We start from the raw sequence: 144179 nt of genomic DNA on the forward strand, positions 1-144179 counted from the left end.
AGACACTCTGGATTCTTCTTCTATCTTATCATTTTATTATTATTCCCCAGCAGGTAAGGTCTCTGGCTCTTTCTAGTAGTGGCTAAGGTCAAGGGAAAAGGATGATCTGAGTAGAAGTGGTAGACATATTGACGCTCATGGGAAAATGCAAAGCAGTTTTTGCTCAGTAACAGGAGGGTTAAGTTGTGGTTATGGACACTGGAATTCAGTTCTGATTCAAATCCTGGTTATCGACTGAGTAATCTTGGGCAAGTTATTTGGCCAATCTGTAACTAGTAGCCTCATCTGTAAAACAGAGGTGATAAGAAAACTTCATGGAGTTATGGTCAGCATTAAGGGAGTTAATAATGTAAAGCTTCTAGGTCAATGCATAGTAAGTCTTCAGTAAATAACAAAATTATGAAAATTTTGCACATGCATTTTCTCATGTATCATTTTCCAAAATATTTTCATGGAGTTGCCTAGCATTCAACCATCGAGATGAACAAAACCTGATTTAACTTATTGCCTATTGTAACATATTTTTTGATTGTTTCAATTTTTCACAGTTACACATTTGTTTTTCAGATTAACATTAAAGTCATTGCTAGTTTCCAAGAAAAATATTCCTTGATTTTTTTTAATTGGAATTATATTAAGCCTATACATTTATTTGGAGAACATTATTTTACATAGTCCAATTTTCTTATCCTGGGATATAGGATATCTGTCAACATATCTGATCTTTTTAAAAAGTGCCTCTAATATTTTATAATTATTTTCATAGACACCATTTATATTTATTTTTACATTAATTCTTAAGTATTTTAAAATTCTGCTGTTAGGAACTATTAAATGAATTTATTCTTATTCCTTGCTGTTACAAAACATTTAGTATTTTGTTTATGGTGTTTTTTTATAAGATGTTATCATTTTTCATAGTAAAAGAATCAAAACTTTTTGGGGTATAACTGTTTTTATACACAGAAAAACAATGTGAACCTAAATCCTAAATTTAGAGCAACTTTTACCTATAATATTTTAAAAATTAAAATACTTTCTAAAAGGTAAAAAATTAAAATCTGTAATATAAATATAGCTCTAAGAAATTGTTAGGATAATACCACAGAAAAATTATTATCATAAACAGCATTTTTGCTTCATCTCCCTTAAACAAACAGTAAGACCAATTTAGTCCAAGTAGAAAAAGCAAGAACTTAAGGAAACACTATAATTCGTTAACAGGTTCATTTATTAATTATAAAGTACAGAAGTTTAACACCACAGCACTGCCTTCTCCTCTACATGTTCCTCCTTAGTATCCTTCTCGTAATTCTGTAATTATCTTGTTTATTCATTGCTTACTGTTTTATTGTCTATTTTTTCCCCACTCCCAGTGCAATTTCTATTCAGGCTGCAGCCATTTTTGTCTTCTTTACTACAATAATCAACACCCACTGTAGAGGAGGAAAATTTTTTTCTTTCTTCTCTTCTAGGTTCTTTGGCTGGCCAAATAATTAAGTTAACATAAGATAGATTAACAGGAGAAAACAAATTTAATTTCATTCATATAGAAGCCCCAAAGATACAAGACTCAAAAGCAAGTTGAGCAACTGAGGCTTATATGCCATCCTGAGCTAAGGAATGGGATAGGGGTCTGGAGCTTCAAAGGGGAGAGGGGTAATTCACAGGACAATCACAGGAGCAGATGTTTGGTAATTATGTATGTGCCCTGCCATATGCACAGGTCTTTCACACATTCACACATCACATGTTCCCCCTTGTCATTGTCTCCTTTCCCCTCCACACCCAGCCCCTCCACCTGCACAATCAATGTTTTCCTCTTTACCTATCATTTGTATTAGCACAAAACCATCTTTCAATGTCTCTCATCTTAAAATAAAAATTCTTTAATTCAACATCACTCTCCAATGATGGCCCAGTTCTCTGGCTTTTAAAGGGGGAATGTTGTGCTTATGTAAATATACACATATGTATACACACAAATGTATAGATATATATATCTATATATATCTATAAAGATGCATGTAGGTTGATAGATCTATGATGGGAAGATGTAATTTTCTTCTAGATGTTTCTTTTTTCCAATAAAATAAGAAAAGTCATCAACTAACAGAAAAGAGTATTAGAGATCTGAGTAGTGAAAAAATTGTTGTAGTTATTGTTTAGTCGCTAAGTTGTGTCTGACTCCTTCAATCCCATGGGCTATAGCCTGACAGGCTCCTCTCATGGGATTTCCAAAGCAAGACTATTGAAGTGGGTTGCTACTTCAGGGGATCTTGCTTCTCCAGGGGATCTTCCCAACCCAAGGATCGAACCTGCATCTCCTGCATTGCAGGCAGATTCTTTACCACTGAGGCACCAGGAAAGCCCTAGTGAAGAAATTGTTTGAAACAATTATCTCAGAAAGTGAAAAAGTGAATTTGGTAGGGTAATACAGTAGGATTTGAAAGGTAGTACAGAGCAGCCGTTTAAGATGTAGTACTATAATAAAGGAGAAACAAGTAGCATTTCCTCCATTCACATTCATCTATTCAGGGAGCAAATGGCAAGCTTACTGAGGACATACATGTTCAAGGGAGAAATTATAGCAATGAACCATGGTGTCTAAACTAAGTAAGAAGGAAATGAGGGCTTCAAACTGGTGAATGAATGCATTGTTCAAATGGAACCAAACAACAGTTGGGGAAGTAAATGAACAGAGGAATAGGAGATTCAGTTCTCAGGTGAATAAAACTGTAAATAATCCTCCCCTGCAATTCTCCAAAGGTCCTGCACAGTGTGACTTTAACCACTTGTACACAGCTTGAAATGTCATGACGTTTTCTCAGAAGGCTCAGTGTGGATTTCCTCTACCCAGTCAAGTATGATTTTACTTCCTTACAATTTCTCAGAAATGCATCCATTAAGAAAAATAGAGTCCATCAGTACAACAACTATATATCCTTTTATCTTAAAGTATTTTAAATTGTTTTAATGCACCAACCAAAAAGCAAATCATCATTCAAACCAAACAGCCTATTAGAGTCCCATCCTTAAGTGCTGTTTTGTCTCTCTGCTTATTATTCTCTTAGCGATAAAAACAGAAATCATATGACCAAATGTGAACGCTAAACCATTTCCAAGATAACCTGAACAGCAAACAAATAGAATCCTGTAATGCCATCTTGAGCATTCTTCAGAAAACTGTTACGAGGGCAAAGAGTCCATAAAGTAAGGCGCAAGGATAGGCAATGAGAAGTTGCTGTCCTTCCATGGCCAAAGCTGACGTGAAGATTTTGGAGGCTGAGAGACTACACCAGCCAATGATGACCAGTGCCGACACAGTTCCAAAGGTGCCCCTACAGCAGAGACCAAAGAGACGGTTATCTTATACCAGGAGAGAAAGAAGTTATTGAATCACACAGCTGCCTCTAAAATGTCCTTGGTATATTTCCTCCATTTGTAAAATGAGGGTGAAGGGTAATAGGAACTAAAGGCCTCGGCCAGTTAGAATTTTGAGTCAAGTTCACCATTAGAAGCTAAATATTTCATAGGTAGGTAAAAGCTCAGATTACTGGAAATAGGATTGACCTACAGTCACTTTCCGGAGAAGGCAATGGCACCCCACTCCAGTACTCTTGCCTGGAAAATCCCGTGGACGGAGGAGCCTGGTAGGCTGCAGTCCATGAGGTCTCTAAGAGTCGGACACGACTGAGCAACTTCACTTTCACTTTTCACTTTCATGCATTGGAGAAGGAAAGGGCAACCCACTCCAGTGTTCTTGCCTGGAGAATCCCAGGGACGGCGGAGCCTGATGAGCTGCCGTCTATGGGGTCGCACAGAGTCGGACACGACTGAAGCGACTTAGCAGCAGCAGCACAGTCACTTTCATAAGTCAAAATCACAATTACTAAAATTCTTTTATATGAACTATGTTTAGAGACTTCTTTTATAACTACAAATTTCTATTCCCTGCTTTCTTCCTAAATTTGCCCACTGTATGAGCATAAAAATGACTGGACTTGAATTCCAGTGGGGTTCCCACCCCCCAGTGCTCCAGGGCCATGTCCTGGGTTTTTGTCTGAGACAGCAAAGCCTGACACAGCTCAGGGAGGGAACAGATGGAGCAGGAAGGCACAGATGTGTGTGGCCTCCCAACTCATTGCTGAAGATCCCTTTGGTTGGTGTGGGTGTAGATTTTTATAATATTGAAATGGATTTGTTCAAATTCATGTCTTCAAAAAGTAACTATGGAGGCAATTGGTTCTTTAGGAAGAAAGGAGAATGAAGTGACTTGACAAAAATTGCAAGTAAGATGGACATTAAGTCAAGAGCTGCTAACTCCCAGCAGCATATTGTTATGTTTGCCATCAAACTACACTGCCTCACTTGATCTGGTTCAATCTGAAATTGAGGATTGTGCTTATTATTTGTGACAATGACAGAAATACCCACTCTTAACAGTGGAACCACAGCAAAACAAGTGGAAAGGTACACTGTGTAGTTTGCAGTGGCTTAGGATTGTAAATAAACCAAACACATTTTAAAGCACTCTAATAAATATTATGTCTGTTGGCTTAATTAATGCTATTAGAAATAAAATTTAGAGGATTCAATTTACCAGTTTTTTGTGAACAAAAATGTGAGATTATATATGATTCATTTGAATGTTATAGTGATACGCCCAAAAAGGTAATCTCAGTTTCATGGTCTTTAGGGATCAGTTAGTTGTTCCTTATTAATATAACTTAATGGATTCTTAAATCATCCTTTACATTTCAGAATGAAAGTCTAATGAAAAATATCAGACTACTGATGATTCTCAAAATTTGAGTTGTAGTTTTTATTTTGTTCTTTTAATAATCCAGAGTGATTTAAGATGCCCCAAAGCTCAACTTTGTGAGAAATAATGTCTAAAACATAAAAAATTTTAAATGGCAGATCATTATAGTATTCTTTGGCAAAAGCATCTGACAAAATAGAAATTGTAAAACTGAACTCTCTAGTAACATGTCAAACATCCGTATCAAACAACATAGTAAACAGAAGAGCTAGTTAAAGAACATGATATACAAAAGTCAGGAACAAGACTCAGGAAATATACACCTAACTCACATTGTGGGCTTCACTGGTGGCTCAGACGGTAAAGAATCTGCCCGCAATGCGGGAGACCTGGGTTCTATCCCTGGGTTGGGTAGATACCCTGGAGAAGGGAATGGTTAACCATTCCAGTATTCTGGTCTGGAGAATTCCATGGACAGAGGAGCCTGGCAGGCTACAGTCCATGGGATCACAAAGAGTTGGACACTATTGAGTGACATTCATTCACTTTTCACATTGTACTTAACACATTCAAGGTTTCCATTTGCCATTGTATTCCTCTTTTTTAAGTGTTGAGTACTCACTGGTAAAGTAAGGGTTTGCTCTATGTTATTCTGAAGACCATTACTTCCAACAAACTTAAGGTTACCAGGAGGTAAAGAGTGGGAGGGATAAATTGGAAGATTGTGAATGACATATACACTCTATTACATGTAAAGTAGATAACTAATAAGAACCTACTGTACAGCACAGGGAACTCTGCTCTGTAGAGGGAAATCTTTCCCCCTTCCCTGGGAAGGGAAGCCAACAATGTGAGCTAGAGGTATATTTATCGAGATATATTTAATACCCTGTACTACCCCATATGGGAAAAGAATGCAAAAAATAGTGGATATATGTACAACAGATTCACTTTGCTGTACAACTGAAACTAACACAACATTGTAAGTCAACTATCCTAGAATAATTTTTTTTTAAAAAGTGTTATTTTCAAAATGAAACCATATTAAAACAGAAAAGCACTTCTATCTATGCAATTCTCAATAATGTTATGAAGAAAATATTTGAGATTATATCTAAACAAAAATATTAGTCTTTCTAAAATGTTTATCTGGCATTGACAAAGTCTGTATAATAACCTATCCAATATAGTGTTAGTAACCTAAAACTTGGATCATCCGAGAAAAAAATGTGAATTGTGTCTATATGGAAAAATGAGCACTGGTAGCAAATGATATATTTCTAATTGGGTTTGGAGCTTGGGAGGTGATAAAGAACTATGGAATTACTTGCTCTCCCCAGCCCAAAGTGGTAGTGCTCTGTATATGCCCTAGGAAAGTGCCCAACAGAAGTGTATTCACTGAATCCTTATGTATATTTTTGAATTACAAATACTAACTGCCCAGGAAGTAAAAAAGAAAAAAAATATTGACTGAGTGTATATGCTATGAAGTTTTCTAGCATCAATATTCTCACCAGGGTTCCTGGGAGTTCTGCACTACAAGGAGCCCAGCTGAGAAAGAACAGTTGCTTCCCTCCTAGAAGGCAGAGTGCCTGGGAGCTGAAGCAATTTGTCAGGATTCACCAGGCACTTACTCTTCCTAATTCAAACAAGTGAATTTTCTGTAGTTGGTTATATTACCCATGGCAATAGTTCATATTGAAGAATGTGACCACGAACGAAGTACCAATTTTAAAGATAACTTGGTTTAATTTATTTTTTAAATCATTGAAATAGGAATAGCACCTGAGCCAAAACCGACCTACTTTCCTGAAACTGTATGTAGCTTTTAATAGCCAGTTTCCCCAATCTTCCTACGAAAATGATCAGAAAGAGGTTCACTGTTGCACTGATGCGGCAAGCTTCAGCGATGTTTGTACATGTGGGGTCAATTACTAACACAGACACTTACTGCAGTGAGAAGAAGATGGCGCAGCTGGAGAGGATGACCATGGGGAGCAGGCAGTATCCCAGCACGCTCGCCACGCAGCCATAGGACACTCCTGAAGAGCTCATCAAGTTCAGTAAGGCATGAATACCTAGGCAGCCAATGGCACTCATGCCATACACATAACCAAATTGGACTTTTCCTGCCTGAAACAATGGGAAGAAAACCGTTTGGATACACAATGAACATCAAGAAGAAACCAGATTGTCAACAAAGCAGAGAATACTTTCGAATCATTCAGCTCAATGTTATTCATGTCTTTGGAGTATAAGCATCAGGAGATTGGGAGCTCTAAAGAAAAACTGATTGTAATATAGATTCAGGTCATGAAAAAAATACCCTCTATACATGGGATGGCACAAGCATGCTTATATCCCCAGACTGATATTTTTATTATAGATTGCCTGTTGGGGTACTAGGCATAGGTGAGGATATATTTTCTTTCCTTATTTGTTGCACAATTAAATGAATGAATAAATGAATAAAAAATTCCGATTTAGTCTTGGAGATTTATAAGACATAATAGTAATATTATCAAACATCTGTTGCATTTACTATCTTAGGTCCTGTTCTAGAGATTCTACATAAATTAATTTATTTAATCCACACTATATAATGAGTAGGTATCATTGTTGTACCCATTATACACAGGAAGAAACTGAGGGGCAGAGAGATTATGGGACTTGCCTAAAGTAAAATAATGCTAAGCACTGAGGCTTAGCTTGAACCCAGGCAGTCTGGCTCTACAATTTAGGCCCTTAATACCTGCAGAAGCTCCAATAAGTGACAGAACAAGGGGACCCAGGTGGCGCAGTAGCAAAGAAAATGAAAGTGAAAGTCGTTCAGTCGTCTCTGACTTTTTGTGACCCCATGGATATACTGTCCATGGAATTCTCCAGGCCAGAATACTGGAGTGGGTAGCCATTCCTTTCTCCAGGGGATCTTCCCAACCCAAGAATAGAACCCAGGTCTCCTGCATTGTAGGCGGATTCTTTATCAGACGAGCCACAAATCCATCTTCCAACACAGGAGATGTAGGACACATGAGTTCGATCTCTGGGTCAGAGATTCCCTGAAAGAGGAAATGGCAACCCACTCCAGTATTCTTGCTGGGAAAAATCCCATGGACAGAGAAGCCTGGCTGCTACAGTCCGTGGCGTCCCAAAGAGGTGGACACAACTGAGAATGCACACACATGCAAGCTAGCATATCCCAAACTTATGTGACTGGAGAATCCTGTTTTCATAATGCCTACTACCAGCTTAACTAAACAGACTTTATGAAAAACTGATTTACATAAAGCAAGCAATAGTGAATCATAAAGGTATTGTTAAAGGAAGTCAGACTAAAGTATTCAGGATAGACTGCTGATCTGAGGATTCATCAGATAGCCATCACCCGCACAATACTGGAGACTTGTTGCTGAAGCAGCTCCATTAAACTCATCCAGGGAAAGTCACAAACTATTGTTGATTCAACAGAAGATATTTTAATGTTTGCTATCCGAGGATGCCAAATCTCCAGTAAAAAATGCATGTCATTTTTATATATACATTAAGCTGGTTAGAAATTCTAGATAAAGATTGAAGAGGCTGACTCTGATTTTCATGGAAATTATACAAAACCAACAAAACTGATTCACAGAGAGAGAGCTTTTTCGCTGTCATTTTTTCTTTTCCATAGCTGTTATTCATGAAGTCCTTATATCTTACAGAATAAAGAGATATTTATTTTGTAGTCAATTAACGGAGAATATCATGACCATTTTATTGTTCAAAACTGTCAAGCTATTTTGAATTTTTCTTCCTCTGCAGTTAGGGAAGTTGATCACTACTAAGTTCTTTCACAAAATGTCCCTGAGCTATGCTGCAGAATTCTCTCCTGCATTAGCCATAATAAGTCCTTCTGGCTATTTTGTGAAGTAATGCTGATAATGCTAATGGGTATGCTAAAAGAAGCACATCAGTTATGAACTGCACTATTGGATGAGTTTGTTCCACTTGGAAAATCGTGACAATTTCAAATAACTTTCATGTATTAGAGAGACATTTTACTTGACATTTAATTGGATGGCATAATTCAGAGGTACAAATAGTTGTAATGGTGACACACAACTTCCCTACACTCAAAGGACACGTAGCTGGCCCATGACTCTAACCAGTTTTGTGAATGGGGTAAACAGAGGGTGGATTAAATTAATTTGGTAGTAAAATTGTCCTTTTTCATATCAGTTACTGACTTCTCTCTTTATCTCTTTCTCTTGTTAGATTATCCAGTGTGAGGCTTAATTCCATTTGGCAGGGGCCTTTCTCATTTTTTAATTTGTTTCACATTCTAATAAGGGCTTGTAATTGAACTGGAAAATAAATGTTCAATTTCTTTTTACATTTCAAATGTTTGAGATCATCCTTGTACCATTACTACATCTTATTTGAAATACTTCTTATTCTTGATTATGCTTTTATATTGGCCATGCATATCCCTTTTCCAGATCACACTTACAGCTCTACTAGAAAAATTAAATGGAGCCATAATTTTAAAACATTTGTGTTTATGGTTTGGGGGCTGAAAATAATTTTAAGAGGAAAAATAAGTAAAATTAAATCTGTGTTGAGTGTTTGAAGCTGTTCTTTCTGGTTTGCTTCCTGCAACATGAAGAAAGTCCCCTAAAAGATATTGTGCTTTGTATCAACATAAATCATAAAAATGATGAGTATGTGACTATGAATATTACACCTCTGGAGATAATGAGCAGATTTGAATATTGTTTCTGGATTGAGTCTTGCTTTCTTTATTATAGTGCACTACCAGCTCATAAAATCATCTTTTACATTTTAATTTCAGATATCCAGGACAGGGTTAAAGCCTCAAATGGACTCTGAGTTAAAATATGGCTTTATTAATATCCAGCTGAGTTTTTCAGTCCTTATTGTTCTAAAAGTATCAGAATCAATTCCGGAGTAACTGCATGTGATAGTAAAGTTGAAGTGAGAATAGCTACTTAAAATCTTTGAGAAAATATGAATTTTTACACATTTCCTAAAATTTCAGATTTGAAATGAACCTTAAGAATCACTTGTATAAGCCTTTTTTTTTTTTTGGTCTTCAAAGTGAAAAAAAATGGAGGCCTAGAAATAAGAAATAAAAGGTTCAGGATCTTATCTGGAGGCAAAGTTAGGGGCAGATCCAAATTTTTCACTCTCAGTTGAGTTCTTTGTTTGTATTGTTTTACACTTAAAATTGAGGCTATTTAAATAATTCCAACTAACATAATGTACCCAAAAAAGATCTTAATGGGATTAATTTTTTCCTTTAGGAGATGGTAATAGTAATATTTTCTACGAAAAAACAAACAGCTGTTATATTACAAATTACCTGAAAAAGAAACAAGAGTTAATATGTTAAATTAATTGTTTCTGACTATTTGATTAATTGACATGGTCTTACTTGCAACTTAATCTAATATTAATCTAACTTAATCTAATATTATCAAATTACTGTGGCAAAGGCAGAAGGAATGTTTGAAACTGAATTAAAACTCTAGTTGATATAGTGTTATACTTGCAGAGTATTTGCATTTGCTGTAGTTCAAAGGAAGAAATAAGATGCCATAACTAAATACTATTGTATTGGATAAACATGACGTACTTGTCGACCAAGTTACAATGCACAAACTAGATTTCTATCAGAATTTTGATTAGTGTTATGTACTTAGTAATGCAAAGTGAAAATTAATTTAGTTGCAAATACATTTCATAGCTACTTTTGAGAAGTATAGCTGCATTAGGGGAGTGGATAGCTGTAAGAAACAGAAGTGAACTGAATAATTAATTTAAGGACTTTTCCTAGCATCTTAAATTTTCTGTATCATCTCTCTTGCCAAGTTTACCATTTTGTGCCTTAATGAAACTGTACTTGTCAGACTGGCTTGACCATCTTTTTCATCCTCTGCTTTTAATGTGCTGTCATTACCTCCTTAATGTAAAACCATAAGCCTTTCCTATTTCTTATTTTTCTCTCCTTTTTTGAGGGGGAGAAAACATTTTTCTAAAGTATGAAATAGAGTATCTTCTAAACTTAGGAGGAAAAATATTCTTTTTTGGTGACTCCTAATGCCCCATGGAAAAGAAATGCAAAAAAGCAAAATGGCTGTCTGAGGAGGCCTTACAAATAGCTGTGAAAAGAAGAGAAGCCAAAAGCAAAGGAGGAAAGGAAAGATAGAAGCATCTGAATGCAGAGTTCCAAAGAATAGCAAGAAGAGATAAGAAAGCCTTCCTCAGCGATCAATGCAAAGAAATAGAGGAAAACAACAGAATGGAAAAGACTGGAGATCTCTTCAAGAAAATTAGAGATACCAAGGGAACATTTCATGCAAAGGTAGGCTTGAGAAAGGAGAGAAATGGTATGGATCTAACAGAAGCAGAAGATATTAGGAAAAGGTGGCAAGAATACACAGAAGAACTATACAAAAAGATCTTCACAACCAAGATAATCACGATGGTGTGATCACTCACCTAGAGCCAGACATCCTGGAATGTGAAATCAAGGGGGCCTTAGAAAGCATTACTATGAACAAAGCTTGTGGAGGTGATGGAATTCCAGTTGAGCTATTTCAAATCCTAAAAGATGATGCCGTGAAAGTGCTGCACTCAATACGCCATCAAATTTGGCAAATTCAGCAGTGGCCACAGGACTGGAAAAGGTCAGTTTTCATTCCAATCCCAAAGAAAGGCAATGCCAAAGAATGCTCAAACTACCACACAATTGTACTCATCTCACATGCTAGTAAAGTAATGCTCAAAATTCTCCAAGCTAGGCTTCAGCAATACGTGAACTGTGAACTTCCAGATGTTCAAGCTGGTTTTAGAAAAGGCAGAGGAACCAGAGATCAAATTGCCAACATCCACTGGATGTATGAAAAACAAGAGAGTTCCAGAAAAACATCTATTTCTGCTTTATTGACTATGCCAAAGCCTTTGACTACGTGGATCACAATAAACAGTGGAATATTCTGAAAGAGATGGGAATACCAGACCACCTGACCTGCCTGTTGAGAAACCAATATGCAGGTCAGGAAGCATCAGTTAGAACTGGACATGGAACAACAGACTGGTTCCAAATAGGAAAAGGAGTTCGTCAAGGCTGTATATTGTCACCCTGCTTATATAACTTATATGCAGAGTACATCATGAGAAACGCTGGGCTGGAAGAAGAACATGCTGCAATCAAGATTGCCGGGAGAAATAACAATAACCTCAGATATGCAGATGACACCACCCTTATGGCAGAAAGTGAAGAGGTCCATCACTTCATGACGATGAAACAGTGGAACAATGTCGACTATTTTTTGGGCGCAAAATCACTGCAGATGGTGACTGCAGCATGAAATTAAAAGGCTCACTCCTGGAAGAAAGTATGACCAACTAGAAGCATATTAAAAGCAGAGACATTACTTTGCCAACAAGTCACTAGTCAAGGCTAGGTTTTTCAGTTGTCAGTTGGAGAGTGGACTGTGAAAAGCTGAGTGTGAGAATGAGTGACTGTGGGTTAGAAGACTCTGGAGTCCCTGGATGCAAGAGATCCAACCATCCATCTGAGAGATCAGCCTGGATTTCTTTGAGAATGATGCTAAGTCGTAGTTGGCCACCTCGGAAGACTGACTCATTGAAAAGATGATGCATGGGGGATGGAAACAGGAGGAATGGACGACAGATGTGAGATGGCTGGATGGTTTGACTTTTGGAGTCTGGTCTCTGGGAGTGTGATGGACAAGCCTGGCTTCTGCGTCATGGGTCGCAAAGAGTGGACACGACTGAGCGGACGAACTGAACTGAATATCATTGTCAAATTTAGAAAAAAGGACCCAAACAAGACAACTGGTGACGTCAGGGGGGTTAATGTCTTCATAAAAAACAGAAAACTAAAATGACAGGGGAAATATACAGGTCGAAAAAACAAATCACTGCTTATCATTGCAAGTCTGTTTATTCATAGTAGCCTAACCAGGAACAAGGAGACTCATCTCAGACCTCACAGGATATCTGCAATAGTCTGGAGACACAACCCAGAAAAGAAAATATTGAGTAAATAGGGGATGTTTGTTTAATGTTACAACAGAAATCACACAGAAAGCAAGAAATAAAATTTTGGCCCTATTATTTTCAAATTTCACATGTTCCTTCAACTTTTTCAGATTGATAGTCTTTTTTAAACAACAAAAAAGGCTTAACAATAAGAAAATCATTTATATGATTTCCTGCTTTGTTGAAAATCTGACTTGGTGATTTGATTTTCAAAATTCTATTTAAATTTACATTTTTTAAAATTTGTCATAAGAAGTGATGACAGTTTCTTTTTGCCATTATGGTTCAAGTAGATATGTCTCTCTTACTAAAAAAAATGTAGTCATGAATTAAACAAGTTTCAGTTTATAAAGTGATATACTACTTTCTGTGTTTACAAAGACAACTTCAAAAAATGACATTTGGAAGGGCATACATTAAAATCTGATACTTGGCTGTCATGTATACAGAAGTAGAAATATGATATTGTAAACATGAAACTCAGATTATGGTGTAAACCAACGTTACCTCAATTTAAAAAAGAAAAAAAATCTAGAACTGGCTGCTGTTCATTACCAAAAGTAGGGTGGCTCCTAGAGCCATGCAGAATAGGATGGGCCCAGTGAGATCTGTTTCATTCATAATGCTGCCATCTGCTGGCTTCATTGGGTTTAACACTGTCAAGGTTTTTTGCCATATGTGATCAAAATTAATTCCAAGTTCTGCAAAAAAAAAAAAAAAAAAAAGAGATAACATAAATATAGAAAGATAAGCATGAGTAATATTCTTTAATTAAAGTTAACTTATTAATTTACAAAGCACTTTAATCTGTTTGTTATACCATCATAGTCTAAAGTTCTATGTAATACATATGATACAGAGCAACCTTAAACAAAAAGAATGTATATTCCCACACAGTGTCCTAGAGGATATATTTTAGAGATATAGTCAAGGAAAAAATTCCTGCTCTGCAGCAAATATATGGTTAAAATCTAGCCAAAAGTGAAGAAAGAAATGGAAATTTTCAGTAAAGATATAAAATATAATGGTAGCTAACAACCCACTCCAGTGTTCTTGCCTGCAGAATCCCAGGGACGGGGGAGCCTGGTGGGCTGCCATCTCTGGGATCGCACAGAGTCGGACACGACTAAAGTGACTTAGCAGCAGCAGCAACAAACCAAAAGTCCCATCCTATTGCACATTTAGTTATTTCTTTTTCCTGCGTTTTCAACTGCTAACACTTTTGAAACTTGTTCTATGAAACATGCATCATTTTCAAATCAGTTCAGTTCAGTTGCTCAGTAGTGTCCAGCTATTTGCGACCCATGGACTACAGCATGCCAGGCTTCCCTGTCCAACACCAACTTCCAGAGCTTGCTCAAACTCATGTCCATCGACTCTGTGATGCCATCCAACCATCTCATCTTCTATCATCCCCTTCTCTTCCCACCCTCAATCATTCCCGGCATCAGGGACTTTTCAAATGAGTCAGTTCTTCGTATCAGGTGGCCAAAGTATTGGAGCTTCAGCATCAGTCTTTCCAATGAATATTCAGGACTGATTTCCTTTAGGATGGACTGATTGGATCTCCTTGCAGTCCAAGGGACTCTCAAGAGTCTTCTTCAACACCACAATTCAAAATTATCAACTCTTGAGTGCTTAGCGTTCTTTATAGTCCAACTCTCACATCCACATATGACTTTTGGAAAAACCATACTTTGACTAGATGGATCTTTGTCAGCATAGTAATATCTCTGCTTTTTAATATGTTATCTACGTTGATCATAGCTTTTTTTCCAAGGAGCAAGAGTCTTTTAATTTCATGGCTGCAGTCACCATCTGCAGTGATTTTGGAGCAGAAGAAAATAGTCTGTCAGTGTTTCCATTGTTTCCCCATCTATTTGCCATGAAGTGATTGCCATAATCTTTGTTTATTGAATGTTGAGTTTTAAGCCAGCTTTTTCACTCTCCTCCTTTACTTATATCAAGAGGCTCTTTAGATCCTCTTTGCTTTCTGCCCTAAGGGTGGTGTCATCTGCATATCTGAGGTTATTGTTATTTCTTCTGGCAATCTTGATTCCAGCTTGTGCTTCACTCAGTCAAGCATTTAGCATGATGTACTCTGCATTAAGTTAAATAAGCAGGGTGACAATATACAGCCTTGAGGTATACTCCAGTCCATTTTTCCATGTCTGGTTCAAACTGTTGCTTCTTGACCTGCATGCAGATTTCTCAAGAAGCAGGTCAGGTAGCCTGGTACTCCCATCTCTTGAAGAAATTTCCACAGTTTGCTGGATTTCCCACAGTCAAAGGCTTTAGCATAGTCAATGAAGCAAAAGTAGATATTTTTCCAAAATTCTCTTGCTATTTCCATGATCCACTGGGTATTGGAAATTTGATCTCTGGTTCCTTTGCCTTTTCTAAATCCAGCTTGAACATCTGGAAGTTCTCGGCCTATGTACTGTTGAAGCCTGGGTTGGAGAATTTTGAGCATTTCTTTGCTAGAGTGTGAGATGAGTGCAATTGTATGGTAGTATGAACATTCTTTGGCATAGCCCTTCTTTGGGATTGGAATGAAAACTGACCTTTTCCAGTCCTGTGGCCACTGCTGAGTTTTCCAAATTTGCTGGCATATTGAGTGCAGCACTTTCAAAGCATCATCTTTTAGGATTTGTAGCAGCTCAACTGGAATTCCATCAGTCCCACTAGCTTTGTTCGTAGTGATGCTTTCTAAGGCCCACTTAACTTCACATTCCAGGATGTCTGGCTCTAGGTGAGTGATCACACCATTGTGGTTATCTGGGTCTTTAACATCTTTTTTGCATAGTTCTTCTGTGTATTCTTGCACCTCTTTTTAATATCTTCTGCTTCTCTTAGGTCCATACTGTTTCTGTCCTTTATTGTGCCCACCTTTGCATGAAATGTTCCCTTGGTATGTCTAATTTTCTTCAAGAGTCTCTAGTCTTTCCCATTGTATTATTTTCCTCTATTTCTTTGCATTGATCACTGAGAAGGCTTTCTTATCTCTTCTTGCTATTCTTTGGAACTCTGCATTCATATGGATATATCTTTCCTTTTCTCCTTTGCCTTTTGCTTCTCTTTTCTCAGCTAACTGTAAGGTCTCCTCAGACAACCATTTTACCTTTTTGCATTTTTCTTCTTGGGGATGGTTTTGATCACTGCCTCCTCCATCCATAGCTCTTCAGGTGCTTTATCTATCAGATCTAATCCCTTGAAAATATTTGTCACTTCCACTGTATAATCATAAGGGATTTGATTTAGGTCACCTGAATGGTCTAGTGGTTTTCCCTACTTTCTTCAATTTACATCTGAATTTGGCAATAAGGAATTCACGATCTGAGCCACAGTCAGCTCCTGGTCTTGTTTTTGCTGACTGTATAGAGCTTCTCCATCTTCGGCTGCATAGTATATAGTCAATCTGATCTCGGTATTGACTATCTGGTGATGTCCACGTGTAGAGCCGTCTTTTGTGTTGTTGGAAGAAGGTATTTGCTATGGCCAGTGTGTTCTCTGGGCAAACTCGGTTAGCTTTTGCCCTGCTTCATTTTTTACTCCAAGGCCAAATTTGCTTGTTACTCCAGGTATCTCTTGACTTCCTACTTTTGCATTCTAGTCCCGTATGATGAAAAGGACATCTAATTTTCAATTAGCAGTGTTATTTAATCTGAAGACACTTAGCCAGGGTCTGGTATTTTACCTCCGCTCCTCCTAATGAGCTATGCTATGCTAACTATGTAAAACTCCACGGAAGAGAAAAGGTTCTTTCAGCAAGTAACAGCAATCATGGGTGCACACATATTTCAATCAGGCCAAAGCTCTGTGTTGTTGAGTGTGTGTATTCAGAGACTGAATTCTTGAGACAATTAACCTTTCTCTTTTTTGAGTAGTGATGGTAAAATAAAATAACCAAAATCACTGAGGCCGTGTCTGTGAGTCTAAACTCATTTATACGTTTGTAATTTTTTTCCAGTGCCTTATTTTTCAAAGAATTGTGACTGCCACATTACATATTACATACTCCTCTGCTAGATTCTGTTCCTCTTATATATTTTTCATTAAAAAGAAAAGAAAAACACCCAGATACTTGACATACAGTGAATAAAGAAATAAATTCCAGGATTACATCAGTTACTTTTCTTACCACTCCGATAAACTTTAAGATGTAGAAAAAAAAAAAAAAAAAACATTTATAAGGAAGAAGAATGTAATTTCACTAGTTAGGAACCAGTAATTAAGCTGATTTCCCTCCTGCTATCATCTTAAATTTGAATAAGAGTGAGGTGGGGGTTAGGAAAAACTGAAGCTAAACTACTATAAAGTACATACGTTTCAGTTGGAAAGAGTGGAAATCTTTTAGCTGAATGTTTTTACTGAATTTTGCTGTAAGCCCTGGAAGATTTACATGTGTTGGTCTTTCTGACACGCATGGAGGCAAGCACTGTTAGTTTATTTCTACTTTGTGTGTTAGATGGTTGAAGTTTGGGGAGATGAAGTAAGTTTTCCAAAGTCACAAAGCCAGTAATAGAAAATTTAGGTTCCAGCGCTGGAGAATCTGACACAAGAACTCATACTTTTCAAATAAATAAATAGATAACAGTTCAATTTAAAGGATAGATAGAGGAATTGAATAGACATTTTTCCAAAGAAGACATCCAAATGGCCAAGAGGTACATGAAAATGTGCTTAGCACCATTAATCATCAAGAAAAAGCAAATCAAAATCACAAAATCATTTAACACCTGTTAGAATGGCTAACATCAAAAAGAAGTAAGTATTGGTGAGGATATGGAGAAAAGGCAACCCGTCAATACTGTTGGTGGGACTGTTAATTGGTATAACCACTATGGAAAGCGCTGTGGGGGTTCCTCAAATATTATAAAAAAATAGAACTACCATATGATCCAGCTATGTCATTGCTGGGAATATACATGAAGGAAACAAAACCAGGATATCAGAGAGATACCTGCACCTCCACTTTGATAGCAGCACTGTGTATGTCCATGCCAAGTCACTTCACTCGTATCCAACTCTTTATGACCCTATGTACCATAGCCTGCCAGGCTCCTCTGTCCATGAGATTCTTCAGACAAGGATGGGTTATTTACTATTAGTGCCACCTGGGAAGATAGCAGCATTGGGTACAACAGTCAAAACCACCTAAGTGTTCATTGATGGATGAATAGATTTAAAAGTTATGGTGTATATATATATATATATATATATATATATATATATATACACACACACACACCATGGAGGGCTTCCCTGGTAGCTCAGCTGTTAAAGAATCTGCCTGCAATGCAGGAGACCCCAGTTCAATTCCTGGGTTGGGAAGATCCCCTGGAGAAGAGATAGGCTACCCACTCCAGTATTCATGGGCTTCTCTGGTGTCTCAGATGATAATCTGCTTTCAATGTGTAAGACTTGGGTTCAATCCCTGGGTTGGGAAGATCCCCTGGAGGAGGTGATGGCAACCCACTCCAGTATTCCTGCCTGGAGAATCCCTATGGACAGAGCTTCCTGGTGGGCTACAGTCCATTGGGTCACAAAAGGTTGGACACAACTGAGCAACCAAGCGTGCACATGTGTGTGCACACACACACACAGGAATACTGTTCAGTCATAAAAAATAAAGAAATTCTATTATTTGTGACAACATGAATGGACCCTGGGGGCATTTTTCTAAGTGAAATAAGCCAGAAATAAAAAGCCAAATACTGCATGGTATCACTTGAATGTGGAGTCTAAAAAAAATTTTTTTTAAGTCAAACTTACAGAGTCAGAGTAGAAAAGTGGTTGCCATGGGGTAGGGGAAGTAGGAAGAGATCGGAAAAAGGTTAGAAAAGCAGAAAAAGAACCCACCCTTTTAACCATAGCTTTGATTGAGTCAATGTGCATCTAATCTTATAATGTTTGTATTTTTTTTAAGTGTGTTCAGTTCTCCCATGTGAAGGATTGTATTCCCAAATCATTGGTACCTGGCACTTAACTTCCCTTCACAGGATTTAGTAACCCTCTTTGGTCAAAGAGAGGGTATAGTTCAGTTTCTTCTATAGTGGCATGTACCACCTAAACACCTTGCAGAGCTAACATTCTACACACAGGGTATCAGATGAAATTTCAATGATTGCCATGACATAGAGGGGTCTTGCTCCAATAGGGACCTAGTCAATTTCAGAATATCAGCCAGACATGGCCTGAATTAGGATAGAAGGTGTATCTTTCACTCTTTCCACATCCAGGGTGACAACTGCTAGCCACCCAAACTTGAAAAGAAAGAATACGAATTTAATTTGAGCAAACAATTTTACAGTTCAACTTTCCTTTTTACTTTTACAGTGTATTTGTATATTTCTTAGTGAACATATACTTTGGAAAATATGAGCAGTTCATCAATTTAAAATAGCTTAGGCTGTCTAATGTGATATTTAAAATAGCAGATTTAAAAAATTGATAAATGCTTAAGTTGAAGTTGATGTCACCTGAGACTTATGTTGTTTTCAAATTTTATTTTCAATTTAGACATTTACATTAACAATGTGCTTTCAGTTTTTACTACAATAAAGTGACTTTTAATTCAAAATAACTTTTTCCTCAAAAAGTGTAATTATTATGCTTGAAGAAACCCAGATGAAAATGTTTTACAAGACATTGTTACTGATTTCAGGCACTTATTTAATGGCATAATTAACTTTTGCATGTTTCAACATTGAGTCATGAAACAGTAAATGAACATAAGATCTAATAAATTTTTTCATAAGAAAAAATATCTTATGTATTTTTAACCAAAATACATTTCCATAATATTTTGTTTTAAAATTTATTACATGGTATGCAAATGAGACTATATGTATTTATCAATTGTAATACTCTAATATAACACCTTATTTTACAAGATAAAAAAGATGAAACTGTTATGAAATTTGAATGCAGAATTTATTGTTTTGCTGTCATCTAGTGGTAGTAAAGTATACAATATATATGCTGTAAAAATGAATTAATACCTTTGTTTTCTATGCAAATTATGGCATTGGCCTTTCAAATATGAACATCAGGCTATGCTACAAATAAAAATACCAAATGTCACAGTAATTTTTTTAGTCTGACAGATTTGAATTGACTATTATTTATCAAGATGCATTTGTTAACACATTGATTGCACATTATCACATAGCACAAGTTATCATTCTTACAGAAAACCAAGCGAAAGCGAGCTTTTTAGCGAGCAAACTGAGGAATAAACAAACATATTTTCAAATAGCATGTTTTTGTGCAAGGGGTAATTATTATAGCTTAATAATTTTATAGGTTGTTTTGGTGTACACTCAATAAAAACTAGCAAATGTCATTTATCATCTTATACTAGAAATCCTGCATATGGTCTTTTTATACCTTTTAGACAGATAAGGCTTGAGGCTTCACAAAGTCACCATGGCTGAAGAGCATATTGGATCAGAGTCCAGAAATTTCATAGACTCAAAATGCAAAATTATATTAGGTACTGTTATTTCTAATATATATATTTGGTAAGTATAATCACAAAGAGAAAAAAATTATAGGAATTTCTCTGAGCTGGAAAAAGGAGGAGGGAAAATCTAATATATTTCCTATTTGAAATTTGAGAAGACATCACAGAAGAATATGTTATAGTTTAGAATATCAGAATGGAAGTATTTGAGACAAGTAGAAAATATTATATTCAATAAATATTATAAGAAAAATTGATTAACCATAAAAAAGTTAAATTCTACTTCACATACTAACTTAAAACAATTTTGAATGAATCAAAAATTTAAGTCCAGAACAAAAAGATAATTTAAAAATTTGAGAATCTATAAGAGGATATATCTTTCTGGCTTTAGTTAGAGCTGGAGAAATATAGTCTAAACAAAGAACAATTGGAAAAAAGTTATCAAGAAAAATATTGTGGGGTTGAAAACATAAATATTAAAATGTCTATATGCTCTAATATCCCATAAATAAATTAGATGGCAAACACAATCTATGAAAAAAGCATGAAATATATATTCCAGACAATAATAAATATCTTTACTATTTAATATGTCTAGAAATAAAAAAAGAAAGGAAAAGTCTTAAGATTTTAAAAGCAGAAAGACGTAAAAGTCAACAACATGAAAATAAAGTCTAACTTCTCTAGTAACCAAGAAATAAAAAGTATTATTTTTTTGCCTTTTTTGCCTATCAAATTAACAAAGACATTTACTAGTCTACTGTGTAGGTATATTGGCTCATCATTTTTCCAGATGAGTCTGACAGTGTAAATGCCTTTAACCAGCAATCCCAACGTTATAGATCGATCCTGAGGACAGATTCTGTACAGGTCAAAGTTATCTAATGTGATGTTCACCAAAGCATTATCTATTATAAAGGAATAACGTTTAAGATTTAAATTATGGTGGTGGTTTAGTCACTAAACTGTGTACAACTCTTGCGACCCCACAGACTAGTCTCCTCTGTCCATGGGATTTTCCAGGCAAGAAAACTGGAGCAGGCTACCATTTCCTTCTCCAGGGAATCTTCCTGACTCAGGGATCGTACCTATGTCTCCTGCATTGCAGATGGATTTTTTTACTGCTGAGCTAGATTTAAATTATGATATTTGTATATAATGGGCTTCCCAGGTGGCTCAGTGGTAAGGAATCTGCCTGCCAGTGCAGATCGTACCTATGTCTCCTGCATTGCAGATGGATATTTTTACTGCTGAGCTAGATTTAAATTATGATATTTGTATATAATGGGCTTCCCAGGTGGCTCAGTGGTAAGGAATCTGCCTGCCAGTGCAGGAGATATGGGTTTGATTCCTCAGTCAGGAAGATCCCCTGGAGAAGGAAATGACAACCCATTCTACTATTCTTGCCTGGATAATCCCATGGACATAGGAGTGTGGCAGGCTATAGTCTATGGGGTCACAATGAGTTGGACATGACTTAGTGACTGACCATGCATACACTTGTATATAATAGATCATGTTTTCAAACAATATTTAATGACTTTAAAGAATGCAAAAATAAAAATGCTTATGATATAAGGTAACTTTAAAAAAACCCAAAACTTCATATCCATAGTATGATCCAATTTTTAAGTATTTACAAATATATATATTCAAAGAGAGGCAGTATTTCATTTTTAAGTGTGTATGTATATATATATATATTCATAGAAAATAGAATAAAGGCTGGAATAAATATTATCAAATCATTAATGATAGTCATGTCTCAGAAACAAAATTTTCAGGGACTTTATATTTTTATTCATATGTTTCTATATTTTCCAAATTTCTATTTTTGAATATAGATTACTTTTATAATTAGACAATTGATAAGTTTTTTTATTTTTTAAGTAGAGATGTTGGCAGGGTCATGGCAAATGCCTAATGAAAATAGCTTATAACTTTCAGGGGTTAGGTATCAGAGGTAGAGGCAACTTAGAATGCATGGTTAAGCATAAAAGATGCAAAAATTTAACTGGCCTCTGAAGTTCCAACAAATTGATTATATAATTCTATCCGTACTTTTCTGAATAGTTTACATCTTTATCCTCTTCTTAATTTTGAAGGCAAACAGAGAAGAATGTTTTAATATCAGGTAGCTGGCTGTGTCCAAACAATGATCTTTTAATGTAAAATACTGGGAACGTTAACCTATCTGTTTTCATTGGACAACATAGAAAAGAGAGCAGTTAGCCTGTGAATATTTCTCCTTGGCTCCCAAATTTAAAACCTCCTTGAATTTTAGTTTTGTAGCATCATACTGTGGAGAAGGAAATGGCAACCCACTCCAGTATTCTTGCCTGGAGAATCCCAGGGACAGAGGAGCCTAGTGGGCTGCTGTCTATGGGGTCGCACAGAGTTGGACACGACTGAAGTGACTTAGCAGCAGTAGCAGCAGCAGCATCATGTTGACATGCCATAGGAACAAAAGTAGCAGACATAAATTGGCTGAATCTCAAAAATTTTTTAAATAAAAAAAAAAGAACCAATGGATGGGAGATCCCTGAAATCTTTGGAGGAAACGTCCATCTGCAAGGGTCCCCAGGTTTCCTTGCCACCAGCAGTGCTACTTACTGGAGTCATATTCCTCCTTACTTAGTCATACCTAGATGAGATGAGGGGGCTCACATGAGCCAGGAAGGAGGAAAAAACAAAAAAAAACTCGCTTCTCCATGATAACAAAAAAAAGTATATTGAGAAACTACCCCTGTTGCCCCCAGGCAAGCATAGCAGAAAATAGTAAAACATGCTGCTATAAAGTAGCTTCATTAACTAGGTGGGAAGAGTGGTTACTTTGATATAATTACTTTGCCTGAAGATGCTCACTGTTGTCTAGAGATGGCCAGGGAGTCCACATGTAAGAAACAGTGAAGAAACATTTAAAAACTGCAAGACCAACATAGTGTTAGCACCTATCTACTTCAGATTTTCCCCACACAAACAGGAGACGAACTCCCATTGGTTTAAATGTATCTGTCTGGCAGACTCTCGTTTATATGTGGAACAATCATATAAAACGCTATATGCAGCATGCTGATAGTATGCATTAAGTGCTGATGATTGCTATTACTATTCAAGCTGTACACACATTAATAGCACTTCCTTAACTTATCTTCTAGTAAAGGAGGCTCTTCTTCAAAGCTGTCAATGTAAGAAGATGGTGAATAATAATCCTGGTTGGATGCTGGCTGAAAAAACTGTCCTGAGTAACCTGATGATGCGAGCATCTCTGCTGGGACAAAGGCAGGCTGAGGCTGTTCACTGGCTTGTTGTCTAGAAAAAGGAAAATATTGATACTGATACATCTAAGAAAGGGATATCATGATAAAGCGGGGAAGGAAACTATAATTTTCCTTTTATAATTTCTCCTGGTTTTTATGACTATTCGTCCATGAAAAAATTAACTTGCTTGAAGTTTAACCTAAACAAACAAACCAAAAAATGAAAAGTAACTAGTTGTGAGAAAACTCTCTAGAAAAACAATCCATACTGACTAACATGCACTGATTATTTGCAATGTGTTGGACACTTCACATTTTCTCACCTAATTAATACTCTGCAAAGTAAAAACTGTAGTTTTAATCTCATCTTACAGAAAAAGAAATACAGATTCATGGAGACTGAATGACTTGTCTGGCAACACACAATAACATTCAAGTGCTGGACAGTGAACTGAAGCTGTCTGTCCGAGCAGTGCCCTTCTCCCTACATGATGCTGCTTTTCCACTGATTTTCAGGGATATCACCAAATAGGACATTCCCTATAAATCTGGGCAAAGAGCAATTAAAAAATCACAGTCATACTAAGTGAAGCAAACCAGACAAAGACAAATATCACATAATATTGCTTATATGTGGAATCTAACAAATGAACTTATTTACAAAACAGAAATAGACCCCCAGACATAGAAAAGCTCTGGCCCTTCCCAGACAGTTATTTCCAATCAAATTATCTTTGAGTCCCTGACTAAAAGTCTTTCATAGCTGGCTTCACTGTTCCTCTTTTGAAATATGTGATTTAGTTTTGTCAAAACATAATGTTTCAACATTTACTTGATTGTGCTTTTTTAAAAAAATTTTTACCATTTATGCGAGAAAAACAATCTTAGTAAATAAATTCTTAAAGTTAGAGAATGGGAGGAAGATATGGGGGCTAGTCTACAATGTTATCTGGTCATTTCAAACTGTTTTTAACTAAAGGAAAGGAAAGAAACATAAAGAATGGTCCTTGATTACAGAGCATCTTAGTTAGCCCTTTGGGAAGGTAAATACTAAAATTTTAATGATTTAAAACCCAACACATTATTCCAAATTACTGAATTAGACCAAAATAAACACTGGACTCTGGCAAGTGGGATTTAAACATTAGCTTTGTTAGCAGGCATCTCTTCTAAAAATCATTTCGAACAACTGTGAAGTGACTGCAAAAAGTTCCCTTAGAACAACTGGCAAAATTTTGATCACATTTCCCTTCTTTTACTTTCTGACTCTATGTATTATATTTCTGCCTGTAATGATATTCATCTCACACGCTAGCAAAATAATGCTCAAAATTTTCCAAGCCAGGCTTTCAGCAATATGTGAACTGTGAACTTCCTGATGTTCAAGCTGGTTTTAGAAAAGGCAGAGGAACCAGAGATCAAATTGCCAACATCTGCTGGATCATGGAAAAAGCAAGAGAGTTCCAGAAAAACATCTATTTCTGCCTTATTGACTATGCCAAAGGCTTTGACTGTGTGGATCACAATAAACTGTGGAAAATTCTGAAAGATAGGAATACCAGACCACCTGATCTGTCTCTTGAGAAATTTGTATGCAGGTCAGGAAGCAACAGTTAGAACTGGACATGGAACAACAGACTGGTTCCAAATAGGAAAAGGAGTATGTCAAGGCTATATATTGTCACCTTGTTTATTTAACTTATATGCAGAGTACATCATGAGAAACACTGGACTGGAAGAAACACAAGCTGGAATCAAGATTGCCAGGAGAAATATCAATAACCTCAGATATGCAGATGACACCACCCTTCTGGCAGATAGTGAAGAGGCACTCAAAAGCCTCTTGATGAAAGTGAAAGTGGAGAGTGAAAAAGTTGGCTTAAAGCTCAACATTCAGAAAATGAAGATCATGGCATCTGGTCCCATCACTTCATGGGAAATAGATGGGGAAACAGTGGAAACAGGCTCCAAAATCACTGCAGATGGTGACTGCAGCCATGAAATTAAAAGATGCTTACTCCTTGGAAGGAAAGTTATGACCTACTTAGATAGCATATTCAAAAGCAGAGACATTACTTTGCCAACAAAGGTCTGTCTAGTCAAGGCTATGGTTTTTCCTGTGGTCATGTATGGATGTGAGAGTTGGACTGTGAAGAAAGCTGAGTGCTGAAGAATTGATGTTTTTGAACTGTGGTGTTGGAGAAGACTCTTGAGAATCCCTTGGACTGCAAGGAGATCGATCCAACCAGTCCATTCTGAAGGAGATCAGCCCTAGGATTTCTTTGGAAGGAATGATGCTAAAGCTGAAACTCCAGTACTTTGGCCACCTCATGCGAAGAGTTGACTCATTGGAAAAGACTCTGATGCTGGGAAGGATTGGGGGGCAAGAGGAGAAGGGGACGACAGAGGATGAGATGGCTGGATGGCATCACTGACACAATGGACGTGAGTCTGGGTAAACTCCGGGAGTTGGTGATGGACAGGGAGGCCTGGCGTCCTGTGATTCATGGGGTCGCAAAGAGTCGGACATGACTGAGCGACTGATCTGATCTGATCTGATCTGATCTGAATGATATTCCCATAGTGGGATGTACTCTGAACCAAGTAGAGTGGTTAGCAAACAGGACTTCTAGAGTCCAAATGTCTGCATTCAAATCCCAATTTTATACTCTTAGGCAAACAGTTTCACTTCCTATGCCTCTGTTTATTCATCTGTAACATGAGGACAATAATAGAACTAATAAGGTTGCTGCTGCTGCTGCTGCTAAGTCGCTTCAGTCGTGTCCGACTCTTTGTGACCCCATAGACGGCAGCCCACCAGGATCCCCTGTCCTTGGGATTCTCCAGGCAAGAGCACTGGAGTAGGTTGCCATTTCCTTCTCCAAACTAATAAGGTTATTATGAATTAAATTATCTGAAATAAACAAAGCACTTAGATTAGTGCTGGGCACATAAGAAGCAATCAATAAACATTAGCTAAGTGTTCGTATGTCCTCTTCCTGAGACTGACTCTGAAGCATTCTAGACACCTCCCTCACTCCCTGGAACAGCATCTTCTATATTTTTAAGTAGTTGTTTTCCAGTCTGCCACTTCCTCATAGAAAACAACATTAATCAGAGTCCAAGAGCTTGTATTCCTTCTGTGCTGATCATCTCTAGCTTTTTCCCACTTCAGTTCCCCTGGAACACCCACACTGACTTTCACAATATACCACCCAACCTGTGTTTTCCTACCAGGAGAAATCTCCACTATACACATGCCAGGATTTCTATCCACAACCCATGAAGCAATGGCCATACCTGGTCCATATACAAACTCTCTGAGTACTCACGAATTCTTCAGTATTCCCCTTTTCACCACCTATAGCTGGGGTTATACAATTCCAACCAGCCTGAAGAGACTTGTCTTTACTTAGATGATATTGTGTTGAGATATGGCATGGCCTCCATGGGGAAAATGTTTTTACCTGTTTCTGTAGCAATAGGACTTAACATTCACCTCCCAGTGTAAACATGGAAGATAGAAGATCACTGTTAGGTGACTCAATTATAATTTCTGTGGTTGCAGAATTATGTTTCTTGCAGTCAGGCTTCTGTGTCCCATCAGATGATCACTAGCTACATATTTTGTTAGATGGAAGTCCAAAACTATATGGACTTCTATCATGATGGTCGATTGATGCTACTTTTCTTTGTCAGTCTGATCCCAGGGGAATGGGGGTGGTGCACTGACTCCCAGTGTCCCATTTTATCTATATAAGTCTCCAGGTAAGCCAGTAAACAGACATTCTAAGTATCCTTGATTATACAGGGTGAGTTTGATGGCAGTGTGTTTTAGGATATGGTAGCCAGGGGGTTTGGCTTGTTTAACATGCCCAGATCCTGGCTCAGTCAGCAGGTACACATAGCTATGTGGCATTGACAGAGATCTCTAGGGATTCAGAAAAGCTGATTCAGTATGTATTTGCTGAAGGCCTCCTGAAACTTTTAAAGGGAGTTTTCCAGGTGTCACCTTTCTGCAGAAACCACAGTTTATTACTCTAAATAATTGGAAGATATTTCTCATTTCAAAAACTGGAAAACTACAGTGAGAAAATACACCCTAGATAATTGGCTACAAGCATTGAAAATAATGCCTATCTGAATGACTGGACAGTTAAGCTCTTTAATGAGAAACCTCCACATTAAACTAAGAAAACTTTATACAAATATATTTATTCATAATAAACACATTCAACCAGCTTCAGATCACAATGCCATTTATTGAGCAGAATAAGTTGTTTTTTGGATGTGATTTCATACTGGGGAGGAGAGGATGGGGCAGGGGGCAGAATGAGAAAAATAGACATATTGATTATAACCTGCTACTGGATTCCTATGTCTTTAGCCAGTATGGTCAGCATCTTGTTCTGATTTGGGATATATTTTAATTGAACTATTCACTGTATGAATAAAAGATCAAATATCAAGTCATTTGATGCAAACCAGTAAGTCACTGGCCTGACTCCATGTTTTATGTACCTCATAAAAGTACCACAGTTAATACACCCTTTTCTAATTCCTGAGACTTGAAGCATGGGTTGGAATTTAGGGTTGCCACAATTCAAATCAGAACTTGGATTTAAATGCTAAGCAACTGAAGTAGGCTAAGCATTTAAAGCATAAGTAGGCATAAGCATAAGCAGACATCAACTTGATAATGTAATCATAACTTGTCCTCACTTGGTTATATTAATTTTCATCTTCTTGTTACCTCAACTTCTGTTGATATGGGCAATCAAATGGAAAAAAAAAAAAACAGGGTGGGGTAGAGTAGAAGAGAAGGCTCTAGTTTGAGTCCCTGGTTAAGGAGAGAGCTTTGTCTCTATTTTATCAGACATTTTAGCTTTGTTTAGTCTGAAAACGTAGATTGCAGACCCTACCCAGGTGCTTATTCCATCTGGAGACAAGAGAAAAGAAACAGCAGGTGACTGGATTCTTTCAATAAAACAGGAGCACAGAGCTGAAAAATTCTGTTAGATAGCTCTCGTGTGGATTATATATTTTGAGCTACCCTCTTGTAATACCTTCATGCTCAAACTACTTCCCATGCCATCACATACTTTTCTGTTTTTTCCTGACTGCAAATTGTAAATCATAAAAGAAATAAAGTTCTTTTCCTGTTGTTGAATTCTGCAATGAGCCAATTCTAGACAGCCTATTCCTTCTCCCTTATTTTTCTTATAAATATTTTAAATATATTTAATTTGCCTGGTAATATTCAGATATGATGGCTCGAACTGTAAAGGATCTGCCTCAATGCAGGAGACCTGGGTTTGATCCCTAGGTCAGGAAGATCCCCTGGAGGAGGGCATGGCAACCCACTCCAGTATTCTTGCCTGAAAAATCCCATGGACAGAGGAGCCTGGCGGGCTAACATCCATAGGGTCGCAAAGAGTGGGACGTGACAGAGCGACTAACACTTTCACTTTCATAGATAGATATATGGATTTTTTTCATTCTAAGAAATTCTTATGGCAGCTTGACTAACGCTAGACAACACAGACTAGGGGCATAAAAGAGTTAAAATTCCAAATATTTAACTTTAATAACCATTTTAAAAAAACCTTATGGACCAATGGTTTTCCCTATCGCTTTACAGCAGCGGTTCAGCATCAGCCCTTAGGACACAGCTTGTGAAAACAGCACGTATCTGCCTGTGTCTGTAGGAGTCATCAGCCCATGAAAACAATGTCAAGATTGTCCAGGGTGTAGTTGGAACAGAAGAGTCACCACTGCCAGTTATATTTATTGTTTTATTTTTTCTCTTTATTCTTAAGTTTTCAAGGTACTTATCTCTGTGTGAAAAATACACTTCAAGAATTAATACATTTGAAATGTTTGCTATTAAGTTTTTTGCCCTAAACTTGTTGGAATGGCATAAGAAACACACATCCCAGTTTTCCTAAGATGATCCAGTTTATTCTTATTGTATCAACATTGTTACCAATAACACAGATTTTACTCTCAAAATGTCTTGATTTTACAATAAATTATATGACTACCTTAGTTCTGGGTCTAATCCTGTACCCTAGGGCTAGTAGGCTAACCTCATTTTTTACTGGCTATATGACCTTGGAAAAGTTCTCTAATTTCTCTGTATTCCTTCTTACCTTTCACTAATCTAGACCCATATAACTCTGGGTTAGAAGTTTATTTAAAGAAGAATATTTAAAGGAGCAACTGTATAACCAAATACAATGTCTAAGTGACTTGGCAACAAAGTGTCCATTGCCTCTACAAACTATAGTTATATGAAAAAATAACATTTCTATAATGGTTTTACCTTCACATACACTTTCCAGTGCATGCGGTCACTAAGACTCGAGCATGACTGAGCGACTTCACTTCCACTTTTCACTTTCATGCATTGGAGAAGGAAATGGCAACCCACTCCAGTGTTCTTGCCTGGAGAATCCCAGGGATGGGGGAGCCTGGTGGGCTGCCGTCTATGGGGTCGCACAGAGTCGGACACGACTGAAGCGACTTAGCAGCAACACTTTCCTACACATTATCAAAATTGCTTTTCAGATAATTCTCATGAGGTAGAGAATTAACTTATTATTAACTCATTATTAATATCCTTATTTCTCAGTTTAAGACAGTCAGGGAAGTTGTCTTTCTTAATGCAACAAAAAATGAATGCTAGAGACAGAACTTAAACCAAATTCTTCTAATCCTACCTGCCCTATTTGGGGCATTAGTAAAGGATAAATACTAAATTCTTAATCATCTTTAATTTTCAACTCACATTGAACTATCAACTTAAATAGCTAACACATCCTGAATTATGTATATCTAGATTTCATTTAGGAATTGCCACATTGCATTATAATAGCATATTTAATCGTACCCTTCAACATAAATTTTTAAATATTGTGAGGGAAAAGATTATGGATTTTTTCTTTATCTTTGGGTTTGTAGCACCTTCCTTAATTCCTGACACACAAGCAGGCACTAAATAAATATTTATTAAATTGAATAAAAGCTGTTTCTTGAAGGGTGTCCTGGAAAATATCAGGTAAAAAGAAAATGTTTTGTTTGCCCAGGGCCTGTATTCACACTCCCTGTTAAGTGATATTTTGAAAAGAGGAGACAAGCCCTTCACCTATAAATGGGCCTGCAGCAATAAAGGCATTCATGGAGAACTGAATGCATTTCCCTGCCCTTTCCTGACATTTCTTCTTGGACATTTTACTGAGAAATAATGGGGAGAGGTTTATCTTCCCCCAAGGAAACCACCCTACCTGAAACCCCATGTCAAAATATTATGACTTTTAAAAATGAGAACATATTTTCTCCATGTCAAGTACTTACTTTCTAGATCCATAAAGATTTCCACAGGCATTAGAATCATTACAAGTCTGCTCCTGATTATCAATGGTGTAATTAGATTGGTAAAAGTCAGAGTCAAATTGTCCCAAGTTTGACATCCTGAAAAATATGAGTGAAAAATGGAGATTAGGAATCAATAAAATTTCTTTTGAGGTATTTACAGGATTAATAGACAATATGATTATGGCTGGATTCCTATTAGAAAACAAGATATTCTCTGAATGGGGGAAGGGTATGGAAATGTATGTTAGAAAGCCATTTACAAAAGCTATATACCTTCAATTAACTTTTCTGAAGTTTTCACTAAGCAGGACTGTAACTAAATTGACTTTGCCTGTGTGTGTGCAAAGTCACTTCAGTTGTTTTTGACTCTTTGTGAACCTATGGACCATAGCCCACCAGTCATCTCTGTCCATGGGATTCTGCAGGCAAGAGTACTGGAGAGGGTTGCCATTTCCTTCTCCAAAATTGATTTTAATTATCTGAAAAAAAAAAAAAATCTTCACCTAATACCTTGTTCTCAGCAGTTTAAGAGAAAAAGTTTAAAAGTTGGTATACATCTTGAAGATTTTCCCTTAAATAATGTTATTTCCTCACTTTAAAAACACATATATAGATAGCTATACACATACATATCCATATATATATATATATATATACACACACACATATATATATTTGTTGTTTTTCAGTCCCTCAGCCATGTCCGACTCTTTGTGACCTCATGGACTGCAGCACTCCAGGCCTCCCTGTCCTTCATCATCTCCCAGAGCTTGCTCAAACTCATGTCCACTGAGTTGGTGATGCCATCAAACTATATTGTACTCTGTCATCTCCTTCTCCTGCCTTCAATATTTCCCAGAATTAGGGTCTTTTCTAATGAATAGGCTCTTCACATCAGGTGGCCAGAGTATTGGAGCTTCAGCATCAGCTCTTTCAATGAATATTCAGGACTGATTTACTTTAGGATTGACTGGTTTGATTCTCTTGCAGTCCAAGGGACTCTCAAGAGTCTCCTCCAACAGGCATCAGTTCTTGGGCACTCAGCCTTCTTTATAGTCCAACTCTCACATCCATACATGACTATGGGAAAAGCCATAGCTTTGACTATACAGACCTTTATTGGCAAAGTAATGTCTCTGCTTTTTCATATGCTGTCTAGGCTTGTCATAACTTTCTTTCTAAGTAGCAAGCACCTTTTAATTTCATGGCAGCAGTCACTATCTGCAGTGATTTTTGAGCACAAGAAAATATGTATCATATATATATGTGTGTGTGTATATATGTATATATACACATAGATATATACACATACATATATATATATATATATACACACATTATACATACTTAGGTTGGGGCAAGGGCTTCCCTGGTGGCTAAGCTGGTCAAGAATTTGCCTGCAATGTGGGAGACCTCAGTTCAATCCCTGGTTGGGAAGATCCCCTGGAGAAGGGAATGGCTATCCACTCCAGTATTCTGGCCTAGAGAATTCCATGGACTATCCATGGGGTAGCAGAGTGCGACACAACTGAGCTACTTATACTTCACTTCAGGTTGGGAGAAATGTAATTGCAATTTCAGACTTTGAATTTGAAATCATTATAACTAGGCTCAAACATATCTTTATTAATTAAAATAGGAACCATTATAATCAACACATTTTTGCCAACAAGAAATAAGTTGGTTTATTCTTGTAGCGTAAAAATCTGTGCTTCTGGTTTCAATGAACTCTTGGAAAGCATTTTCTGCCCCTTGTTAGTTGTGGAAGTATTTTCCACGCTGCTTCTGCTGCTGTTAAGCCTCTTCAGTCATGTCCGACTCTGTGCAACCCCATAGACGTCGGCCCACCAGGCTCCTCTGTCCCTGGGATTCTCCAGGCAAGAATACTGGAGTGGGTTGCCATTTCCTTGTCCAGTTTTCCATGCAAAGTTGCTGAAATACTTGAAGAAGTGGTAGTCGGTTGGCAAGAGATCAAGTGAATATAAAGGATGAGGCAAAACTTTGTAGCCCAATTTGTATATATATAAAATACACAGAAAGTAATGTCATTAGCAAAAAAACATAAAGCAATAAATGCACGTTAAAGTAATGTATAACATAATCACACTTAAGAATGTATTCCAATATCAAACAGCAAAGTTCAACAGTGCAAAACTGCAATTACTTTTGCACTGAGAGTTGGACTGTGAAGAAAGCTGAGCACCAAAGAATTGATGCTTTTGAACTGTGGTGTTGGAGAAGACTCTTGAGAGTCCCTTGGACTGCAAGGACATCCAACCAGTCCATCCTAAAGGAGATCAGTCCTGGGTGTTCATTGGAAGGGCTGATGCTGAAGCTGAAACTCTAATACTTTGGCCACCTCATGCAAAGAGTTGACTCATTGGAAATGACTCTGATGCTGGGAGGGACTGGGGGCAAGAGGAGAAGGGGACAACAGAGGATGAGATGGCTGGATGGAATTGCTGACTCGATGGACGTGAGTCTGAGTGAACTCCCGGAGTTGCTAATAGACAGGGAGGCCTGGCGTGCTGTGATTCATGGGGTCGCAAAGAGTCAGACACAACTGAGCAACTGAACTGAACTGAACTGAATAGCATGTGTGTGTGTGTGTGTGTGTGTGTGTGTGTGTGTGTGTGTGTATGTGCATCATCTATCTGTACTCTTTGCAAAGCCAGGAAGTAAATGGCTGATAATAATATATAAGCTTGATTTATTCATAGAGCTTTAAAGTGTGCTAATAGCCTCTCTACTCCCCAAAACAAAGATAAAACCCTCAAAACTAATCTTCCAGTTCTACTTTCTAATTCTTAAATGATGTTTGGAACATTTTCCTTTTCTCTTGCCCTGTCTGCTGCACCAGGGCTTCTGCTGAGTCAGAGGAAGAAAGGCTTGATTTGGCTATAGGAAAAGAGCCTGTTTCCATACACTCTCTGCATAGTTTCTACTCACTACTGGGAATGAAGAGCAGTGCATATAGTCTTGATTGAGACCTAAGGGCTAGAATACCAGAGGGAAAAACAAAGACTCGACAGGAGAAAAAGTTGGGGAAGAAAGTAATAGCAAAGTGGGTAATAGTGTCTCTTTGGATGAAAATTAGAGAAATGGAGTAAAAAATCTTTTCAACTCAACATTTTAACCCTTATTTTCCTTTGAAAAGCTTTCTATTTCAAAAGAAGAATTTGAAAATCACTAGGAGTAGTTCGTATAATAATCTATGGTATACTACTTATAATACATTTCAAATGAAATTGCATAAACAGCTTGAGCTCTAAGGGCCTCATTAATCAGAAATATTCAAGTAACAATTGTCAAATATATCACTTTTCAGCTCAGTAAAAATGCAAAAAGCTACTCTAAAATTAGACTCATACATTTGATATAATAAATCAAGATTTTTCATTAGTAATATGTATAAAAGTAGCTATAAATTATGTAAACTAAAATCAGGACTAGGAGAGTGTAAAATCTTTTAATAACTTGCAATTTAAAAAATTTAGAATTTAAGAGCATAACTTTTTCAGTCAATGAAAATATGTTATTATAAAGCATAGGCAATAATTTTACTGAAAGCACACTATGTTTTCAGAACATGCAAAGCTTTATGTTAATATGATTATTGGTTTTGCAGTCCTCATATAACCTAGATTTGTATTTTGTTTAAGTGCCAAATTCTTTAGAAGGATCAGACACATACCTTTATATTATTTTATGTTGAAAGATCCTCCAACAAATAGTAGCTTTACTTGAGAAATTTTTAACAAATCAGCTCATGAAAAGATGACCTGCTGAGTCTATATATAAGCTTCTAAATTTGTACTCTGACACTCTGAACAGATGCTACAGCCAAAAAAAAAAAAAAAAAACCTGCCAAAAGCCAAACACAGTATTTTATAACACTTGTTACAGTGTACAAACACAGTGAATGGTGTAGAGACAATTTGATAAAGTAAATGGTAGATTCAGCTTCCTTGTGTGACTAATGTACCATTGAACTCTAATTTAAAATCATTTATTTGAGGCTAACAATAAAGAGGCCTAACACTTCCTCTGCTTCTTAGCCTAGAAGAATATATTCAGCCTTCACAAGATTTTCTAATAAAGTGGTAAAAATCAACATATGGTACATGAACTTAACATAACAATCTTAGCAAAAATCTGAAAATGTGTGATCAATTTTATCCAAATCTGAACCATTCAATTTAACCAACACTGAACCATTCAACCAACAACACTGAGAAAGACTCCCCATGGTCTATGTCTGATTTTTACCCTGCTTCTTACTTCTCCATCACAGCCCAAGATGGATATACTAATATGATCTAGAGCACTCCTCATTCATAGGGCATATTCTGCCCCATTTTTAAGCCAATCTTGATCACTGAAAGACATCTATGATATTGTGTTTTATAAGGAAAATATATATCTGGTAGTTTAGTTGACCAAAACATGTTTCCCATTATATTTGGTCTTTGTCCATGGTTCCTGACTCATGGCTCCTAAAACCCTTGGAATTTCCTAAGTGTTGAGAGTGACAAAGGTGTCTCTTGGTATGTTAATCAGGTGATTTGGGGACTTCATCTAATGATGGGGGCTGGTTGACAATGGAGCCAATAACGTGAATAGAGGGTTGGAACATTCAACCCCATTCTCAATCTCTGAGGAGGGAAGAGGGCTGGGATGTTGAATTAATTGCCTGTGGTCAATGACAGGAGAAGGCAGTGGCAACCCACTCCAGTATTCTTGCCTGGAGAATTCCAGGGACAGAGGAACCTGGTGGGCTGCCGTCTGTGGGGTCGCACAGAGTCGGACACAACTGAAGCGACTTAGCAGCAGCAGCAGCAGGTCAATGACAACCAATTATGCTGATTACTGAAACCTTTATAAAGCCTCAAAAGGATAGGGTTTGGAGAGCTTCTGGATTGGCAAACCCAGAAGGTGGATGTGCTGGGAGAATGGCACCCTCATAGACAGGGCAGGGAAGCTTCTCTCCCTTTCCCACTCTCTTGCCCTATGCATTTCTTCCATCTGGCTCTTTCTGAGTTATATCCTTCTATAATAAACCAGTGATCCAGTAAGTATATTGTTTCTCTGCGAACCTCTCTAGCAAATAAACCGATTCTAAAGGAGATCAGTCCTGGGTGTTCATTGGAAGGACTGATGCTGAAGCTGAAACTCCACTACTTTGACCACCTCATGCGAAGAGTTGACTCATTGGAAGACTCTGATGCTGGGAGAGATTGGGGGCAGGAGGAGAGGGGGACGACAGAGGATGAGATGGCTGGATGGCATCACCAACTTGATGGACGTGAGTCTGAGTGAACTCCAGGAGTTGATGATGGACAGGGAAGCCTGGCATGCTGCAATTCATGGGGTCGCAAAGAGTTGGACACGACTGAGCGACTGAACTGAACTGAACTGAAGGAGGCAATCCTGGGAACTGCCAATTTATAGGTCAGAAGTACCAATTTATAGGTCAGAAGTACAGGTAACAACCTGGACTTGATACTGGTATCTGATGGGAGGAGAGAAGGAAGCCAATAGTCTATTAGGATTCTTAAGAATTGAGTTGAATTGTAGGACACCCAGATGATGTTCCAAGAATTATATGGTGCTGTGTAGAAACTTACCCTCTATAACTTGTTGGAATTGGGGCCAAATAATTTACCACCAGATCCATTTCTTCCAGGAAACTGCCTGAGTTGGTTCCCTTTACATTCAAGGATTACTTCAAGGAGGCAATTTCTATCTGGATCTGGTGGTTTCATCACTAATATCAGCATCAAGGCTGGAGGTCAAGTTCCCCTGTGATCTGCTTCTTACTGATTCTCCTTTATAGTACTTGAGATTTCTCAAGTATCTAGCTCTCAGTAACTGAAATCTGCTGTTCAAGGTTACATTGCACTTTGGAAATTTCTGCTAGAGCCAATGGCAGATCAGATCAGATCAGATCAGTCACTCACTCATGTCCAACTCTTTGCGGCCGCATGAATTGCAGCACGCCAGGCCTCCCTGTCCATCACCAACTCCCGGAGTTCACTCAGACTCACATTCATCGAGTCAGTGATGCCATCCAGCCATCTCATCCTCTGTCGTCCCCTTCTCCTGCCCCCAATCCCTCCCAGCATCAGAGTCTTTTCCAATGAGTCAACTCTTCGCATGAAGTGGCCAAAGTACTGGAGTTTCAGCTTTAGCATGAAACTAATGGCAGATAGTAAAGTAAATTTCTCCACACTGTTTAAAAATATTTGGATTTTGAAAATCTTTAATCAGAGCTGTCTTTTGCCAGGTCACTAGTCAGGTAACAATAAATCATGCTTTTTTTTTTTTTTTTTTTGAGGATCTATTGAATACCAGACTGTGTTCTAGATTTGAAGTTATAGAAGTAGACAAATTAAGAAGTAGAAATAGACTTGTACTTCAAGAAGTAGACTTGTACTTCAAGAGACATATTTTAATATCAATCCTACTGTATCTACAACAGAAAACAATGACTAGCCTGGTACAGTTCTATGAATTTAAAGTTTAAGTCATTGAACTTTTGCATCAACCTTATAAAATATGATTATTCCATTTTACAGAAAAATAAGTGCAGGTTAAATAACTTGCCCAGATGGAAGCTAGTAGGTAGCAAAAAGCCACTATTCACAACCTGGTAGACTAACTCCAGAACTCACAATTTATCCAAAACAAGGTCAGGAGTTAGCCAAAATCTATCAAGAAGTGAGCATAAACTCTTAAGATGGAGAACTCAAAGGGGAGAAAATTAGGGTATTCAGTGAAGTCCTCTTAAGAAAGTTATTTGAATTGAGACCTGGTTGATGAAAAGGAGCCATTTGAAAGACTATGTGAAGAGGGTATAAAGCAAACACTCTGTGGTGGCAAGGAATTGGCAGTTTATAGCTTAGAAAAAAAAGCCATGTGGTTATGGTTTTGAATCATAAGATGATGAGTTTAAAGGTAGAGGTAGAGGCCAGATCATAAAAGCCTTGGCAAGGAGTGTAGATTTTATAATAATTGAAATAAGATGCCACTGCAGGGTTTTAAGCATGGGGTATGATCAATCTTACGCAGAAATTGAAAAGGGAAACTCATTAGGAGGATGTTGTGCCAGTAACAAATGCATGATATAAAGGTAGCTTGGACTAGGGTAGCAGTGGAAGTGGGACAACTGGTAGAAAAGTCTCGGCAGCTGAGGGAAGAATGAATTGAAGGGATCAGGACCAGACCAGTGCTGAAGTAAGAAGACAGTTCATTCCAGTGAAATGATGTGAAGCTGTCTGAACTGGGAAAGGTCCAATGCAGGTGAGGAGGACCAACCAGGTACAAAAGATATATGGGAAGAAGACTTTTAAAGGGTTTAGTTTCTGTTGGCTAAGAGGCTTCCCTGGTGGCTCAGCTGGTAAAGAATCTGCCTAAAATTCAGGAGACTTGGGTTTGATTCCTGGGTGGGGAAGATCCCCTGGAGAAGGGAATGGCAAACCACTCTAGTATTCTTGCCTGGGAAATCCATAGAGGGAGGAACCTAGTGTGCTACAGTCCATGAGGTCACAGAGTCAGGCATGACCGAGTGACTCAGTTCAGTTCAGTTCAGTCACTCAGTCACGTCCGACTCTTTGTGACCCCGTGGACTGCAGCACGCCAGGCTTCCCTGTCTATCACCAACTCCTGGAGCTTACTCAAACTTATGTCCACTGAGTCAGTGATGTCATCCAACCATCTCATTCTCTGTCCCCTTCTCATCCCACCTTCAATCTTTCCTGGCATCAGGGTCTTTTCCAATGAGTCCATTCTTCGCATCAGGGGGCCAAAGTATTGGAGTTTCAGCTTCAGCATCAGTCCTTCCAATGAATATTCAGGACTGATTTCCTTTAGGATGGACTGGTATCTCCTTGCAGTCCAAGGAACTCTCAAGAGTCTTCTCTAACACCACAGTTCAACAGCATCAATTCTTTGGCACTCAGCTTTCTTTATAGTCCAACTCTCACATCCATACATGACTACTGGAAAAACCATAGCTTTGACTAGATGGACCTTTAAAAAAATAAGACAAACTGCCCCTTTCCATCTTGGGCTTCCCTGATAGCTCAGTTGGTAAAGAATCTGCCTGCAGTGCAGGAGACCCCAGTTCAATTCCTGGGTCAGGAAGATCCACTAGAGAAGGGATAGGCTACCCACTCCAGTATTCTTGGGCTTCCCTTGTGGCTCAGCTGGTAAAGAATCCACCTGCAATATGGGAGACCTGGGTTCAATCCCTGGGTTTGGAAAATCCCCTGGAGATGGGAAAGGCTATCCACTCAAGTATTCTGGCCTGGAGAATCCATGGACTGTATAGTCCATGGGGTTGCAAAGAGTCTGACATGACTAAATGACTTTAACTTTTACTTTCAAGAGGGAGAAGAGAGGGATAATTATTGAAGATAATTTATAGAATCCTAATGACTTCCCAGTTCTAAGGATCAAGTTTATGGAAAAAGGCCAGATCGTTATATGGTAGCCAAATTTAGATTATCATACTTTCTATTTCTTCTTTCAAAGGCTTTTATGTGAGAAGCTAGATCCCTTCCTATAACAGCAAGGACTCAGAGTACACTCTTTCTTTTGATATATAAAGTCACTGAAATGTTTGCCAAAGATAATAATATTTTCAATCTTAGTTCACTTAGTTGGATTTTAAACTTACTTTGTGGTTTTGTATTTTTCAACTTAGTTTTTTTAATTTATGGAAACCAGCTTGATTAGATGAATTGCAGAAAAAATGTGAACTGAAATGGCATATAAAAATGAAATTAATCTAAACCTCAAGAAAGCTATAAGGTATGAAACATTGAAGACCAATGACTTCACACTCCTGACAAGTGACTTTTGCTGTCGTTCAGTTGCTCAGTCACTTTTGACTCTGTGACCCCATGGACAGGAGCACACCAGGCTTCCTGTCCTTCGCTGTCTCCTGGAGTTTGCTCAAACTGATGCTCATTGAGTTGGTGATGCCATCCAACCAACTCATCCTCTGTCACCCCCTTTAATACACATATCAAAATACTTTGAAACTACTCTTATACATGTAACACCATATGTATATAAAACATGCATTTAAATCTTTTTCCATTAATGAATCATCCAATTGTTATAATGTTCCCTTGTAGCTCAGTCGATAAAGAATCTGCCTGCAGCGCAGGAGACCCGGGTTCAATCCCTGGGTTGGGAAGATCCCTTGGAGAAGGAAATGGCAACCCACTCCAGTATCCTTGCCTGGAAAATCTCATGGACAGAGGAGCCTGGTGGGCTGCAGTCCATGGGGTTGCAAAGAGTCGGGCACGACTGAGCAACTAACACTTACTTACTTATGTTGAAGGACAGAGTTGAAATTGATATTATAATTAGTTCATATACTTATTTCTGGGTTCTGAATGATCAAAAAACTGGATAATATGAATAAGGATTCTCACCTGATGTAAAGAGCACCACATTCTATTCACAGCCAGTTTCTGTACCTTTCCCCTTCTCCTTCCCTTTATCTTTCCTCCCTTTTCTCTGTCCTCTCTCTAAACTTTCTTCTAAGGTGATCTCATCCACTCCCCTGGCTTGATAAACCATCTGTATAGAGAGAGTTCCTCATGTCACATATGCAGCCCTTGCCTATCTTCTCAGCTTCAAACTATTTCATATCATATAGACAATTCAAAATTTAACATAATCCAAACTTTTCTTTTACCTTCTACCTTCTCCAACCCAACACTCTTTTCTCCATTTCGGGAGATGGTATCACAAGCCACTCATTCGAATCAGAAATTATCTAATCCTTTGGTGAATTGTATAGATTCTATCTCTAAAACATATCTCCAACTAACTAATTCTCTCCATCTCAACTGTCATCACCGCGATGTATACTCCTCTGTTCTCCCACTTAGATTTCTATTCAATAAAGTGAAATACTCCTTTTAAAGTAGCAGATCCAGTAGGTGGTCATACAAGTTTACATAATCAAGACTGTAAAAGTCATACTATTAATGGCACAGTAACTTGCCAAATAGGGACAAAGTTTCTTCTGTGGTTGCTGACTGCAACTCACAGTGGGAATAAGGAGAAGAATTTCCGTCTGTAATTTCTTAATCTCTCTGGTGATCTGTCAAATGTCAAAAGACTGTGAGTTGGTCAACAGCTATATCTGAAAGAAGTTGCCCTCTATCTGACAATTATGCATACATATTTATGTTAAAGGATGAAAGTTTACATAGATGGATGAATGATCACTACTATTAATTTAGCTTACTCAGAAACCAGTGCTTCAATTGTGTAAATCTAAGCATAACATATGATTATGTCCTTCATTACTGCAATTTTTCAATATAAAAATAGAGGCTCCAAGAGGTTAAGTGACTTCTGCACAGTCACACATTTAATATGTAACAGATCAAATGTGGAAAATCAGTTGTCTCAACCCCATTTCCTTTCATTACTTTTCATCTCTTAAAAGACTACTTATGATTATCTAAAGTGCCGATATTAGGGTGTATCTGTTTGGAAATATTAAACAATATTTATTTACAACCTCCAGCAAATATTTTTCAGCTAAACAGAGCTTCTAATGAGCCAAAGGATATGTCATAATTTTCTACCTCTGCTGACAGAGAAATGGGTTGTTTTTTTATCAGTGTTTATCAGGTAATTATTTTGGCAGTCTATATTTCAGTTTAATGTATTTATACTATAAATTACTACTCTTATTAAGGCAGAAAAAATACATGTTGTGTTCCATTAATTTTTTAAAAATACATTTTGCTCAGTGTTCTGTACATGCTCCTTTTGCTAATACCATATAAGATTTGTTCAAGATCATCTGCCCTTTAAAGACCAGGCTGCTTCTATTTTATGAGCCACAGTCACATGAAAGTGGGCATAAAATTCTGCTTCACTGAATGAGTTTTAAGGAGTTCAACATGTCCCATGACACGAAAAGAAAATTACAGCGTTTTCATTCATTAATATGAACATAATTATCCTTGACTTTTAATCTGGCTATTTCTTATTAGCTTCCACTTTTGTTTTAGAAGAAAAATCGGAATCTAGCAGAATTATTACTGAACACTTACAAGTTTTCAGTTTGATAGCAAGTAAATGTTAGCAAAAACATAACATACACCTGAAATTGTGAAAATTAATATGTGTGGTAGTTAATTAGTACATTATTATAATAATAATTTCAAAATGTAATAAATTTTTATACAATATAAATTTACCCTACTGATATAATTAATTTTTATAGAAAAATTTCCTAGGAATTACATATATTCTGCCACAAGTTATCTAACTGCAAGGATCCTCAGCTCCTTCATGCATAAAACAAAAATAAAATTTTTACCTATCTCTTAGGTAGTATGTAGTTTATCTTGATCTCATCAACTTAATTTTATTTTTCTCTGTGTTCCATAATATACTTAAACTTCATAATATACCTAAATCAAGGTAAATATAACATATATGTACATGTATATATAAATGTGTATAAAATGTGAGGATTAAACAGAATTTTGAATAGGAACAGTTAACACAGGCAGGGGCAAGTTGCAAACACTCAATAAATATTATTAGTTATGATTATTATGATTACACTTGTCAGCAACAACAATAATTTCTGCTCACACATTTGATTGTAAGTTTAAATCTACTGCAATCTACAGAGATTCTTTTCAGTAGAGTCTTAAACTTTTTTTTGAACAGTTGCATATTTTTTCATCTTCCTAGTGTAACTTTAAAAGAGTTTATTCTTCTTATTCTCTTTAATGTGATAACTTTTTTCCTTGGGAGCAAGAAAGAAAATGTTCCACAACTGCCAAAGAGAAATAATCACAAAATTTTGGAAAAGATACTGTTCCAAACATAACTAACTCCCTTTCAAATAAATGAATATTTATTTTAAGCATTTAATAAATATAAAACTAATATTAAGAATCAAAACAATTAGAATGGGAAAATTAATAAGCAAGTAATGATTCACAAAGAAAGAATAAGAGATGTCAGAGAAGCAGAAAATTAAGCAGATGATAGCTAGATGCTAATGTGATTTTCTAAGACAAATGTAGTCACAGAAAGGTTAATTCCCTTCAGGAATAAAGATCTATTTTTCTTGGCATTTGTGCACTTAGGAATGCACTTTCTTGGGCTTTATCCTTTATTCCTAATTCTTGTAATGGGCATTTATTGCTCCCCAGTATCCAGGTTCATTTTTCTTTCCTGTCAGAACTTAGTTTTTCCTTTGGAGAACACCCTGCTGACTTTGTGAGTTATGTGATTCTGACTAGAATGACAGCACACTTGGTAGAAACATTGTAATACCTACTGTTAACTCCAGAAAGAATGAAGGGATGGAGCCAAAGCAAAAACAGCACGCAGTTGTGGATGTGACTGGTGATAGAAGCAAGGTCCGATGCTGTAAAGAGCAATATTGCATAGGAACCTGGAATGTTAGGTCCATGAATCAAGGCAAATTGAAAGTGGTCAAACAGGAGATGGCAAGAGTGAATGTCAACATTCTAGGAATCAGCAAACTAAAATGGACTGGAATGGGTGAATTTAACTCAGAGAACCATTATATCTACTACTATGGGCAGGAATCCCTTAAAAGAAAGGGAGTAGCCATAAGGTCAACAAAAGAGTCCAAAATGCAGTACTTGGATGCAATCTCAAAAACGACAGAATGATCTCTGTTCGTTTCCAAGGCAAACCATTCAATATCACACTAATCCAAGTCTATGCCCCAACCAGTAATGCTGAAGAAGCTGAATGGTTCTGTGAAGACCTACAAGACCTTTTAGAACTAACACCCAAAAAAGATGTCCTTTTCATTATAGGGGATTGGAATGCTAAAGGAGGAAGTCAAGAAACATCTGGAGTAACAGGCAAATTTGGCCTAGGAATACAGAATGAAGCAGGGCAAAGGCTAATAGAGTTTTGCCAAGAAAATGCACTGGTCATAGCAAACACTCTCTTCCAATAACACAAGAGAAAACTCTATACATGGACATCACCAGATGGTCAACACCAAAATCAGATTGATATATTCTTTGCAGCCAAAGATGGAGAAGCTCTATACAGTCAGCAAAAACAAGATTAGGAGCTGACTGTGGTTCAGATCATGAACTCCTTATTGCCAAATTCAGACTTAAATTGAAGAAAGTAGGGAAAACCACTAGACCATTCAGATATGACCTAAATCAAACCCCTTATGATTATACAGTGGAAGTGAGAAATATTTTTTAGGGACTAGATCTGATAGACAGAGTGCCTGATGAACTATGGATGGAGGTTTGTGACATTGTATAGGAGACAGGGATCAAGACCATCCCCATGGAAAAGAAATGCAAAAAAGCAAAATGGCTGTCTGGGGAGGCCTTACAAATAGCTGTGAAAAGAAGAGAAGCAAAAAGCAAAGGAGAAAAGGAAAGATACAAGCATCTGAATGCAGAGTTCCAAAGAAAGCCTTCCTCAGCGATCAGTGCAAAGAAATAGAGGAAAACAACATAATGGGAAAGACTAGAGATCTCTTCAAGAAAATTAGAGATACCAAGGGAATATTTCATGCAAAGATGGGCTTGATAAAGGACAGAAATGGTATGGACCTAACAGAAGCAGAAGATATTCAGAAGAGGTAGCAAGAATACACAGAAGAAGTGTACAAAAAAGATCTTCATGACCCAGATAATCACGATGGTGTGATCACTCACCTAGAGCCAGACATCCTGGAATGTGAAGTCAAGTGGGCCTTAGAAAGCATCACTATGAACAAGCTAGTGGAGGTGATGGAATTCCAGTTGAGCTATTTCAAATCCTGAAAGATGATGCCGTGAAAGTGCTGCACTCAATATGCCAGCAAATTTGGAAAACTCAGCAGTGGCCACAGGACTGGAAAAGGGCAGTTTTCATTCCAATCCCAAAGAAAGACAGTGCCAAAGAATGCTCAAACTACCACACAGTTGCACTCATCTCACATGCTAGTAAATAATGCTCAAAATTCTCCAAGGTAGGCTTCAGCAATACGTAAACCATGAACTTCCAGATGTTCAAGCTGGTATTAGAAAAGGCAGAGGAACCAGAGATCAAATTGCCAACATCTGTTGGATCATTGAAAAAGCAAGAGAGTTCCAGAAAAACATCTATTTCTGCTTTATTGGCTATGCCAAAGCCTTTGACTGTGTGGATCACAATAAACTGTGGAAAATTCTGAAACAGATGGGAATACCAGACCACCTGACCTGCCTCTTGAGAAACCTGTATGCAGGTCAGGAAGCAATAGTTAGAACCTGACATGGAACAACAGACTGGTTCCAGACAGGAAAAGGAGTACCTCAAGGCTGTATGTTGTTACTCTGCTTATTTAACTTATATGCAGAGTGTATCATGAGAAACGCAGGGTTGGAAGAAGAACAAGCTGGAATCAAGATTGCCGGGAGAAATATGAATAACCTCAGATATGCAGATGACACCACCCTTATGGCAGAAAGTGAAGAGGAACTCAAAAGCCTCTTGATGAAAGTGAAAGAGGAGAGTGAGAAAGTTGGTTTAAAGCTCAACATTCAGAAAAGCAAGATCATGGCATCTGGTCCCATCACTTCATGGGAAATAGATGGGGAAACAGTATCAGACTTTATTTTTCTGGGCTCCAAAATCACTGAAGATGGTGACTGCAGCCATGAAATTAAAAGACACTTACTCCTTGGAAGGAAAGTTATGACCAATCTAGATAGCATATTAAAAAGTAGAGACATTACTTTGCCAACAAAGGTCTGTCAAGTCAAGGCTATGGTTTTTCCAGTGGTCATATACGGATCTGAGAGTTGGACTGTGAAGAAAGCTGAGCGCCGAAGAATTGATGCTTTCGAACTGTGGTGTTGGAGAAGACTCTTGAGAGTCCCTTGGACTGCAAGAAGATTCACCCAGTCCATTCTAAAGGAGATCAGTCATGGGTGTTCATTGGAAGGACTGATGCTAAAGCTGAAACTCCAATACTTTGGCCACCTCACGCGAAGAGTTGACTCATTGGAAAAGACTCTGATGCTGGGAGGGATTGGGGCCAAGAGGAGAAGGGGACGACAGAGGATGACATGGCTGGATGGCATCACTGACTCAATGGACATGAGTTTGGGTAAACTCCAGGAGTTGGTGATGGACAGGGAGGCCTGGCATGCTGTGATTCATGGGGTCGCAAAGAGTCAGACATGACTGAGCAACTGAACTGAACTGAACTGAACTGAATGTTAAAATGCTCCATAATATCAATAACTTTTAAACAAAATTTACTGATGATAAAATTTTTTACATGTTATTTTTTATTATTTCTTTTCTTATGGGCTGAAGTGAGTGTTAAGGTCCATATGTTGAAGTCTAACCCTTAGTACACCTAAGAATTTGACCACATTTAAAGACAAATTCTTGGGGCTTCCAGTTTACAGTGGTGGGGTAGAAGGACATGAGCTCATCTCCTCCTGCCAAAGCACCAAAATCGCAACTAGCTGTTGAACAACCATCTGCAGGAGGATGCTGGAACCCAGCAGAAAAAGATACCCCACATCCGAAAACAAAGAAAAGCCACAAAGAGATGGTAGGAGGGGCACAAGGATGATAAAATCAAATCTCATACCTGCCACATGGGCAACTTACAAACTGGAAAACAGTAAGACCATAGAAGTTCTCCCACTGTTGTGTAGGTTCTAGCCCCCATGTCAGGCTTCCCAGCATGGGGATCTGGCAAAGGGACTGGAAATCCTCAGGGAATATGATCTTGAAGGCCAGTGGGATTTCATTATAGGACTTTCACAAGCCTGGGGGAATCAGAGCACCCACTCTTAGAGGGCATAAACAAAATCTAGTGTGTACCAAGACCCAGGGGAAAGGAGCAGTGACCCCATAGGAAACTGAACCAGACCTACCTGCTAGTGTTAGAGGGTCTCCTGCGGAGGTGTGGGTCAGCAGGGGCTCACCACAGGGATGGGGGCACTGGCAGCAGCCCCTGGAAGATACACCTTGGTATAAGTCCTCTAGCTTCTTGGATGTCACCATTAACTCTACCATAGAGCCTGTAGACCCTAGGGCTTTATTGCCTCAGGCCAAACAACTAAAAACGAGGGAGCACCCACACATCAGCAGATAACTGGATTAAAGTTTTACCGAGCAAGGCCCTGTCCACCAGAACAAGACCTAGTTTTTCCTACCAGCAGTACTTCCCATCATGAAGCTTATACCACCCTCTTAACTTTATCTACCAGAGGGCAGACAGAAGAAGCAAGAAGAACCACAATCCCACAGTGGCTAGAACAAAAAACACATTATAGAGAGTTAATCAGGATGACAAATGAGAGATAAATCTTAGATGAAGGGACATAAAATTTCAGAAAGATAAAATCTCAGAAATACAACTAAATGAAGTGGAGCTAGGCAAACTTCCAGAAAAAAAATTCAGAGCAATGATAGTGAAGATGATCTAAGATCTTGGAGACAGAATGGAGAAGATGTAAAAAATGTTTAACGAAGACCTAGAAGAAGTAAAGAATAGACAGAGATGAACAATACACTAGAAGGAATCAATAGCAGAATAACTGAGGCAGAAGGGTGGATAAGTGACCTGGAGGACAGAATGTTGGAAATCACTGCCTGCCACAGAACAGAATATAGAAAAAAAAAAAAGCAGGGAAGTGGGGGGGGAATGAAGACAGTCTAAAAGACCTCTGGGACAATATTAAATGCATTAACATTTGCATTATAGGGGGTCCCAGAAAGAGAAGAGATAAAGGATCTGAGAAAATATTTGAAGAGATAATAGCTGAAAACTTCCCTAATATGGAGAAGGAAATAGTCAATCTAATCCAGGAAGCACAGTGAGTCCCAGGCAGGATAAACACAAGGAGGAATACACCAAAACAGATAGTAATCAAACTGACAAAAGTTAAAGACAAAGATAAAACATTAAAAGCAACAAGGGAAAAATGCCAACATACAAGGGAACTCCCATTAGGTTATCAGCTGATTTGTGAACAGAAACAGTACAAGCCAGAATGGAATGGCATGAGATATTTAAAGTGATCAAAGACAAGAACCTACAACCTATCTAGGAAGAATACTCTGTCTAGGAAGACTCTTATTCAGATTTGATGGAGAAATTAAAAGCTTTCCAGACAAGCAAAAGTTAAGAGAATTCAGCACCAGCAGCAAACCAGCTTTACCACAAATGCTAAAGGGTTTTTATTCAGGCAGGAAACACAAGAGAAGGAAAAGACCTAAACAAAATGAACCAAAAACAATTAAGAAAATGGTAATAGGATCATATATATCAATAATTACCTTAAATGTAAATGGATTAAATGCACCAATCAAAAGACATAGACTGGTTGGGCAGATAAAAACACGTGCATGTGTGCACTTCCACTTACCACATCATCCTACTTACTATCCCAAATTGTATGTAATTATTTTATATTGTTAGTTTAGGCATGTTTCCATTATGGCTTGCAATTATAATTATCTTTTACATTTTGTCTATTAATTATGAAAACTAATAAACATCTTTTACTATTGTGATTATTTAACTATTATTCACTTAATACCATTGTGTCATGGTTGGTTGACAGAAAATAATAGAATTCTATTTCACCAAAACTACCATTTAGTGGAAAAATCTGTCTTTACATTTTAAAATTCAGAGGAATATCAGCATTATCTTGGAATTTTCTGAAGAATACAAATGCCCAGGTATTGCTTTTTTTCCTCCAAAGCTCCACGTTTCTTTTTTTTAAATTATTTATTTTTTGGTTGAAGGGTAATTGTTTTACAGAATTTTGTTATTTTCTGTCAAACATCAACATGTATCAGCCATAGGTATACATATGTCCCCTCCCTCTTGAACCTCCCTCCCATCTCCCTCCCTGTCCCACCCCTCTAGGTTGATACAGAGACTGTGTTTGAGTTCCCTGAGACATACAGCAAATTCCCATTGGCTATCTCTTTTACATATAATGTAAATTTCCATGTTACTCTCTCCATACATCTCACGCTCTCCTCCCCTCTCCCCATGTCCATAAGTCAGTTCTCTATCCACATGTTTCTAATGAGCAGACATGTTTAAAAACAACTAGACTATATGATGATCTTTTACTTTTACTTATTTTGATTTTTTCTATTTCATATTCAGTGCTTCTATTACATTTAGTTTGTGTTTTCCATCTCTCTTTTTTATGTTTCTCAAGTCTTTATCAAGTGTAGTAGAAAAGCTTTTGTATACATACACATGTATATAAATAGTATGTATAATATATATATTTTAGAAAACTTATGAATTTTTGCCTAGCTAAAACACTTATGACATTTTGATTCTACTTGTTTGATTTAGTTTGGATAGAATGCTAGATATCTAATTTACATTCACTCAAAACTTTGTTATAGTTCCGTGTATTTTGGCATCTAGTATTACCGCTAGACGTCTAGAAAGTTTATCTTAAGTGATTTTTAAAAATTTTTGAATAAGGCTTAAAATTTCCAATTCAATTCTGAGAATATAAAGAAATACCATGTTGCAAAAAAAAAAAAAAAAAAGCTAAAAATTAATGTGATAGAGTATTATTAACTAAAGTACAAATTTTGTTCAAATTTCAAAAAATTTTATGCTAGTGTCCATTATTTGTTTTCATACCTTATTCAAGACTCCACAATGCATTTAATTGCTTTGAGCAGCTTCAGCTGTATGCAACAAATTTTGGTAAACTCTCTACATTTTCATTCTATTACAAATATTTTCTATTTCCTTGTGGCATCTTAGACACAGCTATCATTTAAAAGTGGACATAATTTCCAAATACATGGGATTTTTAAAGTATTTTTGATAGTAATTTCTCATTTTGATATTAATTTCTCATTTAAATGGTTTCTTCTCTGCAAGTACACTCTATTTTTTCAGTCTTCTAACTTTATTGAGATTTCAATGGCTTAAAGATTTCTCTTGGTAAAAGTCATACTGCACTTGAAAATATGTGGGTTATTTTAAAATGTCTTTTGATATTGAGCTGTAAAATAATTCCAAGTGATATGAGAACAGATTTTGTATGATTTCAATAACTTTGCTGCTGCTGCTGCTGCTGCTGCTAAGTCGCTTCAGTCGTGTCTGACTCTGTGCAACCCCACAGACTGCAGCCCACCAGGCTTCCCTGTCCCTGGGATTCTCCAGGCAAGAACACTGGAGTGGGTTGCCATTTCCTTCTCCAATACATGAAAGTGAAAAGTGAAAGTGAAGCCGCTCAGTCAGACTCTAGCGACCCCATGGACTGCAGCCTACCAGGCTCCTCCGTCCATGGGATTTTCTAGGCAAAAGTACTGGAGTGGGGTGCCATTGCCTTCTCCGAAAGTGGGCCCAAATCTAGTACAACTGATATCCCTATCAGAAGAGATAAAGAATGGACAGGTATTGAGAAAAGACCACGTGAAGACACAGGGAGAGGATGGTCATTCATAAGCAAAAGAGGGAGGCCTCAGAAGAAACTAACACTGCTGACATGTTGATCTTGAACTTGTAGCCTCCAGAATTGTAAGGAAATAAATTTCTTTGTTTATGCCACCCGGTCTACAGTGCTTTGTTATTACAGCCTTAGCAAACAAATAGACCCTTTAAATGCCTTTAAAAGCATAAGCAAAACAGCTTTGGTTTAGTGTACTATGCAAGACTGTAGCTTCTCCATTAAAGATTCGTTCTATGGGGAAATAAGCCTTGGCTTATGTGAGTTTTTAATTATGTGTGCTCTTCAGAAATCCTTGCCTCAAATAAAATGCCACTGTTCCAAATTCTGGCCGTGTTTCTTTTCTCAGTATTAACTCAATATGTCATACCTTTTTACTCATTTATCCTCACTCAGCAGAGCTTTTTTGGCATGGTTAAGGGTGTAGATGCTAAAGCCAGTAATTAAATGTATGATTTAGGCAGTTACTTAAAAAGCTAGCGCCATATTTTTTTCTCAGATATGTGCACTACAGAAAGAATTATAAGAGTACCTGCATTAGCGTTCTCTGTAAGGATTAAATGAGTTGATATATACAAAGTATATATTTAGTATGTGCAATTATGCTGGAAATGATCACTCTGCTTGATTAGGCTCCAGTTATCTCTTTCAGAAAAACTTTATAACCTTCAAGGCCCAGGGAAAAAAAAAAAAAAGAAACCTCAACTCTGAAACTTCAGTGATTCCACTTCCTCTTTATCCCCAGGTTGAATGCTAAATCATCTTGTGTTATCAAAGGTATTATAGAGATTTGAGCTTTGGTTTTTAATAATCTGGATTCAAACATAAATTTTTTTCCATTTACCTATTATACAATTTCAGACAATTTGTCTAATTTGTCTGAGTTTCCACATTCAGCACATTACATGACACAGTGATGTTCAGTATTTTTCTAGTAAATATGTATTTCATCTGTGGATCTAAGAGTATAATGTCAACTACCTAACATACTGCAGTATTCCCAAAATGTGGGACTAGTGAAGGTACCAAGATAATTTTAGGTGAGACACAGACATGACAGTAAGGACACTGAACCATACAGAGAAAATTTTCTCCTCTCAATTTTATTTCAATACTTCTGATTATGTCAAGAATTAAACTCTCACTTTAGTGCTGTCTTAAAATTCCTTAATGTTTGTTAATTTCCAGTTTTAATCAAGAAAGATTCTGAGCCTTTGTCAGGTAACATCTATTGAAACTGAATCACATTTTTAATTAATTATACTTATTTTTACTTTTAAATTTGTGACAGGTAACAGCTCTTTTTCCACTTACAGAAAATAATACATTTTTTTTCTTCTTTTAAAAGAAACCCATTCAAGTGTAAGAGGTAAATTGATTTAAAGAAAAATGTTATGGAGGTAATAGAGGTGTGAGGACATGGTGAAAATCACTAAGGAGAATAAGCAACTTATTGAAGTTTCGGGCAACCAACTTACACGAACTATATTAGGAATGATTGTGCTTAATACATTTCCAGGTGGTTCTTAAGTTCACTAACAAAGAAGAGAGTAGCAAATTGTGATGTACAGTTACTGTTTTAATATACAGTAGTCCCCTAAATGAACTAGAAACAATACAATGGTGAACTCAACAGTTGCCGCTTTTTCTCCTGAATATTGCAAAAAAGAACATGGGATGGGGGTGGGGGGCAACACTAGATATTGTCTTATTTCTTATCTTTATCCTTAGCCAGAACTCTCTCCCCTGCAAGGTAAACATTGTTTAATTGGTAACCCAAAGATGACGAAAACTCCAGGACTTTCAGGATGCAACTTTTTCCCACTTTCACTTCCGGCCCAAATTTTCCTAGGATAGTTGCTAAGTCATGTCTGACTCTTTTGTGAACCCATGGACTGTAGCCCACCAGGCTCCTCTGTCCCAACGGATTTCCCAGGCAAGAATAATGGAGTGGGTTACCATTTCCTTCTCTGGGGAAGCTTCCCAACACAGCGATGGAACACGCCTCCCATGCATTAGCAGGCAGATTCTTCTCCAATGAGCCACCAGGGAAGCCCTAGGATATTATTCTTATTGCTATCAATTTTACTGCCCGTTTCCATTCAGATGAACTTCAATATTAGCGATGTTGCAGGCAACATGGAGAACACAGCAGTAATTTAAAAAATTACTCTAGTATTTTGCCATCTGGCAGTTGGTTAAAAAGCAACCTTCTGGTAACAGAACAACTAGCACTGCGCTAAACCTTCGCTCACGCGACTTCCTTTCAGCTTCGCGCTGACGTATGCAGACGTCACGACGTAATGTGTCGTGCAAACGTCGGCGAGCGGCGCTGTTCTCGGTTGTCTGGTCCCAGCAGCTAGATGTGGAGTGTTGCCTCCTCACGTGTTTTCCGCGGGTGGCCGAAGTGTGTTTGAATCTCGTCCGCCAGCTCTTAGCGAGGGGCAGTTTTGAAGAAAACGGAGCCTGGGGTGATGGCGCCATTGCGTCCCGGGACCTTCTCCTGACGCCTCGGTTGCGCAGGGGAATGTGGACGCTTGCAGGTCAGGGTTGGTGGCGCGGACGCGCGCTCGCGGCCTGGGTCACCGAGGCGGCGCGTAAGGGGCTACTCTGGCCTCACCTCGCGCCGGCCCGGGGGACTGCAGCCGAGTCCAGGGCTCCGGACCGGTGCTACAGCTCTGCAGACCGCAAGGTGACCGCCTTGAGTCTCTTGTCATTCACGTTTTAAGCCTAGGGAGGGTGTTCCTGGTGAATTTGTGAGGGCTTCTTAGTACTGACTAGTGAATGCAGGTTGCACTGTTGTGAGGGAGACAGGGCTCGGAGCGCGGGGGTGCGCTTCGCTTTCGGACTCCAGTGCTCAGCAGTGTGACCTTGGACAAGTCGTGTCCTCCCTTTCCTCATTGGTAATATCAGGATCTTTGTTTATGCGAGGGATTGTTCTCTGTATTTAGTTTTAAAAGCGTATCGAGGAAGCTACTAGTTCCATTTTCTTGCGACTTTTTAGCCACGTGACCTAGGCAAGTTACCTGACCTTTCTTTCTTCATTTGTTGAATGAGATGCTTATAAAAAAAAAAAACGTTGAGTGGCTGTCAGACTTGCGCGAAGTGAGGCATAGAACTTTTAGTTCAATACCGAGAATCTAAGAAGTGCTGGGTATGCCTTAACTTCTCTTTATTATTTCGTCTTAACTCAGCTAGAGCAGACGCGTGCTCATTCTGTCCCTGTGGTTGGAGGAGGTGGGGCTTTTTGCTCCTCAGTCACGACGGACTCTGCGGTCCCACGGACTGTAGCCCGCCAGCTTTTCTGTCCACGGAATTTTCCTGGCAAGAATCCTGGAGTAGGTTGCCATTTCCTACTCCACGGGATCTTGCTGAACAAGGCATGGAAACCGCGTTTCTTGTGTCTCTTACACTGGCAGGATTCTTTACCACTGGCGCCACCTGGGAAGCTTCAGCGACCCTAAAACTATACTTCGTTGTAACTGTGAAGAGAAACAGTTTAGGCAGTAAAATAAAGTACTTGAATGAAAGTTATGAGTAACTGGAGAAAGAAAAAGACTGTAATTATTCAGTTTTACTCTTTTCTAAAATGCCTGTAGAATGGATTTATGTTGCAATTGTAAGACTAAAAACGGTGCAGTGGATGGAAAAATCACAGGGCAGACAATTCAGGTTTAGATTTTTGCAGAATATCTTTCAGGTATAGTTGCACTTGTATTGAAGCGCTTACTGGGAAAAAAAAAAGGAAACAACTTCATGAAAATTTTGTATTTCGTAGTTTCACTTTTTTTTTTTTTTTTGCTCATTATGAGATATAAATTTGATTGGAAAAATGAAACGTTCTGGGTCCAAAAAAATGACATATTCTATGTGCAACTGAAAATCACAAATTAAAATTTTAAAGTATTTTAAAGATTTAAGTGAAAAGTGAGCCTTTTTTTCCTGATAATATAATTTTTTCCCCTTCTCTCTCCAGAGAAGTTGTTGTTAAGTAATAAAGTCATCTAAATTAAACTTTTGAAGGCTCTATTAGCACAAATTTTTAAGTAGACCTGACTCTGTTGATTAAATATGTGATGGGGGCAAAAAAAAAGATTTTTTTTTCTTTCAGCTTCTCTGTAGCTTTGTTTATTTCAAGAAATTTTGTTAGACCAGGTGCTCTAAGGCTGTAGAGGAGTTCTAGGTATCTTGTGTTCTCCATTTGTGAAAATACATTCAGCTCCTCATCGGCCTTTGAAATGGTGAAAATATTATAAGGGACTTTTATTTAGCCATATGGTCTGTATATGGTCATATAGCCTTTGTCAGTTAAACTAATGTATTTGATGGGCCCTGTTGTTATCCATGGAGAAGGCGATGGCACCCCACTCCAGTACTCTTGCCTGGAAAATCCCATGGATGGAGGAGCCTGGTAGGCTGCAGTCCATGGGGCCGAGAAAGTCAGACAGGACTGAGCGACTTCACTTTCACTTTTCACTTTCATGCATTGGAGAAGGAAATGGCAACCCACTCCAGTGTTCTTGCCTGGAGAATCCCAGGGACGGGGGAGCCTGGTGAGCTGCCGTCTGTGGGGTCTCACAGAGTTGGACACGACTGAAGCGACTTAGCAGCAGCAGCAGCAGTTGTTATCCATTGCTTGTAATATGACTTTAACCATACATCTCTTTACTGTCAGAGAAATAATACAAACAGTATGAATGCTTTAAATAAAGTTGTTTTAGGAAGACTAAAAGTATTATTTAGTGTACTTGTTTTATATTGTAGACAATTTATACTCATAAATGTAATATTTTCCTCCCCTTTTCTAGGAAAAAATTGATATGTCTTGTTTTCCTGTTGAAAACACTAGAAATTTCAGTATCATTGCACATGTGGATCATGGCAAAAGTACTTTAGCAGACAGGCTCCTGGAACTAACAGGTATTTTCATTTTATAGTCTGCACCTAATTAATGGCAATGAGTGGTTGATAGTTACTTTTACTAGCATACTTTGACTATGTTTTTTTTTTAAATTTTGGTTTTAAGTTTATATGCAGTATTGTCTGTTTTTAAAAGCTTATAGAAATATCAATACACATTTCTATTTTTAGGGGCAATTGATAAAACAAAAAATAATAAACAAGTTCTTGATAAATTGCAAGTGGAACGAGAAAGAGGAATCACTGTTAAAGCACAGACAGCATCTCTCTTCTATAACTATGAAGGAAAGCAGTACCTTTTAAATCTTATCGATACACCGGTAAGTTTTAATATCAATTTTGTCTCTGTTGTTAAAGTCAGCTTTGTATTAATAGTGCAAACAAATCCTTTTTTTCAGTTTTTAAATTGAACATTAAACACTTCACTTTGGTTTTTTTTCCCCCTCTGTGTTCTTAGATTAGTGAAATTATTTCACAAAAACAGGCTAAAAAGAAGCTTAATTACTTTTTATTCAGTGGAGTCAGTAGATTTGCCAAAATGCCTCTCTGTAAGAAACATTTAAACTCTTAACATTTAGAGGTTTTAATATTTTTTGTTTCTCAGGGTCATGTTGATTTTAGTTATGAAGTATCCAGGTCACTCTCTGCTTGCCAAGGTGTTTTACTTGTGGTTGATGCAAATGAGGTAGGTACATTTAATTTTATATGATGTGATATGCTATTTCGTTGTTCCAAGATTTTTCTTAAGATGTTTGGAAATAGAATTTTTGTGTTTGAAGAAAGTAAGAATTATTTTATTATTTAACCAAAATTATGTTTTGGTCCTGTTAATTTTAAGTTTTACTACACTAAAATGGCCTGTGAAATTGACTAATTCATCCTTTAAAATTTTTAAGCTGATCAGAGGAATCGTTCAAAAGTTTTAAGCACTTCTTAATCTGTGATGTCAGTTTTTAGCAGAACTAGAAAGTCTATCTTTGATGTCATTTTGGGTGTTTTTAAGGTAATAATTTGAGAAGTGCTACATTTAAAGAAACATGTCAATAATATTACCAAGTTCTCTGTTGTGAACATAATCATGAAAACATACTGAGATGAAAGTATAAGAGCCATGATATACTATTTATAGTAAGCTTTTGACATACTTCAATTTTCATGGACTTTTCATTCAAAACCCAAAGATTTTTTTGTTGTGTTAAATCCTCCCTAATCCTGTCAAGGACAGTCAATCTCTACCTTAACATCCATATACTTGGCTTTATAAAATATGTCTCATAGTTCTTTAGGAGGCTTCAAGGTCCTTAAGGATCCATGTATTACTGCTTTGTTCCCAAAGCTTAACACAGTACCCTCTAAAAAATGTTTCTAGAACTGAAAGGAATTTTCACAGGGAATGATCCAGATGCATGGAAGTATAGATACCATAGTTTGCCTTGTACCTTTGCTTTTGATGAAGATGTGTGGAATGGTCTTGAATTTCAGCTTTTGTGATGGATAATAGAATGATTATCTTAGTGTCTTGTGTCTTCTTCTTGTCTGCTTTTCTTTATAGGGTATTCAAGCCCAAACGGTAGCGAACTTCTTTCTTGCCTTTGAAGCACAGCTATCAATAATTCCAGTTATAAACAAGGTAATTTGTTAGCGCAACAGTGCTATTATTTTACTTTCCAAGGGTAAATTTACTGTATGAGTATCACTTGTACTACTTTTTATATGAGAATCTTCAGGTATTTATTAAATGGAATTGACTATTGAACATCATGGAGGTTAAGGATGCAAAACCCCTGTGCAGTCAAAAATCTGCATGTAACTTTTGATTTCACACAGTTAACTACTAATATCCTCTTATTGACTACAATCTTACCAATAACTTAAACAGTCTGTTAACACATACTTTGTATATTATATGTATTGTATATAGTGTTCTTACAATAAGAGAAAATGCTAATCAAATCATAAAGAGGAGAAAATACATTTACAGTACTCTGTTTATCAATACCCTGAGTTTACATCATCTTTTATAAGGTGAATCATCTCTCGGTACTTACATCAGTATTGTCTTATGTGATGACAAAACACCATAGATGTTATATGTATTACTGACACTAAACGTCAACAATTAAAAGATAACGTGAAAAGGAACTTCATATTTATTTACAGGTAAATGATTGATGCATTGATAACAATGAAGCAGAAATATTGCTTTATGCTATGACATTATGTGATTGCTTCATGGTAACCTAGTGTATACACTAAGGAAAGATTCATTAAAGTTTTTATAGCGTACAATATTATAGTCATATTCATAACAGTATTGGAAACATTGTTACAGTAAAAAATGTTTATTTGTAATTATAGGCTGATATGCAGTTTCTCTAATTATGAGAGTCATACTGTACGGTAATGTAATTCTTTGAAAGCAAAGTTATAAAACAGAAAGCCAATACATTATTAATTTTATGTTAAATATCACTTATGCCTTTGTTAGGGATAAGCTATCCACCTCAATACAAGTCTTGCACCTGGTATTCTACAAGTGTAGTTTTACATATTTATTGAAAAAAATCTGCATGTAAGTGGACCCATGCAGTTGAAACTCCTTGTTATTCCAGGTCAGTTGTATACTGGGATTTCTTTGAATTGCATACGATAAAAGTTCAACTCAAACTCCTCTACCCTGGCATGTAATTGAGAAGATAGTCTCCCTGAATTACATGGAGCGATGGGGGGCTGTTTCTGTAGGGAAGGGCAGGACAGGCCAAATAGTCTGTTAAACTAAACTGTAGAGGAAAAGAAAAGGACATTATGAAGTAGGATGAAACAGTGTAACACAGGACGCTTAACAGTTAAGTGCTAAACTGAGAACAGTGTTGATAAAGCTTAACTTTTATATTTTAAAATTAATAAATCAAGAATCTTAATTAAAAATTTGCATTGCATTTAGTTTTATTTTTTGATATTGAAGATAGGTTTAAAGGAAGCAAAGAAAGACAGTTTGTTGTTATAAGTTATATATAACACATAAAATCAGTGTACATGATGTTGTTATTGATCTCTTTGACTCTGAGTAGCTAATGACCTCAATTTCTTACTTGCTTTGCTGTCTGCCTTCTAATTTCAGTGGTCATGAGCATTAAAATTTTATTACTTTTTTGTCATTATTTTTCTCTTAATACTTTTGAAAATAAAATTGTTAAGGGGTCAGTTAGTTCAAAAGCAAGTATGCATCTATCTCCAAATATTAATATGTAATACATTTTAATTTCATTATATTAAGACATGGTGATTTTTTTCTTTTAAGATAGATCTGAAGAATGCTGATCCTGAAAGGGTTGAAAAACAAATTGAAAAGGTGTTTGATATTCCAGGTGACGAATGTATTAAGGTAAATTTTTTTTTTAGAAGACTTGATTTTACTTTCCAAAATCTCAGGTAATTGGCTTAAGTAAAATTTCATAGTATTTGATAGCACATCATTATTATATTGTGTAATTATAATATTACAGTTTTACAAAGTTCTTTTTACTGATATTTCATTTGATCTTTACCAAAAATCCTTACCACATGGTTAGGACAGATAGAAATTTCTCATGATACAGTTGAAAGGACGAAAACTGAAAGATTTTATCACTTTACGATTATAAATCTAGTTAGCTAATGTGCCAGGACTAAAATGTAGGTCTTTTGTAACTCTTTGTTATATTATTTCTTATATGCCATTTTGCCTCTATGTAAATGTTCTCCTTGAAGAGTAGGGTCAGACTAATTTCAAGGCATTGTAGATATCATTCTTAGAACTATATTTAATGTAAATCAAAGTTGATAATATTTTAAATTAAGATTTTTAAATTTACCTTTTAAATGATAGTTGAGTGTTAAATCAGTTCAGCTCAGACACTCAGTCGTGTCCAACTCTGCAACCCCACGGACTGCAGCACACCAGCCTTCCCTGTCCATCACCAACTCCCAGAGCTTGCTCCAGCTCACATCCATTGAGTCAGTGATGCCATCCGGCCATCTTATCCTCTCTCGTCCCCTTGTCCTCCTGCCTTCAATCTTTCCCAGCATAAGGGTCTTTTCCAATGAGTCAGTTCTTCGTATCATGTGGCCAAAGTATTGGAGTTTCAGCTTCAGCATCAGTCCTTCCAATGAATATTCAGTACTGCTTTCCTTTAAGATTGACTGGTATGATTTCCTTGCAGTTCAAGGGACTCCCAAGAGTCTTCTCTAACACTACAGTTCAAAATATCAATTCTTTGGCGCTCAGCTTTCTTTATAGTTCAACTCTCACATACATACTTGACTACTGGAAAAGCCATAGCTTTGACTAGACGGACCTTTGTTGGCAAAGTAACGTCTCTGCTTTTTAATATGCTGTCTAGGTTGGTCATAGCTTTTCTTCCAAGGAGCAAGCATCTTTTAATTTCATGGCTGCAGTCACCATCTGCAGTGATTGTTAAATAGCCCTAGCTAAACTGTGCTATTCTACATGCTTGTGTAGTAAGTATATCAGAGTAATAATGTTTAGCTTTTATTTTCAAGCTTGTTTAATTTTTAAAAAAGCAAGTATCAGCTGATGAAGTGGATTTTTTGCTTATTTTTTAAACTTTAACACATTGGTTGATTATATACAACTTGGAAAAAGCAATAGTTATTTTTCCTTGGATACATACATAGAATTTAATGTTTTTTATTATGAAGAGGGACCTCATTGTAAGGCAGTCCTGAAATTATGGTATCATGACTGGAATTATGTTAAAGTATATTTAGCTGAAAATTCATTCATACACTTAATTTGGTGTGCCAGCTAGGGATGCAGCAGTGAACAGTACAGGCAAGACATCTGTCTCGTTGTTTTTATATTCTACTTGGGGAGGCACTCATTAAATAAAAAAAGAAGGAAGTATAGTAATTAGTGAGTGAGACCAATGTTTTCAAGGAACATTCAACAGAGTGTATTGTTCCAGGTAGAATTACCATACCTAACAATGAAAAAAAGTCTTTTTCTTAGAGAAGAGCTATGATGCAGAGTAACTTAGGGAATTTTTCTCTGATGAACTGAGACTTGAAGAAAAAAAGAATGGGGAGAAATAATTTCCGAAAGAGCAAAGAGCAAGTGTAAAGGCTTGGAATGTTTGGGAAGGTTTGACATGTTTAAGGAACAGAAAGAAGGCAAGTTAGATGAGATGGCTTTGTAGGGAAAGGCAGGGGTCAAGTTATTCTGGGATTCTTGCTGTGCTAAAGAGTTTGAAAACTTTAATGAAAGGATTATAAAGCAAGAGAGGAAAACTGATCATTCAGAGAATGGATTAGAAAAGGGTAAGAAAAGATACACGGAAACCAGTTTGCAGTAGTAGTCCAGGGGCAAAATGGTGGTTGCTAAGTATGTGATGCAGATATTTTAATAAGTGGCCAAATTTGATGTGTGTTTTGTGGACATGGTAGATTTTGCTGGTGTGTTATGTGTTCATGTCAGTCGTTCACTTCTGTCTGACTCTATGGGACCCCATGGACTGCAGCACACCAGGCCTCCACGTTCTTCACCAACTCCCGGAGTTTACCCAAACTCATGTTCATTGAGTTGGTGACGCCATCCAACCATCTCATCGTCTGTCGTCCCCTTCTCCTCCTGCCTTCAATCCTTCCCAGCATCAGGGTCTTTTCCCAGTGAGTCAATTCTTTGCATCAGGAGGCCACAGTATTACAGTTTCAGCTTCAACATCAGTCCTTCCAATGAACAGTCAGGACTGATCTGTTTTAGGATGGACTGGTTGGATCTCCTTGCAGTCCAAAGGACTCTCAAGAGTTTTCTCCAACACCACAGTTCAAAAGCATCGATTCTTTGGGGCTCAGCTTTCTTTATATTTCAACTCTCACACCCATACATGACCACTGGAAAAACCATAGCCTTGACTAGACAGACCTTTGTTGGCAAAGTAATTAATGTCTGCTTTTTAATATGCTGTCTAGGTTGGTCATAACTTTCCTTCCAAGGAGCATGTGTCTTTTAATTTCATGGCTGCAGTCACCATCTGCAGTGATTTTGGAGCCCCAAAAATAAAGTCTGCCACTGTTTCCAGTGTTTCCCCATCTATTTACCATTAAGTGATGGGACCATATACCATAATCTTAGTTTTCTGAATGTTGAGCTTTAAGCCAACTTTTTCACTCTCCTCTCTCACTTTCATCAAGAGGCTCTTTAGTTCTTCTTCACTTTCTGCCATAAGGGTGGTGTCATTTGCATAACTGAGGTTATTGATACTTCTCCTGGCAATCTTGATTCCAGCTTGTGCTTCCTCCAGCCCAGCGTTTCTCATGATGTACTCTGCATATAAGTTAAGTAAGCAGGATGACAGTATATAGCCTTGACATACTCCTTTTCCTATTTAGAACCAGTCTGTTGTTCCATGTCCAGTTCTAACTATTGCTTCCTGACCTGCATACAGACTTCTCAAGAGGCAGGCCAGGTGGTTTGGTATTCCCATCTATTTCAGAATTTCCCACTTTTTATTGCGATCCACACAGTCAAAGGCTTTGGCATAGTCAATAAAGCAAAAGCAGATATTTTTCTGGAACTCTCTTGCTTTTTTGATGATCCAGCGGATGTTGACAGTTTGATTTCTGGTTCCTCTACCTTTTCTAAATCTAGCTTCATGATTCACGTACTGTTGAAGCCTGGCTTGGAAAATTTTGAGCGTTACTTTATTAGCGTGTGAGATGAGTGCACTTGTGTGGTAGTATGAACATTCTTTGGCATTGCCTTTCTTTGGGATTGGAATGAAAACTGACCTTTTCCAGTCCTGTGGCCACTGCTGAGTTTTCCAAATTTGCTGGCATATTGAGTGCAGCACTTTCAAGCATCATCTTTCAGGATTTGAAATGGCTCAACTGGAATTCCATCACCTCCACTAGCTTTGTTTGTAGTGATGCTTCCTCAGGCCCACTTGACTTCACATTCCAGGATGTCTGGCTCTAGGTGAGTGATTGCACCATCATGATTATCTGGGTCGTGAAGATCTTTTTTGTACAATTCTGTGTGTTCTTGCCACCTCTTTTTAATCTTCTGCTTCTGTTAGATCCATACCATTCTGTCCTTTATTGAGCCCATCTTTGTATGAAACGTTCCCTTGATATCTCTTGTTTTCTTAAAGAGATCTCCAGTCTTTCCCATTCTATTGTTTTCCTCTATTTTCTTGCACTGATCATTGAGGAAGGCATTCTTATATGTGTAAGGATGTGAAATAAAGAATCATGATGAGTTTGGGTTTGAGCAACTGGTTGAATACTGGTAATCTGTTAATGCAGAGAGGACTTGGGGAGGAACAGATAGTGGGAAAATTAAAAGCTCTGTTTTGCACATAGTGTGTTTGAAATGTCTAATAGACATCCAAGTAGGATATTACATAAATCTACACAATTCTGGCATTTGTGGAGAGGGCTGAGTCAGAGATGTTTAAGTCATAGCGTGTATGTGGCATTGATGCCATGGGAATGGATGCCATTTCCTAGGGAGAAAATGTAAGTAGAAAAGAGATCCTAGAAACCATTCTACATTATTCTCAATTTGTAGAGTGTTATGAATAAGAATTTGAGAAGGATTAGAGAGGATTCAGAAGATGAGGGTGTGAGGATTGAGTTTTCAGAGAGGTGGGAAAACAAATTGTAGCAGGAGAGAAGGCAAAGAGGTTGTGGATATAGTGCAGATGGATTTGTATATTTGAATAAAGGAGTTTTTGATGTCTTCTATTTCCTTGAATGAAGTAAGAGGCAACGTTATCAAATGAGAGTGAATTGGCCACAGGGAAAGTGTGTAGATTGAAAAGGAAGGTGGTGTGAATTATCTTAGTTAGTGTTAATGTGAATTTAGTAAAGGATGTGTCCTTGGACAGCCAGCAAGTCTTAACTGCATATTGAGATCGGTGTCATGAACTTACAGAAACCAACCAAACCAGTTACTTGACTGTTCTCTAGTAATGTTGAGCTGCTCTGATTATAAGCATAGAAAAGGCAAATAGTCGGATGTAGTTGCAGTTAAGGTTTTATTAATACCAAGGGCTTATGATAGAGAATAGAAAGTAGTTGAATGGAATGAGTACAAATAGTGGGCTCTTGGGGTCTCAGCTGGGAAAAGAGGCAGGGGGCTAAATAGATAATGAAAAAAAAGTCCATTCAATAAATTAGAAAATGTGATCTTAAAGGATTGTTGTACCACTCCAGTACTCTTGCCTGGAAAATCCCATGGACGGAGGAGCCTGGTAGACTGCAGTCCATGGGGTTGCTAAGAGTCGGACATGACTGAGCGACTTCACTTTCACTTTTCACTTTCATACACTGGAGAAGGAAATGGCAACCCACTCCAGTGTTCTTGCCTGGAAAATCCCAGGGATGGGGGAGCCTAGTGGGCTGCCGTCTGTGGGGTCACACAGAGTGGGACACGACTGAAGTGACTTAGCAGTAGCAGCAGAGTCTAAAGCATCATTCTTATTAGGAAGTAGTTTTTTGCCTCTCAGGAAACATTTGGCAATGTCTGAAGACCTTTTTTGTTGTCACACTGGGGAATAGGTGCTACTGGCATCTTGTGAGCGGATGAGAATCCATGGATACTGTTATGCATCTTGCAGTGAGCACATAGAACAGCCCCTCCAAACAGAGTTATCCAGGTCAGAGTATCCTTAGTGCTGTGTTGAGAAACTCTGATCTAGAGGGACTTTGAAGGGCAAGAGGAAGAATTCAGGGAACTGAGTTTGAATAAAGATTTCAAAGATAGTTCAATTATTGGTAATGGCAAAGGTGAGTCAGATGAGCATGTTTTGAGTGTTTTGGCTGCCTTTTCAGTGTAAGAACAGTAGTGGTACTATACCTTACAGTTAGCCTTAGCTGTATGCCATCCACATATATTGTTTATTCACACAGCAGCCTTGAGGTTTATGTAAAATATGAATAATCACTTTATTTGTCGATGAAGAACTTGAAGCTTGAAGAAAACATGTATTGGCTAAAGTCATGTATTACTCGTAGAGTCATAATTATAACCCAGATATTTTGAACTCTTAGTCCAGTGCTCTTTCAGTACCACAATCAGAATGCTTTTGTAGAGAAATCAGAGAATCATCTAACCATAATCTAGAGAATCACCTAACTGTAATGGAAGGGCAGTTGTCAATAGATAATATGGTGTGTGCTTCCTTTTACCAAGCTTTTCAAGCAAATTGATGACTTTTCGAGTTGTTTCTTTTTTCTAATCATATGCTCAGTCACAGGATAGAAAAGTAAAGTCCTAAGTGTTTGTTTCATATACGTATTTTCAGATTTCTGCTAAACTTGGAACGAATGTGGAAAGTGTTCTTGATGCAGTCATCAAAAGGATACCCTTGTAAGTATTCTGCTGCTCTTTGTATACTATTTGTTTATCTTTAATAGTAAAAGTCCATCAGTTTGATCTGTTATTTTAATTTACTTGTTATGACAAATATACTCTTCGTGGTCAGTGAGAATACATTTTTAATTTATATCTAGTAACACATAGAAGGCAAATACAGATAGAAAAAAAAAGATAATAAGGATCTCTTAATTATTGTAACAGACTTGAATACATTGGTAATTATTGTTTTTGTTTTAATCCTGAACAAATATATTTCATCCATTTCATAAATAGTTTAAAAATGGTTACTTAAAATGTATTTAGGGTTTTCCTGGTGGCTCAGATGGTAAAGAATCTGCTGCAGTGCAGGAGACCTAGCTTCCATCCCTGGGTCAGGAAGATCCCCAGGAGAAGGAAATGGCTACCCACTCCAGCATTCTTGCCTGGAGAATTCAATGGACAGAGGAGCCTGATGAGCTATAGTCCATGGGGTTGCAGAGTTGGACATAAATGAGCAACTAACACTAACAAAATGTATTTAAAACTCAAGGGTGAATTAAAATGAATATAAATATAGGCATTATACCTTACAGAAAGGTCCTTTTATTTGTGCTGTCAGTTAATCTTTCTCAAGTATTAGAGTAAATTAAGCGTAATATTTGAATTAGGCATTTTGTTAAGATTTTATTATTTAATTTTAAATTATTAGTATTTGTTCTTTACTTATTTTTAATAGTCCTAAAGCCCATTGCAGAAATCCCCTGAGAGCTTTGGTATTTGACTCCACCTTTGACCAGTATAGGGGTGTGATTGCCAATGTAGCATTATTTGATGGAGTGGTTTCGAAAGGAGATAAAATTGTATCTGCACACACTCAAAAGACGTATGAAGTTAATGAAGTAGGAGTTCTGAATCCTAATGAGCAGCCAACTCATAAACTGTAAGTAATCTGCATTAGTAATTAAAAGACACTTGGTATGTGTTTCTGTTGCTGATTTTCTTAATTTGGTGTGCTCAGGATGTTCCTAATTTGGTAACTTAGGAAAAAAACAAAAAACAAAACTTGATTGTTTAATGCAGCTATGTAGTGAATGCTCTTTCAGAATCTCATGGGTGAGGGACAGTAGGAATTTGATGTGTTTTTAATTCTTTTTGGCCATAACTGATTTTATTTTCTAGTTGCGACTGGGTCCAACATTGATGTATTTGATTTGACAGTGAAAGAGAGAGTTCTCTCATACATATTCATACTTGGTATCAATCTTTGATATTTAAATTTTTTGTAGTTAGATTTTCAGCATAGAATAGTGAAGAAAATTCGGTAATTATTTTGTTTAGTGCGGAATTCATGGTAAAACTTTGATTAGAATTATGACATGAGATTAGCATAGTAGTGTACATTATTATAAAACTGAGTTCTGAGTTCACTTATAAAATATTTATTGAGTGCCTATTCCATCAGTACTCTAGATACTAATAACATTGATTACCTTGGGCACATAGTTTTCTAAGGTCTTTATTTCCTCATTTGTCAAATTTAAGATTGAAGCAGGTCTCACTTTATAGCTTAATGCTGTATGTCTAAAACTACCACTATTTTGTCATTTTTTATGTAATTGAAAGTCATAAGGTTTATTGTAATTTTACTCAACTATTTCTAAAGTTTGTATTCTTATTTACTTAAGTATAGTCAATCATTACAGTATCACATTAATTCAGGTATACAGCATTGTGATTCAGTATTTTTATAGATTATACATCATAAAAAGTTATTACAGATAATAGCTATAATTCCCTGTGCTATACAAAGTCTGTCTATATTCTGTCATATATATTCATCATTATTGCATCTTCAGTACGATTTTTGTATTTCATCCTAAATGGAAATTATCGTATAGGAAATTTGCTTTAAAAAAAAAATAAAGCTAAAACTCTGAAATCTTTGGATTTGCTGTTTTCCTGCAAGAGGCACATCAAATAGGTATCAGATTTGTAGAGAGTTCACATTTTTATTTGCTAGGTTAAAAACATTGTTTTTGCTTTTTCTTCCTTTTTTAAAGGACATTTGTAATATAATTCACTACTAAATATCACAAGGAGTGTTTTATGTTTCTGTGTCTATCAGTTTCACTATTGTTTTATATGCAGAGATGGGCAGTCATGAAGAAGGTCCCTAGGCTTGTGTTGCAGAGGTCCTCGGTCATGGATTGTAAGACTTGGAATGTTCTTTTGCTGACAGTTCTTAGAGCTGAGAATTAGAGAATTAACTAGAATGCAGCATCTAGTTTCAGCCTGGTGAGGTTTTGTTTGGAAAGTACAATCATTTCTTGGAGAAGTAGAGCTAATTGTGAGTATGCACATGAAACATTAAAATAGTAAATATTTCCATGTAATAATTTTATTTAGATATGCAGGACAGGTGGGCTATCTGATTGCTGGGATGAAAGATGTCACTGAAGCACAAATAGGAGATACATTATATTTACATAAACAGCCAGTGGAACCCTTGCCTGGGTTTAAATCAGCGAAGCCAATGGTATTTGCAGGTGAGGAGCTCACATATTCAAAGGATAAGGGCCAATTTATTCTAAGCTGAAATAATAATTATTAGGAATACTCACTTTAAATAATCAATTCCTGTTTAAATAACAGCTACTGTTTAAAAAAAATTTTTGTATATTTATATACCAGTTAATTATATATGGATGATACAACTTTATATGGGAGATCATTTCCTCCTAAATTTAAGGACTTCTTAAAAAAATAGCCTCTTGAAACAAGCCCTCTGATAAATTAGAGGAGCACAGTAATATGCATTTCCTTCTTGTTTCACTAGGGAGTAGGTCATTATATTTGAAATACTCTTTCTACATAGGGTGTTTTCATTACTAATTATCAGTGGACATTTACTGAATGCCTTCCCTTTAGCTGGCCTTTCTTTAATACTGTACTATTGTACTAGTGTCGACATAGCAGAGAAGAGTGTCACCTCATGTATATATAACTCCAGAACCTGTTACTTCTGTGTGATATTACAGACATTTGAAAAAGGAAGACCTGATTGAAGGTTATCAGATTACTCTGTGCTGGGTATCCAGTCATTGTTTTCTCCCTTTTGTATCTCATTGGGAATTACAAATATTAATTTGTAATTAATATTAATGCCCCTATTAAGACAAAGTCAGTCAGTCATTTAGAGTTTGAAGGACTTAAGTGGTGAGGACTTGGGTTTGATGTGAAAGAGAAACGGATGAATCAGTTTTTGTTTTTATTTCTTCCTGTTATTTATCTGCTAATGGGATTTTTCTTTGTGGTTGTGGGATATCTTGCACTTTTGTTTCTTAAAATAAAGATGATGTATTTTCTTGATAGGTGTAATTCCCATTGTTCTTTTTTGTTTTCCCTATACTATTTGCAAATGCAAAAACATCACTTTGAATATGAATCTAGTGGTAAATTCAAAGTTTATGAAACTTGCAAAATACTTTGAAGCCAATTTAATTTAATGGTCATAGTTTTCTTAGCAAACCAATATTTTGGTCAGTCAAATACAGAAAGTAATTTAAAAGCTAACTGATTAATTTTGAACTTTGCAGCAATGCATATTAGGTTTTCTGGGCAGAGTGTCACATGTAATAATTAGAAATCATTGTGTCCCCAGGAATGTACCCTGTAGACCAATCTGAATATAATAACCTGAAGAGTGCTATAGAAAAACTGACACTAAATGATTCCAGTGTGGTGGTTCATCGGGATAGTAGCCTTGCTCTAGGTGCTGGCTGGAGGTGAGATTCAATTATGTTGTAGGATTCCATTTTTATTGAAAAATAAAGTTTAAATGGCTTACTGGTCTTGACCATTTCTGAAGATCAGTTCATATTAGTGTAAAATGAACTAAAACATGTCTGTTTCTCACTGTGGATGCTTATTGTATGGATCAGTTTTATAGCTACTTTAAATAGAATCCCAATGGAAGATTTTATTTTATTTAATGAATTTATGCTAGGTTTTAATTATGTGAATTGATTGAATGACTTTTGATTCCACCCCTCCCCCACAAAATAGTAATATCAAATCAAAGAAAATAGAGCCCATGGGACATAAACATTTTGGAGTCTGGCTTTTTCTCCCTCAGGTTAGGATTTCTTGGACTTTTGCACATGGAAGTTTTCAACCAGCGACTAGAACAAGAATATAATGCTTCTGTTATTTTGACAACCCCTACTGTTCCATATAAGGCTGTTCTTTCATCAGCAAAATTGATAAAGGTACTGTTGTGAGCTAGCATACATAAGAAAACTAAATAAATGTATGTGTGTGTATGTATATGTAGAATATGAGAAACATTTTAGTATACCAGTAGCTGACTAGCTATTAAAACTAAATATTTCTTGATTAGTAGTAATAAAAGTTGAATTATCTTATGATGGACAAGTTTCTTCAGAACTAATGATGCATATTTTTCTTAACCTGATGAAATCTCCACATTATCAATACTAGTCTGTTACTAAGAGTAAAAAGTAGAATTAGTTCTGAAAATACTGTTCTAAATTCAGCACAAAAAATAAGAGTGTGATTTTGGGCATAAGTAATTCATCTTATGATTAGTAAAGCATTCTTTCCTATATGGTTGCGGGAAATTTTAGATTTCAGGTTAACAGTAGAAACAATATTGTATTCAATCTAAGTTACAATATATTTGTTTTAAACAAATATTAACTTTGGCATCTGTAAATATTTTCCAACAAAATTAAGTTAGGAAACTAATTACAGTGACATACATGGGACAGATTGAAATGTATTCTTATATCATATTCTAAGTGGTGTATAAAATGATTTTAGTAAATATCAATAATCAGAATATATTAATAATTGTTATTAAATATTATTTTAGAGAGTTTTTCTCTTTTTAATCTAAAGTGTGTTAAAATAATATTCTAACCTTTAGGAATTCTTTTGTTTTTTATTAATTCCAACACATTCAATAACAAAAATTCTAACCTATGTTGGTAGAAAATTTAAAAACATGGTAACTACTAAGATTTCTTTTTAACTATTGATGACTTTTCTTATTTTTTAGGAATACAGAGAAAAGGAGATTACAATCATCAATCCTGCACAGTTCCCTGATAAGTCAAAAGTAACAGAATATTTGGAGCCAGTTGTTTTGGGCACCATTATCACACCAGATGAATATACTGGGAAAATAATGATGCTTTGCCAGGTATAAATGTAATACAGTTTGATATAAAAGTACATTTTAGTCCTCTCAAACAGTGGTACCCAGCTTAGGTTTTGAATGGTTTCTGTCTCTATGGAGCCTGTCGAACAAAAGAAATTTTCATAAAGATCTTTATATATTTATCTGTTTAGATATACATACATATAATTACTGTATTTTGACTTTTAAATAAGAAAACAGAGCCAGAATTTTTGATGATCTTGAATTTATATTTTAGCTTAAAGCAAAGAAATTTGATGCTTTTTTTCATCTTGAGTAGCTAAAAATATAGTTTCCTTTCACCTTTTTTGACTATTTGAAATTGGGTATTATTTGAAAGATAATTACAATACTTTAGAGACCTTTGATTGAAAGGTATTCCTCATTTTGCTTTAGTTCTTGACACATTGTAATAAACAATTTAATCCACAAATTTGATATAATCATAGTCATCAGAAAGTATATATTTAAAATATTCTGACACGTATTGGAAAGAACTCTCAAGTGATGACTAGTGAACTTGAATTTTTATTGTCTTGTACCAAAAAATATGTAACTTTAGTTGCTTAATTTCTCTGGATCTAAATTTCTTTTATTTGTAAAATAAGAAATCAGAACTTGACTCCACCTGTAGCTAATTTGATTTATTCTTAAGTGAAATATTGTATAATTAAAAAAGAGACTTATTTGATTAAAAACAAAAGATTAAAGTTTTGATAGGAAGTATATTATAATTGAAATACAAAATGATTCTCCCTGTATTATAAATATTTGTCAGCTGTTTTTACTGGACCATTAAAGATTCCTTCATTTTGCCCACTCTTAAAAGTTGATAATTGACATCTGTCTATATTTATTAAATAAATCATTATGTGAATTATTCAAGCCATTTTTTCCTTCCCTTTTCAGGCTCGAAGAGCAGTTCAGAAGAATATGATGTATATTGATCAAAATAGAGTAATGCTTAAATATCTCTTCCCTTTGAATGAAATTGTGGTGGATTTTTATGATTCTTTGAAATCTCTGTCTTCAGGATATGCTAGGTAAAAATTTAATGGGAAACTCAAATATCTGGACAGTTTTTTTTTCAAGTATTGACCAGCAGGTGTTTACTGATATTCCACTTACTTAATCTTGGTGATCTAGTGACAGAAATTTTAGTGCCCTCTTCATAAGAAGAGATGTACTCTCTTGTAAGTTGATTAAAAATTGCATGTTATTTGAAAAAGCTACTGTGACCTAAGTGGCACTTTTAAAATGTATTTGAATGTTAAGTAATCCTAGGAGTATCTGTGTACATTTGGAAAATAGAAGTACTTGTTTAGAGAAATGCTAGGTGTGTCCCTATATTTGTGAACACTTCAATAACTTGGTCTTCCTAGGACTAAGTAGTCTGCATCATGAAACCCATTATCTTATCCCATAAAAGTACATGGAGGCATAGCCTGTTAAAGGAAGAGTGTAGCATTGTGGGGGTGTTTTTTGTTAGGGCAAATAACTAGATGCCCTTACTGTCCTAAAATCTTACATTCAGTTCAGTTCAGTCACTCAGTCGTGTCCAACTCTTTGTGACCCCATGAATCACAGCACACCAGGCCTCCCTGTCCATCACCAACTCCCAGAGTTCACCCAGACTCACGTCCATCGAGTCAGTGATGCCATCCAGCCATCTCATCCTCTGTCGTCCCCTTCTCCTCCTGCCCCCAATCCCTCCCAGCATCAGAGTCTTTTCCAATGAGTCAACTCTTCGCATGAGATGGTCAAAGTACTGGAGTTTCAGCTTTAGCATCATTCCTTCCAAAGAAATCCCAGGGCTGATCTCCTTCAGAATGGACTGGCTGGATCTCCTTGCAGTCCAAGGGACTCTCAAGAGTCTTCTCTAACACCACAGTTCAAAAGCATCAATTCTTTGGCGCTCAGCTTTCTTCAGTCCAACTCTTTGGACTTTCTTCAGTCCAACTCTCACATCTATACATGACCACTGGAAAAACTGTAGCCCTGACTAGACGGACCTTTGTTGGCAAAGTAATGTCTCTGCTTTTCAATCTTACATTACTGGATAGCATATACTAGGATATAAAGGAAATATATAATGGGGAAGTTGACAGAAAAGTGAATGTTCACATCTGGTAAAACACATGCATACATGAATGTGCATGCATACTTAAAATTATAATTCAAAGAAAAATCCCAGCATTTTGAAGAATATGCTGCAGTGACCTGGACGTTTACTTTGTGAAATGAGCTTTTCAGTGAAGCGAGTCAGCATAACTCATGATACAAAGTTATTTTTTCTAATTGGTCACCCAATTTTTTTTTTATGTCTTCTTTCAGACAAGACCTTGAGTGAATAAGTAGCGATGTAATTTAAAATGAATCTAGGCAGCATATTGTTAAAGTTACTATAATTAAAAGGATAATTACTAAGTGTTTATAACAGTTAACAACAGTCTTTGAATTCTAGCTTGCATTTGGGTACCACTTTCTGAGTTAAGTGGTCTTAAAATCTTTTAGCTGGGAAACAACTTTCACATTGAGAGAACATGGCTTATTTTGAACTATTTAAAAATAATTCCAACTTCCAAAATTAAGTTGTCCTTATGTTCAGGAATACATGATATTTTTTCATATTCTAAAAAAATTGAAATTATAAAATTTGGGAGCACAGAAAATTTTAAAGCTGTAAACACAGTGAAAATCTCAGGATTAATTTTGCATAGTACTTAACATGGTACCTTTATGTAGTATATGATTAATGTTTATTGAAAAAAGAAAGGATCTGGGGAACACTTTAGGCAGTAGTCAGGTTTTAGAGACTATTAGTGTCACCTTGCGACCTTCCTGTTGAAAACCTTTCGAAGCTAAACATTTGCATTGTTTGTTTTAGAATTACGGCAGTAGGAATACACATCTTCTCATACATAACTGCAAAGACACGAGAGCATAATTGAAATTTTCTTTCTCATCAGACATTAGTTTTGTAAAACCTGTTTTGATTATTACTGTAAGCTTTGACCATATTGTTAGAAATAGTTGACACTTAATAAATGTTAATTGTGCTTAGGTAGGCTCTGTTCTTAACACTTTTTATGTTCTAGGTACATGTATTAACTCATCATCAAAAATGCTCTGTGAAGGTTTATACTAAAGAGCCATATATGAAATTCAGAAGTCTCATTTATTAATGGCTACTTAGCACTGCCCTAGCATTTATTTAACTTGTAATAGAAAACTTAACAGAAACCCAACTCATGAGTCTGAGACTGTATATACATTCACTAGTATATACATTGTCTACAGCCAGCCAGCTTCTAGGAAGGAACATTGGGAAGGTGACATTTCTTTCAATGATGTACTTTCCTAGCCTGGTTTAGCAGTTTTTTTTCCCCTTCCCTCAGTGGAGCATGTTGATTTTTGTACCTGATTTCATAAATGTAAAAAGATAAGGAAGTTTGTTCTTTACTGTGATCAGGTCGGCCCATTTATCTGAAATTTATATGTAATTTGTTTGAAAGTTAAATTTTTTGGGAGTGATACCAGAAGAGGTAGAAAAAACATATTTTGAAAAGAAAAAAAAATGTAATCTCTTGGGAAATATAGTGCTTATCTGTAACTTGGATATTTTTCTTTGTTAGTTTTGATTATGAAGATGCAGGCTACCAGACTGCAGAACTTGTAAAAATGGATATTCTACTGAATGGAAGTATTGTAGAAGAGCTAGTAACTGTTGTACACAAGTAAGTTGAATAGTAACTAATTACAGAATGTGAAAGTTGCTATTCTTTTTACTTTTTCATTTATTATTGCTCATTTTTATTTGACAGCTACATTTTGAAAATTAAAAGGTGTAATTAATTTCCATGTACTAGTTTTTCCTTCTTTTTCCATGCTTCTCTTACCAAACTGTTGACAAGAGAATAGAATTAAAATAGCCAAAAAGGATAGTGTTATGGAAGGAAATGTTTTCTTTACCATATAAAACAAAGTAAATGTTTTCTAAACTATGGTAGACTTAAATTGAGAAATAAAAGTTTTTTTTTTTAATTTCCATTTCAAGAAATAGTGGTTGGGTAAAATAAATTATGGAACACCCATATAATAACATTATTTTAAGCCATTAAAAGTATAATTGTAGAGCAGTATTTAGTGATGTAAAAATGTCTATTAAGTAAAAAGGTAGAATATATCACACTGTGATCCAAACTGTAAAAAACATAAATATGTATTCAGAAAAATAACTAAGTATGGATATATGTTTAAAAATATTCTAGAATGTTTAACAGTGGTATTCTGTGGGTGAGGGAAGGGCATTAAGAATGGTTTTTATTCTCTGTGTTTTTCTAGATTTTCTGTAAGAGATCATGTTATTTTTGCTGTCAGAGGTCACATATGATTCAGAGATTAAGTGGTGTTTATTAAAGAATCCACCTGCCAATGCAGGAGATGTAGGTTCAATCCCTGGGTTGGGAAGATCCCCTGGAGAAGGAAATGGGAACCCACTCCAGTATTCTTGCCTGGGAAGTTCCATGGACAGAGGAGCCTGGTGGGCTACAGTTCATGGGATCGCAGAGTTGGACACAATTTAGCTACTAAAAAACAACAACATGATAAACAAGTTCTACTTGTACCTCCTTAGTAACCTTTACATTGATTATGCATATTAACTAGAAAACTACTTTTATTTAGGATATATGAATAGCTGCATTTTTTTCTGTCTCAGAGACAAAGCATACTCTGTTGGCAAAGCCATATGTGAACGTCTCAAGGATTCTCTTCCTAGGCAGCTGTTTGAGATAGCAATTCAAGCTGCCCTTGGAAGTAAAATCATTGCAAGAGAAACGTGAGTTGAAATTCATTTTTGTTCCTTGGTTGGTTTTAGCAATGATATACATAAAAAATGAAAGAATATTAAAAAATTTAACATTGCTCTAAACTTTATTCCTACTTATAGAAATGTTAATCTCTTAATTCCACTAATTTAAGTGATGACTGTTACTTTGAATTACTTATATGACACTTTTGGGTGATAATTATTTACAGTTATTACTCTAATGTATATGGTTTAAGGAATTTTATTTCCACTCATTCAGTGACCCCACTCAATTTTCTGGTGAAGGAATTTCTGTAAAGTTTTATGGTTTATCTCTTCAAGTAGATTATAAACCAGTAGGAACTGGAATTAAAAATTAGGTTTTAGAGATATTCTTCCAAAAGAGAAAACTGAATTGATTTTTACTTGAAGCATTTAATATCACTTCCTTAGAGCTAGTCAGTGCATAGAGGGAAGGGAGGAAAGCTGATACCATGTTAGGCTTCAGGGGTTTGCAGCAGTCTTTGGATGAGTTGTGTGCAGGTATTTGCAATGAATTTCATTTCCTAATACTATTTTGTGTTAGTTATTTTGTGTTTCCTAAGTACTCAGATTAGGCAGAGTGGAGTTTATAATCAGGGAACTTTCAGGAAAATGCCATTTAAAATAGCAAATCATCATTCAAACATACGTGTGCTGAGGTAGAAAAAACCTTAAAGAAAAAGACTTTTATATCTTCATTTGGAATACAAAAAAAGTGGAGTTATTTTCAAAGTTTTGATCCTCCATATTTCTCAGATACATACATTATGGACATAGATTAGTTTATAGCTGCTTGAATGGCTATATTAAAATTATTTCATTCCCCCTGAAATGGGTTTTATAAAATATATTGTTCTTCATATTCCTAGTCACTCTTGACGCACATTTGATAGTCAGTGGTGAGATAATTGAGAAGGCAATAGCACCCCACTCCAGTACTCTTGCCTGGAAAATCCCATGGATGGAGGAGCCTGGTAGGCTGCAGTCCATGGGGTCGCTAGGAGTCGGACATGACTGAGTGACTTCACTTTCACTTTCATGCATTGGAAAATGAAATGGCAACCCACTCCAGTGTTCTTGCCTGGAGAATCCCAAGGACTGGGGAGCCTGGTGGGCCGCCGTCTATGGGGTTGCACAGAGTCAGACAGGACTGAAGCGACTTTGCAGCAGCAGCAGCAGCAGTGAGATAATAACCATTTTAGTATTTTTGAAAGTAGTAGTATTTTTAAATTGAACTAGAAATGCCCTTATATAAATTTTCACCATCAAGGTCACACCAGTTTTTATTTTGGCCTTTTTGAGACTATCCACAAACCTTTTTTTAAATTCTTAGTAAAATCTGTGTTGATTTTCATTTTGAATTGTCTATTTTATTCCAAATACATGAAATACAAGAGCATGTAAGCTATCTAATGATTTGTCTTTTGTCAATTTTACGTAAGTATAACCTGATCTTACTATCTTTAGTAAAGGGGGGATTGTTTTTGAAAATAAGTACTTTTAAATAGTATAATTGTGTACTTAAGGAAAATTTTCTCTTTTACAGTGTGAAAGCCTATAGGAAAAATGTTTTGGCAAAATGTGTATGTATCTACGTGTGTTCTTTATCTATTTTGTAAGTTTAAAATCAGAGAGGGTATAAATACCTTGGGTTTCCACTGTTGGTTTTTATAGTACTTTGTATCCCATCTATGTTTTCTTTTTAAATAGGTAAATGTCAGCTTGACTTTAATGATTGCATATTCATTTTGCTCACATTTCTTAAGTATTTTCCTATCTTATTTTTTAAAATTTCCTTATGTGCAACTACCTAAGAATGTTTTCATAACAGTTATGATCAGGATGTTTTGATTTTTAAGGAAGAATCTGAAGACAATTACTGTCTTATAATGGGAGCTAAAATTGAAATCCACCTCTCCTACATTAATTTGCGAAGTTTGCTGTTTCTTCTGTTAAAAAAGATTCTTAACTCAGTTATAATGAGAATTAAATGATAAATGCTTTTTCTAAATCTTTAACATTGGACTGACACATTTAAGCCTATGCAAGTTTCTGTATTAGACTACAGCTATATAATCCAAAATTTCAAGGCCTTGAATCAGTAAGGAGATTGATAGCTTTTCTTGACTTGCATAATATAGTATTGGGGTTCCTTGAGAATCATCTCCTTCAAAAACAAATAAAGCACTTATCATTCTTTGAGAAGATACTAATAGTAAATTTAGGATCTGCTAGGAAGGGTCTTAGAGGTAACTTTCCAAGTGTCTACTTCATGGATAATAACTATAAAGTTGTAATTGTATTGATATCTCTAATTAATTATAGGATTATTTTTCTATGGAGTGATTTGGACTTCAGTTTCTTAAAATGTTTTTCAGTATGGTGGTGATATTACCCGAAAAATGAAGCTTTTGAAGAGACAAGCAGAAGGAAAGAAAAAACTCAGGAAAGTTGGCAATGTTGAAGTTCCAAAAGATGCTTTTATAAAAGTTCTGAAAACACAATCTGATAAATAATTGGTGGGAAAATATAAGGAATTTTCATAAATTAAAAATTGTGTATCTTTTAATTTTCCTTAGTAATTATAACATGTTGAACACAACAGAAGGAAAATTATAAAATTTGCTTGTTACCTTCAAGGTTTTCAATTTTAAATAACCTCTTGGCTTTTCTTTGAAAGACAGTAATGGGTAGATAAGAACTTAGATTCTGAAACCATATTGCATGGTTTCACATTTCTGTTCTACCACTCACTAGGCAAGGTGACCTTGACCAACTTACCCTTTCTTCATTTACTCTTTAGTAAAATCAGAATTATACTATTACTTCATAGGCTGTGAGTATTAAATAATATGTTTAAAATGTTCAGAAGACTACGTGACACATAGTCAATGTTAAGTGATTCTTACTAGTTTTCAAGCATATTCTTTACACTAAAAGGGCTCATATTTAAAGATTTGATCTCGTTCCAATCCCACATAAGCTTGTTAGATGGATATATTTAGATGATATATATGAATCTGTTATTAAAGTCAAATAACATAGTATTTAGACCTGTGATCTAGTTTTTCATAAAATTTTTACAAATGTTATTTGGAAACCAGATAGTTTACATATATATAAAAATAAGGATATGAGCTGCCTTATTCTGACAATTAAAATGCATTTATGTAAAGGGATAGATGTTTGATATTAATAGCATATTAATAGCAACTGTCATTAATGACAGTCTAATAATTATTGTCTAGATTTCATAATTGAAACTAATTGAGACTGACTGAAGCTTTAAATAACTTAGTTAAGGTCACATAGTCAGTAAATGGCTGTCTTACTTCAAAGCATATCTTCTTAGTAAATAAACAAGAGGGCATGTTGTATTATAGTAAGATAATTTAGCCATTGATTTTTATCCTTTACTTTGAATGAATTGAATGAGGATAAGACTGTCAGTGATAAATTTTATACAAGGTTGTTATGAGATAATTATAAATTCAGATAGTGGCAACTTACTTAAAATTGTGAATAGAGGTTAAGTAACATGTGGCTTAGTCCTAGTTACATAGTCAACCATCTTCTTCTAGCTCTGGTAGATCAGATGGATTATGAGATCTCATGAGAGTATTATTTTAATATAATTTCTTAGATGTTCTGTCATACCATTATGGCCAGGGGAAAGTTAGAAGTTGGTACCTGGCACATAATATGTACTGTGTGTCTGCTATTTAACTTGTATGCTTACTGTAAAAGACCTTGATGCTGGGAAGGACAGGATGACATGGCTTCATGGCATCATCAACTCAATGGACATGAGTTTGAGCAAACTCTGGGAGATAATAAAGGACAGGGAAGCCTGGCATGCTGCAGTCCATTGTGTCGCAGAGTCGGACACAACTGAGCAACTGAACAACAAAAGTATTTGTACAGCTTGATACTTTTTCTTTTCCCTTTAACCTCTGACTTTTTAGGAAACAGTTTTAGTAGTAGTACAAAAAGTATTTTTCAGATTTTTTTTTAGCATACTCTTCTCTCCCCAGCCACTTTGATAAAACATGATTTAGAGTTGCGTATTCCCCCAGAGTAGCAGTCCCCAACCTTTTTGGCACCAGTGACAGGTTTCCTGGAAGATTTTTCCACTGCTGGGGGGTGACTTCTGGATGATTGAAGTGCATTACATTTTTAATAAAGTTTTATTTTTATTTATTATTTTTTTTTTGGCTGTGTTGGGTCTTTGTTGCTGCATGGGCTTTTCTCTAGTTGCAGTGTGCAGGCCTCTCATTTCAGTGGTTTCTCTTGTTCTAGCATGCAGGCTCCAGGGGTTCAGTAGTTGTAGCTCCTGGGCTCTAGATTGTAGGCTCAATAGTTGTGGCACCTGGGCTCTGCAGCATGTTGATCTTCCTAGATCAGGGACTGTATCTGTCTCTTTTGCACTGGCAGGCAGACTCTACCACTGAGCCACCAGGGAAGCCCTCATTTATTGTGCACTCTCTATTATTACATCAGCTCTACCTCAGATCATCAGGCATTAGATCTCAGAAGTTGGGGACACTGCCCCAGAAGACCTTAATTACTAAGATTTTTCTGTACATCAAAATATCATAAACCGTTAGTATTATAATAGACACCATTTATTGAGTTTAGTATGTTGACAGCCACTGTGCTGAGCTCTATAGACTTTCCCTCATTCAATCTACACAACAATGGAGGTACAGGCAATATTACCCTGTTTCATAGGGGAAGAAGCTCAGACTTACGTATTCCCCAACAACATCAAAACAGTGGTTTCTTTCTTCAGACCACAATGCTTAGCTACCATGCTTTATTGCCTCTTGTGGAAATATCTTCAGTAGACTTAATTACCAGGTATGGGACTGGGAGATACTACTGATTTCACCAATTATTCAAAACCATTTATAATACTCAAGTCTATTAAAACTTCATTATCTAGAATTAAAGCAGCATATTTTATCCTAACAGTCCTATTTTTTATTTTTTAATTTTCTATTTAAATATTTTTAAGACTATATTTCAATCACATAGGCGATTAAGCAGGTATATATAAGTGATGCTTCTACTAGGTGGGCTTATAAAAAGCAAAATATGAAGAGTGAAAAGGAAGTATTTTTTACTGTCTAAGAAGCAGAATTAAGAAGCTGTATAGGCAGAGGCATTGTCTCTTAAATCTAATTGAATTATGACAACAAATAAAAAGTATTAATAAATGCAATCTCACAGCTACTATTAATTGTTAGAATATTTCAGATGCATGTGTTCAATTTTACTTCTGGAAATAAAATTTAGATAACTTAATATTTGTTTATTACAAGCTTTATTTGAGTTATAGAAAACAATATACTTTTATTTGTAATTTAATGATGCAAATTGTTATGCAATCAAATAGTTTACAGTAATTCCTTTTATATTTCATCATATCCTTTTATACAGTATATATAGGTAAGGAATAAAGCTAATCGTTTAAGAGGTTTAATAATTTTTCTTAAAAAAAATTTCCTTCAGTGTGTTTCTAGGTATAAAGCTCATAATTGCCAAAATACGTATATTAAGTGCACGAACCCAAGTCATTAAATAAAACTAAGGTCACATTTATAAAAAGAGAAAAAAAAGTGCTAAAGAAGACGGTGCACAAAAAACATGCACTTAATACATACGTTCCAAAAGGACATAAACTGTAGTTTTAGGCACTGCCATCTCTCCAAATTTTCTGTACCAACAATATCTAACAGGACTTTTGATGTCCAGATGCTACTGTAGAAAGATGACCAAGGCAATCACGTGCAGAAAGCTTGTGTGTAATGCAGAGAAAATAAAGATAGCATTTGGAAGTAAAGGCTTGCAATGATAGTTGTATGATACCTGAAAGGCTTGGAGTGTCCTGTTATTAAAAAGTTAAAGTCTAATAATGCCACTGGAGTCATATGAATGATACTTGATGTACAGAAGTCACCTTTAAAATGATTTACAATTTGTAAATAGGCAGACATTTTTGTGGTGTTACATTGACAGTGTGGCTTCTGTAACAAGTAGCTGATTAACCGTGAGAGCCAATTATTTCTCCTAAACCCTAGTATAAAATGGACACATTGTAAATATGGAATGTTTAACATAGATATTAGACTTCAAAAATGACAATATTCAAAAATCCCCCAAGTTTTAATCATATTGCATAGCTGAAAATTCATATATGTATAAAAGTGTTCTGTTCATTCAAGCAGAATTTTGATCCAATCTCCTTCAATTTCCTTCTTTCATACTGTAGAGTGGATCCACAAGTTTATTGTGCACATGCATTAAACCTTAAAGAAAAAAAGCACATTTCTAGCTTTATTTCTAATTTGAACTGTATCTCATTTACTTTAGAAAAAGAAAGATTTAATAAAATACAATGTATATTAGCTACCACCTAATACAAAATAGTTGTATTGGAAATATGCAAACAAAAATGTTTCAGACTGTTTAGTTTTCCCTTCTCCAGAGGATCTTCTTGACCAGGCATCAAACCTGGGTCTCCCATATTGTAGGCAGATTCTTTACCGTCTGAGACATCAGGGAAGCCCCCAGTACAAAATGGTTGTATTTATTGGAAAGATGCAAATAGAAATGTTTTGGAATGTTTAAACTACCTAGCAAGTATCAATTTATGGTTATGAAGTCGTAGATCTAGAATGGGGTATAGGTTCTTTGTAAGTAACCAAAAGTAAGAGCAGTTTTGGCTTTAGAATTTCAGTACGACAAAATAAAAGATTTGAATACTAATTACATCTAAAGTCTATTGAGTTTGACTCTCTGAGAAGCTTAGAGTCAAACTCTAGTCACACTCTACTGAGGAGCTCAGAACTGTTGTTACTTTAGTTCTCCAATGTATTACCCTATTCACTCATCTGGCAAATTATTTTTCACTTTTTTACATGGGTGTTTACAATAGGGGTTGATGACAAGTCACTCAGACAAATTTACTAAAACAATAACCTACATTAAATATTAATTTCCAAGTAAATTTAAATTTCATCTTATAATTGGCATGCTTGTAAACTCTCCTTAATTATTAAAGCTTCTTGGGGAAATCTTCCAGTTACTCATGTCTTTGGGGAAATAAATGGTCCCAATTAATCAACTAAAGATTTTATTTGGAGGTCAGAGAAATCAGTTAAATTTACCACGCTGTTAAGAACACGGAGACTGGGAAAAGGGACTAATGTGGTTTTCTTAAGAAATGGAATTACTAGATTGAGGACACAGGGTACTTGCTAGTAAGGAAGTATTCATTATCAAAAGACTGCAGAATCACTCTAAAATTCAAACTGTGAAGACCCATTTTTAAGAGCTAAGTAAAGGGACATGTAAAGAACACTAAAGTCCTACTACATGTAGTAGGAGAAAAACCAGGAGTGGAACAGTCCTGAGAGAAATATTCACTAGTGCAGTTGAAAGAATGTTAATTACTCAACAGCTTACTTCAGTGTCTCATGAGCACCTCAAACTTGTTGACAAAGTCCAGATCCATTTTCCCCTTCTATACCATTTCTTTAAAAATATTAGTATATGGTATCATCTATCCTTTGCTGAGCTGCTAACACCAGACAACTGAAATTCACTGGTGACGTTTTTTCTTTTAAACTCAGGAGCAAGACTGGTTGACATTCCTTTCAAAATACATTGCAAAGTAGCTATATTTCTTCATCTCCATAGCTGGTTGAAGCCACTTTCCTCTCTAATCTTACTACCAGCTCAACACCTATTTGCATAATTTTCCCTTGTCTAATTAAAGGAAAAAAAAAAACTAGATTATACCATTCCCCTACTTAAAATTCTCTTATTGCTATGGTCACTTAGAAAATAATTTAGATTTTAATCTATTTGTTTATCCTTCTGATCTCATGTCCTTCCACTTTCCCCCTTTTATGTCACTCTCAACCCTGGCTTTGTTGCTATTACCTCAGAAAGGCTAAGCTTGGTCACAGTGCCTGGTCTTTATGTTTGCTGTCTCATTTAACTGGGAATGCTCTTCTCCCTGAGCAAAGCATGATTTTTCTCCTGTAGACTTACTGGGTTTCAGCCTAAATGTCACCTTATAATGAACTACTATTTCACTTTCTTTAGAACAATATGCACTCTCAGAAAATAAACAGGTTCAGGACCTTAAATTTACTACTCTAAATTCTGGGTTTATAAAGATCATGATACACAATGGAAGCTCAGTAAACATTTACTTTAAAAAATCTGTGAAGGTTCAGTGAGATGGCTTCTGGGAAGCTTTTTTTTTTATATAAACAAAATGAATTTAGAATATATATTGTTAAAAAGGAGAAAGGGAGAGAGTGGAGACCAAGATTCTATAACTCAAGGTCCTTAAGACTGAAAAGAATCAAGAGCAGTGGCAGAATGGCTAGACATTGAAGGATGCTTAATCATTAACGATAAATTTAGAATCTTGGAGGTGAGACTGGAGGGACTGAAGTTAAAGTGTTCCACGCAGCTGGAGAGAGAGAAGGGTCAGAAGGTTAAAGTGAGTAATGGGAACAGCTGGAAGACAGCAAAGCAAGGAGCACAATTAACCCAAGAAATGAAAGAATTATGTATAAAAAGAACTAAACTAAGCATAAAGGCACTTGATAGGTTCTGCCTCCACCTCAGGAATATGACAGCTATTTAGCTATCTGGCCTTATATATAAAATGAAGTAACCTCTGCTCAAAAGTTCAAAATAGAAAGCAAGGTACTTAGCATAGCGCATAAAAGGCTTATAATGATGTTTGGTTTCTATGTCTTAGATAATGTAATCTCTAAATACTTGAATATAGTTTCTATAGTGACAGTTCCATAAGTTATTTAGCCTTCCCTTCCACGCTTACCAGTGCTTTGAAGATAAAAAAGCCTATAATAAAATCCATGAGAATGTGGACAAACCAACAAATACTTCATTCATTCAACTGTTTCATGCAAACTATCTCTGAAGCTAGATTTTAAATTACTTATTTATTGGCATGTGTTATTTGCTCAAAAAATGTTAATACATAAGAATATTTTTCTCAGGGCTAGTAACTCCTCTCCTCCAATATTCTTTTAAAAGGCCACTGACATGTGAGCCCTCATTTGCCTTTTCACTAAATTTTTAAAGTTTAAGTGAGCCCCATTTTAGCCTGTACTTTCAAAACAATATACTTTGTTTTCTATTCTATTAAGAGGAACTTTCTCTGCTACTGTGTTAGTTCATCCTTGCACCTGTGCTGTTGATTATGCCATTTTCTTGAAAACTAAATGCTAGGCATCTTCAATAGCTCTCAGTCCCATCAGCTCAATTAAAGTTTTCTTCAAGTACTATATAAATATAAAAATCTCCTCCTTAATGTACCTTGGATTTCACAGTGATTTACATAATTTAGGTCTTAAACTCAAGTGGTATCAGTGTCACATGTTTATCCATCTACCTGCCCAACTTCCTAGAATTTACCAAGTGTCTCCAATGTACTAGGTATCCTTTGAGATGCTGAACTAATGCAGTGAACCAAAACTAAAGTCCCTACCTTTATGGAGCTACATTTTATAGATATTTTCTCAAATCACTTAATGAGCCAGTTTTTATGAAGAATGCCAACTACCTTCAGGCAGGGAAACTTATACTTCTTTTGAGTAATACCACAGGAGACAATATATTTGAAGGCACTGTAACTCATGTTTCCTGGCTGATGACATTAACTGGAAAATAAAATTTACATTTCCTAAAAATGAACATTAAAGGGTAATTTTTTATACTGCAAAAGTTATCTGCTCATGAAAAAAATTTACCAGATAATTATGACTAAATAGAACCAATCTTATTTAAAACAAGATTTAACTGAAAAGTTTACAAACAGTATGTAAAAAGCAGCAAAGTGGAGACTAGAGAGACCTGAGAGGAGACAACAGAGACAATGGTAATCTCAACCATGTAGTTTAGAAGATACATGTCTTCTAGAGTATCAGCTCTAAGAGGATCGTCCTACTTGATATAATTCACCTACCATCTGCTTAAAGCTTTGACCATGGTAAGAATACATCAGAGCTTAAAAACGCACAATTTAAAACATCAGGATAAACATTACAAAGCCAAGTCATTCATAGTTTTTTTTTTTTTAAAACTAAACACTAAGATAAAGCAACTTGTACATAAGATGACTTGTACATTAGATAAAGCAACTTCCTATACAAGAATGTGATAAAAAATAATTGCCACTTAAATCATAAATAGAAATAAGTAAATTCTAATGAGAGAATGATGAAAATGTATAGACTTCTGACATGTTGCCTGAAGAAGAAAAGCTAAATATAGATTTTATGGTTTGGTTCAATCTGAACTCATTCAAGGTCTATCAAGCTATTGGAGTAGGGCTTAAAAAGGATAAAACAAAACAAAATGTTCACCATGATGATAGTGTCTTGAAAATATATTACTTCAAGGACATAACACATAGGTTTTATTAAAAAAAAAAAAACTGGAATAAAATTATTAAAATGCTTTCCTGTGATCTATTTATATCTTTCAAAAGATATACTGAAATAAACTTCCATTTGCTAATGAATTTTATTGTTTTAGATGTAGTTAAGATTTCTTTAGGAGCTAATAATTAGAACCCTTTAAGATTCCTATTGATACTTTTAAAGGGATGGTAGAAGAAAGAATAGTGGTATGAATGGTATTTGAAGAATTAAAGATAACTATGCGATTCATTTCCTCCAGTATATCTAGCAATAATCTAATAATGAGGACATGACAAATATATAAAATTACATTTATAACGTATAAATTTATGAAGTCAACCATTCTACCTTGTATCAAAATTCCTTACTGTAAAATGAGGTCTATATATAGCCCAGAACAAGATCTCAAATCTATTTTTCTCCATATTGAAGGAAGTATCCTGACAGAGGCTGATGTCCTGAATCTCTTCAGAAATATGTTCAGCTTCATAATTTGTAAGTGACTTAACATCCCTACTAAGCCTGTTAATTCACCTATAAGTGGGATTATAAGAGTAGCCATGTCATAGAATTTTGAGAATTAAGTAAATCAGTAAGTATATTATGTTTAAAATAGCACCTGGTAATATAAGTATTGGCTGTTGTTATTTTCTGATAAAAACCAGACCGATCAGACAAGGGGGGTTTATCTGGGAATTACTCGTGCTAGTAAATGGCAATGTTAAATGAATCTCCTCTAAACTGGCATTAAAGTAGGTGGATATTGAAGACTGCTTCTGTTAACTTTGTCAAGGAATCTAATAATTGTGATGAAACCTGGACTACATGGAAATACATGGGTAAAATGCCATCAAGAGCTCTATCTTATTCATAACCCATAACTGAGCTATTCTCTGTTTTTATCTGTCAAATTACTAATTACAATTTTCAGTTTAGTTTGGTATATTTGTGACTTGGTAAAAAGCTGGTAATTTAACTGATAAAAATATAAATGACTAAAAGTAATCTAAGGTTTAACAGTAAAGGAAACATTTAAGTAAACTACTATATAGCCATTAAAAATACTTCTGAAGAACATTTAGTAAAACAAGAAAATTCTCACAACAGGTTAAGTGCAAATACAAAGCTCTATATCTATGATCAAAATTTCATGTTAGAAATGAGACTATTTTCCCTGTTTGCCAAACTTCATTTGTATTACAGTCAAGATTTTTTGACATTCACACACTCGCATGAACCATGAGTTACTGATTTCCTTTAAATTGAATTTTCAAGTTATTACTATATTTCATGAATATGAGATGCTGAAAAAGTATAAGACATGCTATTATTTTATGTACAACTAAGGAAAACTTGCTCCCAGATAAACTATATGAAGTCAACTTTAAACATCCCAATTTCAAATTAGATAAATGTGAAAAAAGCAGTATCTTAAAGCTAATAAAATACAGTAACCTCTTTAACCTTGTCAAAGCAATGATATCCATGAAATACAAGTTTGGTTGGTTCAGTATATATTTTTTCTAATATATATTAAACACCTAGTTATTAGAGTAAAAAGATTAAAAATATATTTTCATTCATATAATATCACCAGTATACTTACTACATACTTTGTGAATTATTGACCTATATATATGACTAATTACATCATATTCAGTCACATTAAGTTTTAATTGTTATCTACAGTGGAACATTCGCCCAATCTACTTTTGAAACTTCAATGCTCACCTTTAAAGTATTTCACAGTTTTAACTCTTAATTCTAAAGTAGCATCTTCATCACATACAAAAATAGTTCGGGGATGCTGCTGGAAAGCTGAAACAGTCCACATGTGATTGACTCCTTCTTCTATTGCTTTGTAGAGAGCAAATGCCTTGTGTGCGCCTGTAATGAGGATCATTACCTGAAAAACCATGAACAATTCTTAAAACACGTTCAAATGACTAAGAAGCTCTATTTTTTAAAACAGAGAATTTAGCACCAATATTTTTCTGAGGATTGAAATAAAAATAAATAGCTCCATATTTCTTCATAGTCCAAGATTATTTCTACTCTTTAAGGTAATAGGCAAGCACAAAGTAAACAAAGTAAAATGGTATCTTGTAATGGAGTATTACTAAATATACCATAATGCCTATGATATTTAACACATATAATAATGATGTGCAGAAGAAACCTGGGAGAATAAAGAAAAAGAAACAGGCTGTTTTGTAAAAGCAGAGTTACATAAATTACATAACCAGGAACGATTTACCAAATTGCTCTAGTCCAGATAAGTAATAGATATTACTTTGGAAAAGCAAAGGACTCTAAAACAATAGATATTTTAAAAGTAATCTAGAGTCTGAAGACTGTTCACTGAATAGGTTCTATATAAAGCTATTTTGGAACAAAACTAGATTTAAAGAAGGATTCAGAATCTACTTAAATATAGGAACTATCCTTTTTTTCTCTTAAGACTCATATGTGTTACATAATTGAGACCCATCCTTAGGTACAGAAAACCCAAGCTCTTGGTCCCAAATCCCTAATAGCCTATGAGATAGTTCAAAGAACATGTGCAAAAGTGATTAAGTGTACAGATGTCTGAAAGAATCATTTAACATTTTTAGCAGTAACTCAATCCTATTTTACAAGTTAAAAGTTTATGAAATAAACCTTTAAACATTTTTTCTCTTTACAATTGTTAACTAAAAAATGAATGTTAAGGTGGTTATAATTCTAAAATATCTATAACAACGTAAAAATTCTATATTTCATATTTTATTGCCAGAACTTCTAAAACATGGAGGAAATTAAAGATTAATAAACCAGATATTATTGTATTTCTTTTATCAAGATTCACTACTTTTCATTTTGGAGCTATATCTTGAAAAATATCAAAGCCCAAAAATGCATTTAAAATGCATATGAATTTCTACTGTTTTTTTTTTTTTTTTCAGTAATTCAATAATTTATTCCTCTAAAAAAGTGTGTAAAAGTATATAGCTCTCATTCACAAGGTATATATGAATGACATTTAAAATGGAGGCTTTTTAGTATTGTTTCTTTTATCAAAGTCTTTTAGTGTACTGTACCAGCGCTATACTGTAGTTTTTTTAAATGAACTTCACATATTTTTGTATTCTTTCAAATTGTTTGCTATATATAAAAGAAGCTCACTGCAAAATGCTTGAAGGAAAAAGGAAACAAAAGAAATTCAGAACTTCCCAGAAATGTACAGCCTTTACATTTAAAAAAGGTTCTGAAATATACATACAAGCATGCTGGACAAACCCACCCCTCTCCCCTCCCCATGTCCCCTCTTTAGTTCAAACCAAGGTAAGAGTTCTGATTTCTGCAGAATTTCCAAAATTAAAAATAAAAAAAATAAAATAAAGTAAGTTCTCACTCTGTAGCAAATCCAGGGCTTGTACATTTCAGATTAATTCAGTAAAAAACTCACAAGTAAAATAATGCATATTTAAGGGAAATATTATACAGACTTTTTCACACAGAAGTACATAATAAGATTTTTAAAAAATCTATTGCCATTCATTTATTTTTGCACAAAAACGTATAAATATGTCACCAGCTTTTTCTTAACTTAAAAAACTTAAATAAAAGACACCAGATGAAAACTACCCTTTGCTGCCTTTTTTTTTTTTTAAGTTTTTGTAGGGGTTTTTTAGTTTTTTGTGTTTTTTTCTTTTTTTGCTGAGAATTGGGTTTCTAGGGAAGAAAAGCCCCTGCATTAAAAACAGCCCATTAAAAAAAAAAAAAAATTCAAAGTTCTGATGAATTCTGGGAAAAAAAGCAACCCCAAAGTGGTAAAAGATTACAAATATCTACTTTATTGATACTTCTTAAGTATAGAAATCTCAGTTCAGTGAAGAATTAATTAAAGGCATTTTTAAATTAAAACCACCTATAATTAAAAGCACCTATGATTAAAAGCATTCTTTTAAACATTAAAAATGCTTGATATAATGTAAGCACAACACTGATTAGTGGCTTTATTAATTAGTTTTCCTTATTGGAAATTAAAGACACAGGAGTTAAAACAACAACAACAAAATATTCAAGTTCTTTGCCCTGTCTTCTATTCAGAATCTTTGGAATTAGAACCCAAGAATCAGGGTCCCTTAAGTGATTATTATGCAATCTGGCATAAATCCTTATACTAGCATTTGAAAAGTCTGTTTAAAGCAACTTTAACACCATTAAATGGGAATATGTAGTGATAATTGCATGATAGATATTTATTGAAATGGACATTATTTCATTTCAGGAGTTTTAAGACGATTTGGTGGTTTTAAAGTTAAACACTGAACATAGCACTTTCTATGAATCATCTAACTCCTCAAAACAGCAGCATAAGAATAAATACTATTCTTATTTTCCTATTTTATAGATAAACTGAGGCACAGATATTCAGTACCTTGCTGAAGGTCTTGGTAAGGCTACTATATAAACAAGAGGTCTGATTCCAGCAACCACATCCTTAACAACTACAATAAGACATATATAACCTTTAATTGAGAATTATGAAGACATATCTGGAGAATCAGGAATTGAAAAACATTGTTCTCATAATGTGATCTGATGTTACTAATGTGATCATTTCTACTCTATCTGTTCCACTATTTTCAAGGAATAAGAGAACAAGATTTAAGGAATAAATGTGAACAAGATTTAAGAGTAGCTCCTGTCTGAAACCAAGCCTTTAAGGATAAGCAGAAAAGGGGGCATTTCAGACAATTATGGGTGGTCAATAAAAAGCTAGAAATTTGGTAAGGCTGAACCATAGGGTAATGAATGGAAGTGGCTAAAAACTGACTGAAATTTGAATATGAGTCTTTTCATGCCCAACAAAGGGGCTGGATATCATCTTGTGATGAAGCAGCAGGGAATCAGAGACTCATTACATACACAAGTAATAACTAAATTATGTTTGTTTTTTTTTAAAAAATTGGGCTGTAATATAGAGAATGGGATAGGTAAAGGAGATAGGCATGAAGTTTAGAATGGGTTTGCAATAATCCTCAAAAATAAAAACTGATATAGACCAGAAATAAGGCAGTTCTGATGAGAGCTGGTCCCTTAATTTATCTGTAAGTTAAATGGTGGAATGTAGTGACTGATAAGATGTGAAGAAGCCTAAATGACAAAAGTTTCAAGCTCAGATAATTTTCATGGAGAGTGTTTCTATTCACCAAGGGAGGCAAAGACAATTTTGGTAGAAAGGTGAATTTTGAACAATTAAAGGAGTCACTTGAAAATATGAATTCTGCAGCTTCAGAAAAAGAACTGGCTAAAGATTGGTAGTTATCACTGTATTGAGCACAGTTGATCTTTCTGGAATAGTACTAAACCTTCTGAGAAGAGTATTACAAAGTGAGACTGCTACTGATGTGTTAATTAAACAAACAAACAAAAACATGCACACAAAGAGGTCACTGAGAAGACTGCCCCAAAGTATGCATAATGAACATACAGTGCTAGGATGAGAACCCAAGGCAGATGGAGGACTGACTGGGAAACAATGGGTCAGAAAGGAAGAAGAATAGTAGTTTTATGACAGAAGAAATAGGAATAGATGATGAAAAAGAGGCCCAGTAGGATAAAACTTGTAAAAGGATGATGGTTTTAACAGTTAAGAAATCATTGGTGATGTCTCATATTCAGTAATCAACAAAATCAAAAGTGGATTTTTAAGTTTTAATGGTCATCACAAAAATAAATATTCAAATTATTATATATAACAATTTTAAAGATGCTACAACAGTTAAAAACAATTTTGTGCCTTTTCTTTTTGAAACATCAAGGCTGTATATTGTCACCCTGCTTATTTAACTTATATGCAGAGTACATCATGAGAAACGCTGGGCTGGAAGAAGCAAAAGCTGGAATCAAGATTGCCGGGAGAAGTATCAATAACCTCAGATATGCAGATGACACCACCTTTATGGCAGAAAGTGAAGAGGAACTCAAAAGCCTCTTGATGAAAGTGAAAGTGGAGAGTGATAAAGTTGGCTTAAAGCTCAACATTCAGAAAATGAAGATCATGGCATTTGGCCCCATCACTTCATGGGAAATAGACAGGGAAACAGTGTCAGACTTTATTTTTTGGGGCTCCAAAATCACTGCAGATGGTGATTACAGCCATGAAATTAAAAGACGCTTACTCCTTGGAAGGAACGTTATGACCAACCTAGATAGCATATTAAAAAGCAGAGACATTACTTTGCCAACAAAGATCCGTCTAGTCAAGGCTATGGTTTTTCCAGTGGTCATGTATGGATGTGAGAGTTGGACTGTGAAGAAGGCTGAGTGCCGAAGAATTGATGCTTTTGAACTGTGGTGTTGGAGAAGACTCTTGAGAATCCCTTGGACTGCAAGGAGATCCAACCAGTCTATTCTGAAGGAGATCAGCCCTGGGATTTCTTTGGAAGGAATGATGCTAAAGCTGAAACTCCAGTACTGTTGGCCACCTCATGCGAAGAGTTGACTCATTGGAAAAGACTCTGATGCTGGGAGGGATTGGGGCAGGAGGAGAAGGGGATGACAGAGGATGAGATGGCTGGATGGCATCACTGACTCGATGGACGTGAGTCTGGGTGAACTCCGGGAGTTGGTGATGGACAGGGAGGCCTGGCATGCTGTGATTCATGGGGTCACAAAGAGTCGGACACGACTGAGCAACTGAACTGAACTTTTTGAAATTACCTTAAAAATATAAGCATTATCTTAAATCTCAGTAAAAATCAATTTTAATACTTTGAGGGTAAATTTGGCTTTCGTCAAACAGCCAAAAGTTAGTAAAAATCAGATCTGATAGGGAGATAGCCAAGCTGTGGATAGAACCAACCTGTCTAAAATGAATTATGGGCAAAAATAACTCATTTAAACTGTTTCTAACAGTAACTGAATAATATATGTGACAGGCAATGTACTATGTTAGACATACATAACCCAATAACGCTTGGAGATTATAAATTAGTGAGGAAAAGATATTCAACAACTAAACACAAAAAACAATTATAAACTGCAAAAAGTGTTATAAAGAGAACAGTACAGTAAAACAGAGTAAAAGTAATTTTGATTATGAGGATTATGGTCAGAAGAGGGAGCTCTGAAAGCTGAAAAGTGGTGCTATTTTAGCTAAGCAAGGACTAGATAAAGTATAACATTTCACAATTAACATCAGTGTAAGGCCTCAAGGCAAGAAAGGAGTGAAAACTGAGGGCAGTGACCTCTGTGGTTCACGATCTAGTAGATAATTCCTAAGTCTTAAGAAATCTGTAATAACTTACAGGTGTCACTTCCAACATGTGCATGGAAGGTCCTCATTATCTGAGCTGCCCAAATGTGAAGATACTCATTGATGCACTGAAGACTTAATCTCCCAGTCAAACCTACTTTCCACTCAACAGAGGCATGCCCCACACATGGATCCAAATTTTACACGTACTTGCAGTTATTGGAAACATCATTGAAGAATAATTGACATCAGAGTTAAAACTACAAGCAGATGAAAATCTATACACATTAAGCCCATTAAAATTGAAGATAAGCAAATCATTAAGTATAATCGTGTGATACTTCTTTCAAAAGAATGTTATGAAAAATCCAGCGGCATTATTTACAATAGCCAAGACAACAAGAACAACCCAAGTGTGCATCAGCAGAGGGTCGGTGTAAGAAGATGTGGCTTGAGTGTATACACACACACACACAAATATTACTCAGCTATAAAAAAAAAATGAAATGGTGCCATTTGCAGTAACATGGGTGAACCTAGAGAATATCGTACTAAGTGAAGTAAGTCATACAGAGAAAGACAAATACAGCACTCATATGTGGCACCTAAAAAATAATACAAGTGAATCTATATAAAACAGAAACAGATTCACAGACACAGAAAACAAATTTATGGCTACCAAAGGGAAAGGGGGATAAATTAGAAATATGAAATTAAAAGACACAAACTATGTAACAAGGACTTACTCTATGTAGAAATGATCTGAAAAAATATATATATATCCGAACTGAATCACTTTGCTATACACTGGAAACTAGTACAATATTGTAGGTCAACTATACTTCAATTAAAAAAAAAAGAATGATATAGGATAAAGCATTAAAGCCCTTAGGAAAATGATGAAGCCCTAGTTTTGTCAAAATTTTCTCTATAATCATGCTGGGAATAAATACTATGAAGTGAATGGCATCATGTAATTTTGTTGGAAAACCTGAACAAAAGAAAAAATCAAATGTCTGAAATAACTCTCTCTTCTAAGAATTAGTGTAAGAATTGCATTATAACTTAAATCTTGCTAAATGTAAGAATCTTTTCCTGTAACTTTGAGTTTTATATTTTAGAACTAAGATTGCTCTGAATTATTTTCAATTTATTTACTAGGAAAAAGGTCTTTTTCATAAACCAATTATTATTTTCACATGAAAAACTCCTACATTCTGAATGACAGTTCTGTTTACGTATTCAAGCCTAGATATATTTATATCAAGATCAGTTACTTATTCACCATACGTTGTCTATACTCTTTCCCTTGAACCTATCCAATCCTGCTGCCAGAAAGGGATGGAGTTTCGGGGTTTCCATATAATTTAACTACTTATAATCATGAGCTGACTATAATTTGGTCTGTTATTCTCAGGGCAGGAAATAAAAGATTAAAAACTAAAAATATAAGAGTCTACTGTTCAGAACTCTTACCTTCTTAAACATACCAAATTTAGAACAGATCACGTCTTAGAGGGGTTCTTTATCCACTGGAAACCAACTAAGCTATGCTTCTACAGTCAAGAAGCACATGACACTAAATTACTTTCAGGCTCCAAAAGCAGTTTAATGTTAATTAGAACTGCATCTTTCCTGTAACAAGTCCTTTTATATAAAGTGTGATGTTAGGACATCAAATTGTGAAACAGGAAGAGGCAAGTGAAGCAGTACCTCAAAAGAGGTAGTGCCTAATTTTTAATTTCCAGCTCCAAAGACTTAATTTACTTGAATTCTAAATATGGCAATGAGCCTGACAGCAATTACTGAAAGCTAAACAACAATTTATATTGCAAATATGATTAAATCAAAACATCACTTATTTGACAACATAATTTCTCCAAAATCTACAAACATCAAAGGAAAAATATCAAAGAACATTTAATTCTTACTTCTCTAGCATCCATCACTGTCCCCACACCAACTGTTAGAGCCATAGTTGGCACTTTTGATAAATCTCCGTCAAAATATTTAGCATTTGCCAAAATGGTGTCCATTGCTAGAGTCTTTAATCTTGTCCTTGATACTAAACTGGATCCTGGCTCATTGAAAGCAATATGACCATCTGGACCAATTCCTTTCAAAAGAAATACATACATACACACATATACACATAAGTAAATAAGGTTTCTCACATAAATAAGTTTTCTCAAAGTTAAACGTGATTTTAAGACCAAAGAAATAGTCATAAACACACTTACCTTGTTTTATCTGACAGCTGAATTTCTAATGCTGCAGTAAGATATTTGTTCCTATATTTGATTCAACAAGTATTTCAATGTTTTCCATATGCTTAGCATTGAGCTAGCATGATTCTAATAGCAAAATTAAGTATCACTTTATATTAGAATAATACTTTATAGTGTGTAAAGCATTTTCACATGCATCATCTCAACATCAGACATATTTAACAATCTTGTAATACAGTCAGATTAGGCATATCTATTTACCTCATCTCCCCCACCTATTTTTTAAACTCAAAGGAAACTCTGATGCTCAAGGATAATATATGACTTGTTCAAGGTAATAATTTAGTAAATAACTAAGACTAAACTCAGTCTAAATCTTCTGATTCCTAACCTAGTAGTCTTTATAGTCACACTTTAACTTGCTTGCTTTTTAGTCTAGATAGGGCAATTAACTACAGGACCTCTCTATAGTACAGTTTATAAAATGTCTACATTGGACAAGTTATTATCTAAGGCAATAGTTTTCTTCAAACTTTTTTTGACTGTAACCTATAGCAAGAAATACATTTGACATTGCAATCTAGTACACATATAAATACAATTAAAATAAGAACTGCATGAAATAATACTTACTCTTACTAGGAGTCATTCAAGCTACTTTTGAATCCATTCCATTTACAAAAGGGAAATGCTGAATGTGACTGACCATACTGATTTCATAAGCTAATAATCTGTGACAACCACAATTTGAAAACACTACTTTGAGGAGATCTACTACCAGCTCTAATACTCAAGACTGTCTCTAAAATATAGGTAAGAATATGACATTTCTTATTTGAAGGAAATTGGAGGTAAATCTTTTTATAAAATTAAGAATCTTTCTGTGTAGTTATTACTAAATCAAGTTTTACATACATGGACCCCACTTGCTAGTCAGATTTCTGGCAACTTCAATCAAAAAATAAACCCACAAGTTCTCTGGGTCAAAATATCTGTCATATTTATATTCTGCATATTTAATGACACACAACCCACTCCAGTGTTCTTGCCTGGAGAATCCCAAGGACAGCAGAGCCTGGTGAGCTGCTGTCTATGGGGTCGCACAGAGTCGGACACGACTGAAGTGACTTAGCAGCAGCAGCAGCAGGTATATCTTATTGATTCTTAACACATAATTCTAAAAACTTTTCCCCAGGCTACAACAAGGTAAAATATGACAAAGAGTAACCTGGTTTTGAAGGAAGAAAGAAATGAAAACCTTAGGAAGCAGGTATCAACTTATTTAGTCGCTAAGTCATGTCCAACTCTTTGCAACCCCATGGACTGCAACAAGCCAGGATCTTCTCTCTGTGGGATTTCCCAGGCAAGAATATTGGAGATGGTTGCCAATTCCTTCCCCAGGGGATCTTCCCAATCCAGGGATGGAACCCACATCTCCTGCATTGGAAGGCAGGTTTTTTACTACTGAACTACCAGGGAAGCCCAAGATACAAACTACCAAAGCACAATGCATACTAAGTTGCTTCAGTCGTATCCGACTGTTTGCAAACCCACAGACTATAGCCTGCCAGGCTTCTCTGTCCATGGGATTCTCCAGGCAAGAATACTGGAGTGGTTTGCCATTTCCTCCTGCAGGGGATCTTTCCGACCCAGGGATCAAACCTGGGCCTCTTATGTCTCCTGCATTGGCAGGAAGGTGCTTTACCACTAGCACCAGCTGTGAAGCCGTTAATCTAGGGAAATCTTTAGTAATACAGGATTAACTTTTAATCTAGTACATAAAGCCCAGGCCTATATGTGGTTAATATGCATGCTTTGTTTCCACTATTAAGTATGTATGTGCTTGGGAATTTTAAACCATAGATATCTCTCTCTCTAGATTTGTAAAACTGTTCTGCCTTTCCTCTTCAGTATAAATCTGCCCAGATACTTTTATTTATTTTTTTCTATAGAGGAAAGGATAGAAATAGGAAAACAAAGAGTTCCAGAAAAAAAAGGAAGTCCTCCAAGATCAATTCTAGTGGTCTCACTGGTGATTTGAGTCCTACAGAAGTGTACAGCAAAGCTGAAGTTAACCACAAAGGCTCATGATGGAGAGGAGTCAATACAGCCCCTTAATGACCATGAGTAATTACCAGAAATTGAACTTCTGGATATAAAACTGTATTTTTTAAATGTTCAGAATTTTTTATAAAGCTTTATCAAATTTTCTTTAAAATAATCATCAACTCTAAAAACCATGCTTAATTCTTATTCAGTCTTTGAGTCTATACTAAGGTATCAACACCCTTATGAAACATCCCTAAAACCTCTGAGTCCGAGTTGTGTGTCTTCCTTGTGTCTATAGTTCTGTGGGCTAGAAGGTAAACTTCATGAAAGTAAAGACTTTTTTTTCCACTACTATATCCTGATATTTAGAACACATGACACAAAGAAGGCCCTCCATAAGTAACAGATGAATAAATGAAAGGAGGCTGGTATTCTTTGGTATGTTCAGTATAGTTTTTTCCTCCTCCTTCCCTTCTCTGATCCCCTTACAACAGGGCCTAGATCAATTATAACACCCTATATCTCATCTCTTTTAGGCAGAACTGTAGTGGTCTAGAGATAAGTACTTGTGCTAAGCTGAAACAATCAGAATTTCTCTCTAGAAATCTGAAATTTGACCAAGGGATGCAAAAAGAAAGAAGTCATCTAGAGCTGAGGCATCAAAATTTGATGATAGCACTGCAGGAGAGGCTCAGGTGAGTCCCTGCTTCAGTGATCTGAGGCTTATGGTTCTTGTTCTTCTAAAGACGTATTTTTTCAACTCTAGTATCAATTCTGTGAATTACTCCAGAATCATCCCAATAAACTCACTTTTGGTCCCATTAGCAGATTATAGTTACTTGCAAATCAAAGAATCTAATCATGTAACCAAAGTAGAGGATTAAAATCTTCCCATCATCTTTTAATTTTACCTTTTAAGCACAAATTATCTTAAGATCATTTTAAAGTTAATAATGCATTTAGAATCTATTTATAGATTTCCATGTTTGTGTATTTTATTGTTGGATCAGAAATTGCACGATACACCTTATTCTTTCTCCCAACACTCTCTCATCAGAGGAATTTCTGGGAGTGTATTTCCTCCTTTCTCCTATCTGTAGAGGGACAGGAACTCTTGCTCCATTTCCTAGGAGTGAGCTATGGTGGTTACTCTGCAGCTCTTCTCTGGTCTTATTATTTCCAATTCAGAGGGGAGAAGTAGGCAACCCCATTCTAGCCTCAAGCCCAACCTGCCATCTCTAATTCAACTTTACCTTCAATAAGGCTGATATTTTGATCCCATTTGGCTCAGTTCTTAGTGTTTTTATTAACCAAACCCTGGAACAAAAGAAGGGTAAGTGGTAAGACCCAGATACCAAGCCTCATCTTGAAAATCCAATGATAACAACCTAGATCAACAAAGGCAAAGAATCAAATGAGATTCTTTCATGAGACACATCCAGTAATGGGGTATTCCAAACAGGGAAAAGTCCAAAGAACATGTAATAAGCCAACCCTTCATTCTCTACATACTATTATATGTCCCTTGGATGATAAACACAAACTGTCAGACCCTGGATTGGCCCATGACTACAGTGAAGGTGTTAATGGAAGAGGAAAGGAAATCTTAGATTTGGTTTTGTTTTTTTTGCAAGGGGAGAACTAGAGGAAGTTTAAGACAAAAATTGGTTAAAAAACAATATTAAGTCATTTTTAGTAATAAGAGTCATTAATAAACAATTATGATTATGTGCTATTAGTTTCAAAGGGAGAACTAAGGTGGGTTATTTGAGGAAATGCACCAAAAAATTTAGCTAAAAAGAAACAAGAAGTGACTTAAAGCTATGAGGAAAAAAGAAAGTTCTACTAGAAGTATCTGAAAAGCAAAACTAAACATTAAACATTACATTAAGCTAAAATATTTTCTGGAAAGTAGGCAAAGGGAAAAAATGGACTTAAAGAGTTCTTATCAAGTTTTTTCCCCCCAGTAAATTCTATTTCCTGGCATTAAGATGCCAAAGGATTTGTCACAAGAAGCCTTTTGTAAGATCAATGAATTAACAGGAAAAAATAAGCCCTCCATTAAAGTAAAAAAAATACTATTTATGTTATCCATGTAGTCATTTTTTAATACTGAAGTTTTAATAACTGCTGTATCATTTTGTATAATGGTATGAGTGAAAAGTCACTCAGTCATGTCTGACTCTTTGTGACCCCATGGACTATACAGTCCATGGAATTCTCCAGGCCAGAATACTGGCTGCTGCTAAGTCACTTCAGTCGTGTCTGACTCTGTGTGACCACATAGACGGCAGCCCACCAGGCTCCCCTGTCCCTGGGATTCTCCAGGCAAGAGCACTGGAGTGGGTTGCCATTTCCATCTCCAATGCATGAAAGTGAAAAGTGAAAGTGAAGTCGATCAGTCCTGTCGGACTCTTAGTGATCCCATAGACTGCAGCCTACCAGGCTCCTCCGTCCATGGGATTTTCCAGGCAACAGTACTGGAGTGGGGTGCCATTGCCTTTTCCAAGAATACTGGCGTGAGTAGCTGTTCTCTTCTCGTATAATGGTAAATGAGTGAAAATGCTTCTTAACATAACTAAGATGAACAAGTTAGGTATATTATTTTACCTTATTTTGGTATAGAGTTTATAAAATCTAAAGAATACATCAGTAGTGCACACAAACATTTCAAATGTACTGCCTTGCCTTGGTATTGGTAGGTTCAAATGATAATTATCCCAGAATTGAGCCATATGGACAAAACTAGAATGCAAATATTTTCCAGGAATACTGAAGTAATATTAGTAAGTTTTATTTAAAACATAGATATTTTCTACTTTGAAAAGCAAGAGTCTAACTTGAATTCTTGCTCAAATAAAAACCATCCCCTATATTTAAGGCAGTAATTGATATTAGTTCTGCTTGGTAGATAACAATTTCCTCAATGAGAAAAACTTCATTCTTGCCAGATATCCTTAGAGGTAAATCAGTAAAACAGCAGGACATTCAATATGTTAAGAAAAAATTACTTTACAAACTATACCTCAGAGACAAAGAGTAGAGTAACACTTAATGGAATGCCAACTATATACCAAGCACTTCACTAGGCATTTTACACAGTATAAGATGGTTAATTCTTATCAATTTTGAAATGGTTAATATTAATCCTATTTTACAAAGGATGAATTATACTTAATTAGTATACTGAACTAATTTACTGAAGTCAATAAATTTCCCAAGATCTTACAGATAAGTAGGTGGCCAAAACTGGATGCTAGTTTTTGTCTAACTATAAAATCCAATTTTCCTCAAAGGCAACCAAACACCCCAAAAATACTTGACCACCTACCTCAACCATAAGTTAACCAGGTCTAATTCATAAAATTTTGAGCATCTTCTAATAAATCATAAGACATATCTAGATCTAACAGATATGTCTACCTCTAGATATCCAGTGTTAATTTAGAGCTTTTAGTATGTCTAGGTGAATACTAAAGAATCTGGCAAAAAAAATTTTTGGTTTGTTTACATGATGTTGTACTATTCAGATGCTGCACTGTGATGACAGAAAATCATACTGTCATTACAAAGGTACAGACTCTTTCACCTCTCTTCAATGGTAGATCAGGAAGACACAATACACACACACATATGTATACGTGGGTGTGTGCGCACACGTGTACATAGACATTTTAAGTGGAACTTTAATTATACATTTATTTAGATCTTATTAAGACAATTATAAAGCTCAATTCATACTAGCTAAAGGCTGATGATAAACAAAATCTGACATTCTTGACACGATTCTTGGTGAAATGAAGCCATTTAATGGTCAGTAGAAAAATGTTAAAATCCACCTGTACCATATGCAAACTTTTAGAGATTTAATGCTGTAATTTGATAAGAAACCTGGGTTGTAATTTTAAAGAAACAGTAAAAGAATAAGAGTATCATTTAGGAAAAGAAACACATCATTCCTTTTCTAAGATGTGGTAAAGTGTCAGTTCTAAAGAGGTAATTATAAGACTTCAACAGGGATTAGGAGCTATTTCTCAAGCCACAATTTAAACAATTCCCCCTGCAACATTAAAATTATTTTTTGATGAATATAAAGTAAAACGGAAATCAATAGCTAAATAAATGGGTATTACGGGCAGTCACAGATGTTCTTCACATTACACAAAGGTAAGTTTTTTTTTAAATTCAAAGCACCTAATCCAAGTTCCAACAAATGACTAATGACAAAATGTTTTACATACCTCCAACAAAAAGATCAATTCCTCCAGCTTCTTTTATTTTCTTTTCAAATGCATCACATTCTGCTTGCAAATCTGTAGCATTCCCATCAAGGATATGAGCATTATTAGGATCTATATCAATATGCTTAAAAAAGTTATTCCACATATAAGAATGGTAGCTTTCAGGATGATTTCTGGGAAGTCCTAAACACAAAGTTAATGAATAAAAATATAACTATTTTCAGAAATAAATCTAAAGTTGACTCTTCTGATTAAGCCACAAATGCTATTTATATAATCTTTCTATGCCATATTCAATTTAAAAGCATTTTTATATGGAATAAATGCTTATTATGTCAGACATTATTTTAACCACGGTAAATGTATGTATTAACTCAATGTGTACAACATCTGTAGAAATACTAGTATGAATCTCACTTTATAGATGAACAGAAACACTGAAAAGCTAAGTCACTTTCCTAGGGTCAGGAAGCTCATGGAGGTGCTGGAACATAGAAATCTAATTCATGTGCATTTAATCACTATATTCCACTTCTCAAATATAAAATTTAACCAGTAAGATTGATTTATGTCTTAAATTCAATATAAATTAAGTGGCTGCTGCTGCTAAGTCGCTGCAGTCATGTCCGACTCTGTGTGATCCCATAGACAGCAGCCCAGCAGGCTCCTCCGTCCCTGGATTCTCCAGGCAAGAATGCTGGAGTGGGTTGCCATTTCCTTCTCCAATGCATACATGCATGCTAAGCCACTTCAGTCGTGTCCGACTCTATGTGACACTATGGACAGCAGCCCACCAGGCTCCTCTGTCCACAGGAGTCTCCAGGCAAGATACTGGAGTGACTTGCCATTTCCTTCTCCAAATTAAGTGGCTACACAACCGAAATCTTTGTCCATTTTCCTCTTCTGTTATTTCTATTTGCATGCAAGGTATACTTAACTACGACAGTTCTTTGGCAGTCGTGCTACCATTAAAAATATACACAAATAAAATGTAAATGTTAACACAGAGTTCATATGTTTCCAGTTCAGCAAGTTGTGCTTAGTTGCTCAGTCGTGTCCGACTTTTTGTGACCCCAGGAACTATAGCCTGCCAGCTCCTTCTCTATGGGATTCTTCAGCCAAGAATACTAGAGTGGGTTGCTATTTCCTTCTCTAGGGGATCTTCCCAACCCAGGGATCGAACCAACGTCTCCTGCACTGTAGGTAGATTCTTTACCGGCCGAGCCATCAAGGAAGCACAAGCAAGTTAACAATGAATAAATTATAAAAGCTTCAAGGCTACAAATATAAATAGCCTTATATTTGAAAAAATTTTACTAATTACTTTACATACATATTAATTACTTTATCCCCACACTGGTTTTAACTTTGTTTTGAGGAAAAAAGAAAAAAAAAGAATGAGAAACGTCAATGAATTGGCTCAAAGTTGATGGAGCCAGGACTGGTAAGTAGCACAGCTGAAGATTAGTGCAGATCTTCTAATTTCCAATCCCATGGTCCTTCCACTGTGTCATGCTGTCATTACATAAATATAGACATTTTTACATAACCTTCCAACCCCACTACAAGGTGGTACGTTATACTCTAGAAATATAGTCATTCAAAACAAATTTAAATAATGTTAATATTCTCAAAATATACTCAATTTAAAATATAACATGTCCAAATAATATATTCAAACAATATAGCTTACCTACATATTCATCCATGTTAAAGGTCTTCACATATTTAAAAGAAAGGTCTCCATTCTTGTGATATTCTATAAGTTTTTTATAACATCCTAAAGGTGTACTCCCTAAAACAGATAAAGATTCCATTTTCTAACAGTCTAATTTTTAAAAGAGTGTATATTAACTTTATTCTCATCTTACTTAATGGTATTTTATACATATTAGGCAAATGATTATTAATTTAAATACATATTCAATTAATGAATATATGTTGAACTAGTCTCTTTATAAGATACCCTAAAATTTTAGGAAATCAGAATTTGCTGAATAAAGCTGAGAATCTGTCAGCTTAAATTACAGCTTGGAAAATTCTTATATTGTTGGATATCTGGAATTAATGGTGTATATTCCAAGACTAGAAACTTCTAGAGAGCACACATTTGAATTAAAAGAAAAATAAACATCCCACTGATAGAGAAAAAATCTTTATCTAGGGAGGGATTTGTAGCACAAACGATATGTAAATAGGTCAAGTGTTGACCATTTAATGAAATCAAAGGGGAAACCAGAGCTGAGTTTAAATATTGCCTCTACTTTCAAAATAGAAAGTGGCAAGGACTGAGTGAGGAACCTTATCCTTTTTTAACTGGAATTCCTGCTTCTCATTTTGTGTTACTGTCAACATATATCAGCTAAAATGTATAAAGTAAAATGGTTTCTAGGAAATGGGATCTTGGCTTTGGATACTTCATCTGAGCTCTTAATATTATTGTTTTATAAATGTGATTCTTTCATATGTTTTATAAAATTAAGATCTGATTGACAAGAGCTCCATGAAATGACACAATAAAGATAAGTGAATTCAGCACCTTGCAGATGTTTTCAAAATTGCTTCATTTTTTTAAACTACAAATTCAAAGACTTAAACTGACTGCATTCTTATAACAAACAACCTGGCCCACACAATCCTGGTCACAGTATTGGATTTTTAACCCACCTACCATCACAAAGCAAAATAAAAAACAGACACATTAAAGTTTCTATTCAAGAAGCAGGGAGAAGTATGGCAGAACTGAACAGCATCTGGCAAAACAAAACAAACAACCAAAAACAACAACAACATCAAATACAGAAGAAATCTGGAGTAGTAAAAAAAAACTGCCTCTCATTTAAGATGATAGGATAATAGAAGTAGCTAAATATCACGCAGACAGGTTCAGAGAACAGAAGATTAATAGGTTTTCTTAAAGTTAAAAGCACAAATTGTTGTAAATTGTCATAAATAATTTAAAATTTATGTTGTCAAACTTTCTAATTCCTTATCAAAGAACTACAGCCCACTAACATGAGACCAGGATAAAAGATGGACAAGTATACTTTTCTTTATTCCTTTCTAGGAACATAACAAATTTTCTATGTCTATCTTTTGATGTCAAGAGAAGAGTTACAGGATTCCCTCCATAATTTAAGAGCATATGAAGAAAAATTTAAAAAGTTTTTACAATAGTGATGACAAAAATACATTCATTTTCTACGTTTTAATCAAAATGGCTGAATAGAAAAAAAAAACAATAGAAAAAAAAAGAAAGATATGATACAGGGTGAACTGGTAAAAGAAACTTCATTTTAATATATTTGCTTTGCAATACTCATTTGCGATTCATGGGGTCGCAAAGAGTCAGACACGACTGAGCGACTGAACTGAACTGAACTGAACATAATTAATTCAGTAAGTGTTTACTATATTTCAGATCAAACAAAGATTAGGACTCTTTCTACCATGGAAGAACTCACAAGATATGGATAGACAAGTACTAAATAACCATAACGCAAGGAAAAATATTATAAAATAAACTATGAGAGATCTGGAGAAGCATAATGAATCAAAGGAAAGACTACAGTCTTGGTTGTTGAAAGGAGGATCAAAAATAGCATTTCAATGGAGTCTTTGAAGAAGAGGTGAAATTCCCACAATCAAAGAATGGGGTAAGTCTTGACTGAAAATAGAAAAAAGATGGGGGAGGTTCAGAGATGACATTTGTATGCCTACCATGTGCTAGATGCTACACTGGTGTTTCATCTGTTAGCTAATGTAAGTCTCACAAGTCTGGGAAACCGGCATCATGTTTCCCATTTTGAAGGTGAAAAAAACTGGGTCAAAAAAATTAAGGAATGTGTGAAATATCACACACATGGCAGTGAAGTCAGAGATTTAAGAGATTCTGCCTGGTTCTGGAGCTCACAAAGTTTTTATTATACAGCACATTAGCAACACTAGTGAAAGGAAAGCCAGCAAGTTCAGGCCTGTTCTTTCAACTACAAGCAGTCTAACTTGCCTACCATGATTCAGTGTAGGGGAATGGTGGGAGTTAAATCTGGGAGGCAGCTCAGGCCCACAGCATGCAGGCCCTTAAATGTCATGCTTGTCAACATCACTTCAATAAATACATACTGAAGAGATATTCCCCAGAACTGTGCTTGACTGTACTTGTATGGGTGTGCATGCACAGTTGTGTCCGACTCTGTGACCCCATGGGTTGTAGCCTGCCAGGCTGCTCTGTCCATGGCCTTTTCCAGACAAGAATACTGGAGTGGGCTGCCATTTCCTACTCCAGGGGATCTTCTCCACCAAGGAATCAAATCCGAATCTTCTGTGTCTCCTGCATTGGCAGACAGAGATTCTTTACCACTGTGCCACCTGGGAAGCCCCAGAATTGTGCTTGGTGCAGCATAATTATAATACAGCATGTTATTTACAATTACAGAAATGTATGTTCACATTTCAAAAGCACAGGGGTGAGGATGGGGCATGATTAACACCGTCACTGGTCAATGAAGGAGAAAAGAGATAAATGTCAATAGAAGTTTTTCAGAGATCAACCTTTGGCAGGTGTATTACTAAGTAGTTATACTATCCAAAATAATGCAAAAGGGTTGTATATTTAAATACACACAAAAAATGTTTACCATTGCTGGTGTTTATGACTCTGAAGTGTTTCTGTCCCCACACTCAAATTACTGTTTATTGCTTCACAATTAACACAGAGTGTTAATTAAGGCTGCTAGTCTGAGCATGGCCTAGGTTCATACAAGGCAAACGGATACAGAGGTCTTATTCAAACACTGCAGCTCACATATCAAAACTGTGGGTGCCAAAGGGCCCACTTCCAGTGTACACAATTAAAAAAAAAATTGCTCTTTGCCATTCTCACCAAGAACTACTGTCATGGACCAAAAAACAAAACAACAAACAAAAATAACAACTTGGTGAGTCAGAGTACCCTTCATGGAAATTATGCAAGTGAAAAAAATTATGATTGTAGCTTTTATGAGTTGACATGTATCGGGGAAGGCAAAAAAGGAGAAAATGCTGTTTAAATAAAACACATTTATGAGCATCTTAAAGTTATATAGTGTTTACAATATATAAAGGACTTTCTCTTATTTGAGCTGCAAAACAACACTGTTAGCTATTAATTTCCTTACTTTCATTAGGTAAGGAAAACAAAAATTAGGGTGTATAATAAATGCCCTGCAGTCATCAAAACAATAACAGCTCTCATCCCAGAACCAATACTCTTTTCTGTGGAAGTCAAAACATCAAATAAAAGTGCCATGGTATCAATGACACTACTTGGTTATTTTTAAAGAAAAAAGCTTAACAGAGAACTAAATCCAGCAAAATATATAATTAATGCTTATGTTCCTTCTGTCATGAAGACAGACACATCAGTCTTCAATTTTTCAGTTATATTTCTAAAATAGAAAGAAAATAATCACAGAAATAGCAAAGAGCTAATAAGACGATATGGAGAAGGAAATGGCAACCCACTCCAGTACTCCTGCCTGGAAAATTCCATGGATGGGGGAGCCTGGTAGGCTACAGTCCATGGGGTCGAAAAGAGTCGGACACAACTGAGGGACTTCACTTTCTTTCTTCTATAGTTCCCTTTTGGAGAAGGAAATGGCAACCCACTCCAGTGTCCCTGCCTGGAGAATCCCATGAAGAGAGGCCTGGTGGGCTACAGTCTATGGGGTTGCAACAGACATGACTAAGCAACTAACACACACACACACACACACACACACACACAAAATAAGATGACATGAGGTAAAATTAAGAGGCAATAGTACATACTTTAGGTACCTCTTAATAATCAATGAGAAAGCTAATCTCCTAAGATATTTCTTGAATAGTGAAAGCAACACCTCTAAATACAAACAAAAAACTACTAGGAAAAAGGGACAAAAAAATATCATGACCCTTACTTGAGCTATATTTCTGTATTTCCTTTTGCATTCTGGAGTGGTAGGTGAGACAGAATTTTAACAAAGAAAATAGTAATGGAATTTAGATACTAGATATGGAGAATTTATATCTATATATTTGACTTTATATGCTAATATATTAAATCAGTGATATGACAAGAAATAAAAAGGAAACATTCTATCAAGGAAAATCCTTCAATCTCAGAACCTTGAGTACCTAACATGGAAAAAAATGGTATATTACCTGTTGGCAAACCCAGTGTAAAATATCTGTCTTGTCCAGGTCTGAATTGAATGATGCGATTACAGATGTATTTGGCTGCCCATTCACTAGCCAAGTCATAGTTATCAAGAATTACAAGCCTCATTATGGTGACGCACAGCTTCCAGGACAAGTTCAAACCTGAGAAAATTTCATTGTATGAGTACTTTAAGTAACTAGCAGATAGTCAAACAGAAGCATAATACAGTGATGGCTTTAAAAAGGATATTACTTAAGAAAGACATGCATGTATACAAATACAATGTGTACTTTTAAAACAGCAGTAATAGCTGCTCTCTACTGAACAGACTTCAGGTGCTGGGCAGTGGGCTAGGTCCATTAAGTACAAATATGAATCCTTACGACAAGCTTCTAAGGTAAACACAATGTCCAGTTTCAGAACACAATTTGAGTTCACATAGTTGTTAAGTGACAAAGTCAAAATTTTTATCAAGGCAAATTTACTATAAAGACATCACACTGCATTGTCTCCACAGGGATACTATATAAAGCAACATAAAACAAATCTAAAGGCAAACAAAGCAGCACTCATTTATTGATTGCAAGTTAATGACAGTAGTTATTACTCAGCACTTTATGGGTTACTTACTAAAATCCAGAACTCTCCCTACGAATGATGTAATAACCAAACCTCTCTTCTGGTAAATAATGTTTTTATAAAAGTAACACCTGCACTTTAAAAAATTTCAATCAATACAGAAAGGTACAAAGAATTAAAAAGAAAAAAAAAAAAGACCCAAATCCTGCCACCTCGAAATAAAGTTCATTACTATTAGGTATACATCATTCCATACATCTATATAATGCACATATACAAATGGGATGTATATAAATAATTTCTAACCATGGTATCATATAGACATTCTATTTTTAACAAAAAACACTTAATTTTTCTGCCTTCAACAGAAGCAAAAGAAAATAAAGTGAACTAAAAAAACTGCAGATCTCTAGGCAAAATAATTCTTCACAAAAAGCAATTTCAGTTCCTAAAAGAATATTATAAAGTTAAGAAAAAATATTATACAAATATTAAGAGAGAGGAGTCACTTTAAAACTGTATGATTCCATTTTGGACAACATGGCTTGACCTGCTACCATGAAATACGTGAAAATTGCTTTCTTCTACTTCCGCCCACCCTCTGATTTCTGTAAGATGTGTTATTTTTATATTGTCTAGATTTATAACATTTACACTGTGCTTTACAACCATAATTTCCAGATTTTAATTCTTAGTTTTGTATTTAAATGGATGTTACACCAATTCTTTCACAAACGGCTTCAGCAGTCCTGAATTCTGAATTCAAACTTACGTAAATACAATAGTAAATCAAATTCTTTACATTGGTGGGAATAGGAGGTCTTATAATAATGAATACACTGAATCTAAATATGTCCTTAGGAACGTATGATTTAGAAGTCTGGCATAACAAAAACTTACAATCACCATGATCTAGAATTCTGACACAGTAACAAGAGATAAACAACATTTACAAACAATAGTTCACACAGTCACACAGTAAGTCCAACAAATGGACTTAATTAATTTAGTCCAGGAAATGGACTTGGCCTCTATTAAAACTCATTAATAATCTAGTGTTAGAAACTACTTCAAAGTTACATCAAGGGATCAGAAACATTTCCAAGCTGTTTTCACCATCAAGAAACATAATTATTTCTAATAAAAATATTCAGCAAAATGACTACTGATAATAAGAGGAAAAAAAAAAAAAAACCTGTGAGGAGGAGGAAATGTCATGAGAGTTTTGGGGGCATGCTATTTCTTTTCTCAGTTCTTTCTCCCTTGTGAGGGAGGGCCTATTAAATACTAAGCACTAAGCTCTGTAGACACATAAATGACTAAGATAAAGATCCTACTATCAAAGGGCTTAGACTCACTTAATAGTCTCTGGTGTATTAAAAGAACTTATCATCTTCATTCTTCAGATATAGAAAACTGCAACTCAGAAGTTTATTACTGAAGTTATAAAGCTATTAAGTGGTGGAGGGTCTATCTGACTGAAAAACACATGCTCTGCAAAAGTGTCTTATAAGGAAGAATCACTTAGGATCCCTGTTAGAAAGATTCCCAGGACCTTTCCCTGGACATAATGTTGCAAAAGATCTGGAACGGGATCCAGGGAATCTGCACTTACACAAACATCACAGGTGATTCTCACAATCAGGATAAATTTGGAAAAGGACATCATACACAATGACTTCATTGTACAGAGGTTCAAGTAAGCCCTTCAGACCAAGCACATTGTTTTCTTAAACTCTTGCGTGTGCCCAGAGTTCATTTCCAAAATTTCCAAATGATTCACCTGAGAAAAGTTGAATGTTTTTGCCACATGTGTTCAGATTTTTAAATGTGTCATTTCCCAGTTTTCGCCAATCCTCAGAGATCCAAACGGATGCGGTCCTCGACCATTCTCTAGCATCTTGACTCTACAGCACTCAAAAAATGACACAGCACCACCTCTGTCTCATCTTTCTCAGGTGCTGATTCACTTTGGGTGTGCATCCCCTCGACAAAGAGCTGACAAACACAAACCTCAGAACTTTAATGCTGGGTGGGAACTCCTGGACAACTTGGGTTACACAGCTGTTTTATTAGAATCTATACTAGAATCTAGAATCTAAGCTTTCAGAAACCCTGCTATGCGTTTTTCCCCTACAACACACTATACCTGACTTCAAAGAACATCTGAAGCCCGGCCTGGAAGGAGGCCCTCTGGGAAGTGGGGGGGTTTGGTCCCGAAGAGGGGCAAGAAAAAGCAGCTAAGGCTGTGGTCCCCGCCCCGGAAGGCGAAGGCTGCAAACTCAACCTCACCTGCCTGGCTGCTGGGCCCATCCCTCCGCAAACTATAATGAATGCAAATGAGGATGACTATCGCGCAATTCTAACAAGTGTCTGAAGGCCCCCAGGGAGGCACCCTCCCGGAGGCTCAGTTCCGAAGAGGAAAACCTGATAAGTTAGAGGGGGAAAAGGCTTGGGAACTCTACGGCCCTGGCCTCGAGGCTCCTGGGAACCCCATCCGCCCGGCGTCCTAGTCTCCGCATACAGCCCACCGATGGAGGCAACGACCAGGCAGGTCCCCGCCCGACTCCCCTTCATGGTCCTTCCCCGTGGCTCACCTGTTGACCCACTGGCTCTTCCGACGCTGGAACAGCTAAAACAACCAACACCCAGCAACCCGGAGCGACCCCAGCCAGCGCGTGTAGCGCGGAGCCTCAGGACCCGGATGTAAACCCCTGCGCACAAGAGACCGCGGCGCGTCCAGCGAATCCTGCGCATGCGCGCGCCTCAGGCTTGCTAGGGATGAGCCGAACAGAGGTCCTTGTGAGTTGTGCCAAACAGGAAGCCTTAGCTTACGTGAGTCTCGAGTTCCTGCGGCATCGCTTAGACGGTGCTCATTTTTTTTCATCTCTCAAGGGTTGAATGGCAGTAGGTTTTTTGGGTTTATGAGATTTAGCACATAGGACTGCAGTGCTCATGCATAAGCATTTATAATAAATAGCAGTATGAATTCATGTCTCTCTTACCCCAGGCTATTGAGTGTGTACTTTGCAAGCACAGTGACATCTAACCGCTTCTTATCAATAAGCTCATCAAAGTTAAATTGGGTATGCTGCAGGAAGGCAAGCCTTGGAGCGGCTCAGTATGCCTAAACTTCAAAAGGAGACTGATGAAGTACAAACTTGTGCTAAGTTTCTAGTAAAGGGGTAGAGGAAGCAGAATCTGATTTGAGCTCAGTATCATAGATCTTTGTTCATGAGGGGAATGGAAGGAAGCGGGGCTGGGGAAGTTATTGTTAAGAAAGCAATCAACACTCGAAAGAAAGGTCTTGTGGCTTCACTAGGACCCATTAGAAACAGTGCTTAGAGTTATGTTAGGAACTAAAATCTGATTACCATTATCAGCATGGGATGATAGGCAGACTCAAGTCTCCTTGGACGCTGCAAAGTTAAGACAAATGTTCTCAGATTCCTTATCTGAACTTCTGCACCTGAGCTGTGAATCCAGCCTGCACCTCTGGGTCAAATGAATCCCCCTGGCTCACATTTTTAAGGCAAGAGTGGTGGTGGTGGTTTAGTGTCTAAGTCCTGTTCAGCTCTCTGTGATTCCATGGACTGTTGCCTGCCAGGCTCCTCTGTCCAAGGAATTTTTCCAGGCAAGAATGCTGGAGCGGGTTGCCATTTTCTGCTTCAGGGGATCTTCTCTCAGGGATTGAACCTGGGTCTCCTCCATTGCAGGTGGATTCTTTCCCTACTGAGCCACCAGGGCAAAGAGTAGATTGTTCTGTTCTCAGAGATAAGTTCAAATAGCAAAGTTCCTCACAAACTTATACTAAGGGACAAGGATTTATAGCACTATAGTCTTGAGTTAGCTTACAAAAGCTGTTGTTAACCCCTCCTCAGTATTATAATTTATCATCTAACAAAAATCAATTTTGTATCCACTGTAGTAAAAAAAAAAAATCTGCAAATAATAAAAAGAGCCTTGCAGAAAATATTATTGGCGCATAAACGGGTAATTGTGAAGTGTATTCTTTCTCAGTGGTTTTACTTCTTCATGCTTTTCTAACACTAGAAAAAAGTTCTGTCTCTGCTGTTAGTGTTTGGCAATGGTTACTTCTGCTTTGATTGCACAATATCATGTCTTATCTTCCTTTTCAAGTAGGTGTTTCTCACCTCTTGCAAGGCATATGCCATTTCATTGTATAAGATTAAAACAATGTTACTGCCATTAAAAGCAAAATATGTAAAACTAAACAGAGAAATTGTTTTTTACAAAGACAGGAACATTTTTCCATTCAATAAATATTTACTGATTATGTGGTTTTGTGCCAGACATTAGCATGAGAAGGACAGACATACAGTCCTTGCTTTTTGTGAACTAAGAGCCTTGTGGGGATACAGCAAATCCTAATAAGGGAAAGTAGTCTGAGAGTACTGAGTAGCCATGGGACTTTAATGGAGACGTTCCTTTGTGTTGGGGATGACTTGGTCGTAGAAAGGACCTGTGTCTTGTCCTCGAAATAAAGCCCCAAACAATGACAAGATTAATAGAAAGGTACCCTGAACCAAGGTTTCAGATGAAAAGTTTGGTAGGAAAGTTCTCACAGGTTGTCACCCAGCAAAAGTGACAGACTTAACAGTGGCATGGGGGCAGACTATAAAGGTGACTATGTGGGTGACAGGAAAGATGCCTGATGACAGCCCTGGTCTACTCCGGGTTACAGAAGGAAGCATCAGACAGCAGTCACCTCGTGATTGGGAGTAGCTGACACGGACCTGGAATAGGGTTTCCACATGTACCAATGGAGGGCAATGGACAAAAGCTGTTTTGGCAGACACCAATTGGGATATATACTTTAGACAAAAACACACAGGAAGAGGTGTCTATCCATGCGGTTGGTGTCAGAGAAGAGAAAATAGCCCCAGAACAGATGCCTCTATGGACGTAGACACCAGGAGTCTCCCCACCTTAGATGTCATCCTGAGTCAAAGGTGGGGAAGATGGATGTTCCAAAGTGACAGAATTTACACTTAAAATGACTAAACAAGGAAACACTAAAACAGTTAAATGGACCTGAAAATAACTTTTAAGTTGCCTGGTCTCATGAGAATGGGACTAAGGGAAAGTTTTAAGTAAAAGTTATTTAGTACATTGAAACTGTATATTATATAGATATATCACAGAAAAATAAGAAATGGCACATTGGAATTTATGGCCTATGAAATTTTTTGTATTCTAAAGAATGTTTTAGCAATGTATACCCTGATTGGATTTGTATGTAAAACAACAGTCACCCTGTATGCCTGTAAAGAACAGATTGAAGTTGGGTCAGAAATAGATCAGGGAAATCTGGATTTTTCCAGGAAGCATACAGAAAAGGACCCTATAATGTCAGAAAATAATTTGTATGCCCAGCAGGTCAGGGCCGTGCCCAGAGGAGGCTTCGTTGGCTGGTGGCTCTTAGTCTCTGTAAGGGTTGCCTCTGTGCTTGTTTTGCCTATGAGATACGATATGATATAAAAAAGTGTGTATAATTTCTGTCACTTTAAAGAGTGATAGTAAAATTAATAACCACGAAAAAAAAAATTTGTATGAAGGTCTGCAGGCAGGAAAGTAAAAGGCATGCTGCATATGGAATTCCGAATAACTTCCGTGTAGCTGAGAGTAGGATGTATTTCAAACATGAGAGAAAAATGAATCTGGAAAGAGAGATGGAGGACAAATGAAGTACCTTGTAGGCTATGCATGAAAATTGGACTTCATATTGTAAGAGTGGAGAACAACTTAAGCTTTATGAAATGTAACAGGAAACTAGAATATTGTGTGTTAGGAAGAAGGAAGTAGAATGGGTGGGGATTCTATTTTAGTCATAAGAATCCAGACACAAAAAAGTCTCTAGGCTCATTTTGTATTTTCTTTGCCCCAGCACTGGTACTAGGCATTTCACTAATGACTGATAATTTTTAGTTTTAGTTTGTTTTGCTATTTTATCAAGAATATAATACTTGCCAAACACTACCTGAATCTGTTAAAATGACAGGTTGGTTTACTATTTTACTCTGTAAGTGAATTATGGTGATTGATTTTTTAATGTTAAATATACCATGCATTGCTGAGATAAACTTGACCAGGCTGAGATAAACTTGAGAAAAACTTGATGGTTTTTCTTGGTCATGGTCATGGAAGCAACTAAATTTTTACCTGTAAAGATTGTTTTAACAAATGCCTCTTTCCCTACGAAAGGTCAGTTGCTCAGTCGTGTCAGACTCTTTGAGACCCCATAGACTACAGCATACCAGGCCTCATCAACTCCCAGGGTTTACTCAAACTCATGTCCATTGAGTCAGTGATACCATCCAACCATCTCATCCTCTGTCATCCCCTTCTCCTCCTGCCTTCAATTTTTCTCAGCATCAGGGTCTTTTCCAATGAATCAGTTCTTCCTATCAGGTGGCCAAAGTATTGGAGTTTCAGCTTCAGCATCAGTCTTTACAATGAATATTCAGGGCTGATTTCCTTTAGGATGGACTAGTTGGAACTCCTTGCAGTCCAAGGGACTCTCAAGAGTCTTCTCCAACGCCACAGTTCAAAAGCATCAATTCTTCGGAGCTCAGCTTTCTTTATAGTCCAACTCTCATATCCATACATGACTACTGGAAAAACCATAGCTTTGACTAGACGGACCTTTGTTGGCAAAGTAATGTCTCTGCTTTTGAATATGCTGTTTAGGTTGGTCATAACTTTTCTTCCAAGGAGCAAGCATCTTTTAATTTCATGGCTGCAGTCTCATCTGCCGTGATTTTGGAGCCCAGAAAAATAAAGTCTCTCACTGTTTCCATTGTTCCCCCATCTATTTGCCATGAAGTGATGGGCCCAGATACCACGATCTTAGTTTTCTGAACGTTGAGTTTTAAGCCAACTTTTCCAATTTCTTCTTTCACTTTCATCAAGAGGCTCTTTAGTTCTTCTTCTCTTTCTGCGATAAGGGTGGTATCATCTGCATATCTGAGGTTATTGATATTTCTCCCGGCAGTCTTGATTTCAGCTTGTGCTTCATCCAGCCTGGCATTTTGCATGATGTACTCTGCATATAAGTTAAAGAAGCAGGATGACAATATGCAGCCTTGACATACTCCTTTCCTGATTTGGAACCAGTCTGTTTTTCCATGTCCAGTTCTAACTGTTGCTTCTTGACCTGCATACAGATTTCTCAAGAGGCAGGTCAGGTAGTCTAGTATTCCCATCTCTTTAAGAGTTCTCCACAGTTTGTTGTGATCCACGCAGTCAAAGGCTTTGGCATAGTCAATAAAGATGAAGTAGATGTTTCTGTGAAACTCTCTTGCTTTTTCAATGGTCCAGTGATGTCAACAATTTGACCTCTGCTTCCTCTGCCTTTTCTAAATTCAGCTTGAACATCTGCAAGTTCATGGTTCACGTTCTGTTGAAGCCCGGCTTGGAGACTTTTGAGCATTACTATGCTAGCGTGTGAGATGAATGCAGTTATGCAGTAGTTTGAGCATTCTTTGGTCTTTCTTTGGGATTGGAATGAAAACTGACCTTTTCCAGTCCTGTGGCCACTGCTGAGTTTTCCAGATTTGCTGGCATATTGAGTGCAGCACTTTCACAGCATCATCTTTTAGGATTTAAAATAGCTCAACTGGAATTCCATCACCTCCACTAGTTTTGTTTGTAGTGATGCTTCCTAAGGCACACTTGAGTTTGCATTCCAGGATGTCTTGCTGTAGGTGAGTGATCACACCATTGTGATTATCTGGGTCATGAAGATCTTTTTTGTATAGTTCTTCTGTGTATTCTTGCCACCTCTTCTTAATATCTTCTGCTTCTGTTAGGTCCATACCATTTCTGTCCTTTATAGAACCCATCTTTGCATGAAATGTTCCCTTGATATCTCAATTTTCTTGAAGAGATCGCCAGTCTTTCCCATTCTATTGTTTTCCTCTATTTGCATTGATCACTGAGGAAGGCTTTCTTATCTCTCCTTGCTATTCTTTGGAACTCTGCATTCAAATGGGTATATCTTTCCTGTTCTCCTTTGCCTTTTGCTTCTCTTCTTTTCACAGCTATTTGTAAGGCCTCCTAAGATAATAATATTGCCTTTTTGCCTTTGTTTTTCAGGGGGATGGTCTTGATCCCTGCCTCCTGTACAATGTCAGGAACCTCCATCCATAGTTCTTTAGGCACTCTATCAGATCTAATCCCTTGAAACTATTTGTCACTTCCACTGTATAATTGTAAGGGATTTGATTTAGATCATACCTGAATGTCTTAGAAGTTTTTTCCCTACTTTCTTCAATTTAAGTCTGAATTTGGCAATAAGGATTTTATGATCTGAGCCACAGTCAGCTCCCGGTCTTATTTTTGCTGACTGTTTAGAGCTTCTCCATCTTTGGCTACAAAAAATATAGTCAATCTGATTTTGGTATTGACCATCTGGCGATGTTCATGTGTAGAGTCTTCTCTTGTGTTGTTGGAAGAGGGTGTTTGCTATGATCAGTGCGTTCTCTTAACAAAACTCTATTAGCCTTTGCCCTGCTTCATTCTGTACTCCAAGGCCAAATTTGCCTGTTACTCCAGGTTGCCTTCCAGTCCTGTGTAATGAAAAGGATATCTTTTTTGGGTGTTAGTTCTAGGAGTCTTGTAGGTCTTCATCGAATTGTTCAATTTCAGCTTCTTCAGCGTTACTGGTTGGGGCATAGACTTGGATTACTGTGATACTGAATGGTTTGCCTTCAACGAACAGAGATCATTCCGTCGTTTTTGAGATTGCATCCAAGTACTGCATTTCAGACTCTTTTGTTGACTGTGATGGCTACATTGTGTTGACTCCATTTCTTCTAAGGGATTACTGCCCACAGTAGTAGATATAATGGTCATGTGAGTTAAATTCACCCATTCTAGTCCATTTTAGTTCTAAAATGTCAGTGTTCACTTCTCCCATCTCCTGTTTGACCACTTCCAATTTGCCTTGATTCATGGACCTGACATTCCAGGTTCCTATGCAATATTGCTCTTTATAGCATTGGACTTTACTTCCATCACCAGTCACATCTACAGCTGGGTGTTGTTGCTTTGACTCCATCTCTTCATTCTTTCTGGAGTTATTTCTCCACTGATCTCCAGTAGCATATTGGGCACCTACCGACCTGGGGAGTTCATCTTTCAGTGTCCTATCTTTTTGCCTTTTCATACTGTTCATGGGATTCTCAAGGCAAAAATACTGAAGTGGTCTGCCATTCCCTTCTCCAGTGGACCACATTTTGTCCGAACTCTCCACCATGACCTGTGGTGGCTTTAGCACTAGGTAAAAACTCTGAGTTGGACAAAATGAAAGAAGCCTTTTAGAGGCTTCTTCCAAGGTTCGTGTACCTTAAACAAAAAGTGAAAGCATTTGTTGCTCAGTCATGTGCAACTCTTTGGGATCCCATGGACTGTAGCCCTCCAGTCTGCTCTTTCCATGGAATTCTCCAGGCAAGAATACTGGAATGGGTTGCCATGACCGTCTCCAGGGGGTCTTCTTTTTTCAGGGATCAAACTCAGGTCTTCTGCATTGCAGGCAGATTCTTTACCTTCTGAGCCACCAGGGAAGTCCTTCCTTAAGTAGATTAATAATGGCTGTTTCTTGGGAATGAGATATAAAAGTGGTTCAGTCCAGTTTTAGCTCCATATAGTACTGGGAATGTAGGATTTTGTTTTTGTTTTTCCAAAGGCTGTCACTGATCTGAGAGCAGGGAATAGGATGAGGGTAAATTAAAACATACAAAACTGACTGTTCTCCCTGATGGTCAGCTACCTTTCATAAAAAAAGCCCTCCCTATGTTGCTGAAAGTCTGTCACTGTTTCCAAATTCTCAGAAAGTTGGTTTTGATGGTTTGTCAGTTTTCTTTTTGCTTATATGGAGGGGCAAAGTTTTCACTATATTTATCCTGCTATTTTTGCTGATATCTTCAGTTGATTACTTTTTGAGTGAGCACTGTTAGTTTCTCTTACAAGGAATTTTAAATTTTATGTTGCCAAAATTATTGGCATAGCATTGGTTGTAATATTACCTTGTTACCTCTGCATTCCATAGTGATTTCAACTCCCTCATATCTGATACGGTAAATTATACCTTCATTTTTTTTTCCTTTCTAATCACTGTGGTTAGATGTTTATTAGTTTAATCGATCTTTTCAAAGAACCAAATTTTGGGTTAATTGGGTTTTGCATTGCCTTCTTGTTTCTATATCACTGATTTCTATTCTAATCTTTATTATTTCCATCTAATCTCTATTATTTCTCAAGGTCTACTCATTCAGGATTGAATCTGCTCCCCCCCACCCCCGGCTTTTTGCCCCTAGTTTCTTTAAGTGGAAGCTGAGATCACTGTTTTGCAACCTTTGTTACTTTCTTATATAAACTTGTAGTTCTATGTATTTCCTTTCTTCAAACTGCTTTAATGTCATCCCACAATTTTTTATATCTTTTTTTTTTCATTTTAATTCAGCAGAAAATTCTTTCTAATTTTTTTTGGTTTCTTTTTGGCCTATAGGTTATTTATAAGTATATTCTTATTTGCATATTTTCCAGAAGCTTTCTGTTTTTTATTTCCATTTTGCTTCCTTTTTGATCAAAGAACATCCCTTGTATGACTTGATTCTTTTTAAATATGTTAAGACTTGTTTGTGGCCCAAAATATGGTATGTATTTATGTGCACTTGAAAAAATATTTTGGCCTAGATTATCTATTAGATAAAGTTAGTTGATGGTATTCAAGTCTCATGTCTTTACTGATTTTATGTTAATTATTTTATAAATTAATGAGATAGTAGTGTTGAAATTAGACAATTATTGTGGTTTTGTGTATTTTTGTTGCCATTTTATCAATATTTGGTTGATGTCTTCTGGTGCTCTCTTATTAGATACATAAACATTTAGGTTTGTTTCCTACTCATGATGAATTAATTATTTTATCATTATGAAAGGATCTTCTTTATCCTTAGTAATATTCTTTGTTCTGCAGTCTTCTTTGATATTGATATCACCATTAGAACATTTTTTATTTGCATTTAAATGGAATAATTTTCTATTACTTTCCTCTTAGTTTATTCATGTTTTTTATGCTTAAAGTTTTTTTTTTTTGAAAGCAGATTTATTGAGGTATGATTGATATACAAAAATTGCATATATTTAATGTTGTATAAGTTGATGAATTAGGGCATATGCATACACCTATGAAACCATCATCACAATCCCAGAAATAAACATACCTATCACCTCCAAAAGTTTCCATATGTTCCCCATCCCTGCCTTTAGTTAACATGAGATCGATCCTCTTAACAAAAACTTTGAGTGCACAGTACAGTATTGTTAATGTAATAGGCACCATGTTACATAGAAAATCTCTGGAACTTAACTTCATATACATTGATAGCAAATCCCCATTTTTCCCTGCCTCTTGCCTCTGGCAACCAGCAGTCTATTATCTGCTTCTATGAGTTTGACTATTTTAGATATGTTGGGCTTCCGTGGTGGCTCAGGGGAATCTGCCTGCCAGTGCAGGAGATGTGGGTTCAATCCCTGGGTTGGGAAGATCTCCTGGAGAAGAAATGGCAACCCACTCCAGCATTCTTGCCTGGGAAATCTCATGGACAGAGGAGCCTGGTGGGCTACAGCCTCGGGGGTCACAAAGAGTTGGACAAAACTTAGTGACTAAGCAGCAATTTTAGATGCCTCGTATATGTAGAATCATGCATTATTTGTCCTTCTATGACTGACTTAATCCAAGTTAGCATAATGTGCTCCTGGTTCATCCATGTTGTTTCATATGGCAGCATTTCCTTTATTTTAAGGTTCAGTGATATTTTGCTGTATGTGTATAGCACGCTTTTTTAATCCATTCATCTGTTGATAAACATTTGGATTGTTTCCATATGTTGGATATTGTGAATAGTGGTTCAATGAACATGGGAGTGCAGGTTTCTCTTGGAGATCTCCTTTCAGTTCTTTTGGATATATACCCAGATGAGAGATTCCTGGATCATATAGTAGTTATATTTTAATTTTTTGAGGACTTTTGATACTGTTTTACATAGTGGTTACACCATTTTATATTCATACCAGCAATGTCCGAGGTTTCCAGTTTCTCCACATTCTTACCAATATTTGTTCTCTTTTTTGGGGAATTGAAGGGGATAATAGCCATCCTAACTGGTGCAACCAAATATCCATTGTGGTTTTGTATGCATTTCCCTTTTGATTAGTGGAGAAGGAAATGGCAACCAACTCCAGTATTCTTGCCTGGAGAATTCCATGGACAGAGGAGCCTGGTGGGCTAGTTAGAGTCGATGGAGTCACAAAGAGTCTGACACAATTGAGCAACTGAGCATGCACGCTTGATTAGTGATGATGAGCACCTTTTCATTTTGGTCATATTTATTTCTTCTTTGGATAAATATCTATTCAAGTCCTTTACCAGTTATTTAATTACATTATTTGTTACTTTGCTATTGAGTTGTAGGTATTCTTAATATATTTTGGATATCAGTCCCTTAACAGGTATATGGTCTGCAGATATTTTCCCCCATTCTGTAGCTTGCTTTTAATGTCAAATTGCTTATTTTTATTTTTGTTGTTATTGTTGTTTTGCCTTTGCCTGTGCTTGCCTTTGGTGTTACCTTCAAGAAATCATGGCTAAAGCAATGTCAAGAATCTTCTCCTATATGTTTCTTCTAGTAGTTTTGCAGTTTCAGGTCCTTTGTTCAAGTCTTCCATCTATTTTGAATTGATTTTTGGGTCAAATTTCATCATTTTACATGTGGAAATTGGCTTTCTTAGCAACATTTGTTCAAAAGACAGTTCTTTCTCCATTGTGTACTCTTGACTCCCTTGTCAAAGATCAGTTGACTACTTGTGCTTGGGTTTATTTCTGGGCTGTCTATTCTGTTCCATTGGCCTGTATGTCTATGCCAGTTCCATACTGTTTTAATTATTATGTTATCACAGTATATTTTGAAATTGAGAAGTATGATGCCTCAAGCTTTGTTGTTTTTCCTCCAGATTGCTTTTGCTATTTGGGGTCTTTCTGGCTTAATATGAACTTTAGGATTGTTTTTTCTATATATTATTACAAATACCATTGAGATTTTGATGGGGATAGCATTAAATCTGTAGATTGTTTTGGGCAGTATAGATGTTTTAACAGGTTTTCAATCCATTAACATGGGGTGTCTTTCCATTTATTTGTGTGTTCTTTAATTTCTTTCATCTGTGTTTGTAGTTTTCAATGTTTATATCTTTCATCTGCTTGGTTAAGTTTATTCTTCAGTATTTTATTCTTTTTTGTACTTTTGTGAATGGGATTGTTTTCTTAATTTCCCTATAAGGATAGGTCTTTGTTAGTGTAGTGAAATGCAACTGATTTTTGTATGTTGATTTTATATCTTGCAACTGCAATTAATTCATTTATTAGTTCTAACAGTTTGTGGAGTCTTTAGACTGCATATAGGATTATCATCAGCAAATAGCGATAATTTACTTTTTGTTGATATTCTCAGTGCATCTTTATTTCTTTTTCTTACCTAATTACTCTCACTGGAACTTCTAATATTATGTTTAGAAGTGGCGAGAGTAGACATCCTTGCTTTGTTTATGATTTTAGAAAAGAAGCTGTCAGTTTTTCACCATTTAATATGATATTAGCTTTGGGTTTTGTTATATATGGTCTTTATTATATTGAGGTAGATTATTTCTGGCTTTCTTGATGACTCAGCAGGTAAATTCTTTCTATACCTTTTTCATTCAGAATTTTTTATCATGAAAAGGTGTTGAATTTTGTTAAATGTATTTTCTATATCTGTGATGATAATCATATGATTATTGTCCTTTATTCTGTTACTGTAGTGTATTATGCTAATTAATTGGTATATGCTGCACCATCCTTGAATCTCAAGGATAAATCCACTTGGTCATGACATGCTTTTTAATATGCTGTTGAATTCAGTTTACTAGTATTTTGTTGAGGTTTTTCTTGTATGTAGTTCATCAGGAATATTGACCTGGACTTTTTTGTTTTCTCTTATGTTTATTTGCTCTCTAATATTTATTATTTCTTTCTTCTGCTGACTTTGGGCTTGGTTTATTCTTCTTTGTCTAGTTCTTTGAGATGTAAAGTTAGGTTGTTTATTTGAGCTCTTTTCTTTTTATGAGAGCATTTATCATTATAAACTTCCTTCTTAAAACTGATTTTTTTTAACCTTTAAATTTTGTTATGTTGTATTTTCATTCATATTTGCTTCAATATATTTCATAATTTCCCTTTTTATTTCTTGTTTGACCTGATTTTGATCTAGGAGTGTTGTTTAATTTTTACGTATTTGTGAATTTCCTTCTGCTATAACTTCTAGTTTCATTCCATGCAGTCAGAAATGATATTTGATATGATTTTAGTGTTCTTAAATTTGTTAAAATATATTTTGTGACCTAATAAAAATACAGGATATATTCCATCTCAAACACTATAGTTTTCGCCTCCAAAAATTTGATTGGAGTTTTTTGGTTCTATGTTTTTACTTAACACCTTCATTCTTTCCTTTAACATCTTGAACATATAGAATACAGATAACTTTTTAATGTTCTTGTCCACTAAGTCTCTTATTTGTGTTATTTCTGGTTCTCTTTCAATTGATTGATTTTTCTCCTTATTATGGTTCATGTTTTTCTGCTCATTTGCATTTCTGATAATTTTTAATTTATTTTCACATCATGTATTTTACCTTTTCATGTGCTGGATATTATTATTTTCTAAAAATATTTGGGTTTTGTTCTGAGACATGGCTAAGCTACTGAGAGACAGTATGCCCTCTTGGGTCTTGCTTTTAATAAACTTTTTAAAATATTTTTTATTGGAGTAGATTTACAATTTTGTGTTGTTTTTAGGTATATAGCAAAGTGAATCTGTTACACATATACATATATCCACCCTTTTTTAGATTTTTTCCCCATATAGGTCATTACAGATTACTGAGTAGAGTTCCTGTGCTATACAATAGGTTCTTGTTTTTCAGTCATGATATTTAGACAAAATCATGTCCAACTCTTTGTGACCCCATAGATTGCAGTATGCCAGGCTTCCCTGTCCTTCACTGTCTCCTGGAGTTCGCTAAACTCAGGTCCATTGAGTCAGTGATGCCATCCAGCCATCTCATCCTCTGTTGTCTGCTTCTCCTCCTGCCCTCAAAGGTTTAGTAGTTATCTACTTTATATATAGTATTGTGTATATGTCAGTCTCAGTCTCCCAATTTGTCCCACCCCACCCCAGCCCCTGGTGACCATACATTTGTTTTCTGCATCTGAGACTTTACTGCTGGTTTTTAAAATATTCTTTCCCCATGTGGGCCATTATAGTGCATATAGTAGAGTTCCCTGAGGTTTATGGCAGGTTATTGTTAATTGTCTATTTTATGGATAGTAGTGTGTGTATGTCAGTCCCAGCCTCACAGTTATCCCTCCCTCACCGATCCCCTAGATAACCTAAGTTTGTTTTCTGCATCTGTGACTTTATTTCTGTTTTGTAAATAAGTTGATTTTGTACCATTTTTTAGATTCTAGATATGTGATATCATATGATATTTGCCTTTCTTTCTCTGACTTACTTTAATCAATAAGACAATCTCTAGATCCATCCATGTTGCTGCAAATAGCATTATCTCAGTCTATTTATGGCTAAGTAATATTCCACCATGTTTGTGTATATATGTATGCATGTGTATATATATACACACACACATATACCACATTTTTTTTATCTACTTCTCTGTTCCTGTTGATGGACATTTAGGTTTCTTCTATGTCTTGTCTATTGTAAATAGTGCTGCAGTGAACAAAGGAGTGCATGTATTTTTTTGAAATAGGATTTTCTTCAAATACATGCCCAGGAGTGGGATTGCTGGATCATACAGTAGTTCTATATTTAGTTTTTTTTAAGGTACCTCCATACTGTTCTCCATAATGATTGCACCACTTCACCTTCCCACCAATAGTGTAGGAGAATTTCCTTTTCTCCATACCCTCTCCAGCATTGTTTGTAGATTTTTTAATGATGGAAATTCTGATGCATGTGAGGTGATACCTCACTGTGGTTTTAATTTACATTTCTCTTATAATTAGTGATGTTGAATATCTTTTCATGTGTTTTTTGGCTATCTGTATTCTTCTTTGGAGAAATATCTATTTAGATCTTCTGCACATGTTTTTATTTTTTTTTATTTTTTATATTGAGTTGCATTCAGTTCAGTACAGTCACTCAGTCATGTCCAACTCTTTGTGACCCCATGGACTGCAGCACACCAGGCTTCCCTGTCCAACACCAACTCCTGGATCTTACTCAAACTCATGTCCATAGAATCAGTGATGCCATCCAACCATCTCATCCTCTGTCATCCGCTTCTCCTCTTGCCTTCAATCTTTCCCAGCATCAGGGTCTTTTCCAATGAGTCTGTTTTTCGCATCAGGTGGCCAAAGTATTGGAGTTTCAGTTTCAGCATCAGTCCTTCCAATGAATATTCAGGACTGATTTCCTTTAGGATGGACTGGTTGGATCTCCTTGCAGTCCAAGGGACTCTCAAGAGTCTTCTACAACACCACAGTTCAAAAGCATCAATTCTTCAGCACTCAGCTTTCTTTATAGTCCAACTCTCATATCCATACATGACTACTGGAAAAACCATAGCTTTGACTAGAAGGACATTTATTGACAAGGTAATGTCTCTGCTTTTTAATATACTATCTAGATTGGTCATAGCTTTTCTTCCAAGGAACAAGTGTCTTTTAATTTCATGGCTGCAGTCACCATCTGCAGTGATTTTGGAGCTCAAACAAAGTCTCTTACTGTTTCCATTGTTTTCCCATCTGTTTGCCATAAAGTGATGGGACCAGATGCCATGATCTCAGTTTTCTGAATGTTGAGCTTTAAGCCAACTTTTTCACTCTCCTCTTTTACTTTCATCAAGAGGCTCTTTAGTTCTTCTTCACTTTCTGCCATAAGGGTGGCATCATCTGCATATCTGAAGTTACTGATATTTCTCCCTGTAATCTTAATTCCAGCTTGTGCTTCATTCTGACATTTTACATGATGCACCCTACATATAAGTTAAAGAAGCAGGGTGACAATATGCAGCCTTGACATACTCCTTTCCTGATTTGGAACCAGTCTGTTGTTCCATGTCAAGTTCTAACTGTTGCTTCCTGACCTTCATACAGATTTCTCAGGAGGCAAGTCAGGTGGTCTGGTATTCCCAACTCTTTAAGAATTTTCCACAGTTTGTTGTGATCCACAAAGTCAAAGGCTTTGGCGTAGTCAATAAAGCAGAAGTAGATATTTTTCCGGAACTCTCTTGCTTTTCGATGATCCATCGGATGTTGGCAATTTGATCTCTGGTTCCTCTGCCTTTTCTAAGTCCAGCTTAAACATCTGAAAGTTCATGGTTCGCATACTGTTGAAGCCTTGCTTAGAGAATTTTGAGCATTACTTTGCTAGCGTGTGAGTGAGTGCAACTGTACAGTAGTTTGAGCATTCTTTGCATTGCCTTTCTTCGGGATTGGAATGAAAACTGACCTTTTCCAGTCCTGTGGCTACTGCTGAGGTTTCTAAATTTGCTGGCATATTGAGTGCAGCACTTTCACAGCATCATCTTTTAGGATTTGAAATAGCTCAACTGGAATTCCATCACCTCTACTAGCTTTGCATTAGCCGTTTATATATTTTGGAGATCAATCCCTTGTTGGTTGCTTCATTTGCAAATATTTTCTCAAATTCTGTGGGTTGGGCATGGGTCTTTTCATTTTATTTATGGTGTCCTTTGGTGTGCAAAAGTTTTTAAGTTTAGCTAGGTCCCATTTGCTTATTTTTGTTTTTATCCTCATTACACTAAGAGGTGGATCAAAAAAGATCTTGCTGTGATTTATGTCAGAGTGTTCTGCTTTATGTTTTCCTCTATGAGTTTTATGCTCTTTGGCCTTATGTTTAGGTGTTTAATCCATTTTTATTTTTTATAATGTTAGGGAGAATTCTAATTTCATTTTTTTACATAGTCTGAGAAGATAATTGGGGGGTTTAACTTTTTAATTTAGGTGAGGTTTTCAGTCAGTCATTTGGCTATAAAGAAAGACTAGGAAACTTGAAGGTACCTTTGCATAGCAGGCTCTTTGTTTTAAATCAAATTTTAGGTTTATTTATGATTGCTTGGAATTTGATATACTTGGAGGAGGGGTTAAAGTCACCATGCATAAGACTAACTTTAATTGGAGGTTCCCAACTGCCAAACACTGAGCAAGAATAAGAGAATACTCTTAGAATAAAAATTAAAGGGGTTGGGCAATTGGTTGAATGAGAAATGCACAATGGTAATCACACTTAAACAGCCTCCTGATAGAGAGATATGGTGATTTAATGGTTAAGGGTGAAACAGTGGTCTCTGTGTAAAAGATTAAAATGCTAGTATGGGTGATCATTGATTTAAATGTTTCATTGAAATCAAATTCTCCAACATCTGCCTACTATGGTTTATATAGTATCTTATTTACTTTTATTATAGAAGGTTTCATTCTGCGCCATAAGATTTATCATCTGTCTGCAGCAATCACAGTCAAGTTGCTGTTTCTTGAAATTAAAACAACTTTTGTTTTGAAAACCACAAAAACTAAGCTGTATGATTTGAGAAACTTATGTAAGTTCTGAGATTTTCAGATTTCTTTAGATAAGAATCATAAAATTGCAGATGTAAGAATATATAATAAGATTTAGGGAATTTCAATTTTATAACATAGACTAAAGCACTCTTGTCTATAATTTAATAGGGAAAATTGTCCTGGGATCATGAACTATGAAATTATAGCTTCAGAGGCTTCTCAATGACAACTAATACCAAGATTAAATAAGAGCTTTAGAATTAAACATCACAGCGTCATTGTATTGAAGGTTATATCTTTGTAAATAATAGCTATATAACTAAATCAGTGTATTATGAATTTTACCACTAGAAGTTAAGGATAAAAATTTAGGTGTAAGATGAATCAGTGATTTAAGATTGTAGACTAAAGAAATTGGTGGCAATATATTTTTTTTAAGCTGATAAAACTATGTACTATGTAATGAAATGCTTAATCTTCATACAGATTTTCAAATGGAATGTAAAATTTTATCATAATTAAAGTTCTAAATAATCTTCGTGAGGATAGGGACCTTATAAGTCTTGTCCACACGTGAACTCAGGACCCAGCCTGGCACCTGGCACATAGCAAGTGTATAGAGTTCCTTTTATTTCGATTTTAAAGTTGGAGCTGCTATTCCTCGCTTAGACACAAGAGGGCATGATTGAACCTGATATAGGAGAGGATGTGCTGATACTCTCGAGAATTGGTTTTGTTTTTTTCCAATTGTTCTTCATGGCATAGCAGGTCACTCTGGTTTTCATGGTGGCTCAGATGGTAAAGAATCTGCCTACAATACAGGAAACCTGGGTTCAATCCCTGGGTCAAGAAGATACTCTCGAGAAGGGATTGGCAACCCACTCCAGTATTCTTACCTGAGAATTTCGTGGAGAGAGGAGCCAGGTGGGGCTACAATCCATGGGGTCACAAAGAATCAGAAATGACTGAGTGACTAACGCACACACACACACACACACACGCACACACACTGGCTGATCTTCTATAGCATAGCAAGCTTTCATGATCGCTCAGCAGGTAATAATCCACCTGCAATGCAGGAGACACAGAAGACGTGGGTTCAATCCCTGGGATACCCAGGAGGAGGAAATGACAACTGGATCCAAAATTCTTGACTGAAAAATCCCATGGACAGAGAAGCCCGGCAGGCTGCAGTCCGTGGAGTTGCAAAGAGTCCAACACAACTGAGTGACTAAGTATGAGCATGAGCGACATAGAGAAAGGACTATTAAAAAGCTGAACTTCACTGAAATTTAAATTTACTACAATATAAAGCTTAATAGCCACTTTCATTCATGATGTTTGAGATATACCGGAGAACTGAAAAAGCAAAAAGCAAAATAGAATGATGTAAAATTTTAGGAATTTTAAAATACAGCAACATTTCCTCACAAACTTGGCCTATGTCTCAGATCACTGCCATAGAAATCAGGCTTTTATTTGGATAGCATATTCCTTACATTTCATTTTTGCACACTTTTGGAAGTAGTGAACAGAAGCAGATTAGTGTAAGAAAATTAACCTTGATAAAGAAAATGTATTCTTTAGCCATATAAAGTTATTGCAAAATTCAGACTTAAATTGAAGAAAGTATGGAAAACCATTAGAAAATTCAGGTATGACCTAAATCAAATCCCTTATGATTATACAGTGGAAGTGAAAAATAGATTCAAGGGATTAGATCTGATAGAGTGCCTGAAGAACTATGGACAGAGGTTCTTGACATTGTACAGGAGGCAAGGATCAAGACTATCCCCAAGAAAGAAATGCAAAAAGGCAAAATGGCTGTCTGGGGAGGCCTTACAAATAGCTGAGAAAACAAGAGAAGCAAAAGGCAAAGGAGAAAAGGAAAGATATACCTATTTGAATACAGAGTTCCAAAGAATGACAAGGAGAGATAAGAAAGCCTTTCTCAGTGATCAGTGCAAAGAAATAGAGGAAAACAATAGAATTGGAAAGACTAGAGATCTCTTTAACAAAATTAGATATACAAAAGGGAAAGTTTCATGAAAAATGGGCACAATAAAGGGCATAAATGGTATGGACATAACAGAAGCAGAAGATATTAAGAAGAGGTGAAAAGAATACACAGAAGAACTATACAAAAAAGATCTTATGACCCAGATAATCATGATGGTGTGATCACTCACCTAGAGCCAGACATCCTGTAATGAGAAGTCAAGTGGGCCTTAGGAAGCATCACTACGAACAAAGCTAGTGGAACTGATGGAATTCCAGTTGAGCTATTTCAAATCCTAAAAGATGATGCTGTGAAAGTGCTGCACTCAATATGCCAGCAAATCTGGAAAACTCAGCAGTGGCCACAGGACTGGAAAGGGTCAGTTTTCATTCCAGTCCCAAAGAAAGGCAATGCAAAGAATGCTCAAACTACCACACAGTTGCACTCCTCTCACACGCTAGCAAAGTAATGCTCAAAATTCTCCAAGCCAGTCTTCAGCAATACATGAACCATGAACTTCCAGATGTTCAAGATGGATTTAGAAAAGGCAGAGGAACCAGAGATCAAATTGCCAACATCCATTGGATCATCAAAAAGCAAGAGAGTTCCAGAAAAACATCTATTTCTGCTTTATTGATTACGCTAAAGCCTTTGATTGTGTGGATCACAACAAACTGTGGAAAATTCTTAAAGAGTTGGGAATACCAGACCACCTGACCTGCCTCCTGAGAAATCTGTATGCAGGTCAAGAAGCACCAGTTAGAACTGGACATGGAACAACAAACTGGTTCCAAATCAGGAAAGGAGTACGTCAAGGCTGCATATTGTCACTCTGCTTCTTTAACTTATATGCAGGGTGCATCATGCAAAATGCCAGAATGAAGCACAAGCTGGAATCAAGATCGCAGGGAAAAATATCAATAACTTCAGATATGCAGATGACACCAGCCTTATGGCAGAAAGCAAACAAGAACTAAAGAGCCTCTTGAAGAAAGTGAAAGAGGAGAGTGAAAAAGTTGGCTTAAAGCTCAACATTCAGAAAACAGATCATGGCATCCGATCCCATCACTTCATGGCAAACAGATGGGAAAACAATAGAAACAGTAAGAGACTTTGTTTGAGCTCCAAAATCACTGCAGATGGTGACTGCAGCCATGAAATTAAAAGATGCTTGTTCCTTGAAAGAAAAGCAATGACCAATCTAGATAGCATATTAAAAAGCAGAGACATTACCTTGCCAACAAATTGTCCTTCTAGTCAAAGCTATGGTGTTTCCAGTAGTCATGTATGGATGTGAGAGTTGGGACTATAAAGAAAGCTGAGCTCTGAAGAATTGATACTTTTGAACTGTGGTGTTGGAGAAGACTCTTGAGAGTCCCTTAGACTGCAAGGAGATCCAACCAGTCCATCCTAAAGGATATCAGTCCTGAATATTCATTGGAAGGACTGATGTTCAAGCTGAAACTCCAATACTTTGGCCACCTGATGGGAAGGACTGACTCATTGGAAAAGACCCTGTTGCTGGGAAAGATTGAAGGTGGGATGAGAAGGGGCTGACAGAGGATGAGATGGTTGGATGGCATCACTGACTTGACGTACATGAGTTTGAGTAAGATCCAGGAGTTGGTGTTGGACAGGGAAGCCTGGTGTGCTGCAGTCCATGGGGTTGCAAAGAGTTGGACATGAGTGAGCAACTGAACTGAACTGAATGACAAATAAGGTGTGGAATTTGAATAATAGTCCCCAATATTTTATATGTTGGAAAGACGGAGGGTGTTTTATTGACCAGCCTAGACTTAATAGGTGACTTTGCTGGTTCTATGAAGATCAAGGCATAGATACTTCTTGAAAGTTGTATATTTTAATTGTGTAGCCATTATCTATAATATGGGCTTCCCTTGTGGCTCAGATGGTAAAGTGTCTGCCTACAATGCAGGAGACCTGGGTTCGATCCCTGGGTCGGGAAGTTCCCCTGGAGAAGGAAATGGCAACCCACTCCAGTATTCTTGCCTGGAAAATCCCATGGATGGAGGAGTCTGGTAGGCTACAGTCCACGAGGTTGCAAAGAGTCGGACACGACTGAGCGACTTCACTTTATCAATAATAATTCATCCGTCTTACAGAGGAGGGCTTGCATGCCCTAATTAAAAAATAAAGAGTCTAACAGATAACTTAATGACCCAGAATCACTTGTCTATAACTAATTCCCTATATATTTATCTTCCTTGGCAGAGGTCACTGTTCCACATTTGTGGCTGAAATTGATAGACATTCCTCAGCTTCTTATTTGATCTCCGGGAAGCATTTAGTAGCATTTGCTTCTCTTCTGTCTTAAAATATTACTGTCTCCTGTTTTCTTGATTACTTTCATGAACTTTCCTTTTCAGCCTGTCAAATGGGCTTCTCTTTCAGAGCTTCCCTTTTTGGCCCTCTTCTCTAATCTCACTCTATCTAGACACTTTTGCTCTATGACTTCGGTTATACTGTCCCAAAAGTATATAATTCTAGCTTAGCTCTCAAACTTGAGTTCTGGGCTTTCCAATGAGAAATTCAAATGTGTTCAAAGAGATCTAATCATTCCCTACCCTGAATCTGTTCTTCTTTCACTGCTTTGTCCATGAATGACAATACCATCTGTGCCGTGATCCAAGCCAGGTGTCTAAGCAGTCATTTTGTGTTCTTCCTTTCTGCTTCCATATCTAATCAGACACTCTGAGAGATACTATTGGTTGTCTGTCCAGCAGCCAATTCTAACCCTCTCTTCACTATCATTATAACCGACCTCCCACTATAGAGGCTGAAAGGGCCAGATTTTCTTCTCTCAGCTTTCCTTGCACTCAAGTCATGGGCATTTTTCCCTATATGATTAATGGGATTATTTGTTAAAAAGCAAAGACATCAGTTTGCCGACAAAGGTCTGTATAGTCAAGGCTATAGTCTTCCCAGTAGTCACGTATGATTGTGAGAGCTGGACTATAAAGAAGGCAGAGTGCTGAAGAATTGATGCTTTTGAACTCTGGTGCTGGAGAAGACTCTTGAGAGTCCCTCGGATTGCAAGGAGATCAAACCAGTCAATCTTAAAGGAACTCAAGCCTGAAAACTCATTGGAAGGACTGATGCTGAAGATGAAGCTCTAATACTTCGGCCACCTATTGTGAAGAGCTGACTCATTGGAAAGTCCCTGATGCTGGGATAGATTGAAGGCAGAAGGAGAAAAGGGTGACAGAGAATGAGATGGTTGGATGGTATCACTGATGCAATGGACCAAACTTGGGCAAACTCCAGAAGATGATTAGAGGCAGGGAAGCCTGGCGTACTGCTGTCTATGGGATCATGAAGAGTCCGACGTGACTTGGTGGGTGACTGAACAACAACAACAAAGGAAAGATCTTCCTCTCTTATTAAAAAGCAAAGAAATGCCTGTACAATGGATTTCTCCCTTTCTTTCCTGTTATGGGCATTGCTGTTTGAGAATCTGATGCACAAGTCTGCAGCTTGAGGCCATGAAAAATAGAAATACTACATGGAGAAGTCAACACAGAGTTCTGACAGGCATGTGGCAACTGTGCCTAACTTTGTTCCTCTTATATAAGAAAGTGACCCCCAATTACTCTCCTACTTACAGTTGAAATTTTCTGACTTAATGTTATAAAGATCTACCTTAAAGGCCAATTGATTTTAACTCCTAAACATCTTTTAAATCTTCCTCCATCTTTCAGTCCCCTTGTTTAACACCTCTGTTGGGTCTTTTCATTTCTTGCATGAATTGCTGCCACAGCAGCCTGGCTGGTTTCTCTTCTTCTATTCTTTGTTTTTCTCCAGTTTAGCTTTCCCTCAAATATCAGAAGGATTTTAATTTCAAACTTGAGATCATATCACACCTCTTCCCTTGTTACAAAATGTCAAGTGGTTCCTCTTAACTACTAGTTCAGGGGTCAGTTTCTAAGCATCAGCTACTATTTCAGCTGCTAGATCAGTTTGTCACATTTCCATAAATGTGGTTGGTAAAGACATCATGAGTTTGAATGGATCTAGACAATTTACTACTCATGGGACATCAGGTAGCATGAGCTTCCCCTTGCTCTCCCCTCTGCTCAAGGGGGTGATATGAAGTGGATCCTGGTGGACGTTGCACACATAATGGGTTTAGGTCACAGCTGAGCTTAGGAAACTGCTTTTATTAGAGAATTGCAAACTGCAAGCCAATCTGACTATTGTTTACTACCAAGGGAGACATTGCCTTAAGTATCTTGATCAGGAAACAAATCTATCCTTCAACCTAGAGAGAGACACTCTCTCTAGCCTCCAGGGATGTTTGTTGTATAAACATACTTGAAAAGATAACCTGAAACAAGGTAGAAATGCAGTGGAGAATTGCTCTGGACAAATAGGAACTAGGTTTGAGAATTAAATAGATCTGGAATTAAATTTATATGTAAATTTATATTAAATTAAATGGTTTCCAGATTTATTTCTCTAGTCCCAGAGTCTTCCCAAAACTCTAGTCTGATAAATTCAACTTCCTACTTAATAATTTCTAATTGACTCTAATGTCTGATAAGAATATCAAATATATGATATCCAAGTCTAAGCTCCTGGTGAAATGAAGTGAAGTCGCTCAGTCGTGTCCGACTCTTTGCGACCCCGTGGACTGTAGCCCACCAGGCTCCTCCATCTGTGGGATTCACTGCTTCCTCCCAAAGATTAATGGCAATTTGTCTTTCTGGTTGCTCCAGCCTCAAATCTTTCTCTCATTTTTGACTCCTCTCTTTGTCTTACACCCTGTTCAATCTATCTGCAATCCTGATGACTTTGCTTTCAAACATGTTGAGAATCTGACAACTTACCACTTTTATACTGTTATCACACTCATATGAAGATATGTTCTAACCAGTCTCCCTGCTTCCTTTTCTCAGATTGTTCTCAGTATAGTAGCCGAAGGAATCCTGTTAAAAACATGTCCTTCTAGGATCAAAATTCTTATCTGGAGCAAATGCCGAAGGCCTGACTGTGAACTACAAAGTCCTGTATTATCTGCCCCCTCTAACAGTGTATCCAGATCTCATCTTCTGTCGCTCTTCCCTTTTCCACTCAACTTCAGGCACATCAGCTCCCATCTCAGGACCTTTATACTTGCCATTGATTCTCCTTTAAGTGCCTTCCCCTTAGATATCTGCTTGTCCAACTCCCTCACTGCTGCTGCTGCTGCTAAGTCGCTTCAGTCATGTCCGACTCTGTGCGACCCCATAGACGGCAGCCCACCAGGCTCCCCCATCCCTGGGATTCTCCAGGCAAGAATACTGGAGTGGGTTGCCATTTCCTCCTCCAATGCATGAAAGTGAAAAGTGAAAGTGAAGTCGCTCAGTCATGTCCGACTCTTAGCGACCCCATGGACTGCAGCCTACCAGGCTCCTCCGTCCATGGGATTTTCCAGGCAAGAGTACTGTAGTGGGGTGCCATTGCCTTCTCTAAGCAATGACTCAAACGTTGCCTTCTCTCATGTATTCTCTGCCTACTTGACAAATACACTTGGATGGCTAACAAGCATGTCAAATGTACTACATTGAACATGAGGGCCTCCTTAAACATCTTACTTCAGTCTTCACTCCTATTTCACTTATACGTTTCATTTATCACTACCTACCAAACTGTGTGTATGTGTATATGTAAAATACATTTAATTTTTATTTTGTATATTTTCTGTTGCTCTCTCTAGAATTTTATTTTTTTGAAGGTAGATATTTTTATCTCTTATCTTCATTACTGTAGTCTCAGTATCTGAAACATGCCTCACACACAGTAGGTTCTCAAATAATTGTTTGTTCAGTGAATGAGCTTTGGCTTTATCCCTTATTTTCCTCAGGCTTTGGAAAAGGTAATCTAAGCTTTATCTTTCTTATCAGTAAAAAGGGAAAAACAATAGCACTCCCTTGTGGAATTATTGTGAAGGTTATATAAAACACTTAGCATGCATAGTGCCTGGCACCCAGTCAGTCAGTTCAGTTCAGTTCAGTCACTCAGTCCTGTCTGACTCTTTGCAACCCCATGAATCACAGAACGCCAGGCCTCCCCGTCCATCACCAACTCCCAGAGTTCACTCAGACTCACATCCATCGAGTCAGTGATGCCATCCAGCCTTTTCATCCTCTGTCGTCTGCTTCTCCTCCTGCCCCCAATCCCTCCCAGCATCAGAGTCTTGTCCAATGAGTCAACTCTTTGCATGAGGTGGCCAAAGTACTGGAGTTTCAGCTTTAGCATCATTCCTTCCAAAGAAATCCCAGGGCTGATATCCTTCAGAATGGACTGGTTGGATCTCCTTACAGTCCAAGGGACTCTCAAGACTCTTCTCCAACACCACAGTTCAAAAGCATCAATTCTTCGGCACTCAGCCTTCTTCACAGTCCAACTCTCACATCCATATATGACCACAGGAAAAACCATAGCCTTGACTAGCCGGACCTTTGTTGGCAAAGTAATGTCTTTGCTTTTCAATATGCTATCTAGGTTGGTCATAACTTTCCTTCCAAGGAATGTCTTTTAATTTCATGGCTACAGTCACCATCTGCAGTGATTTTGGAGCCCCCCAAAATAAAGTCTGACACTGTTTCCACTGTTTCCCCATCTATTTCCCATGAAGGGATGGGACCAGATGCCATGATCTTCGTTTTCTGAATGTTGAGCTCTAAGCCAACTTTTTCACTCTCCACTTTCACTTTCATCAAGAGGCTTTTGAGTTCCTCTTCACTTTCTGCCAGAAGGGTGGTGTCATCTGCATATCTGAGGTTATTGATATTTCTCCCGGAAATCTTGATTCCAGCTTGTGCTTCTTCCAGTCCAGTGTTTCTCATGATGTACTCTACATAGAAGTTAAATAAGCAGGGTGACAATATACAGCCTTGACGTACTCCTTTTCCTAATTGGAACTAGTCTGTTGTTCCATGTCCAGTTCTAACTGTTGCTTCTGACCAGCATACAGATTTCTCAAAGGCAGGTCTGGTGCTCTGGTATTCCCATCTCTTTCAGAATTTTCCACAGTTTATTGTGATCCACACAGTCAAAGGCTTTGGCATAGTCAATAAAGCAGAACTAGATGTTTTTCTGGAACTCTCTTGCTTTTTCGATGATCCAGCAGATGTTGGCAATTTGATCTCTGGTTCCTCTGCCTTTTCTAAAACCAGCTTGAACATCTGGAAGTTCACAGTTCACATATTGATGAAGCCTGGCTTGGAGAATTTTGAGCATTACTTTACTAGCGTGTGAGATGAGTGCAATTGTGTGGTAGTTTGAGCATTCTTTGGCATTGCCTTTCTTTGGGATTGGAATGAAAACTGACCTTTTCCAGTCCTGTGGCCACTGCTGAGTTTTCCAAATTTGCTGGCATATTGAGTGCAGCACTTTCGCAGCATCATCTTTCAGGATTTTAAATAGCCAACTGGAATTCCATCACCTCCGCTAGCTTTGTTCGTAGTGATGCTTTCTAAGGCCCACTTGACTTCACACTCCAGGATGTCTGGCTCTAGGTCAGTGATCACACCATCATGATTATCTGGGTTGTGAAGATCTTTTTTGTACAGTTCTTCTGTGTATTCTTGTCACCTCTTCTTAATATCTTCTGCTTCTGTTAGGTCCATACCATTTCTGTCCTTTATCGAGCCCATCTTTGCATGAAATGTTCCCTTGGTATCTCTAATTTTCTTGAAGAGATCTCTTGTCTTTCCCATCCTGTTGTTTTCCTCTATTTCTTTGCATTGATCACTGAGTAACGCTTTCTTATCTCTTCTTGCTATTCTTTGGAACTCTGCATTCAGATGCTTATATCTTTCCTTTTCTCCTTTGCTTTTCGCTTCTCTTCTTTTCACAGCTATTTGTAAGGCCTCCCCAGACAACCATTTTGCTTTTTTGCATTTCTTTTCCATGGGGATGGTCTTGATCCCTGTCTCCTGTACAATGTCACGAACCTCATTCCATAGTTCGTCAGGCACTCTATGTATCAGATCTAGGCCCTTAAATCTATTTCTCACTTCCACTGTATAATCATAAGGGATTTGATTTAGGTCATACCTGAATGGTCTAGTGGTTTTCACCCAGTAGGCATTCTGATTCCCTAGGGATGGAGGTACTGTGCCATCCTCATTCCAGTTTGTATTAGCCATGAAACTTCTTAGCATTCTGTCTTACATTCTACATTAATTGTTGAAGTTATTGTCTAATTCTTGTTTCTCTGCCTACCTTGGCATTTGACTTATAGGAGGAACTAAGGGAATAAAGGGTTTCCCAGGTGGTACAATGGTAAAGAATCTACCTGCTAATGCAGGAGACATAGGTTCAATCCCTGGGTTGGGAATATCCCTGGGAGTAGGAAATGACACCTCACTGCAGTATTCTTGCCTGGAGAAAGTTCCATAGACAGAGGAGCCTGGTGGGCTGCAGAACCTGTGTCTCCTGCGTCTCTTACATTCCATTCTCAAAGAATAGGACACTACTGAGCACATTCCATGCACACGTAGGTGAAAAAAGTAATTTGGTAGGTTACAGTTTGCTGAACCTCAGAACTAACATAGAGTGCTGAGGAGGCTGGTAAAATCATAAAGAAAAAACTGAGGTTTAGTGGGATTCACGGCATTGCTAGATCTTAGCTGCTAATGATTTTTTTGTTGTTTAGATAAAAATGAGTCTCACATTTTCTAAATGATACTGAAATGAAAGTGTTTTGAAACAGAAGAAATCCATGTACACACGAACAATATGTGAGTTCTTCAATTCCAATTGTTGTGGACCTTGGCAAGCATTTAAACACATTTTTACCATTTTGATGAAATTGTGCTAGAAGTGTGATATCACCTTTACTCTTCTCATTCTCTTGTGCTTCATGTATATACATAGTATTGGTAGATCAAGCAAACAATGCCTAGTTTTGTTAAGCTGTTTGTTTTTAAAGAAGAGATCAATTCACAATACAATATTTGTCTTCTCAAAAATAAAATAGGTCATTATTATGTGCTATTTGAGGATTTAAAAAATACATTTTGCCTCTAAATTAGTGTCTGAATGACATTAATTAAAATAGCTGTAGAGTCATGGTTTAATATTCAGTAAGTCTTTGGTAATGTCTTACTTAGTAATTATTTTGACAAAGCAATTTATAGAAAGCATCACTATCTCATCAATTTAAAATTATCATCTTACAAATCAAAATAGTTTGGGAGTACTGATAGGTGATTGAAATAAGAAAGATATTTGACAAAGAGGGCAGTTTCTGGGCATCTGGGGAAAGTTGGAACAATTTTTGTTGGTGTATTTATTTTCTATTGCTGTAAATGTTACTACAAATGATAGATTAAAGGAGCACAAATTTATTATCTTACAGTTGTGGGAGTCAGAAGTCTGACACATTAAAATTAATGTGTCAGCAGAGCTGCCTTCCTTCCTGGAGGAAGGAGAGTTCATTTTCTTGCCTTTCCAACTTGTAGAGGTTTCCTGGATTCCTTGGCTCACAGCCCCTTTAATCTGCAAAGCCAGCAAGGCCTTTCTCCATATGCCATCTCTCTTGTTCTGATGGTTCTGCTTCCCTCTCCCACATTTAAGGAGCCATAAGGATTAATTACATTGAGCCCAGCTGGATAATCCAGGATAATTTCCTTACTCTAACATCAGCTGATTAGCAACCTTAATTCCATCTGTAACTGTAACTCCCTCATGCCACGTAATGTAAGATATTTACAGGTCCTGGGGATCAGGATATGGACATCTGTGAAAGTAAAAGTTGCTCAGTCATGTCTGACTCTTTGCAACCCCATGGAATGTAGTCCACCAGGCTCCTCTGTCCATGGAGTGGATTAATTGGAGAAAATTGTATAAGATAGTACCATAGTTATGGTTGTTTCTTTAGATAAAGAGTTAAGGAGTGAATGCACACTACATATTTTATATGTGCTCACATCTCAGTTTGCCTTTTAAGAAGTTTTGATCATTTTAGAAAGTTCTGATCATGCTTTGTTCCAGATTGAACCCATCACTGGAAATTACCTTCTCTAACAGTACTTATTTTCCTGCTGATTTGCCACTTTTATTTTCTAGTGAATGATTTTGCACTTTTCAATAATATATGCCAATTGATTGGATATGAACTTTCTAGTACTCAATATCTCTTTATTGTTATCTTCTGGCAGGCAGAGAATGATTTTTTTTACTCATTATACTAAGTTTAGTTTGCACAGATTTCTACCCACCACCGGGGGAAAGGGGTTGCATTTGAAACAGCAAGAGATGCAAAAATGAGCAAACAGTAGTTTTCACACATTTAAAACATTTACAGAACTTTATCTTCAAATAACATATCTTCAGATAACAAATCTGTAGACCATTATTTGAAGCAGATGAAAACTGTTTTGTTGGCAGAGAGAGAGCTCTAACCTCACTCCTCACTTGCTACTCTTAGCAAATCCATCTTTAAAAAGAGTAAATTCATGTGTCTTCAGGGAAGGTACCAGGAAGTTGAGGATGAAACAAATAAAAACTTTTATTTTGTATTTATTTTTTATTAAAAATGTTTTTCCCAGCTTTATTGAGATATAGTTGACATATAACATTTATAAGTTTAAGGCGTACAGTATAATGATTAGCTACATGTATATATTGCAAAATGATGCCACAACAAGGTTAGTTAACACATCTATCACCACACATAGTTAAAATTTGTGTGTGTGGTGAGAACTTTTAAAACCTACTGTCAGTAATTTTCAAATACACAGTACAGTATTGTTAACTATAGTCCCCATGCTGTACATTACAGGATTTATTCAACTGGAATTTTATACCCTTTGACCACTTTTCACATTTCCCCCCACCCCTCACCCCTGTCCTTGGCAACAAACAAAAATTTTAGTAGAAGACAGAGTGTCCAGGGTAGACAAAGAATGAGGTACAATGTGGAATGGAAGTTCTGGAAATAGAAAAGTCATAATAAGCTGCTGGAATCTGTGGTGCTGGGGTCATGACTTAAAGTTCAAGTAAGGTTTTGGAAGAGCCAAGATAATAAGAACGCTTGTTCCTTGGGAGAAAAACTATGACAAACTTAGCTTATGAAAAAACAAATACATCACTTTACCAACAAAGGTCCATATAGTCAAAGCTATGATTTTTCCAGTAGTCATGTATGGATGTGAGAATTGGACCATGAAGAAGGCTGAGTGCCCAAGAGTTGATGCCTTCAAACTTTTTTGCTGGAGAAGACTCTTGAGAGTCCCTTGGACAGCAAGGAGATCAATCCAGTCAATCCTAAAGGAATATTCACTGGAAGGACTGATGCTGAAGCTGATGTTCCAAGCCTGATGCAAAGAAAAAGACTCTGATGCTGGGAAAGATTGAGGGCAGGAGGACAAGGGGGTGACAGTGGATGAGATGATTGGATGGCATCACTAACTCAATGGACATTAATTTGAGCAAACTCAAGGAAGCCTGGTGTGCTACAGTCCATGAGGTCACAAAAAGACATGACTGAGTCACTGAGCAGCAATAACAAAAATAATAAAGAAGCAGCACAGGCAGAATACAGAGCTGAGTGAGGGCAAAGAAACCAAGGAAGACAGGGTATGATTGTAGATAGCACATTCACCAAGAGAATAGCACTGGCTGAATTTATGAGAAATTGAGAAATTTGAGTCAAGACATGAAATGAGGAAGGCTGGAGGAAAGCCTTAAATAGCAGAGTGAAGAAATTGAGTTTATTTTACTTGTTCATGGGAAACTTGCACTAAACATTGTAGTCAGGAATTAGCAGCAGGTTGGGTTACAAAAGTGAGCCTCATTTATGAAACCTGTTGATAGTTTCCTTTGAGTTAAGCAAAGAATGCACATTGGTGAGACGTGACGACTACTTTGACTTTCTGTTGAGCAGTACAATGTGTCCTAGCTTGTGACAAAGAAAGCTCTCAGTCATAGCCACTGACTCCAGAGACTTTCTTTCTTGCAACCCACTCTGTTCTTTTCTGTAACAGCACACATGAACTTTTCCTATTCCTAGAAGGGCCTTTAACTTGGTTTAAACACAGAGCTCAAGTGACTATACAACTTACTTATGTTACATCCTTGACAGTGGTTTCATTGTGGTGAATTCCCACAATACGACTGATTTGGCAGGTGTGAGTGGGACTTTGCATGTCTTTAGACCTCAAAGGAAATCGTGGCTTATTTTTCACATGTTCTGTCAGTGTTTGTTATAAATAAGTTCAGTCGATTCCACTGTCATATCATAGAATGTATAGTTTTTGGTAACAACTTTTTATTTTCATTGAGTCTTAAGCTGAGTATTCTGTCACATTCTTTCTGTTGTTATTACTGTGTTATTTGTGTAGATTTCTGGTTCACACCACTGAAAAAAACACTCATGGCAACTTTTATTCACTTTCTGTGGAACACCACTGAAGGGCCCTGTTGGCCCCGTTTCTGTATATGGCACCATCATTCCTTCTGTTTCTTAGGCAGCAAAGCAGGGAGTCATCACTGATGTTTTCTTTTCCTCTCTCCAATTCATTCAATTTTTAAAAATACGACAATTATCCACACTGTCTGTCTGAACACCATTTACAGTGTGACTGTAAATGGGAGGGATCTACTTCTCTTCTCCTTGAGTCTGAGCAGGCCTTGTAAAATCTTTGGAGAAATGCCTTGTTACCTACTTTGATTCATAGATGATGTGCTATTTCCAAGCCTAGGCATCAAGCAGCCCAGCAAACTTCTGTTGCCCTCACATATCCTCCTTGTACCTCTGTTCTGCCGCCAGGAGAACAGACCTGGGCTAGCCTGCTGCATGACAGAAGACCTTGCACCAGGAATCAGTGGATTCATCCTGACTGAGGCCCCAGACATGTGGGAGAATCCAGCCAATGTTAGTAGAGCTATCTTACAACTCATTCACCAGTTGGCTGAGGCACATGAGCAAGGTCCTTCCAAGCCTTCCTGGTCCTCACTAATCCATCAACCTACTCTTGAAATAAAGTCTTGTTATTTGAAGCCACTAAATTTTGGGTGGTTAGTTATGCAGCAAAAGCTAACTGATTCAGGCTCCTGCACTTAACTGTTCTCTGAGTATTATAGTTTCTACCTCCTTAATATAATTCCTTTGAATATTGGAGTTCCCTGGAGGTCCAGTGGTTCAGACTTGGTGCTTTCACTACCAAGGGCACAGGTTCCATCCCTGATCAGAGTGCCGAGATCCTAGAAGCCATGCTGCTGCTGCTAAGTCACTTCAGTCGTGTCCGACTCTGTGCGACCCCAGAGATGGCAGCCCACCAGGCTCCCTCGTCCCTGGGATTCTCCACTGGAGTGGGTTGCCATTTCCTTCTCCAATGCATGAAAGTGAAAAGTGAAAGTGAAGTCGCTCAGTCGTGTCCGACTCTTAGCGACCCCATGGACTGCAGCCAACCAGGCTCCTCTGTCCATGGGATTTTCCAGGCAAGAGTGCTGGAGTGGATTGCCATTGCCTTCTCCGAGAAGCCATGCAGTGCAGCCAAAAGAAAAAAAGAAATCTTCCTGATTTCTTTGCATTTCATTTTTGCCTTCTTTGTTGCCTTCTATCTAAGTTTTAATCCTGCCTCATTTCTACTACCAGAATACTCATTTTATTCTTCTACTTAAAACTCTTTAATGGCCCATCAAAAGTAATAAGGTGCACACTGCTGAAAGCAGTCACCCTGATAGCTAAGAGCCCAATTTATTGTCTCAGACACCCTGGTGGTGGTGGTGGTTTAGTTGCTAAGTCGTGTCCAACTCTTGCGACCTCAGGGTCTGTAGCCCACCAGTCTCCTCTGTCCATGGGATTTCCCAGGCAAGAATACTGGAGTGTATTGCCACTTCCTTCTCCAGGGGATCTTCCCGACCCAGGGATCAAACCTACGTCTCCTGTATTGCAAACAGTCTCTGGCATTGCAGGTGGATTATTTACTGCTGAGCCACCAGGGAAGTCTCAAACTCCCTGGCTCCTTTACTTTATTGCTGTGTGACCTGGGGCAAGTTACCAAACCATTCTGTGTTTCAGTTTCCTCATGCTTAAAATGGAATAAAAATGAGACTTTTAAAGTAGAGTCTAGAATAGAACCTGTCACATCATAATTGCACAAATTATATGCACTATGATTTTTACTCTTTAATATGAAAGTGAAAGTCACTCAGTCTTGTCTGACTCTTTGTGACCCCCATGGACTATACAGCCCATGGAATTCTCCAGGCCAGAATACTGGAGTGGATAGCCTTTCCCTTCTTCAGGGGATCTTCCCAATCCAGAGATTGAACCCAGGTCTCCCAAATTGCAGACAGATTCTTTACCAGCTAAGCCACAAGGGAAGCCCATGAAATAAGACCATTCATGAACTGGCTGTTTTATTCTCCCTCTAAAGTCATGTGTCATTCATTATGACTTCTTCAGAACTCAGTCAAAACCCTTGGTTCTTCCAATATGTACCATGTTGTTTAAAGCCTCCATGTTTTTATTCATGTTGCTTCAATGTTTCCAATACCTGGTCCCTGCCTCTCTTTTCTCTGGCCTCTAGTCCCCCTCTCTGACTATATCAACTTCTCTTTCTATGCTTACCTCAAGCAGTGCCCTCATATTGAAGTCTTTTCTAGACTCTGCTGCTGTAATCAATTAGTCATGCCTTGATTCACACTCCATAGTATCCTGCGCATTCACCTTGCATGGTATGTCTCGGCTTATTTACTTCATACTGTTGGTTCCTTTAAACAGTGCCCTATTTGTGCTTGTTTCTCCATCACCTAGAACAATACTTGACACATGGTATGAACTTCATAAATGATGATTATACATTTAGGACATTATAAAGTCACAGAGGAAGTAATTGAGAAGAAATGAATCAAGCTCTAATTTTCTGTTTCCAAAATGCTAAAGCCACTGGTGCTCTTGGAGTAACTGCAGATTACTGTAGCCAAGGAGGCTATTGGGGAGGGGTTGAATGTAGGCAAGAGAGTTGCAGTAGGGCACCGGTGGGTTATGCTTGTGGATCTTAAAAAACTTGGAAGGTGGTACTATAACTAGAACCCTGAGAAAAAGTTGAAATCTGGGAATGTGGCATTACTAATAGAGGCATGTGGACATTGCCTACTTTGGTCAGAACAGAAGGATTCCTACCACTTGAGTCTCTATGGAATACAGTTTAAAAATTGGGATCCTTGACAGTAAGGTAATCTTCAAGTTACATATGCTATGTGCTGACTTCATGTTTCTTATATATTTTTTGTTAATATTTTCTCTTCTTGTAATCTTAATGTTCTTAATGCTAGAAGGAAGGATGGAAAGCTGCTGATCATATATGCTATAGGATATACTGTCAGGAATGTTGGGATGGGATATATTTCATGAAGTTGATGTTTCATGAATTTAGTGACCCAAGTTTATTTCCAGTGATTAAAAAAGCACTCCAGTAGAGTCTGTTTGTAAACCAAACATCATGTAACACAGTGGAGAAAGTTGGAACTGCGTATTACACAGTAACTGCCCACAGCTCTCCCCCCAACAAAGGGAAACCATCATTCTATTTTCCATCTCTGGGTTTCCCAGGTGGCTCTAGTGGTAAATAATCCACTTGCCAGTGCAGGAGATGTAAGAGATGTAGGTTCAATCCCTGGGTGGGGAAGATCTCTTGGAGAAGGTGATGGCAACCCACTCCAGTAATCTTGCAGGGAGAATGCCATGGACAGAGGAGGCTGGCAGGCTA

The 144179-nt window shown here is 36.7% G+C and overlaps 3 protein-coding genes and 1 long non-coding RNA gene across 13 annotated transcripts; 2 read left to right on the plus strand and 2 right to left on the minus strand.

Annotated features, from left to right (window-relative positions):
• Positions 1-1213: 1213 nt before the first annotated feature.
• On the minus strand, positions 1214-52774 carry YIPF7 (Yip1 domain family member 7). Of its 6 annotated transcripts, none has more exons than XM_059887522.1 (6): positions 52396-52774; positions 30923-31039; positions 23460-23618; positions 13391-13538; positions 6717-6898; positions 1214-3341 (listed from the first exon to the last, which is right to left on the minus strand). In XM_059887522.1, the coding sequence occupies exons 1-6, from the start codon at positions 52446-52448 to the stop codon at positions 3179-3181; spliced, it is 822 nt and encodes a 273-aa protein (XP_059743505.1). In that variant the 5' UTR covers positions 52449-52774; the 3' UTR covers positions 1214-3178. The 6 variants fall into 6 exon arrangements, with proteins under 6 accessions (XP_059743505.1, NP_001096728.1, XP_059743502.1 ...); NM_001103258.1 differs by lacking the exon at positions 52396-52774 and adding an exon at positions 34638-34735 and having other exon boundaries at positions 13391-13536; positions 23458-23618; XM_059887519.1 differs by lacking the exons at positions 23460-23618; positions 52396-52774 and adding an exon at positions 46867-47146 and having other exon boundaries at positions 13391-13536.
• On the plus strand, positions 52712-78993 carry GUF1 (GTP binding elongation factor GUF1). Of its 4 annotated transcripts, NM_001102067.1 has the most exon segments (17): positions 52788-53128; positions 55245-55356; positions 55528-55676; positions 55961-56041; positions 56909-56986; positions 58658-58741; positions 64665-64729; positions 65454-65657; positions 67124-67263; positions 68379-68502; positions 68853-68985; positions 69798-69941; positions 70848-70981; positions 73574-73675; positions 74659-74778; positions 76337-76373; positions 77169-77344. In NM_001102067.1, coding segments are annotated over 17 exon segments (2010 nt in total). In that variant the 5' UTR covers positions 52788-52963; the 3' UTR covers positions 77307-77344.
• A 404-nt stretch (positions 78994-79397) lies between these two features.
• On the minus strand, positions 79398-110488 carry GNPDA2 (glucosamine-6-phosphate deaminase 2). 2 transcript variants are annotated; one of them, NM_001075356.1, is made up of 7 exons: positions 110384-110398; positions 107210-107368; positions 102720-102821; positions 101027-101209; positions 94440-94624; positions 86994-87168; positions 80100-81101 (listed from the first exon to the last, which is right to left on the minus strand). In NM_001075356.1, exons 2-7 carry the CDS (start codon positions 107331-107333, stop codon positions 81040-81042), a joined length of 831 nt encoding a protein of 276 aa, NP_001068824.1. In that variant the 5' UTR covers positions 107334-107368; positions 110384-110398; the 3' UTR covers positions 80100-81039. The 2 variants fall into 2 exon arrangements, with proteins under 2 accessions (XP_005207974.2, NP_001068824.1); XM_005207917.5 differs by lacking the exon at positions 102720-102821 and having other exon boundaries at positions 79398-81101; positions 110384-110488.
• Positions 94621-108011, plus strand: LOC104968873 (uncharacterized). Its single transcript, XR_009494889.1, has 2 exons — positions 94621-97480; positions 104448-108011. It is a non-coding gene; the product is annotated as an uncharacterized lncRNA (long non-coding RNA).
• Positions 110489-144179: the final 33691 nt, after the last annotated feature.

This window comes from Bos taurus, chromosome 6 (assembly GCF_002263795.3).
Source record: "Bos taurus isolate L1 Dominette 01449 registration number 42190680 breed Hereford chromosome 6, ARS-UCD2.0, whole genome shotgun sequence".
Classification (NCBI taxonomy): domain Eukaryota; kingdom Metazoa; phylum Chordata; class Mammalia; order Artiodactyla; family Bovidae; genus Bos; species Bos taurus.

Excerpts from the sequence above, each read along its gene's own strand:
- YIPF7 (XM_059887522.1), bottom strand. The coding sequence starts at position 52,448 with ATGGGAGGCGTGTTCCATCGCTGTGTTGGGAAGCTTCCCCAGAGAAGG. Across the intron at positions 6,899-13,390 it reads TAGGAGCCACCCTACTTTTG|GCAGGAAAAGTCCAATTTGG; the intron begins GTAATGAACAGC and ends CCATTGTTTCAG. Across the intron at positions 3,342-6,716 it reads GCCATCTTCTTCTCACTGCA|GGGCACCTTTGGAACTGTGT; the intron begins GTAAGTGTCTGT and ends TCTCTGCTGTAG.
- GUF1 (XM_010806105.4), top strand. The coding sequence starts at position 52,721 with ATGCAGACGTCACGACGTAATGTGTCGTGCAAACGTCGGCGAGCGGCG. Across the intron at positions 55,357-55,527 it reads CAGGCTCCTGGAACTAACAG|GGGCAATTGATAAAACAAAA; the intron begins GTATTTTCATTT and ends TTCTATTTTTAG. Across the intron at positions 70,982-73,573 it reads CTGTCTTCAGGATATGCTAG|TTTTGATTATGAAGATGCAG; the intron begins GTAAAAATTTAA and ends TTTCTTTGTTAG.
- GNPDA2 (NM_001075356.1), bottom strand. The coding sequence starts at position 107,333 with ATGAGGCTTGTAATTCTTGATAACTATGACTTGGCTAGTGAATGGGCA. Across the intron at positions 94,625-101,026 it reads AATTGATCTTTTTGTTGGAG|GAATTGGTCCAGATGGTCAT; the intron begins GTATGTAAAACA and ends TTCTTTTGAAAG. Across the intron at positions 81,102-86,993 it reads AACTGTGAAATACTTTAAAG|GTTTAATGCATGTGCACAAT; the intron begins GTGAGCATTGAA and ends TTTTTCTTTAAG.